Source organism: Myotis myotis, unplaced genomic scaffold (genome assembly GCF_014108235.1).
Source record: "Myotis myotis isolate mMyoMyo1 unplaced genomic scaffold, mMyoMyo1.p scaffold_m19_p_2, whole genome shotgun sequence".
NCBI lineage: Eukaryota > Metazoa > Chordata > Mammalia > Chiroptera > Vespertilionidae > Myotis > Myotis myotis.
In genome coordinates, this window is record NW_023416324.1 from 32883675 (window position 1) to 33027853 (window position 144179).

Sequence of the window (144179 nt, forward strand, 5' to 3'; positions counted from 1 at the left end):
GATTGATGTTTCTCTCTCATCGATGTTTCTAACTCTCTATTCCTCTCCCTTCCTCTCTGTAAAAGATCAATAAAATATATATTTTTTAAAAAAGAAATGTGTCCAAGGTCATACGGAGTAGGTTGGGGAGTTGGAATTTCAACTAGCCTGCCAGGCTCCAAATATCACTCTAATTACCAACTATACTATATTACTTCTCTAAGCCTCCAATTTCTTATATGAAAGTTGGTATAATAATAGAATCAACTTCATAAGATTGTTTCAAGAATAAGAATAATTACTTAGTCCCCAAATTAATAATACATGGCTATCAGTATTACATGATTTTATAGTTAATTAAAAAATTATAACCATTCTTTTCATTGGGTCCTCACATGGTTATTCTCACTTTGCATATTAGTCAATTAAGACTCAGTAATGTTTAAGTGATTTGCCATGTTACAGATGTGAAGGGCAGTATTTGATTTCAGATCTCATATCTGTAAAGTTTTTTTCAACTCTCATTGCCTCTAAAGCAGAGGTGGGGAATGTCTGGCCTGCAGGCCTTATAAAGCCAGATAAATCATTTGGTTGGGCCCTACCAAGGCATTAGGAGTGAGTTAATTAAATGTTTGACCAAATATAGCAGGCTAACTTTTAAGCTGATAATTTTGTATGGCCCGCGAATGATGTTATAAAGATCCAAATGGCCCTTGGTAGAAAAAAGGTTCCCCATCTGCTCTAAAGAATGAATAATACAGAGATATACAAGGGCATGGAATGCTGCCTATAGCTCCCAGAAACATCACTGTGATGTAACTGGAACTATCATATAAGAATAAATAGCTTCCCCATATACTAGTATTAGTAAAACCCAAATCCAAATCATAATAGAAAAAATATCTTATAATCAATAGTAATAACAATAGAAAAGACCCCCAAATAAACTTAACAAAAGATGAAAAACCTGCATAAATAAAGTTACCCAAACTCTAGTACAAACAAACAAACAAACAAACAAAAAAAGATGAAACACACAATGCTCCTAGATAGAAAGAATATTGGTATATGTCAACACTGCTCAAATTATTCTATAGATTTAATAAAACTTCAATGAAAATGCAAAATATATTTTTATTATTTTTTAATATATTTTTTATTGATTAAGATATTACATATGTGTCCTTGTCCCCACGTTACCCTCTACCCCCCCCCCCCCCGCTCATGCCCTCACCCCCCCGTTGTCCGTGTCCATTGGTTAGGCCTATATGCTTGCATGTAAGTCCTTTGGTTGATCTTTCCCCCTTACCCCCACCCTCCCCTACCTTCCCTCCAAGGCCCAACAGTCCAATCAATGCCTCTCCGTCTCTGGATCAGTCCTTGTTCATCAGTTTATGTTGTTCATTATATTCCACAAATGAATGAGATCATGTGGTATTTATCCACTCTCCAGTTCCATCCATGCTGTGGCAAATGGTAAGAGTTCCTTTTTCTTCTTCCTCTTCTTAAAGAATACCTTTCAGCATTTCATATAATGCTGGTTTGGTGGTGATGAACTCCTTTAGCTTTTTCTTATCCGTGAAGCTCTTTATCTGACCTTCTATTCTGAATGATAGCTTTGCTGGATAAAGTAATCTTGGTTGCAGGTTCTTGGTATTCATCACTTTGAATATTTCTTGCCACTCTCTTCTGGCCTGCATGGTTTCTGTTGAGAAATCAGCTGACAGTCGTATGGGTACTCCCTTGTAGGTAACTGACTGTCTTTCTCTTGCTGCTTTTAAGATTCTCTCTTTGTCTTTTGCTCTTGGCATTTTAATTATGATGTGTCTTGGTGTGGTCCTCTTTGGATTCCTTTTGTTTGGGGTTCTCTGCGCTTCCTGGACTTGTAAGTCTATTTCTTTCACCAGGTAGGGGAAATTTTCTGTCATTATTACTTCAAATAGGTTTTCAATATCTTGCCCTCTCTCTACTTCTGGTACCCCTATAATTCTGATGCTGGTACACTTGAAGTTGTCCCAGAGGCTCCTTACACTATCTTCATATTTTTGGAATCTCTTTTCTTTTTTCTTTTTTGGTTGGGTATTTTTTGTTTCTTTGTATTTCAAATCTTTGACTTGATTCTTGGGATCCTCTTGTCTGCTGTTGGATCTCTGTAAATTATTCTTTATTTCAGTCAGTGTATGCTTAATTTCTAGTTGGTCCTTTTTCATGTCCTCCAGGGTCTCACTATACTTATTGAGGGACTCACTAAATTTATCGGCGGTTTCCATAAAATTCTTGAAAAACCTTATAAATGTGGCCTTGAACTCTATATCCAGTCATTTGCTTTCCTCCATTTCTGCCATTTGTGACCTGTTTCTTTGACTCCGCATTTTGTCTGCTTCCCTGTGTTGATAGAGTGGCTTTGTGTGCTAGGTGTCCTGTAGGGCCCAGTGTCTCAGCCTCCCCAGTTACCTGAGGTGGACACTCTTGGTGCACCCCCTTGTGGGCTTTGTGCACAGTCTTGTTGTAGTTATGCCTTGGTTGTTGTAGGATCACTGGGAGGAATTGACCTCCAGGCCAATTGGCAGTGAGAATCAGCTGTGTCTGCAGTGGGAGAACTTCTGTGCTGGAGATACCCTTCTGGGGCAAGACTTGCTTCAGTGGGGCTTTGATGCTCACTGAGACTGCACCCTGAGTGTGTCCCTTATGGATCTGAGGAGTTGTGATCTGGATGGTCCCCCTCTGACCACTGGGTACAGTGGCTCTTGGATCTAAGGAGGTGCTAATTTAGCCTCTGCCTGAGGTTACACAGCAGGAGCTATGAAGAGAACTGCAGATTCCCCTTCCTTTTTTGGAGTTTGGAGGTGCCCTGATGAAGCTCAGCTGTGAAGCAATGCAAGCCGCTGTGGGGCCTTGGGCCTTCTCTTGGAAGTTCTGGGTCTGTCTGTCCCGGCTGCAGTTAGGTAATTATCAGGTTGCAAAGGGCCGGGGCATTCATATGCAAAAGCCTCTGCCGCAGCCTGGGTGGGGCGGGGTCTCAAGGAATCAAAGGGCGGAGCAAGCAGCTATGGCGGATCCTTAGCCCTGCCCTAAGGAGTCGCGTGTCTCAGTGTCCTGGTAATGGCTGCAAGCACCTCTGAGGGAAAGCCGCCCTCAAGTTCGCCCGCTGCCAGACAGTCTAGTTTCTCCCTGTATGAGTCCTGGGTCCCCAGAGACTTCCCGGAACTGGAGTTCAGAGCAGTCGGAGCTTGTGACTCCCTCCGGATTCAAGAAGACAGCCGCATCCTCAGGTGCCAGCCCTTTTCCGCGCGCGAGCCCCTGTACCTCTGCACTTTACTTCCGCAGCTTCTCTGGCTCTCAGTGTGCTTTTCTTTCCTTCTAGTTGTAGAATTTACACTCAGCCAGCCTTCCTGTAGTTCTGGATGATGTCCGTTTTGTGTTTTTGTTGTATTTTTCAATTGTTGTGGGAGGCAGCAATTTCCCGGTGTTTATCTATGCCGCCATCTTAGTTTTCTCGCAAAATATATTTTTAGGATGTGAAGAGTAATTCCAAAAATCATTTTTTTAAAAATACATGAGAAAAGTAAAAATACTTTTTTAAATAAAGGAAGACTTATGTTCAAATAACAAAATGTATTGTAAACTTATAGGTATTAAAACAATATTCTAATGGTACAAAAATAGCTATAAATGGAACTATACAGAAACTCATTCATTCATTATTCAACAAAAATTTACTGAATGCCTAGTATGTGTCAGAAACTATTTTAGGTTCTGAGAATATAGACAAATAGAAAGATGACGTTCCTATTCTCAAAGAGTTTATATTCTAGTTATCTAAAATAATAAAAGAATTAACCAATTTTATTTTTTTTAAATAAAAAGCTTTCCATGGAGATGAAGGAAATAAATTTTCAACAAATAAGGCTGGATCACCGGCTAATCACTGAGAAAGAAATGAAATTAGATCCCTATGTCTAAACTAACTTTTTTAACCAGATTAAAGATTAAATGTAGAAGAAACGCAGTAGAGCCCTTAAAGGGAGTATAATTGAACAATTAGATATATACTCTTTAGGAAAGGGTATTTCTTTCTCCTTTCACACTGCTGGAGAGGATATAAAAAAGAAATAAGACCCAAAGAAAAAGCTTAAGGATTTGACAATTGGAAAATCAAAACTTCTGAACATCAAAAATACTATGAAGAAAACTAAAAGGTAACAAATGAGAAAACACATGTAATACTATAAATCAGAAAAAGAGTTAAATTTACTCAATAAAAAGTCTTTCACTTAAGAGAATCAAAGATATGCCACAGACTGGAGAAAAGATTTTCAAAATATACAGGGTGTCCTAAAGAAATGTAGACACACTTCAATAGCTGGTAATTCAATTTTGAAAATGAAATGTATTTTAATATAAACACTGCCTTCATAATTATTCAAAGTGTGTGTATACATTTTCTGGGGGAAACCCTTCTATATATATAAAAGCCTAAGTGACAGTTACAACCAAATGACCAGAATGACTGGTCGACCAGTCGCTATGGCACAGCCAGCCAACCTCCCACAGCCCTGTACGGCCAGCCAACCTCCCGCGGCCCCTCCTCCAAGCCAGCCAGCCCCCTGATAGGCCTTGATCACTGGCCAGGCAGAGGGACCCCACCCGTGCACGAATTCATGCACTGAGCCTCTAGTATATCAATAAAAGGACTATTTATCCAAAATGCACAAAGAACTTAAAATGCAACAATAAGAAAACAATAATCCAATTTAAAAATGGGCTAGAGATCTGAAGATATATGGCACCAAAGAAGTCATAGATGACAAATTAGCATATAAGAAGATGTTCAACATCATATGTTATAAGGAAATTGCAAATGAAAACAATGATACCATCACACACCTATTGGAATTGCCAAAATCCAAAACAATGACGACACCAAATGTGAGTAAAGATGTGGAGCCACAAGAACTCTCATTTATTGCTGCAAAATGGTACAGCCACTTTGGAAGACAGTTTGGAGATTTCTTACAACACTAAATCTATTATTTCCATATGGTCCACCCATCGTGATCTTTGGTATTTATTCAAGTAAGTTGAAACTTATGTCCATACAAAACTCTGCACACAACCTGTTTATAGAAGTTTTATTCATAATTTCCAAAACTTGGATGCATTCAAGATAGCCTTCAATGGTAATCTATGCAATAGAATATTATTCAATAATAGAAAGATATGAGCTATCAAGTCATGAAAAGACATGAAGCAAACTTAAGTGCACATTGCTAGGTGAAAGAATCCAATCTTAAAACACTACCTACTGTATGACTGCAATATGTAGCAGATAAAAAAGGCCAAAAATGCAGATAAAGATCAATGGTTCCCAAGGGCTTGAAAGAAGGGAGGGTGAGAGGGGTGAGTAGGTGGAGCACAGTGGGATTTTTGGCAGTGAAAATGTTACTCTTTTTAAAACTGTAATGGTGAATACCAGTATATGTTATATATTTGTCAAAATCCATAGAATATACAACACAAAGAGTGAACCCTAACGTATTAGTGAACCCTAACTAATAGACTTTAGGAATAGTAATTTTATCAATATTGACACCTCAACTGTAATAAATATACCACATTAATAAAAGATGCTATATTATATATAGGAGAATTTGAGGTGTGTGACAAGGGGCTATATAATAACTCTCTGGACTATTCACTCTCAATTTTTGCAAACTGCTAAAGTAAAAAAAAAAGTCTATTAATTTTTAAAAGGCTCTCAGAACAAAAACAACAACAAAATTAAAAAAAAAACAAACACAAACACCAAACATCACTAGAGGGAGGGAGGGAGGGAGGGAGGGAGGGAGGGAGAGAGAGAGAGAGAGAGAGAGAGAGAGAGAGAGAGAGAGAGAGAAGCATTGCAAAAGAAAAAATAAAACTATAAATTGCTATTACCCTTATTGAAACCAAGTTAAGAAAGTTAAATCATTAAGAAAATGGTATTATTTCATTTTGAAAGCAATCAGAGAGGCTGGCACATTTACACACTGCTGGAGAGGATATAAAAAAGCAAAATGCAGAGGACATTTTATTAATATGGCTCAAAAGGGTTTTAAATATATATTACCTCAATTCCATATCTATAAATCTTGCCTAACAAAACAATCATGGCGAACACAAAATCATTTATTACAATACTATTTATTATAAAATTTGATTGCCCAACACTAAGGGATTGATAAAATAAATGATCTCCTGAGATTACTTTAAAATAATCTTATACAAAAATATTTAATGTATGAGAAATATTTAGACTGTATTGCCAAGTGGAAGATAAAGCAGGTTTACAAAATAATTTCATATTACCTAATTTTTAAGAAAAATCTGTGCACACAATTTTTCCTTTTCATCACTCTACATCTCTCTAGTCAGCTAGCTAGCTGTGGAAAGTAACAAGTAAAATTGTGCCAACATGCTAACAGTGATTATTTCTTTTCTTCATTTTGGTTATCTGTATTTTCTATAATTTCCACAAGTAATATGCACTGTATTTATAATAAGAAAAAAATATAATGTAGTGGCTCAGAGAAAAGGTTCTCGAGTCATCCTGGTTATATACCTTGAGCTAGTTAATTTATACTTTGTACCTATGTAGAATGAAAATACTAGCCCTTTTGAGGAATAAATGTGACAATGACTCTTAAGTGTTAAACACAGTGCTTTCCCCACAAGGATCAATACATATTAATAATATATCACCATCATCATTATAAAGGGAGCTGATAATTAAAGGACAGGACCAAAGCCCATTTACCTCTAATGAGACATTTATATTCAGAACTTAGAGGAAGTGGGAAATAGGCTCAGAGACCCCCACAATCATACAATAAACAATGGCTAGCCCGACTGGGCCTCTGATTCCTCAACCATAAATGTCTCAATGCAAATTAAAACAATATTCAGACAAATTCAAGCAGACAGAAAAGAGCAGGTGAAGTCTGGGTGTCACCTCGGTTACACAGTAATAATTAAGAGCAGACATTTGACACGCCCATTTCAAAAATATAACACCCTTAATATAGGGTAATATAACACTGAACTTTGTAAATGTCAGCTTTACCAGTAGTGTAATTACTATATATGTTTTGCTGTTATGAGTACTTTTTATGTAGATATAATTTTATTTCACTTTCTAGATCTTTATTTCAAAAAAGATTTTAAGATCACATTACCAAAAAAAGTCAATTGTTTAAACTATAATAATATATTTTCTTGTATTTCCAGATGAGTAACTGCTCAATGCCACTGGGAAAATGCAAGAAAACAGATTAGCCAACAAAATTTAAAAAAACAGAGTGGGCTGATCAGCTTTGTGGAATGATTTAAAAAAAAAAAAAAAAAGTCTTTTTGGAAGTATGGACACCTAGGATTAAATGCCAACTTTTCACATAATATTTATTGAGAACTTACTATGCGTTAGGCTTTCTTCTATGTACCTTTGCACAGTTGTGTAATCTTGGGCAAATTACTTAATCTTCCTGAGCCACAGTTTCCTCTACTCTAAAATAAAAATAAAGCTTCTATTCATCCCACTATTATTTGTACAGAAACATAAATGCATTGTTCATGAAGATGATGGTGATAATGATAGTAAACAGCTGGGGTTTACTATGTGCCAAGCACTACTCCAAATGCTCATACACATAAACTAATTTAATTTAGCCCTCTTAACAATACAAAGAATAGGAAACTGAGTCATAGAGACTTCAGGTAATTTTTATAAGGTAAGATCTAGTAAGCCTGATTGAAAGGCAGGCAGTCTGGCCTCACAGTTGGTATCCTTGATCACTAGGCCATAGAGTCACTTTTATAATAGTCTGATGCTATAGCTGGAGCTGTGATTCTCAGCCATTTGGAAATGCATTGTCTTAGAAGTGCTTTGCTTGCTCAAAATTAATTTTCCCTTCTGATATGTGATTCTGAATACTTTTTCCATTTTGCTCAGTCTTCATGAACTGACCCAAGATCTAGAGAGAGAGAGAAGAAAGAAGAAGAGTTGAATTCTAATTGTCTTCAGATGCTATGTCAACATCATACCTGCTTAGACTTGATTTAGGGGAAAAGCAAGGTTAGATTTTTCCTAATTATAAAAAAATTGATAAACAGTTTGCAGCATTTATGAAATATATATGTATTTTGCTAAGCACTTAATATGTGTGATCTCATCTAATTCTCATGAAAATCCAATAATATCAGTATTGCTAGCCCATGACACAGGTGGAAAAACTGAAGCTTAGAGAGGTTAACTAACTTGCCCAAATCTGCATAGCTCATAAATGGCAAAATGAAAGTATGAAGTCAACTCTATTTGAGCCAGATGCTCTTAAATACTACCCTGTTTCACTATCACACCAAGTTATGTGGGACTTGAGATGGAGTTGGACATAGTGGGCCAGGACTGGGAAGCTCATTAAGGAGGGCAAGGACTAGAGATATCTAGAATAACAAGGGTCTATCATGTTTAGCTCTACATAGAGGTTCACAACATTTAAAAGTAGCATAAAACAGAGTTTTGAAACCCAAATAAGGAGTCAAAAATAATTTCGCGTTATTTTTATTTTTACTACAAAAATATTTGTTTACTATAAAAATCCAAACAAAACAATAAAACACAAAGTAGAAAAAAATGAAATATGGTCCAAATGTACAAAAAGAAACACTTAATACTTTAATATAGCATTAATATATTTTTCCCCAAACATAAATGTTTTGTCATTCTGCTATGCTATTTTATACTCTGCCAAAATATTACCTTTTTCGTTCTCTTCCTGATTCCACATTACATCTTGGATGTGAGTGGTTTAATAATACTGACTTAAGCCCTAACCGGTTTGGCTCGGTGGGTAGAGCGTCGGCCTACGGACTGAAAGGTCCCAGGTTCGATTCCGGTCAAGGGCATGTACCTTGGTTGCGGGCACATCCCCAGTAGGAGGTGTGCAGGAGGCAGCTGATCAATGTTCCTCTCTCATTGATGTTTCTAACTCTCTATCCCTCTCCCTTCCGCTCTGTGAAAAATCAATAAAATATATTAAAAATAATAATAATAATAATAATACTGACTTAATATAAGTAAGAAATCTGCAGGGAAGCTGGTGTCTGACTTAAGCAGGTTCTAGGTTTACTTTACCTGTTGGCAAACAGTTTATGTTTTTAAGTGCTTTTCTCCCCTGATGGCTGACTGAATAAAGGAATGAATGAGTATGGATATCATCCATCTCCATCTAACTGCTAAGATGCCCAGTTAATTCAAACACAAGTTTTGGGTCCATCCATAGTAAGCCCTGTTACTCCACAAGTCTGTGTACTACTTCCTGAATGTATAAAATGTATATCTGAAGGCTTATTTCATTCTGTTGCCACTGCGACTAGTTCTCACCGTTTCTTTTATGGATTACTGTACCTGTCTCTTATCTCATCCTTTCTAATTTATCACGCCTAAAATGAAAATTTCTTCCTGTCCCTCCCTATTGATAGCACTTTGTTACAGTGTCTGGTAGAGCAATGACTGACATATTGATGGACTAAATAAACAAATGGAAAGAAACAGCAGGAACACAATTGTGTCGTTAAGAAAAAGCAGTTTCTTTGCCTCTACTATGGGGATAACAAAATTGCCTACGCCCTGTATGAGATAGAAATAAATTTCTGCTTCAGTCCAAGTTGAAGGTACAGAAACCAGATTTATGGCCTGCACAAAAAACTAAAAAACAGGCCAAAATATATAAAGCAAGGGTTTTCAAGACATTGGAGATCAAGCAACAAAGGAGAGTGCATTTATTCTTTGTTCATGGAAATGCAGATGGTATGGCTATCAACATTTTGGCTATTTCTTAAACAAGTAAACATTCACCTGCCATCTGACTCAGTCATTCCTTTTCTAGGTATTTACCAGAGAGAAATAAAAGCATGTTTACCATGCTACCTCAAGGTTATGATAGCTGCTCAAACTCTGGTTAAAATGCTCTAGATTCCAGCCTTCAGAAAAAAGAGAAAGACAAAACATGCTTTGACTTGTCCTTTAAGGAACATCTCCTCAAAATATGTACACTCTTCTTACATTTCTCTAGCTAAGAGATCCTATGGAGATTGCAGGGGTTTTTCTTAGTGATATACATACATAAAACCAGACATTTTAATATTAAGAAAGAAGATGAGGAGAATGAACAGTAAAGTATGCAAGTAGCAATCTCTACCATGGTGTGTAAGGTGAGAAAGGAAATTTTACATCTGATTCAATGCAGTATGAACCAGAAACAGCAAAAACAGAGGCAGAGATAATCATGAAAATGTGAGGTCTTCCCCAAGAAAACTGCACAGAAATCTTGAGCAGTTCTTTGACTTCTCCAAGGTGTATAACAGGGATCTAAATTACTCTTAGCTACATCTCAGTATTCTGAGACAATACTCACCACCACTACCCCCAATAAATAATTATCATCTTGGTTATAAAAATATTTGGGGGGGGAGAGTAGCTCAGAACAAACAATTTGTACCCTAAGATGATAATCACTGCGGTCACCTCCACTCTGAGTCTGTCAGGACCTGCAGAACCTGCTTGATCCCTCCTATCTTTCACCACATCCCAGGACAAAATTTATTTCCTGAAACTGGGGATTAATGCTAAATCCCTATTCCCTAGCACAGCTGCTGGCATATAGTAAGTGCTCAATAAATACTTGACTAAGTTAAATTGAAAAAAAATTATCCATCTATCTAACCTATCTATTAAACCTATAGTAATCAGGGAATCATAAATTAAAATGATGAGATACCCTTTACCTCCCATAAAATTGATTAAAATTAGAAAACATGACAATGTTAAGGGCTGGTAAATGTAGGGAAAATGGTACTCTCATATACTGCCGGTGAGAATGTAGACTAATATCCTAGTTTGGAAACAATATAACAGTCTCTACTAAATAAATAACATGCGTAATCTATGACCCAACAATCGCATTTCTAGCTCTAGGACATGGAGAAATGTTCACACATGAACAAAAATTACCAAATACAAATGCCAGTGCAACGTTATCTGCAATGTCAGAAACTTGGAAACTTCCTTAATGTCCACCAGTAGGGGAATGGGTTTCTACGGTGGTATATTCACATGACAGGATAAGAGCAAAGTGGCTGAGATTTCTATTGCTCACTGTATTTCCTTCTGGATGAACTGCTACCCCTCCATTGCACTTAGGTGGGGCCATGTGATCATTTCTGGCCAATAACTCATAAATGGAAATGACACTTCTGCACTGAAGCATTTAATTGCTTGTGTGAAACCCTACAGCTTTCGTTTCTCCTGCTGTGGTAGCTGAGGAGGCCTTGATTTGCAGATGGTGTGTTGCCAAGATAGTGAAACCTTTTTAACCTGAGCCCTGAGTGAATGTGAAGAGCAAAGCATGCCGCCGATCCATGTTGCCTGTACAGCAGGAGTGAGACATTAATCGTGGTTGTATTAAATAACTGAGATTTGGGGTGCCTAAGTTATCCTAATAAAAAATAATTAAGAGGAATAGACTACAGCATACCTAGTGTTATTTCTCAAAACTAGACAGTTCACAAAACTAAAACATTGAGATAAAAAGGCAACTTTCAGATGAATTTGTACAGGATTATATTTTTATAAATCTGAAACCATGCACACAGAAAAACTAATAGGCCATTTATACAAATAGAAATAAATGATGTATAACAACATGACAATGGACAAGAAGGTAACACAGCCATTAGTGAGTGGGGATGAACAATGAAATTTGCTTTTCTTGAATAAAATAAATTTCAGCTATATCTATGTGGTTGGATGTTGTTCCAAATCCCTGGAATTCATGAATGTTACTTTGTGGGTTTCTTTTTAATTTATAAATATTTTAATGCATCTTTCCATATTTTTCTCATTTTTAATGAAGGGTCATTGGCAGTATTATAAGAGAATGTCTTTTTAAAATTGTTTTATTAAAATTATTGGGGTGATATTAGTTAATAAAATGACATAGGTTTCAAGTGTACAATTCTGTACTACATCATCTATATAGTGGAATGTTACCTTATTTGGAAAAAGGATCTTTGCAGATACAATTAAATTAAGCTAAAGATCCTGAGATGAATCATTTGGATTACCCAGTGGATTTTAAATCTAACAAGTATACTTACAAGAAACAGAAGAGGAGACACAAACAGAAGAGGAGAAGGTGATGTGAAGAGGAATATGGAGATTGGTTGATATAGTCACAAGCCAAAGAAGCCACAAATGCCTGGAGATAGGAAAAGCTGAAAAAGGCGAGGAAGGAAGTACATCCAGGCAATCTCCCAGCAGAGGACATAGTGGGTGTTTTCAGGGCAGGGTTCCTAGTAGCTAAGGAAAGGGGGCATTCTTATTTTGAAAGAGGAGCCAAGTATCCCCTAGCAATAGCCCAAATGTCTCTCAGCAAACTGTCCCTCAAGAAAGAAAATGAACAAAAACAAACTTAAGGGGAAAAGGAACCAGAGAGAAATGGATCCATGTGTAATCACCTGGGAACCTGCAGTCCCCTGACCCCAGAGGTCATGCTTTCCAAGATTAGCCTACCAATTGCTGGGCAGAAAAATTATTAAAAATAAGGAAGGTGCCCTAGCTGGTTTGGTTCGGTAGATACAGAATCAGCTTGCAGACTGAAGAGTCCCAGGTTTGATTCCAGTCAAGGGCACATGCCTGTGTTTTGGGCTCGGTCCCCAGTAGGGGGACATGTAGTAGGCAGCCAATCAGTGATTCTCTCTCATCATTGCTGTTTCTATCTCCCTCTCCCTACCTCTCTGAAATCACTAAAAATATATTTTAAAAAGGTAAGGAAGGCGATATTCTCTTCCTGTTCATTATTTTGGTTTCCATTTCAAGTTTCAATTTCACTTGAGCAGCTACAGTCCTCTACTGCAGAACACCTCAATTGGTTGAAATGGTATTGGTGAAAAAAAAAGGGGGGGGGCAGATTGTGGACTGGAAGTGAAAAGGTATGGGGCTCTAGTTACAACTCTGCCACGAACTTAGTGAGTAATTTTAAACAAGTTTCTTCTTCTTTCTGGATCTCAATTTCCCCCAAATGAAAACTAAGAATTAAACTGAGCTAACATGCCATAACTGTTTTATCACTGAATTGTGATTTTTTTCTTTCTTTTCCTCAAATTTCACTTTCTTGACTACGATATCACTTATATGCTAATAGCTCCCAAATCATGATGTCCTCTTATTCGAAATCAGAGTTGTAACTTCAACTATCCTCTAGTTATTTATATTTGGTCATTTTGCCACATCTCAAACTCAACATGACAAAAATTTCATTATTCTAACATTCAAATCCCTTCTTAATTCAATATGCTTACCTCTAATTTTACTTCCAACTAGTACCAAAATCCTTCCCTTCTTGGCAAGTGGATAGCTATTCCCTCAGTGTCTGCCTGTATTCAGTGCCCTCCCCCTTGGACCATCTTACTGTAAGGATCTCAATTTCCCATCATAAATGTATTACAAATTATGATAAGTAGGCATTCAGTAAAATTGCCTTTACTAGTAAGGGAAGGGGCACAGTTAGTTCAATACAAAGAACATAAGGACAGAAATGAAGAAAATTGGGTCTTAAATCTGACTAAGGATTTCACTTACTGTGTGACCTCAGATGAACTATAAAACCTCTCTAAACTACAGTTCCCCCATCTAAAAAATGCACACATAAACTATCCTCATGCTATTGCCTCTAACAAAATTCATTTCTCTTTCTAGCATAGCCCCATTAAAGTCAGCTATATGAAATCTTCCTGAGTTTCCCATCCACCATGGAAATATATTGACAGTTGGAATGTGATCATCCTCTCCCTTCACACCCTATAATATCAATGAGTCTGTCTGGTGTTACGTTTACTAATATATATATATATATATATATATATATATATATATATATATATATATATATACATACATACACACACACACACACACACACACACACACACATACATTTGTTTTTATGGAAGAAGACATGCAGTTAAGATTATTACAACAGCTCTATTAACTCAAAAGAATGTCATTCACAACTGTAAACCTCCTTTTGCCCATGACTGTATCTGCAGTGCCTTGCTCACTACTTGTCAACAGGAAATTCTAGTTGAATGAATGTGTGATCTTGTGGAGAAACTGGGAATGAAAGGAACGGCGGGGAAATTACACATCTTGTTTTATACTCATTGTGACATTTACTGTTTGGAACCAGGGCTGTAGCTATCTAACCCCTTCAAAATTCTTTTGAGAGAAAAAGAAACCCCATGATATAAAAGCATTTAAATGAAGTTTGGAATTTCATTTGCCTTTTACACTCCCAGTCTAATAAACCTATTTAGCATTTCTATAGCATTTAACATTTCCAAAGTACTATTCAATGTTAATTAGTTCATCCTAATATCAATATTATGATCCTCTCAGAAAAGTTAAGAAAATGAAAGGTATTTTGGCTTCCCCTTTCAGCATGTAAGACACTGCTGAATGTTTTTACAAATATAAAGTAGTATTTTGGAAGAGAAATTAGAAAAGTTTAGAAATTAAACTAAGAAAGTTGAATGGAATTCTTCCTTTCACTATGGAGCAATGTATAAAAGGCCAAAAGGGACTCCTCAGCTAGTCATTTCAGGCCCAAACACATTGGCCCTTCAACTAGGAAGAGGAGTGGGGATTAGGCAGAGAAACTGATTAAAAAAAAAAAAAAAAAGAAAAAAAAAAGCAGGAACACTAGATACCACATTTACAGCAATGAGATATTTCAGAGCCCACCTTGTGTTAGTAGGTTGAGTTAGTGATAGACTGCTTGGCATGACCTGGATTGGCTCAAGGACTGAGAAGCAGTGGAGGTATTAAGTCCAGAGGTCAAAGTTTCAGTGACTGTAGCTGAGAGGCTCTGGAAAGAGGCCAACATGTTTTCCCCACAAAGGTTACACCCTAGGGCTGTAGCTCCACTTAGCAAAAGGAGAGCAGATCTGAAGAGATTTCATTGGCTCATCTCTATCCTTGGGTCCTTCTACTCAGCAGCCTTCTCAACTGTCAGTGTCAAACATGCAAATAGGATGGTGGTTGGATATTTAAAATGATAGCAGCCCTAGCTGTGAATAGAGCGTTGGTCTCGGGTTTGATTCCAGTCAAGGGCACATGCCTGGGTTTCCAGTGGGGGATATGCAGAAGGCAGCTGATCAGTGATTCTCTCATCATTGACGTTTCTACATCTCTATCCCTCTCCCTTCCTCTCTGAAATCAATAAAAATATATTTAAAATGTAGCAAATCTTTTTCTCTCTTAAAGCTGAGTTTGGTATATAAAAATCAGGAAAAGGCAACCCATGGAGTGTAATAAATCCAAGCAGAGGGGGGAAACATAATAAACACTAGAGACTAGTAACTTGGTCAAGAAGCTCTTTTCAAACAGAGAGATAAGTCTTTGACACCTAAATGTAACTAAATTCATTCATTCATTCATTCATTTCATTTATTCACACATTTCCTCAGCATATTGTTGAATTCTTCCTCATAGAAAAATGAGATAAATAGGACACCATTCCCATACTCAAGACATTCATAATCTAGTTCAGAGTCCCATGAAGTATGGTATAGGGCCAAATGCATCAAAAGTACCAGGAGTACTCTTCTAAAATGCAGTTTCCTAGATCCTCCTTGCTTCCCCAGTAACTCCTTGACAATATAGGAAGCCTGGCAGACAGACAAAGTGTTAAAATAACTTTACTTCCAGCCATGTGTGGTAGGCACAAAGAGAGATCCAGGGGACGTTAGTGAACGATGGCAAAAGAAAATTCCTACCACATGCAGATTTTGTTGCTGAGCTAAATTTTATGTGCAACTGATAGTCAATTCCAGTTTGGGACTAGGGAAGGTTTTGAGCTTTTGTCAAATAAACCAGCTCCACCAATTTCTGTGTAATATTTGGCAAACCATTTGATCTCTGAATATATATAGCATCTGCTTTCCAGACATATATTCAATTGCCTGCTTGACATATACACTTTATTATCTAATAGGCATCTCCAACTTAGTGTGGCCAAACCTTTTACTTTTACTTCCCAAATCAGCTCCACTGTCAGCCTTCCTCATTTCAGTAAACAATACTTCCATTCAGTCAGTTGCTCACGACAAAAAGAGACTTGGATTCCTCTTTTTCACTCAAACCACACCTAAGAAAGTCATATATAACCTCAAATATATCCAAAATCTGTTTACTTCTATCTCTGCTACTACTGTGCTTGTCTCTCATCTGGACCACTGCAATCTTCTAACTGGTCTTTCAATCTTTTCTGGATATAATCCATTCTCCACATACCAGCCAAGGTGACCTTTTTGGAAATATAAGTAAATTGTATTATTCCCCTGATTTAAATCCTCTCATGGCTTCCTATGACATCTATATAATAAAGCCTAATGTGTAAATTGTCCCCTTGAACAGGAGTTTGACCACTCGCTATGATGTGTGCTGACCACCAAGGGGCGGTATGGAACATGGCGGGGGTCGGCGGTGCTGGCAGCGGGCAGCAGTGGAGGTGCTGCCGGCCCCAATGGGCCCCAACAAGAGCGGGACCACTGCGGGATGGTGGAGCAGGTGAGCGGGTGGCACCAGGCCAAAGCAGGTGTGAACAGGGGCCCAATCACTCCACCAATCGGCCTGCAGACCGTGACCAGCGGCAGTGGCGGGGGTCAGGGCTGCCGCCCAGCTCCCAGGGCGATCAATCGCTCCCCACAGGCGGGATGGTGGGGGAGGTGAGGGGACTGCACCAGGCCACCCTGCAGTCCATAACAAGGGTCCCCACCCGTGCATGAATTCGTGCACCAGACCTCTAGTGTAAGATAAAACCTGAACTTCTTGCGTTGGGCTACAAAGGCTTATGAGATCTGGTCTTTTCCTAACTTTCCAACCTCATTTCAGATCTCTCTTTCCATTATTCACCACTATCTCATCACTTTTTGCATGTTATTTTTTCTGAAAAGCATAAAGCTTATTTCCTAGTGTTTCACTTGATGTTCTCTTTGCTTGCAACAATAATCCCTCAGTTCTAAGACTGTATTTTTCTTGACATTTGGGCCTTAATTTAAGTATTTCACCTTAATTAGTTTTTATTTACTTGTAATATTTATTGTTGAGAGTATTACAGATGTCCCCTCCCTTCTCTCTCCCTTGCCCCCCACCACCGGGTTCCTGCCCCACCCTTTTATAATCATCCAATCTAAAGTAGAGCCTAAGTCTCTCTGCACCTTATAGACCATAAGTATGTATATTTATTTGTTTGTCTCCTCCCATTAGAATGTAGGATTCATGAGAGGAGGAATGATGCTTGTCTTATGCAAAGGTATATACCCAGTGCCTGAAACAGTGCCCAGCACACAGCATGTGCTCAATAACTGTCTACTGAATGACCTTATGTGTAAAATAGGGAGACTAGTACCTGCCTCACAAGGGGGTTTTAGAGACTCAATAACAAGTAGAAATAAATGCCTGGTATACAGTAGGTGCTCAGAATATATAGTTCTCAATCATGAGATGATACACTTGGACCCAAGATTAATATTGGTCCCTCTAGGGCTGTGGGAGGAAAAAAGAGGGACATCTGTAATAATCTCAACAATAAAGATTAATTTAAAAAAATACTGGTCACCCTAGCTTTTCCTACTCAGCTCAAGCAGACACTGAGCACATGTGTTACATTTCCATTGCCTTGGGTCTCCATTTGTAAAATGAGGATTTAAAAATCCTACCTTGCAACCTACCTTCAGAGATTGAGTCAGCATGTAAACAAAGCACTTACAACAAGCATGCCAAAGGCTAACACGGGCCAAATAAACAAGGTTTAAGTTTATGTGGGCTGCAAAAAAAATAAAAACTTCAATTTTTATAAAAAGGTAGGTTTATTTCTATAGGGACATGCTGACTACAAAGGGCTGAGATAAATGAGTAATCGTTAATGAGTATTCACTGTGGGCTGCATGTGGCCCAAAGGCCGGTAAGTGTGACATGCTTGACCTACAATATTAGGTTCTCTTCTGCCCTTAGTTGTCATCAGATCAAATGAGGAAGTTGATAGGCATAGTGCTTTATAAACAGTGAGAAGCTATTTTACTGTAAGTTTGATATGCAGAGATTTGCAGACAGACAGATGAAGTCAGATTCATTAGATTCTTGCTGTCAAATAAAATATGTTTTAAAATATAAATTTTGGACTCTTCAGAATCAAACAGAATTCTTCTTGCCAGCAAGCAGCACAAGGCTTTGCCCAAAGCCATTAACACCACACAATCCATGCTTGGCAAAGCCAGCCCACATACTGGCAGATAGGATTTTCAATTAACAGATGGAGATCTGGCTTTGGAGCACTTTGGGGCAGGACTCAGACGTATTATGCATAAAACACTCATGGGCCCAGTAACCTGCTGGTCATAACAGCCTTATTTCTTATTTCCTGCACCTGCTCATTTAGGCGGCCCACACCTGTTCATCTAGGTGGCTACAGCTCCTCAAACAGGAGGGAAGGTGAATCCCTCATGGAAGCATCTATGATGTTTAACACTTTCTCCATTGTATAGGCTTCTATGTAGTTAGAAGACCTGGATTATTCATTGGACTTTTCCCTACAAAGGCATGTGGATTTCAATGATGAGAAATGGTGCAAAGTCTGTGCCTTTTCTGAATTGCAAAATCTGATTATCAGCAAAGGCACACTTTGTGAGCGTCTGCTTCTACTGCAAAGTGCCAATCTCCACTGGGTCTTATTTTAACAATTATTTAATATTTATCGAGAACCAATAATGCACTGGGATCACTCTCTCTCTCTAATGGTGTCATTAATGATCCATCAAGCTCCTGTAAGTGACGGGAAGGAAAAGGAACAAGTTAATTATCAGTGTGGCATTCAATCTGAACCAGTTAAATTGCCTGAATTAGTGAAGTTTAGCTACTCAAGTAAAATGGTGACTGAATTTGTGCAATGAAAACTAAGAGGTTTGTCTTATTGTCTTTAAAAGGCTAAGAGGAGTGGGGAGATACAGGAGAAGGAAAAAATGTGACCAAAGGGCAGGCATCAGGGCTCTTGAAGCCAGTGCTCTGGCAGCATCACAGTGACTGGCACATATTGGTCCTCAGTATATATTTTCTGAAAGAATAGGATGCCACAGAACTAGTCAGCCCCCAAGGTTAGGAACTTTCCGGAAAAGTATAATCACCATAATCCAGCTCCAGAGAATCAAGCATCTTATGCAAGGAACTACTTGAGCAAATTCAGCCAACTTCTCTCGCATGATTTTCTCCCTGAATTTAAAACTTGTATTTAGAATTGGTAATGGTCAAGAGATAACCCCTCTGAACCACTTAAGGCAGAGCATATTGTTACTTCTGGCCTTTGTATGGATAATCAAATGATAGAGTCAAACTGGCAACCAAAGGCAAGCTCCCAAGCTAACTCTAAAGTACTTCCAATGTTATTTGTTCAGTAAACTGCAGAACATTAAATTTCTATATTAAGTAAATTATAAGGAAGAGTGCACTTTGCAAAATTAAAAAGTTCTTGGTTACTTTATCTATTATTCCTCTGGGAAAGTTTCCAGAGAGTGCCTTGTACAATTAGATTTTTGCCTGGATGGTGGGTAGTGGGGAAAGGTTCTTAATGCTCAGCACACACAGTGCCAGGATTTCAGCTGTAAATCCATAGCTTATTTCTGGGTCCTGAGGCAGAAATCTTTGATGACAAGCATCCAGTTCTGAGATGTAGTCATCCTTGCAACCTTATGCCTCACATTAAGAATAAGAGGAAACCGAGTCAGGAAGATGGCGGCGGTATAGGCAGACGCGTCCCAGGTCGTGTCCCTGAGCAAATGGAGTGAGCAGCTGAAACTAGTAACATCCACCCCGAATTGGCGAAATTCCTCAGCTGGCGAGACAGTTTACAGCCGGGAAGAGCAGAACTCCCCTGGAAAGCAGATCCAAGCAACAGCAACCTCCTGAGCACCACACCCTCTGCTGAGGAACAGCAGCTGTACGTGAAACCTCGCCCCACCAGCTAGAAGAGCCACCACAGCTGTGAACAGCACCCACCAGAGGAGTTGCTGCCAACTGAAGAGCAGCTGCTACCGCAACCGCCCAAAGAGGAACCGCAGACCAAGGAGTCACTGCCACCAAGGGAGCAGCCACTGAACGACTCAACGTCTAGATATGTCAGTGAGATCAAACATGGGTAGACAAAGAAACCCCCAAAGGAAAGAGAAGGAGGACTCTCCAGAAAAGCAGCTAAGTAATACAGAGGCATGCAACATGACAGAAAAAGAATTCAGAATAAGGGTCCTAGAGTGCATAAACCGGATGGAGGAAAAAATCGACAACCTCAGCAAGAAGCAAGAAGAAACAGATGAAAAAATCGATAACATATGGAAGAAGCTAGAAGAAACAGATGAAAAAATCGATAACATATGGAAGAAGCTAGAAGAAACAGATGAAAAAATCAACAACTTAAGTAAGACCCAAGAAGATATGAAGAGTGATATAGCTGCAATGAAAAACTCCATTGAAAGTATCAACAGTAGACTAGGAGAAGCGGAGGACCGAATTAGTGATTTAGAAGACAAGGAAGCAAAACACACCCAAAATGTACTGCAATTGGAGAAAAAAATGAAAAGACAGGAGGAGAGCCTAAGGGAGCTTTGGGACAACATGAAACGAAACAACATACGAATAATAGGGGTACCAGAACAACAGAAGGATGAACAAGGATTAGAAAACCTATTAGAAGAAATAATATCAGAAAACTTCCCTGAGGTGGGGAAGAAAAAAGTCACACAAGCCCAGAGAGTCCCAAACAAGGTGAACCCAAAAAGACCCACACCAAGACACATCATAATTACCATGGCAAATGTTCAGGACAAAGAGAGAATCTTACAGGCTGCAAGAGAGAGACGGAAAGTTACATACAAGGGATCTCCCATTAGATTGTCAAATGATTTCTCAACAGAAACACATCAGGCCAGAAAAGAATGGACGGAAATTTACAAAGTGATGCAAAGCAAAGGACTGAATCCAAGAATACTCTATCCAGCAAGGCTATCATTCAAACTTGAAGGGGAAATAAGAAGCTTCACAGACAAAAAAAGGCTAAGGGAGTTTATCACCACCAAGCCAGCAATGCAAGGAATGCTAAAGGGACTGGTATAAAAATAAGAAATAAAAAGCTCAGAAAGAAAACAGCCACACAAAAACAGAAATGCCTACAAACAAGTACCTTTCAATAATAACTTTAAACGTAAACGGACTAAATGCTCCAACCAAAAGACATCGAGTGGCTGAATGGATAAAAAAACATGACCCATACATCTGCTGTCTACAAGAAACCCACCTCATTAGAAGGGACTCACACAGACTGAAAGTGAAAGGATGGAAAAATATCTTTCAGGAAAATGGAAAGGAAAAGAAAGCTGGGGTAGCAATACTTATATCGGACAAAATAGACTTCAAAGTGAAGGCCATAACAAGAGATAAGGAAGGCCACTTCATAATACTAAAGGGATCAATACAACAAGAAGATATAATCCTGGTAAACATATATGCACCCAATGCAGGAGCACCCAAATTCATAAAAAAACTCCTGGAAGATGTCAAAGGAGACATCGACAACAATACAATCATAGTAGGGGACTTTAATACACCACTGACAGCACTGGATAAGTCCTCTAGACAAATAATCAGCAAAGATACAGCAATCCTAAATGACTCACTAGATCAGATGGACTTAATAGACATCTTCAGAACACTTCACCCGAAAGCCAGGGAATATACATTCTACTCAAATGCTCATAGGACATATTCAAAAATAGACCATATATTGGGTCACAAGCAAAGTATCCCCAAATTCAAGAAAATTGAAATCATAAAAAGCGTCTTCGCAGACCACGATGGCATAATATTAGAAATAAACTACAATAAAAACAACCCAAAATACTCAAACACCTGGAAGCTGAATAGCATGCTATTAAATATTGATTGGGTTACCAATGAAATCAAAGAAGAAATTCGAAACATCCTGGAAACTAATGACAATGAAAACACAACAATCCAAAACCTATGGGACACAATGAAAGCAGTCCTGAGAGGGAAGTTTATAGCTCTACAGGCCTATCTCAAAAAACAAGAAAAAATGGTAGTAAATCATCTAACTCTACAACTCAAAGAATTAGAAAGAGAGCAACAAGAAAACCCCAGAGTGAGCAGAAGGAAGGAGATAATAAAGATTAGAGCAGAAATAAATGACATAGAGACCAAAAAAACAATACAGAAAATCAATGAAACCAAGAGCTGGTTCTTTGAAAGGATAAACAAGATTGACAAACCTCTAGCCAGACTCACCAAGAAGCAAAGAGAGAGGACCCAAATAAACAAAATCAGAAACGATAGAGGCGAAATAACAACAGACCCCACAGAAATACAAATGATTGTTAAAAAATACTATGGACAGCTCTACTCCAACAAACTAGACAACCTGGAGGAAATGGACAAATTCCTAGAAAAATACAACATGCCAAAACTCAATCAGGAAGAATCTAAAAATCTCAACAGGCCAATAACTATGGAAGAAATTGAAGCAGTCATCAAAAAGCTTCCAGCAAACAAAAGCCCAGGACCAGACGGCTTCACAGGGGAGTTTTACCAAACATTCAAGGAAGAACTAAAACCTATCCTCCTCAGACTACTACAAAAAATTCAAGAGGAAGGAACACTTCCAAGCTCATTCTATGAAGCCAGCATCACCCTAATACCAAAACCAGGTAAAGACAACACAATGAAAGAGAATTACAGGCCAATATCCCTCATGAACATAGATGCCAAAATCCTCAACAAAATCTTAGCAAATCGGATCCAGCAGTACATCAGAAAGATCATACACCATGACCAAGTAGGATTTATCCCAGGGATGCAAGGATGGTACAATATCCGCAAATCAATAAACGTGATACATCACATAAACAAATTGAAAGAAAAAAACCACATGGTCATATCAATTGATGCAGAAAAAGCATTTGACAAAATTCAACACCCATTTTTGATAAAAGCTCTCAGCAAGGTGGGAGTAGAAGGATCATACCTCAACATAATAAAAGCCATATATGACAGGCCCACAGCCAACATCATACTCAATGGACAAAAACTAACACCATTTCCCCTAAGAACAGGAACAAGACAGGGATGCCCCCTCTCACCACTCCTGTTCAACATAGTACTGGAAGTCTTAGCCATTGCAATTCGGCAAGAAGAAGAAATAAAAGGCATCCAAATTGGAAAAGAGGAAGTAAAACTGTCCTTATTTGCAGATGACATGATATTATACATACAAAACCCTAGAGACTCCATCAAAAAGCTACTGGACTTAATACATGAATTTGGCAATGTAGCAGGATACAAAATTAACCCCAAGAAATCCGAGGCATTTCTATACACCAATAGTGAACTTTCAGAAAGAGAGATTATAAAAACAATCCCGTTTACCATCGCACCAAAAAAATTAAGCTACCTAGGAATAAACTTAACTAAAGAGGTAAAAGACCTCTACTCAGAAAACTACAGGACGTTGAAAAAAGATATAGAGGAAGACATAAACAGATGGAAGAACATACCGTGTTCATGGATTGGTAGAATCAACATCATTAAAATGTCCATACTACCCAAAGCAATCTATAAATTCAACGCACCTCCCATTAAAATACCAACGGCATACTTCAGAGATCTAGAACGAACTCTCCAAAAATTCATCTGGAATAAAAAAAGGCCTCGAATAGCTGCAGCAATCCTGAAAAAGACCAAAGTAGGTGGGATCTCAATACCAGATATCAAGATGTATTACAAAGCCACTGTTCTCAAAACTGCCTGGTACTGGCACAAGAATAGGCATATAGATCAATGGAATAGAATAGAGAGCCCAGAAATCGGCCCGAACCAATATGCTCAATTAATATTTGACAAAGGAGGCAAGAACATACAATGGAGCCAAGATAGTCTCTTCAATAAATGGTGCTGGGAAAATTGGACAGATATATGCAAGAAAATGAAACTAGACCACCAACTTACACCATACACAAAAATAAACTCAAAATGGATAAAGGACTTAAATGTACGACAGGAAACTATAAAAATTCTAGAAGAATCCAAAGGCAACAAAATCTCAGACATATGCCGAAGCAATTTCTTCACTGATACAGCTCCTAGGGCACTTGAAACTAAAGAGAAAATGAACAAATGGGACTACATCAAAATAAAAAGCTTCTGCACAGCAGAAGAAACCATCAACAAAACAACGAGAAAACCCACTGTGTGGGAAAACATATTTGCCAATGTCATATCCGATAAGGGCCTAATCTCCAAAATTTATAGGGAACTCATACAACTTAACAAAAGGAATATAAACAATCCAATCAAAAAATGGGCAAAGGACCTAAATAGACACCTTTCAAAAGAGGACATTCAGAAAGCCAAGAGACATATGAAAACATGCTCAAAGTCACTAATCATCCGAGAGATGCAAATCAAAACAACAATGAGGTACCATCTCACACCTGTCAGACTGGCTATCATCAACAAATCAACAAACGACAAGTGCTGGAGAGGATGTGGAGAAAAAGGAACACTTGTGCACTGCTGGTGGGAATGCAGACTGGTGCAGCCACTATGGAAGACAGTATGGAGTTTCCTTAAAAAACTAAAAATGGAACTCCCATTTGACCCTGTGATCCCACTTCTAGGAATATATCCCAAGAAACCAGAAACACCAATCAGAAAGGATATATGCACCCCTATGTTCATAGCAGCACAATTCACCATAGCTAAGATCTGGAAACAGCCTAAGTGCCCATCAGTAGATGAATGGATTAGAAAACTGTGGTACATCTACACGATGGAATACTATGCTGCTCTAAAAAGGAAGGAACTCTTACCATTTGCAACGTCATGGATGGAACTGGAGAGCATTATGCTAAGTGAAATAAGCCAGTCAATGAAGGAAAAATACCACATGATCTCACTCATTCATGGATAATAGAGACCATTATAAACTTTTGAACAATAATAGATACAGAGGCAGAGCTGCCTCAAACAGATTGTCAAACTGCAGCAGGAAGGCCGGGGAGGGTTGCGGGGCAGGAGGTAGGGGGGTAAGAGATCAACTAAAGGACTTGTATGCATGCATAGAAGCATAACCAGTGGACATAAGTCATTGGGGGATAGGGGAGGCTAGGGGACTGTCTTGGGCGGGGGGATAAAATGGACACGTATGTAATACCCTTTGTAATACTTTAAGCAATAAAAAAAAAAAAAAAAAAAAAAAAAAGAATAAGAGGAAACCAAGAGATGAAATTTGTGAGACAGAGCTAGAAGAAGCCCATCGAGACCACCTGGTCCAAGGTTTCCCTGAGGGCCTTAGACTGTTCCCAGACAATCATTTTAGGGTTTACTATGCTTCAAAACTCCTGCTGATTTCTTTTACATGCTGGAATTCTCTTTAAGATTCCTATTATAGAATGAATTCTCTAGCACAGCGGTTCTCAACCTGTGGGTCGCGACCCCTTTGGGGTGGAATGACCCTTTCACAGGGGTCGTCTAAGACCATCAGAAAACACATATATAATTACATATTGTTTTGTGATTAATCATTACGCTTTAATTATGTTCAATTTGTAACAATGAAATTGGGGGTCACCACAACATGAGGAACTGTATTAAAGGGTCGTGGCATTAGGAAGGTTGAGAACCACTGCTCTAGCAGAACAACCTTGACAATCAATGATCTATAAAGGTACAGAGCAATGAGCACTATTACTGGCAAAAGTCTGGCATGAATCCTTGGTCCTGTATCTTCATTCCCTCACTTACTATAAATCTCAGGCAAGCCACCAAAGAAAACTTTTTTTCATCTTTAAAATGGTGACAAGACAATACTATGGCAGATATTAGCTAGATGTTGACCAACACCATTTTATCTTCCCATGAAAGACTACAGTACACCTTGCAGTTAGGTTGTTCCTAGTGACAAGTACTATCCAAAGGAGTATGGATGAAAATAATTTATGCCACTTCCATTCTTATCCATAATATCTCACATATAATAATCTGTGCTTTCTTTTCCCCTTCTACAGTAACCTTGAAGGCAATGGGTCGAGAAGGATAGCAACTAAAATTGAGAAATCCTGAATCACTGAGTTGTCACTTGAAAGAGAACCACTCATTGTTACTTCTGACTTAGGCCACTCTGTGATGTTTGTGAGAAATAAACCTTTATTGTGTTAGCTACTGGAATTTGGGGCTAACATTATTTATGCTGACTTACTGAAAGTTAACTCAAAGATTTGGGGAAGATTATTTAAAATACAGACAAAGCAGCATAATGCACATAGAAGGCATTCAAAAATTATTTGTCATTAATATTATATCTTTATTAGAGAACATAGAACTAATTTAAAGTCACATAGAAAATTAGAGGACTAGAAACTAAGCCAATGCTCTGTCCACTAACCCAGTCTGCATTCTTTGATCTTGGACGAGTCTAATTTCCTCTCTGGGCTGCAGTTCCAGGATCTATTGCATAAGGGAGTTAGTTCCTGCACTAATTAAACAAATATTTATTGAGTATCCACCAGGTGCCATGTACTCCTAGGTTTTGAGTATACAATTAGATGAAGACAAGCAAGATACTGTCTTCATGAAGCTTATATTCAAGTGAGGGGGAAATTAAACAAAAATCAAATATGTATTCAGAAAAATATAATAAGTGCTAATCAAAAAATTAAAACAAAATAATGCAATAAAACAGAGTGACTGGGTAGCTACTTTAAGTTGAGTGGTCAGGAAAGACTCCATTGAGGATGTAACATTTAAGCTGAAACCAGGATAACAACAAGGAGACTTGCTTGCAGGGGAAGAGTTTTCTGGGTAGAAGTATAGCAAGGGTAACATCCCTAAGGCAGTCAAGATCATAGCCCATCTATCCTTACTGATAGGCTTGAAATTGTTTTTCATTGAGGCCCAAAGTTACTAATGTTGTGGCCCCACCCCATAACAAAGAAACAGAATTTCCGGAGGATGAGGCCCAGAAATCAGGATTTTAAAAAGATTCCCAGGTGATTCTAATGTGCAGCCAAGGTTGAGAACCACTGCTCTAGAGTATCCCATATTTTTTTCATATCTTAAGTCATGAATCATGCCCAAATTCCTAAGCAAAGCATTTGAGTTTCTCCAATAAAAGGCTTGTCTCCCTGTATTCTTTTTTCAATCCCTAAATTTCTTTCCCCTAAATGTCCCCTGTACTTGTTTACTGCATAGCTATTCATGAAATGTAGTTTCCCTAATTATTCATCTCCATTAAAGGGTCTTATCCTTTAAGATCCGGTTTAAACCACATCCATTCCAGGAAAGTCTTGCCTTCCCCATTTTACATCCCACAGCAAGTTACCTGCACCTCTGCTGAGTGGTCAGTTCACGCAATTGGGAAAGCTATTTGTTTCCAGGTCTGTCTCCATTTCTAAACCAAACTCGCAGAGTATGGGGACTAACACGTTGCCTGGTATGCTGAAGATACCACATTAAACTGTTAGTGTGAATGAAGCCTTTTCTTTCTTAAAATATTTGTCCATAGGAACCGAAGCATTTTCTTTGCAGAAAGGAAGCAGTAGAATGAGCCTTAGGGAAAAAGAGAAACAGCCTCAGCAGTGGCTGCCCCTTGGTGACTTCTTGTCCCGAAGCAGAGACTATTAGCCCCAGGCAGTTTCAAGGCCTCCTTTCCAGTCTGCCAGGCAGCACAGCAGACAGAGGTCTAGAAGCCACAGATGTGGCAGAAGTGGCCAGAGGCAGGAGCAACCATCCTCTGGAGACAGTGGCTTGATCTGTGGCTGCTGCCAGTGGCACCCATAGCAGCAGGAACAGAAGACAAATGAAGTTAACATAATAGTAAAGAGCTATTACAAAAAAAAAAAAAAAAAAAAAAAAAAGAGCTATTATGTATTGAGTGACTAGGACAACTCAAGTGAAAGCTAAGCACTTTAGACGTTTTTTTGCCAATACTCATAACTTACCAATAGGACCTACATAGTGTCCCTATTTTATAGATGAGGCTCAGGAAAATTAAGAAATTGATGAGAGGTCACACCGTAGTAGGTAGAGGTGAGATTTAAACCCAGGCCAGGCTGGTCTTTCCTCTATCAGGCTGCCTTTGCCTTCAGAGTCTGGTGATGCTCCTTTCCCAACCTCACTCTCTAGCCCTCGGCCAGGTGACTATGTTCCATTTCTAAAGGGTTTGTATTCAAACTACTTTAAGTATTATTCCTTTATAGAATGTTTTCCCTTTAATCATGGTATATTAAAGATGGAAAAGCATTCAAGACCCAGTGGAATTAATCTTACATGATGGAAAATTGGCCCAAGGGTGTAACACAAAGGAAAACCAACTGTCCCATGAGGTCTGAGTTCTAATCCCAGCTCTAAAGTTAAATTGCTGTGTGCCCTTAAGAAATTCACTTTCCCTGTCACAGTCTCAGTTTCTTCATCAATAAAATGAGGGCATAGATGTACGTGATCTCTAAGAGCCCTTCCAGCTCTGGAATATTAGGACAATTAATCAACCAGGCTTTTGTGGATTCCCACATAAAAATATACTCATTAAATATTACCCTATTTCTATAAACTTGTTAAATATGGCCCATTCCTTAAACTAGGAGTGACTTCCACAAAAAGAGGGAAGAAGGCAATGAATGGATAATTACAAGGACTGTGATTAATAAACATACAGTTATTATTCAGTCTGTGCCATACATGGTTCCCAGTACAAGGAGGACTACACCTGGGAGAGGGTGGATGGGTAAGAGAGCCAGTGATCAATGATCAGTTCTCATTTTAACCTTTAAAGAGAATTTGACATAGTCAATCATCCCTGCCTTTCTTAAAAGCTTTTTTCACTTGGCTTCACGTTGTTATATTTTCAGCTTTCCTTCCAGCTCACAGTCACTGTTTCTCAGATATATTTGTTGGTTCCTCCCTTCTCTTTGTGAGTGGAGACCACCTAATTCTGAAAACCACCTAGGGGTATACATCTAGAGACCCTGAAACCACGGCACCCAGGGACCAGCTAAGAACCCAGGAACACCAGATCTCAAGCAGCGTGAATATGTGGACTCAGAAGAGCCCTCCTCCTCCTCATGGAAAGGAGAGAGAGAACTACATAACCAGACACCCGGAGAAGAGAGATCATGGAGAGACAAAGAAACAGCCCACATATGAAAGAAAAACAGGCATCACCAGAAAAGGAAGTAAACGAAATGGAGGCAAGCAACCTGTCAGAGAAAGAATTCAGAGAAATGGTCATAAGGTGGATGAAAAGAATGGAAGACAAATTCAACAATATGTGTAAGAAGCAAGAGGAAATGAAGAAGAACCAAGAAGAAATGAAAAATGACATCACTGCTACAAAGAACTCAATAGAAAACATCAACAGTACACTAGAAGAAGCAGAGGACCGCATTAGTGAGCTAGAAGACAAGGTAGGAAAAAATACCCAAGCAGAGCAGCTACTAGAAAAGAAAATTAAAAAGCAGGAGGAGCGCCTAAGACAGTGATGGCAAACCTATGACACGCGTGTCAGCAGTGACACGTAAACTCATTTTTTTGGTTGATTTTTCTTTTTTAAATGGCATTTAAATATATAAAGTAAATATCAAAAATATAAATCTTTGTTTTACTATGGTTGCAAAGATCAAAAAATTTCTATATGTGACACGGCACCAGAGTTAAGTTAGGGTTTTTCAAAATGCTGACACGCAGAGCTCAAAAGGTTCTCCATCACTGGCCTAAGAGAACTTTGGGACAACACAAAATGAAACAACACCCGCATAATAGGGGTGCCAGAAGGAGAGGAAACTGAGCAAGGAATAGAAAACCTGTTTAAAGAAATAATGACAGAAAACTTCCCTGATATAGGGAAGAAAAAACTCACACAAATCCAAGAAGCTCACAGAGTCCCAAACAAAATGAACCCCAAAAGACTGATGCCAAGGCACATTATAATTAAATTGGCAAACACCAACGACAAAGTAAGAATCTTAAAAGTGGCCAGAGAGAGACAGAAAGTTACCTACAAAGGATCCCCCATCAGACTGGCGACTGATTTCTCAACAGAAACACATCAGGCAAGAAGGGAATGGAATGAAATATACAAAGTCATGCAAAGGAAGGGTCTGAATCCAAGAATACTGTACCCAGCAAGGCTATCAATCAAAATTGAGGGTGAAATCAGGAGCTTCACAGTCAAAAAAGGACTACGGAAGTTAATTACCACCAAACCAGCAATGCAAAAAATGCTAAAGGGTCTGCTGTAAAAAGAAAAACAATAGGAAACAAAGAAGGAACACAGGGGTAAAGAATAATAATGGTGACAAACAAGTATCTATCAATAATAACTTTAAATGTAAATGGATTAAATGCCCCAATAAAAAGACATAGGGTAACTGAGTGGATAAGAAAACATGACCCATATATCTGCTGTCTACAGGAAACCCACCTCAGAAAAAAAGACGCACACAGACTGATGGTGAAGGTATGGGAAAAGGTTTAATAGGCGAATGGAAATGAAAAAAAAGCTGGGGTAGCAATACTTATATCTGACAAATTACATCTCAAAGTGAAGGACATAAAAAGAGATAAGGAAGGCCACTTCATAATACTAAAGGGAGCAATCCATCAAGAAGAAATAACTCTGGTAAACAATACGCACCCAATACAGGAGCACCCAAATACATAAAAAAACTTCTTGAGGATATCAAGGGAGAGATTGACAGCAATACAATCATAGTAGGGGACTTTAACACCCCACTATCACCATTGGTCAAATGGCTCATACCAACAAACAAAAAATCAGCAAAGAAACATCAATCCTAAATGACTCACTAAATCAGATGGAAGTAATTGACATCTTCAGAACATTTCACCCCAAAGCCACAAAATATACATTCTTCTCAAGTGCACATGGGTCATTTTCAAAGATAGACCACATATTAGGTCACAGACAAAGTCTCTTCAAATTCAAGAAGATTGAAATCATATCAAACATCTTCTCAGATCACAATGGCATAAAACTGGAAATCAACTACAATAAAAAAAAATCCAAAACAAACAAACACATGGAGACTAAATAGCATGCTATTCAACAATGACTGGGTTACCAGAGAGATCAAAGAATAAATAAAAAACATCATGGCAACAAACGACAATGAAAACACAACAATCCAAAACCTATGGGACACAGCGAAAGCACTCTTGAGAGGGAAGTTCATAGCTCTACAAGCCTACTGCAAAAAACAAGAAACAATGATAATAAATTACCAAACCCTACAACTCAAAGAGTTAGAAAGAGAGCAACAAGAAAAGCACAGTGTAAGCAGGAGGAAGGAAATAATGAAGATCAGAGTGGAGATAAATGACATAGAGACCAAAAAAACAATACAAAAGATCAATAAAACCAAGAGCTGGTTCTTTGAAAGGATAAACAAGATTGATGAACCTCTAGCCAGGCTCATCAAGAAGCAAAGAGAGAGGACCCAAATAAACAAAATCAGAAATGAAAGAGGAGAAACATCAGACCCCACAGAAATACAAAGGATTGTTAAAAAATACTGTGAACAACATTATACCAACAAACTGGACAACCTGGAGAAAATGGACATATTCCTAGAAAAATACAACCTCCCAAAACTCAATCAGGAAGAATCTAAAAATCTCAATAGGCCAATAACTATGGAAGAAATTGAAGCAGTAATAAAAAAGCTTCCAGCAAACAAAAACCCGGGGCCAGAGAGCTTCACAGGGGAGTTTTACCAAACATTCAAGGAAGAACTAAAACCTATCTTCCTCAGACAATTCCAAAAAATTCAAGAGGAAGGAACACTTCCAAGCTCATTCTATGAAGCCAGCATCACCCTCATACCAAAACCAGATAAAGACAACACAATGAAAGAGAATTACAGGCCAATACCCCTCATGAACATAGATGCCAAAATCCTCAACAAAATCCTAGCAAATTGGATCCAGGAGTACATCAGAAAGATCATACACCATGACCAAGTAGGATTTATCCCAGGGATGAAAGGATGGTACAATATCCACAAATCAATAAACGTGATACATCACATAAAAAAAGTGAGACATAAAAACCACATAGCCATATCAATTGATGCAGAAAAAGCATTTGACAAAATCCAACATCCATTTTTGATAAAAACTCTCAGCAAGATGGGAATAGAAGGATCATACCTCAATATAATAAAAGCCTTATATGACAAACCCACAGCCAACATCATACTCAATGGACAAAAACTAAAACCATTTCCCCTAAGAATAGGAACAAGACAGGGATGCCCACTCTCACCACTCCTGTTCGACGTAGTACTGGAAGTATTATCCATTGCGAGTACACAAGAAGAAGAAATAAAAGGCATCCAAATTGAAAAAGAAGAAGTAAAACTGTCCTTATTCGCAGATGTCATGATACTGTACATAAAAAACCCTAAAGACTCCATCAAAAAACTATTAGACTTAATAAATGAATTCGGCAATGTAGCAGGATACAATATTAACGCCAAGAAATCTATGGCATTTCTATACACCAATAGTGAACTTACAGAAAGTGAGACTAAAAAAGCAATCCCATTTATCATCACACCAAAAAAATTAAGATACCTAGGAATAAATTTAACTAAAGAGGTAAAAGACCTCTATTCAGAAAACTACAGGACGTTGAAAAAAAGAGATAGAGGAAGACATAAACAGATGGAAGAACATACCATGTTCATGGATTGGTAGAATCAACATCATTAAAATGTCCATACTACCCAAAGCAATCTATAAATTCAACACACTCCCCATTAAAATACCAACGGCATATTTCACAGACCTAGAAAGAACTCTCCAAAAATTCATCTGGAATAGAAAAGGACCCCGAATAGTTGCAGTGATTCTGAGAAAGAAGAACAAAGTAGGTGGGATCTCAATACCAGATATCAAGTTGTATTACAAAGCCACTGTTCTCAAAACTGGTACTGGTACTGGCTTAGGAACAGACATATAGATCAATGGAATAGAATAGAGAACCCAGAAATCGACCCGAACCAATATGCTCAATTAATATTTGACAAAGGAGGCAAGAGCATACAATGGAGTCAAGACAGTCTCTTCAATAAATGGTGTTGGGAAAATTGGACAGATACATGCAAAAAAATGAAACTAGACCAACAACTTACACCATACACAAAAATAAACTCAAAATGGATAAAGGACTTAAATGTAAGACGGGAAACCATAAAAATACTAGAGGAATCCAAAAGCAACAAAATCTCAGACATATGCCGAAGCAATTTCTTCGCAGATACAGCTCCTAGGGCATTGGAAACTAAAGAGAAAATGAACAAATGGGACTACATCAAAATAAAAAGCTTCTTCACAGCAAAAGAAACCATCAACAAAACAACAAGAAAGCCCATTGCATGGGAGAACATATTTGTCAATGTTATCACCGATAAGGGTTTAATCTCCAACACTTATAGGGAACTCATACAACTTAACAAAAGGAATATAAACAATCCAATCAACAAATGGGCAAAGGACCTAAATAGACACTTTTCAAAAGAGGACATTCAGAAAGCCAAGAGACATATGAAAACTTGCTCAAAGTCACTAATCATCCGAAAGATGCAAATCAAAACAACAATGAGGTACAATCTCACACCTGTCAGAATGGCTATCATCAACAAATTGACAAACGACAGTGCTGGTGAGGATGTGGAGAAAAAGGAACCCTTCTGCACTGCTGGTGGGAATGCAGACTGGTGCAGCCACTTTGGAAACAGTACTCAAAAAGTTAAAATGGAACTACCATTTGACCCAGTGATCCCACTTCTAGGAATATATCCCAAGAAACTAGAAACACCAATCAGAAAGGATATATGCATCCCTATGTTCTTAGCAGCACAATTTTCCATAGCTAATATTTGGAAACAGCCTAAGTGCCCATCAGTAGATGAATGGATTAGAAAACTGTGGTACATCTACACAATGGAATACTACGCTGCTGTAAAAAAGAAGGAATTCTTACCATTTGCAACAGCATGGATGGAACTGGAGAGCATTATGCTAAGTGAAATAAGCCAGTCAATGAAAGAAAAATACCATATGATCTCAATAATTTATGGATAATAAAGACCATTATAAACTGATGAACAAAAATAGATACAGAGGCAGAGCAGCATCGAACAGACTGTCAAACTATAGCAGGAAGGCTTGGGAAGGTTGGGGTGGGCGTAAGAAATCAACCAAATGACTTTTATGCATGCATATAGGCATAACCAATGGACACAAGGCACTGGGGTGTAGGGGAGGCCGGGTGAAGGTCAAGGGGGAAAAAATGGAGACATATGTACTACTCTTTGTAATATTTTAAGCAATAAAACAAAACTTTTTTAAAAAAGAAAACCACCTAGGGTTCTCTCATCTTCTCTTCTTCTTAATCCACACTTGCTCCCTAGGTGATCTCATCAATTCTTTTTAAATATCATCTCTAAGCTAATGACTCCCTAACATATATTTTAAACTCTAACTTTCCCTTTGAACTCCGGATATTTTCTCTAACTACTTACTTGACATTTTACCTTGGATGTCTAGCAGGTATCCCCATTTGTCATGTATAAAATTGAACTCATGCTCTCCAATTCCCACCTCTATTCTCCAGTGTTATAAGTATTAGTAATGGAAACACCATTTATCAAGATGCTAACTAAGGCTAAAACCAAGGTATCACCTTTGATTGCTCTTTCCCCCACCCATTAGATTTACTCCATTAGCAAGTTCGCCTGACTTCGTCTAACATCTCTCTATCTCCACTCACACAAATCTAATCCAAGCTACCATCATCTCTCATCAGGACTAATGCAGGAGCTGAACTGCTCTCCTTAATTCTGTATGTGCTGCCTTTCACTCAATTAAAAAGGTATCATATCATGCCATTCCCTTCCCATCCATCACCAACTAAAAGTTAAACTCCTTAGAATGGCCTACACGGCTCTACACGATCTGACCCCTACTTATCTCTCCGATTTCATATTTGTTTCTCTGAATTGATCAATTCACTCCAGTATAATAGACTTCTTGCTATTTTTCAGACACGTCAGATTTTATATTGTCTGCTCCCTTTGCTTGGAACACACATTCCACAGATTTTTACAGGATGTCCCCCTCATTGTAATTCAGTACTCTATGAAAAGTTCACCTCCTCAGAGAGCAAAGGATTAATGAGCATATAGCATGTCATTTTCAAGATGAAGCAGGTATCAGTTTTTTACTGATTCCCTTTTCCAATACTGCCCAGAGAGTTTAATTCGAAAGACAGTTCTCCTGAGCACTACTCCTCTCAAGGAGTCACCTTTCTGAGGGCAAAGTTCTCTTACAACAAAGAAATAGGGTAACTTAAGAACACGTCTCTCTGGGTGTTATGGACTGAATGTTTGTGTCCCCCAAAATTTCCATGTAGAAACCCCAACTCCCAAAGTGATAGTAGGAGGAGGTGCTGAGGTCATAAGGGTAGAGCCCTCCTGAATGGGATTAGTGCTCTGATAAAAGAAACCCCAGGATACACTCACTCTTCCCACTATGTGTGATAGAGCAAGAGGACAACAGTTTATGGATTAAGAAGTGACCAAATCTGCCAGTACCTTGATCTTGGGCTTCTCATCCTCTAGAACTGAAATAAATGCTTTTGCTTGTTTGTTTAACCTACCAGTCTATGCTTATAGCAACCCAAATGGACTAAGATACTAAGTATACATTTCAAATCTTTAGAAATATAAAACAATTTAGTCTCATTTTATGATTCTATATGAGAAGACATGAGAACAAACTTTATGAGCCAACCACAAAGGTTCTTCCATAGTACTCCCCCAAATATTAGGGTGGAGGAGATGCAGGGAACCCATTTTATATCACTATATTGAATAAAACTAAGACTTTAAGACTTTTCTATTGCTTCATTCAAATTTCTCCCCCACTCATCACAGCATCCTTTCCTAAAGAGGAGAAAATCTGCTTCCTAACTACAGCCTTGAGTGAGTATTCTGATACCCCAGGGACACAGACATCTCTGCATGCCTCCAGACTGATCAGCTAGGCCCATGGTCGGCAAACTGCGGCTCGCGAGCCACATGAGGCTCTTTGACCCCTTGAGTGTGGCTCTTCCTAAGCCTAAGGAGTACCCTAATTAAGTTAATAACAATGTACCTACCTATATAGTTTAAGTTTAAAAAATTTGGCTCTCAAAAGAAATTTCAATCGTTGTACTGTTGATATTTGGCTCTGTTGACTAATGAGTTTGCCGACCACTGACTAGGCTGATTTGTAGATGTGTTTCCTAAAGCACACAAGCAAATGGCTCTTCTATCACCTTACATTTTTCAAATACTCTCTCCTCACTAGCTCAAAATGTTGAAAAATAAGACACTATCAGCACAGAAACGATTGCCAAGAATTCCTTTTACAGTGTTATTTCAATTTGCATGGCAAATGTAAATTCTGAACAAAGTGACCTTGGTTATAAAAAATAAGGAGGCAGCATCAGGATTGATGGGCCCCACTATTAGTATTTCATTCTGACAAGCAGGAAAGAAGTATGTCGATCCTGAACGTTCGTTGAGTTGTGGTTCTGAATTCAGGCCAAGTGGGAAATACCTTCCTTGGAAGAGTAATTTCCATCTAAACAAAGACAGGTCATGGAGCTTTGTTATACCTGGCAGCTACCTAAAGAGAATAACTATTTCCTAACAAGTCCTTTAAATTCAAACGTTGACAATGAACTTCATCTGATTGACCTCAAAGTCATATGCCAAGTAGACTTTCAACTTCTACTAAATAACCAGTGACTTTGGCATGGAATGATGAATAGCATATTCAGCAAGAAATGTTGTAGAGACTGCTAACCAGGGAACATGTCCATGTTGAGATGCCTGAGCATAAGAATAAGAATAAAGTTATAAAATCCAGGGGATGTCACCTTTGTCCTAATGGGCAAAGAGGCATATAAAGTGACTTGAGGCAAAACGAGTTAACATTAGGCCCAGGCAAAGTGGCTTATAAAGGAGACTGGGTGCCCTTATTCATCTATCAGGTGTTTCTCTCCCTCCAGCCTCTGTGCTCTCCTGCAGATGTTCACTCTGTGTTCTTATTTTGCTCTCCGCTGATAGTCAATAGCTTCATACTGAGACTGCTCCTTGACAGCAAGCCATTGATGATCGCTGGTCAGGACCCTATTTCCTTAGTCTCTGCATTAAAGATGAGTTATGGCAGCTTAAACCCAGATCTAGGCACTAACTGAGAGAACTAGAGCAAGTAATAAATATCAGAAGATATACCCTGACCTAAGAGCGTGTATGTTCGGAGAGGAGCCTGGAATGTGCTCTGTTGTCCTAATCAAATTCTGTGAGAAACAGTATGTGTGTGTGTTTGTGTGTGTGTGTGTATATATATATATATATATATATACACACATATATACACATATATGTATATATACATACATATATATATATACTGTTTCTCACAGAATTTGAGAAATATATATATATATGTATATGTATATCAAGAAAATACTAGTATGAGATTCAGAATAATCAACTTCTATTAAATGTTTCTTATGTGCCAGTCTCTGCAAGTTTATTCTTTCAACTACCTAATAAGGCAGATATTATAACCCTCATTGGAGTGATGGGATAACTGAGGCTGACAAAATGAAAGGGACAGGTCATGGAGCCAGCAGGTAGCTACTACAAGTCTGAGCCTCCTCCGCAGTAAACAGGAGACTTACTGTTGTAATGAATGATAAGATAAGAATATTTGGCACACAGAGGAAGTCTTGCTTACCTGTACAAACTCATATTTTGCTATTTCCTCCATCTCAATTGTGCAAAACTATATTCAGTTGGTTTCCTTCTGACTGGGACACTTGTTCCATTTCATTCTTTTTCCAAATTCTACATATCCACTAGGTCCAAGTCCATTTCTTCAGACTCCTCTCTCTACACAATCTGCCCCACCCCTTATTATCCACTCCACCACAATCAGTACCTCACTGTTCCAAAACTGATAACTAGCCTCTGCTTGAAAACCTTTACTGACGAATCACTTTTTCATTAAAAAGTTCATTTGATCTTTGGTTAGGCCTTTATATTTTTTAAAATTAGTACTTATACATAATTAAGAACTGGCACAAAGATTTAGTTAAAAGGGTGTTCACTGCTTATAACTGGACTAAAATGTCTGACTTTTAGAAAGTTTATTATACAAATTTTGAAACATCTTTACAATGGAAAATTACAGAGCTCTTAAAAATAATATAAACCAGTGATTTTCAACCTTTTTCATCTTATTGCATGCATTAACTAATTACTAAAACTCTGCAGCACAACAAATAAAATATAATTTTTTGCCAATATGACAAAAATAGGTCTAATTTTGATTCATTGACACTGGATAGCTATTGTGTTGGCTGTTGTCATTTTTTAATTTGACAATCTAAGGGAAAAGAGGTCAATGCCCCTGACTATGTAGTCAGTTTTGCATGTTTTAAAAATTCTTGTGGCATACCATTTGAAAATTATTGCCATCGATTAATACATTGAAATAAAAGATAATCATTGATCTATTGATAAGTGAAAAAAAAAACAGGTTATAAAGCCTAGTACAATCTGTACAGTTCTGGCATTTCTGAGAATATTCCCCATATTATAGTTTTGTTTATATCTCTCTTCATCACAAGAGGAGATGCTCCGTGAGGACAAGGCCTTGTTTTATTAGTTCTGTATTCATTTCAACAGTCCTTCAGTGAGCACCATGTGTGAGTAAAAATGTTAAGAGCTATAGGCTCAGACATGAATTGGATACTTTGGTCCATCAGTGTCTACAATAGTTCTTGGCACAAATCAGCTTTGAGAAATACAAGTTAAATTACACATATTTAAGAATGGAATGGGTTGGATTAGATTAAAGAGCTTTCTGTAATTCTGGCTACTGGATAGCATTTTAGAAGGCAAAGGGAATTGGACTAGAGTCAAAAGATCAACACATGAGTAGCATTTCTGCCACTTACTAGCTATGCGACTATTGGCAAGCCTTAGTTGCTTCATTTACAAAATGAAAATAATGCAGTTTACCTCACAGGTCTAAGGTAATTATAAGTTATGCTGTAGTGTGTAAAAATTATTCACACAATCCTTGGCACAAGCTTAATAAATGGTTTCCAAAAGGACAATAACTCAAAAAACAAATCAAATAAAACAAATTCATTGAAACCGAAGGCCTAGTCTGTGCCAAGAACTGGGCTTGATGTTCGGGAAACAGAGATTAAACCATCTTTCCGGCCACATGAAAGTTGTCCTGTTGCTCTTCCAGGGGATGCACTGAGGGCATTAGGGACAAAAAAAATTGGAGGCAGAGTAGACACTGTCTCTCCCTGGGATCAGAGGACTGACCAGGTGCTGGCATTAACCTAGACCAGCTTGTAAAGTAAATAAGACAGTTACTTTTCCTTCCTCACTTTGGGACAGAGTCATGTACTCACAGGCAGTGGCTCCTATGATCCCACTTCACTCACTATCAGGTATTTCTGATGTCTTTAGAGGGACCAACTATCCTTATTTGCCAAGCACTGACAGGTTTCTTGAAACATGAGATTTTCAGTGCTAAATCAGAGCAATCCCAGTCAGTAAAGATGGCTGGTCACTCTAGGTATGCTAATGGTTCCCAAGAAAGAGCCTGATAAATGCAGGCATGCATTATACCTTTGTGGGGCAGATGGCAGTAGAGCATATCTTCAGAACTAGCTAATATTAGTCACTTAGACTAAGTCATGGACCTTCTTTCCATCAGGGTGTGTTTTTTTTTTCTCCCAAGACCACCACTTTTTCTAGTGCCTTAGGTCTGGAATAATCATCACTTTTTAAATCACTCTGTAAAAATCCTAGCACATAGGCTCAGGAGTCAGAAAGCCTTGCTTTGGAATACAGGTTCCACTAGTAACTAGTTTATGACTTTAGAAAAAGCATAACTAGTTCAAGCCTCAGTTTTCTTATCTTTAAAACAGCCTCATAGATATGCTATAAGAATTAAATGAGCTAACAAACAAACACATAGAAGAGTAGCAGAATTCAAATTAACTCTGTATATCTAATCATCGGTTTTCTCCTGAAGTTGTTCACAATTTTCTATCCTCCTATATAATAAAACCCTAATATGCAAATCAACCGAACAGCAGAACTACCCGTGGAACAACTGGTCGCTATGACACACAGTGACTACCAGGGAGCAGACACTCGAGAAAGATCTGCCCCTAACTGAGAGGGAGGCGATTGGGGGGCAGGGCTGGCCAGTGGACAGCGCCAGGCTGCCAGCCAAGGTGGGTGCCAGCAGAGGCCCCTGATTGCCACACCCACTGGTCGCCCCACAGATGGCCCTGATCACCGGCCAGGCCTAGAGGCCCTACCCTATATATTGGGAACAGTCTCTTAGATTTAAAAATTAAAACCTGGCAAGGCTACTCTAACACTGAAAAAACAGGATGATGCACTGATGACATGCATGGACTCTGGCTTGCACATTTGTGGTCAGCCATAACTCTGACACTTATAACTGTGTTACTAAGCCAATTACTTAACTTATCTCTGCTTCAGTTTTTCCACCCATAAGATGGGGAAAATGGTACTACTACCTCAGAAAGATCATGTTATGTACTGCTTTTTATAATCAGGGCAAAAAAATGCAGTTGCCCATACAACAGCAAGATGCCTTTCACTTGTATGAAAAGTATGGTCACTGGGGCATGCAGCATCCCAGATTGTGAGAGGGATGTCTGACTGCCAGTTTAGGCCCGACATCCCCCAAGGGGTCCCAGATTGCGAGAAGGTGCAGGTCGGGCTGAAGGACTGCCCCCCGCCCCATGCACGAATGTCATGCACCAGGCCTCTAGTATTTATTATAATTACTGATGATGAAAATGATGATGATGATGATGATTATGGAGAAAGTTGGTGAATTTAATTTTATATTCTAAACATATGATAATTCTGAGGAAAGCAGACTGTGCTGCAGTTTTATTACAACAGGCATGCAGATGACTAAAAGGCAGCCTGTAGGTGACTATTCACACAAATAAAAAAGAGGCCAACTACCAACCAATTTCTGAAGATACACAGTAGATACCTTTCAATTCAGAGTAAAAGCTACCTCTCTATTACATGTCAACAATTAATACATACAGTATGAACACAGCTATTAAAAAATAAATACATAATCTGACTAGGACCTGTTTGATAGATTCAGTTGTTGAAAAGTGTATATTTATTGCCGTTTAAAGAAATAAAGAAATAAAATGTAGAACAAATACTGAGAGAAAATGAATTAATACATTATTGTAGTTTATTTAAATGGTTTCTTCCCTTTCTTGGTGGATTTTCTTATATATTCTAAAATGAACATGTTTATTTACTTTAATGATTTTTTTTAAAAGCTCTTCATATTAAAAGTCCCTTTGAGAGCCACCACCATTCCTAACTGAACCCTGACTAGCACTCTATCCTTATCTATCACTCTTGCATCAGAGAGCCAAACTCAGAATTAAGAAGCACTTTCTAAAAAATCCTTTTTAGATTATGAGGCACTTTCAAATGTGCTCAATCACTTAAACTCAAAATAACCCTCTTAAAAAAGATATACTCATTCACCATTTTATGAGCAAGGAAAACAATACTTAAGGCCCCCTACACACACACCATACACCTCACACATACACACACCCACACTTACTCCTCTTCTGCATTTCCTTAGTTGATTTCCTCCACTATCATAGTTTTAAGTACCATATTTATATTGATGATGTTTAAAGTTTACTGCTGCCCTTAGCCTCTCTCATTCCTTCTCCATTTCTCCATATTACAAATGGCACTAACATCCACCCAGATGCTCAAGAGAAAAAAAACAATAGTCACCCTTGATTTTTCCCTTTTGACATCTCTTATGTCCAATCTATCCCAAGTTCTATCTCACCTGAATGGTGCTGTTATAATCTCGCTATTAGAGCTCTCTGTGTGGCAGGTACGTATATGCTAATCCTCTTGAGTATCTACCCCAGGCGTGGGTTTCATATTGGATTTGGTAATGGGATGCCTGGCTAAATATGCATAATATCCCTCAGATTCTGACCTCCATAGGCCACATTCCACAAATTCTTTATATATATATATATAATGTTTCAGAGAGGAAGAAAGGGGGAGAGGGAGATAGAAATATCAATGATGAGAGAAGATCATTGATCCACTATTTCCTGCACGCCCGTAACAGAGACCCAGTCCACAACTCGAGCATGTGCCCTGACCTGGAATCAAACCGTGACCTCCTGGTTCATAAGTCAACACTCAACCACTGAGCCACACTGGCCAGGCCACATCCCATAATTTCTTACTCCCAGTATCCTCACCAGCAAGCTCTCTTCTTGGGATCAGTACCTTATGAAAGCTCAAGCTAGACTACATTTCACTATTATATATACATGAAAAATTCATGATTTCTAGCTCCCATAAAACTAATGGAACTTATGGATACCCCACTGCCTCTCTAGTCACCTACTTTCATAAGTTACTCTAGCTGGCTTCCCAAACTCGTAATTCTTAGCAAGAAGTAAGCATCAGCATCTACGTTTCCAATATGTCTCCAAACCCTGGTTCACATGTAAGACTCTCCAAAGAATTCATATCACACTCTCATGATAGCCTAAAAGGGCTGAATAGTTTCTGAAGCTCAGCAAGCTTCAGGCCAGGGAATAATAAGACAGTATTCTCTTTGTGTAAGCACTCCCATTCTCTCTCTCTCTCTCTCAGAAGTCTTCTAGGACACCCCCGCCCCCCCCCCCACACACACACACACACATACACCTCTCACTTGCCTAGGATGCTTCCCTAGGCCAACAATTTATTACTTCAATGACTCTACTATGAATTTCTAATTTTCTCTTTATATAGTCTTTCTATAGTCTAGAAATAGATAAGATGAAGTTCTCAAGACCAATTCAAGTACCATTTGCTGATCCTAAAATTATGTATCTGGCAGATTTCCTTTAGAATGTGGGTGTACCTACTATACATATGGACTCACCTTAGGTGAAATTCTGAGACAAGAGAAAATGTCCTTTCAACATTCATTGTAGGATAATCAGGTCTGGAGATAGAGGATGATAATAAGCAAAATTTTAGACATGTTGAATTTGAGTTGTTTCCAGTATGTCTGTCTAGACAGTTTGCAGCCGCATATGAGTCTGGGGCTCAGGAGAGAGAGAGCCTGGCTGGAGATGAAGTTGAAAGTCATTAGCATATAGATGGTATGTGACCCATGAGAGTGGAAAAGAGTACAACATGAGAAGAGTGGAGGACTGAAGACAAGCCTTGGAAACACCAAATTTCAAGGACATGTTAGAGCCAACAAGGGTGACAGAGAAATGACAGTCAGATAGGTAAGAACAAAATAACAACAAAATATTACACTCATATCCTCACTTCCCAAGAGGTGTACAACACTTGTTCTCTTCATAAATCAGGTTCTTACTGATATCACATGAACTTTGTCTAATGAGAGCCCAAAAAGTGCATAGAATTGGATGGTGTAGAGAGCCCAGCTGATACTATTTAAAATTCCACTGTGTTCTTCAATCAGCAGAGACAGTGTGTCATTTCCATCTTTGTAGCAAGCACTAATGATACTTGCACAGATGACAAATGTCTTCACTGGTGAAAAATTAATGCACCACAATAATTTCCCTACCTGAAGCTAATGAACATGTCAAATGCTGAAAATTAGTTGTTTGAAACAAAATTACTATAATCTATATTTAGAAGATTGCAATGGGAATGAAAAAAGGAGGGGATTTATGGGTGTGTGTGGGTAGATATATTTAAAATTCTCTTTGCCTTTGGTCTTAACGTTCTCTAGGTCTTTAAAATACTTATCTGCTCAATGATCTCATATAAAGAAAAAAACATTTCATCACATATTCTATAAATGTTGGCTAAAACTCTCTGAAACAATTATTGTTATTCATCCATCCATGCATTTATTCAATAAGTAAATATACTGAACATTCACTATGTGCTAGGCACTCTGTTATATACTAGAGATAAAGAGAGGAATAACACATGATAGTTTTTGCACTAAAAGAGCTCATAACTGTGCATTAAAAAGATAAAATTGCAATTCACTGTACAATATTTGGGGCAAACATGGGTGGCAGGCTGTGGATATACAGAGATAGACTCCCTACCTTTCAGGAGGATATGATGTTTCATATTGAATTCTGAATGACAAATAGGTTAGGCAAGTGGGGAGACACTACTGCAGGCAGAGGAGAAGAGTTGTGAAAAGGCAGAGGTGTGAGACAGTGAGGGTGTAGGGGAAACTGAGTGCTCATAAAATCTGTAATAGATTGATTAATGGGAAATCTATCACACTAAAAAGGATTCATATTTAAAAACACATTTAGTTAATGTACTTTATGTTTGTTGACAGTAGAGTATAGGATTAAGAGGAGAAATTGTGAGCTAGGATGACTTGCATCCTAATTCCAGCTCTACCCCTCAACTACTTTTGAGAATGGGCAGTCTCTCTAATCTCCATAATCTCTCTAATCCTCAATTTTCTCATCAGTAGAACAGAAACAATGAACATTTATAGAGTATTAACTATGTGTTAAGCACTTTAGGATTATCTAATTTAACAATCTACAAAACCACCATGTAAGCATTATTACTTGTCCCATTTTACACTGAAGAGCTAAGGCAGAAACATTAAGTAATTGCCTAAAGTCAAATAGGTGATACATAGTAGAGCTAAGGTTCCAAAGCATGACACTAGTTCAAGCTTCCTTAACCATTATACTGTATCTACTGTATTGGATGATCATAAGCTCATGCAACCATCAGTGATGGTTGGCACAACACCTGACACCTAGTAAGTACTCTACAAAATGATAAATATAAATGGTACCTATTTAATTATTATAACTTTCATATGACTTATAAGAATTGTTGCTAGTAATTATTATTATACTAGAGGCCTGGTGCATGAATTCATGCACCGATGGGGTCCCTTGGCCTGACCTGCGGGGATTGAGCCAAAATCAGCTCTCCAACATCCTCTGAGGTGTACCAGATTGCAAGAGGATGGTTCTCGGGTGACACACCCCGGAATTGGGCTCCCTCTTCTCTAGTTCTGGGTGCGTCACCCGAGAAGCTCAGCTGCCAAGTCACTGCAGCTCAGAAGCTCTTGTGTTGAGCATCTGCCCCCTGGTGGTCAGTGCATGTCATAGCTATCGGTCGGCTGGTCAAACGGTCGGCCGGTTGGCCAGTCGCTTAGGCTTTTATATATGTAGATTGTGTTGACTATGTTGGTCAAATGAGAGAGCAGACTTAAATCACATAAAACTCAACTACTAAACAAACACAAAGGATTATTTTTCTAACAGTAGCTGTGAGATATCAGTCTATGGTTCTGAGTCATTAAAGAAACAGCATGAGTTTTGAAGTCAAACAACGAGTTTGAAATTGGTCTCAGGCATTTAGTAGTATGTGGAATTGTGCACATCAGTTCAAACCTCTGGGCCTCATCCCTAGCATGGAAATAATAATAATAATAACAACAATAACAACAACAATAATGTAATTAGTATAACAATAATATACACAGCATAGTGCTGCTTGAAGGAGTCACTAAGGTAACACCTAAAAAGAACCATTATAATCCCTGCACAGGGCAGCTGTTCAAGCAATTATAGCCATTTATTATTATTATTGTTATTATTATTATTTTATAATAATCATTATCATTTTTATTATAACTTAGGCCTTCTGTGAAACAGAAATAATAAGTCTTCAGGTATAAATGCATATGTATTTTTCCTAGAATTCCTGTAGGTGAGAATTATAATTTTGGGGGGCTTGAGCCACTACTCTCTATTTTAATTCCTTGATGCAACCTTTTAAACACTGATAGCCTTTGTTTTCACCAGCACAGAAAGAGGGCAGGAAACAATAGAATTGGCTGCTTAAACAAGATGCCTGCATGAAGGAGGAAAAAAGAAATCATCCCTCCATTTTAACAGATCAAATAATTTTATCTACCATGGAAGAATCTAAACTGTACTAATACAGGAATCTTAGTGGGTGTAAGAGTTATAACCATCATAAATGACACTTTTTATTTCCTTTGAAAAATCCTCCTGATTTATTACATTTACTTAGAAACTGTCACAGCTTCTTTTTCAGAGACATTTCCCCTGTCCCCTCCAATATTCATTCCACCAAGTGAGCGAGGTGGTGGTGTGGTGAAAGCAGACAGATCAAAGCATTAACGCTCCAAATGAGTTCTGTTCAGACTGGGCTCCTGTTGAAAAGTAATTTGATTTCTTTCTGTCTGTCTGCATCCTGTTCATAGAAGGTGAGGGGTAGGAGTGGATGAGTAAAACAATGTCTATTCTATTTAATAAAAATGAAGAGATATCAGCTTCTATGAAATAATTTAAAGATGCACATAGCACCATGGCAAAGCACAAAGCCAGGTAAGATATCACTAGACAGCAATTGATTGCTTCGTGCCTCAAGGTCTTTGTTGAACCTTCTGCTGAAAAACTTAGCCCCTATCTCCACATCCAACACACACACATTTGTTACTTGTGTTTTATCTTTCAAATATCATCTTTCTAATTAAGCTTTACCTTATCACTTTTGGTTTAAGTTGGTCACTCTCTAAAAGAGAACATTCATAGGGAGCTGCAACCCTCATAGTAACTATCACATGGTATTGTAGATGTGTACAGTTGACCCTTGAACAACATGGGTTTGAACTGCAGGGGTCCACTTATAGGTGGATTTTATATTCAATAAATGCAGCCAGCCCATGGATTTCGTATCAGAGGATGCAACCAATGCAATAGAAAACATTATTTTCATATTCCATGGTTGGGAATGCCAAAATACTGTTTTTCATCTGCAATTAGTTGATTCCAGAGATGCAAAGGGATGACTGTAGAGTCAAAAGTATACATTTACAAACAAAATAGGAACAGACTCATAAAAAAAAGAGAATAGACTGACAGATGTCAGAGGGGAGGGGAGGAGGGTTGGAGGGCCAGGTGAAAAAGGTGAAGGGATTAAGCAAAGGAAAAAAAAAACAAACTCAGACATAGGCAACAGTATGGTGTTTACCAAGGGGAAAGGGAGAGGGGAGGAGGTTGAAAAGGGTAAAGGGGGTAAGTGGTGATAGAAGAAGACTTGACTTGGGGTGGTGAACACACAATACAAAAAACAGATGATGTGTTATAGAATTGTACACTTGAAACCTATGTAATTTTATTAACTTCTGTCACACCAATAAATTCAATAAAAATTTAAAAATTAAAAAGAAATAAAAGAAAAGAATCCAACTTAAAGCTCTTTTATACTCAAAACAATGCAAAATTATATTTTTGAAACTGCAAATTTCAAATAAAATGATTGCATAAGTTTAAAAAAACATGATACATCAATTTTCAAATGTTTGCTTGGTGCCTTTAAGTCCTGGTTGTTCAAGGGTTAACTGTTTTTGGTTTCTAGGGAAGTGGAGCAGTATAGAAAAAAGAGCTTGGGCTTTAGCCTCAGGAAGATCTGGACTTGAATCCTAGCTCTTTTACTTACTGGCTAAATAGAACATGTACAAGTTACTGAACCTCTTGGAACCTTGTCTATAAAATAAAATAAAAACTCAAAATGTTGTTAAAGAAAACTGAATGAGATAGCAAGCAAAAGTACTAGGTGAAAGCATTTTTTAGCAGTTGGAAGAAAAGACCAAGATTCTCATGGTCTCTTCTGTTTCCCATGCGTATACTCTCCTACACACCTACAACCTTCTCCATCAGCAGTAGGTAATTCAACTCAACTTTCAGTGCTTAATTCAAATATCATTGTTTCTAGGAAAAGTTTCCTCATACTGCCAGAAAATATGAATCCCTTCCTCCTCTGGGCTCCTTGAAATCAGAGAGTATGTCTATCTTGATCACTGCTATATCCCTAGTGCCAAGGGCAATTCTAAATGCTCAATATACAGGTAATTGGTGAATGGATGAGTGAATGGTGATTAAATGAATAGTTATGTTTCCTCTTCTAATATTCCACTGTGCTTAGCACAATGCCTGCAAAACGATGATGCTCAAAATGTCCGCTGAAGGAATAGACACTTATATCATTCTAGGCTCAACCCAACCTCTCATCCTACTGCTTTTCAAATTTACTAGATAACACTCTTGCTAAGTTTTTCTAGACATAGAAAGGTTCTCCTTTGGCAAAGCTGAGCCAAAATTTTGCTGGAGCAGATGGACTGAGCTATAACAAAGAGCAGACTGGAGCCAGAAGCTCTGAGAAAAAAAGGTGACATCCGACTTGGCATGGCAAGAGGGAGACAAGCTGGGTGAGGCATAAAGACAGGCATTTATACACCTTTCAGAATGCTGGGCTTTGGCATGCATGATCATTTGTAATTTCTCAGCCTGGCACAGTGCCCTCTGGGAGCCACCCAGAGTGGATATCACTGTCTGAAAGAACCAAGCTTGGGCAGAAGCATACGTGTTCCAAAGATCCACCATCAAGTGCAAGCCAAGGCTTCAGTGTTCAATGGATTATATGAACATGACCCTAGCAGTATAAGTTCTTAGAATGCCGGGGTCCAACCCCAGCAGGTCCAGGGGTCCCCAAAGGTGTGGACAGAGTCGGTGAAGAAGGAGGGACACGGAGACAGCGTTCCGTTGATCAGCAGCCTAGCCAGGATCTCCAGCCAAGTTCTGGTCTGGATCTCCAGAGAGGTTCTGCTCTGGATCTCCAGCAAAGTTCTGGTTCGGATCTCCAGCCAGGTTCTGTAGCCATGTTCCCTTGCTAGATTCTCCAGCCAGGTTCTGTCCAGGTTCTCCAGCCAGGTTCAGTCACCAGGTTCTAGACAGGTTCTCTTGCCAATTTCTGTAGTCAGGTTCAGTGCAGGATCTTTTGCCATGTTCTCTCCAGCGAAGTTCTTCTGTCTGTGTAGGTTCCTTCTTCTGAGTTCTGTCTTCTTCATTCTGTGTTCTGAGTTCTGGCTCTTGCTGTCTTGTTGCATCTGTATTTATACCAGTTGATTCAATCCTATCAATCTCTATTACAAAGGTTAGGGTGTTTCTTATCTTCATTCCAGGGAGTAAAGATTATGTAGCTTAAGCATGATTGTTCGTAGTTAAAGTGATTAATTACCCGCCTGGCACTTAGTTAAGAGGTTTTATTCCCTCCCTAACTTCAGGGGAAAATCCCTACTTGGGGAAACAACCTTTCTCAGAGAGGAGACCCTGGTTAAAACACATAGTGCCAAGAAGGTGAGAAAACATTTTAAGAACAGTATGCCATATATGCCAGGTCCTTTGAAACAGCAAGCATGGACCGGCTCCCAGCAAATTCCCCCTTTTTTATTTTTTAAAAGCCAGGCATTAAAAAGAAAAACCTGAAATGCTCTCTTGTATCCATTTTAAGAGTAGGATTGGCACTTTCCGCTATTACCTGAGTCCTGATCTATCACCCCAGGGAGAGCTTGCCAATCCTGCACTTTCCCAGGGTGGAAAGGCTGCAGTGGGGTTAAGGATAAGGCTCCTTGGGCCTACCTTCTCCCATGCCATTACATTTACCTTTCCTTCCTCAGAAAAGCATGGACATACTTCTTGTATAAAACGTTCTGTCTGACTGGGAGTAACCTTAATTCCTCTGCTAGCAAGCATATGTGTTAAAAGATCAATACAGAGTCTTTTTTCTTTAGACTCAGTATGGCACATCTTCTTAATCTAAAGATCAATACAGAGTCTTCTTTCTTTGGCCTCAGTATGGCACATCTTCTCAATCTAAGTTCTGTACTATCCACCTTCTTACCCTACTTATCCTCTGTAGGGGGGTCTGCAGTACCCTGGTGGAGTCCTATCCGTCCCGAGTGTGGGGGTTCTCAATGAGGGGGGGGGCTTACCTAGGGGAATCCTGTTCCAGGGCTTCCCAAAGGTGTGGACGGAGTCAGCGAAGACTATCCACCCTCTCCTACGGTGGAGTCCTATCCATCCCGAGAGTGGGGCGCTTACCTAGGGGTCCCTGTTCGGGCGCCAGATGCCGGGGTCCAACCCCAGCAGGTCCAGGGGTCCCCAAAGGTGTAGACGGAGTCGGCGAAGAAGGAAGGACACGGAGACAGTGTTCAGTTGATCAGCAGCCTAGCCAGGATCTCCAGCCAAGTTCTGGTCTGGATCTCCAGCCAAGTTCTGGTCTGGATCTCCAGCGAAGTTCTGGTTCGGATCTCCAGCCAGGTTCTGTAGCCATGTTCCCTTGCTAGATTCTCCAGCCAGGTTCTGTCCAGGTTCTCCAGCCAGGTTCAGTCACCAGGTTCTAGACAGGTTCTCTTGCCAATTTCTGTAGTCAGGTTCAGTGCAGGATCTTTTGCCATGTTCTCTCCAGCGAAGTTCTTCTGTCTGTGTAGGTTCCTTCTTCTGAGTTCTGTCTTCTTCATTCTGTGTTCTGAGTTCTGGCTCTTGCTGTCTTGTTGCATCTGTATTTATACCAGTTGATTCAATCCTATCAATCTCTATTACAAAGGTTAGGGTGTTTCTTATCTTCATTCCAGGGAGTAAAGATTATGTAGCTTAAGCATGATTGTTCGTAGTTAAAGTGATTAATTACCCGCCTGGCACTTAGTTAAGAGGTTTTATTCCCTCCCTAACTTCAGGGGAAAATCCCTACCTGGGGAAACAACCTTTCTCAGAGACCTTGGTTAAAACACATAGTGCCAAGAAGGTGAGCAAACATATTAAGAACAGTATGCCATATGTGCCAGGTCCCTTGAAACAGCAAGCATGGACCGGCTCCCGGCATTAGAATAGAGATAAAATATATACTTTTATTAAATTCCTTTTATGTTTTTGTGATAAAATACACATGACATAAAATTTACCATTTTAACCATTTTAAGTTGTAAAATCCCATGACATTTAATATATTCACAATGTTGTGTAACCATCATTAGCATCAAGTTCCAGAATATTTTCATCACCCCAAAAGTAAACCTCATATTCATTAAGCACTCCCCATCCCCCCCTCCCATCTCTTGGGACAAGCATTAATTGGCTTTTTATCTCTTTGGATTTGCTTATTCCGCATATTTTATATAAATGGAATGACACAATATATGGTACTTCATGTCTGGTTTTCTTCACTTAGCATAATGTTTTCAAGGTTCATTCATACTGTAGCACGTATCAATCTGGCATTCCTTTTATGGGTCAGTAATATTCCACTATATGGATAAACTATATTTTGTTTATCCACTCATCTTTTTATGGACATTTGAGTTGTTTTATCATTGGGCTATTGTGAAGAGAGCTGCTATGAACACATGTGTACAAGTTTTTGCTTGAACAGCTCTTTTCAATTCTTTTAAGTACATACCTAGCGAGTGAAATTATCATGTCATATTGTAATTCTAGGTTTACCTTTTTAACACGTTAAGCGCCATGTCTGTCACCAGTGACTGAAACTATACTTTCCGTCTAGACCTCATCAGTCACTAGTGCCGCCAGCATATCGGTGAAATCGGATATCGTGGGCTAAACGGAAAGGAAGACAAAACAGGCTTGGCACTCAACATGTTAAGGAGCCAACAAAATGTTTTCTACAGTGTCTGTACCATTTTACACTCCCACCGGCAATGTATGAGATTAACTTTCTTTTTAAATGTATCCATGTATAAAACCCTTTATACAAATATTCACATTTTATCCTCCCATTAATTCTATGAGCAAGGTTCTATTATTATTCATTTTTTCCTAAATAAAACTAAGGATTCAGTGATTTGTCAAAACCCAGGTCTCTGTGGCTAGAAAGCTGGGACTTTAGGCCACAAACTTTGGCTTCCTTTTAAGCCCATGTTCTCTGGCTGCTCTTCAGAAGGATGCGATAAGCCTCTTGGTTCTGCCTGTCCTGACCCCAACCCATATTCCGTGTACTACATGTCCTATGTACTGCTCATACCCAAACACTTAGTTTCATCCTTACTGCCACTGGCACAAAATGGGCTATTTCACTAACTTCCTCCCCAGATTTCATCCATGTTTCATTCTTTATATCATAGTGATCTTTCTAAATCTTATAGCCGCCCATGTCACAGCCACAGTTAAACCTATCTAATAGCTTCCCAATAACTATAAGAAGAAGTCCAAACTTCTCAGTGGAATTTTAAGGCAGAGGTAATTCTATTTTTGAGGACTCCTATTGCTTAACCTTTCACCAATCTCCCTTCTTCCTCAAACAAACTCATTTTTTTTTCAGTCTTATCAAACTACTTGCATTTTATTTTCTTACATAAACCACAATGTCTCAGGGTTCTGAACCTCTGCAAAGATTATTTCCACTGCCTAGAAAAGTACTATTCATTCATAAAACAATGTCTGAGAAATTGCTGTTAGCTAGGGCATATGAGTAGATATGTGATGTAGATATGATGCCTGCCCTTGAGAAGCTTGTCGTTGGTAACAGCCCACAGGTGAAGGTCCAAAGTGTCCTTTGCCCTGATTCTTGCATGTGCTTTATTGTGTCCTGCATATTCAGTTCTAGAAAGTATCATTCATCTTTTCCCACAGCATTGCTGCCTGTCAACCGGATGAGTGAATAAAACTTCTCAGGGGATATCATTTCTAAGAAGTGATGACTTCTCTTTAAAGGCTACCTTTACCACCTTGAAGGACTGTTTTAAAAGTCATGGTGCCCTTTGATGCCTTCCTGTAGGACAAAGGAACCCCGAGCTTATCTACATGTAGATATTCTATTAATACATAATGACTCTTAGGACAGGAAGGAAATGGGACTGCATTTCCTTTTTGGACATTTCCAACAAAACAGGAGAAGGAAAATGGCCTCATCTTAATGAAAGAGGCAGCTCTTGGGAATGTGTTTAAGGAAAGGTTATAGAAGCAATCTTTGAAGGAATATGGACAAAGCACAATTCATCGTTTCTTCCAGGGAAGTGCTTATCAGAAGAAAGATAGCTTCAAGGCCAGTTCTGCCCTGCTTCACAAAATATTCCATTTACATTCAAGAAAGGATAAGAAAGAAAACCCTACAATGAGGCTGTTTTAAAGGAGGCCTTTCCTGCCTTTCCCAGATAGTGTCTGATCCTTTGTACTTCTAATGACATTGCCACCCTCCTCGCCTATGCCCTCAGACCATCCAGGAACAGAAGCATCTCCCCCAAATCATATTCTTAACGCCTCCAAAGCTAACTTTCTAAAACACAAATCTAATTATGTTATTTCTGGATCCCTTTAGCCATGTCTCTCTCCCTATATGTTGAAAGATTAAGCTCTTCAGCATGGCATTTAAGCTCCTCCACATCCTAACTCCCACTACTTCTGGAGCCCCCTTCTTACTGCAGACTCTGCGCACCACTATCAGGTGCTCCTGTCCCCCCCATTTCTCATCCTAGGCCTTCCTGCTGTTGCCTCTGCCTGAAATACCCCTGAACTCTTCCTATGCTACTTATTCTCTGTTTGCCCTTCCAGATCTATTTTCTATGTTTCTCAGGGGTCTGTGTCCTGAATGGCCAGGAGACTAACCTCTATATACTACATCATGTGGTATGCTCTGCCCTCTCTCTTCCTATTGAGTTAGGCCAAAGGGAAGCACTGGCAGGTGACAGGAGGGCAAAAGGAAAGAGGTTAAGTATTTTTCTGTTCCTCCCATCACACCAGCCATATGAGAGAGTTGTCAGCTACAGTTCTTAGAGGATTTTAGTAAAAGCTTCCTTCCCTTAGCCACCTTAAGTCTCTGTGGTAGGAACAGCTTTTACTACAGCCAGTCCCTAGATTCTCCTCTATTATCCCTGATCATTTTCTTAAACCTCTACTCATTTTTGTAAATAATCTATTTTAAAAGTGCTCTTCAGATACCTTTTTGGATATTCCAGATATTCCATCTATTTCCTGCTGAGACTGACCTGACAAACCTTTATAACCTGGCTAATCCTTCCTCAGCCTTCAAGATCACTCAGGGAGAGTGTCACCAATAATCCTTGGTACTAGGTTTCCACAGATCCCTACTTATAATGCTATCATATACATACCACACTGGATTTTTAACTGTTATGATAAAATGCAAATACCATATGAGCAGGGACTTTGCCTGCATTGTTCATACTATTTCTATAACAATTAAAATGGTGTATGGCATATTGTAAGTATTCAATAAATGTTTAATGGAGCTCAGTGAGATTCAGTAATTCATCTATGTTAAAGTGATTGAGCCAAAACTCTGGCTCTAAAAATGTGATTTTCCACCAAAACAACAGAGTCTAGAAACAGGAGAGGACAAAAGTCTTCAGGAACACACACCAACAAGGAAGACAAGGAAAGCTGGTGAAGTCATGGAAAGACAAATACTAGTAAAGATAGCCGCATGGTTTGAGCATGGTTGTGAATTATATCCTGTCCATAAGCTCCTCACAGGCAGGAATTAACTGTACTTCATCATTATACTCCCGGTGTTGCTACTGGGCCTAGCACATAGTAGGTACCAAATAAAGGTTTACTAAATAAATAGAATCTGAATAATTAAATTTTTCTCTATTAAGCTTTTTCTAAAGACAGCTTAATGACTAATACTGATCTATCTTTTTTAATGAAAATATTTGAAGCTCATAGGTGTAATTACAGGTAAATGGAAACGTGAATGTGAATAAATCTGTTTCAACTATTCATTTATTTGATAAGCATTTCTTAAGCTCCTATTCTATGCTAGGCAGCCTCATTATTTTGTGCCCAACTAATAAAATAAAATGCATTAATTATAAAAGTAACTTGAGTAAACTGAAAGTTCCTTAGGTCATGGATATAAGTAATTCAATAACAAAGTCATAAGAAATTTAGGCAATGAGCCTTTTTTCAATTTGCATGTCCATTATAATCTGATTTACACTGGAACTCATTCCTTAATGGCTTCCTTAACTCCCACCTTTGGCAAAGAGTTCTTGCTGGGGTTGTTTCAGGTGACCCAGAAGTTCCACAATTACTAACTCTCTGGAGGACATGGTGGGCTTAAAATTGCCTTCTTGAGATCAATTCCCTGTGGATCTACATAAATACCCTTACCCATGAGTAAAGGAAAAAAATATATAGGTCTACAATCCCTTCGCTAATATTCTTGGGAATAAAAAAATTTTGGCATTCAATTTTTTTTAATTATTAAAAGATTGTTTGAATATATGTACTGTATATCTTTACCACATTCAGTGAATTCCAGAGCAGCAGTCAATATTCAAACACAATATTTCTGTAGCAAAATGTATGACTATTCACACTAAGTGGGATGAATAAAGACTGCCACCTCATAACCAGATGGGTAAAATTTTTGCTATCAAATAAGTTTAATATTATGTAAAAATACACCATTTTTGGATTTCAGAATTAAATATATATGCAAATCATAAATATCTAAATACACAAAGAACTACAATTCAATAATAAAGTAATCCAATTAAAAATGAGCAAAGGATCTGAACAAACATTTCCCTAAAGAAGATATACAAATGGCTAACAAGCATATTAAAGATTTTCAACTTCAATAATTTTCAGGGAAATGCAAGTCAAAACCATACTGAGTTATTAACTCATACCCATTAGGATGGCCACTTTAAAAAACAATACCAGAAAATAACAAGTGTGGGTGAGGATGTGGAGAAATTGGAATCCTTGTACACTATTGGTAGGAATATAAAATGGTGCAGCCTCTATGGAAAACAGTATGGAGGTTCTTCAAAAGGTTAAAAATAGAGTTACCTTATGATTCAGCAATTTCAATTCTGGGTATATGTCCAATAGAATTGAAAACAACATCTTGAAAAGATATTTGCACACCCATGGTCAGTGTAGCATTATTCACAATAGCCAAGAGATGGAAGCAACCTAAATGTCCATTAACAGAGGAATGGATACAGAAAAAAATATACAATGGAATATTATTCAGTTTTAAAAATTAAGTGAATCCTACTTATTTGATATATATAAAGTAGTCAAACTCTTGCCTAAGAAAACAGAATGTCAGTTCATAGGGGCTGAAGGGCTGGGGGGAAGAGAGGTTGTTATTCAGTGGTTACAGAGTTTCAGTTTTGCAAGATGAAAAGTTCCTAGAAATCTGTTGCACAAAAATGTACATATAGTTAACACTACTGTACAATATACTTAAAAATGGTTAAGATGGTAACTTTATGTTGTGATTTAAAAAGAATAAAAGACAATAAATAATGCAGATTTATTGAATGAATAACTAAATTATTTTTCATACCAAAGTAGTTCCAAATTCTCTAGGATGCATCAAGGAGGGTTCTTATTATTTATTACAAAATATGTGCTCATATAAAGTATTCCTAAATGAAATAAAATAAATGCATTAAAACTGTATTTAATGAGAATTTTCATGGTTAGATTCTTTATTGCTTTTTTAATGTAGATTTATTTTAATTATTGGTTATAATATTAAAGGAGGGTATATATTAAAAAGATACATCAACATTTGAAGGAGTCTTTAATCAAACTTCTTTATATCCTTTGCACAATTTTCTAAGTGAAATTATTTTTAGTCTTAAGAAGAGAAGACATAAATATTGCAAAAAAATCTTAGGTTTGAAATTGCTTTCTTTTTTGTCATCATCCCTCACAGCAGGGCAGCTGAAATTTTTTCTATTCTGTGGCCTAACCCTTGTGGATGATATGCTAACCCAAAGGAGGAATAACTTTCTATTTAGGTAAAAATAAGAGTCAAATCTTTGTATCCAGGTTACAAAACATCACCTTTGCTACTATACACATGCAAGGAATCTAAAGCATTTAGCCACTTACGAAATTTACAAAAATCTGTCAAAAATATAATAGTCCTAATGATGTAAACTGATTCCTTTTTTACTCATATAGACACTACAAATTTGTACATTCCCTTTGATCTTAATATACAAATATAAAGACCAATAATAACATTCTTACCATTTGACCAAGTGATCTTACACTACTTCCCATATCATTTCTTAAATAATAAAACAGAAGATTAAAAACCCTAAATGTCAGAACATGTTCAATAGCTAAGTTAGTTTAGAAAATAAATGTACAACAAAGAGAATGAGGTAAATTATGGTTACAATTATATAACTGAATAGCCCTTTACTATTAAAATTCTAATCGCAAAGACTATCCATGAAATGGAATATGGGCTGACATTGGAAGATTATATGAAATTTCGATGTGAAGTAATAAAAAGCAATATGTAAACTTGCATTTCTATGACTGCAGCCATTTAAAATATGTATACATAAGAATATGAGATTAAACAAAATGCAAGATAAAATAAAACATAAATCTCTGTTCACTGATTGAATTCAGAGATTATCTCTTCAGGCTCTGGGCAGTGACTTCAAATACTAAGTTTTCTATCAGCTCAGTTTGAAAGTCTGACAAAAACAATTATTATTTCAGAGTTGAAACAAAGGGTTAATTAGTTCTATTGTGCCTGACTTTGGAATTATATAGAAAGCTTTAAATTGGCTCCATATTCTCTCTAACTAGTTAATTCATGTCAACGCTGTGAGACCTTGGGCAAGGCTGTTAATCTCAGTTTTTGCAACTATAAAATCAAGGTAATACTACCTACCTCATAAGAATTAAATGAAATAACACACATGATGGCATCTAATATAGCAAATACCATATAGAAAGGCCTCGATAAATGTTAGATGAATGACTGAATTAAATTTTTAAAAGTTAATGAATGAATAAACTAATAAAAAAATGAGTGAGGGTCAGTTTTAAGATGTAGTTCTGATACATATTAACTCTGTGACCTTAGGCAAATAACTAAACTTTCCTGAGCCTCAGTTTTGTTATCTATAAATTGAGGGGGTTAAATAAAAGGATCTTTAATGTTCCTTTTAACTCTAAATACTACAAATTACACATGGATGACAAGTGTGATATTAGTATGTCATGTGAAGAAAGGGATATACTATGTTGTTACCTCTTATTTTTGTACAACTGATAATTCTCATGTTCTTTCTAAAAAGCTCTCAATAATCATTTCACTTATTCCTTACTTTTAATAAAGTAGCCCAACCTACTTTATTGAAGTTTTGACTATATTACAGTTAATGTTAGAAGATTTTCAAAAAACACAGACTAGAGGAACAATCAGACTGTCAGCGTACAGACTCCTTTCATTCTTCTTTTCACCAGGCGTGATTCCATTGAGAAGTTCAGTATTGAGCTAATAGACACCTGACTGAAAAAGGTTGGTGTGGGCTGATAAAGGTGTGGAGACAAAGTCAAAACATTCAAGGATTCCGTAATCCTTACTATTCAATTTTTATCAGTCTTGTTAGTTTTTGCTGTTATCTGTTTCTATAGGTTTCAAAGCTCTGATCCTACAGATATATTTGAACTCCTTTCTGAATTAGTTTATTCATTTATAATGCATGAAAGACTATTATACCCATTATTAACTTGGTCATATACAACTTTTACAATCCTTAGTGCTTTCTAACAAGTAAGAATTACAATACTTAAAGTCATAACTGTCATAACTATGAGAAGCTAGGTGGCATCATACAAATTTTAGAAACATATATCTAAATTTCAATTCTGGCCCTCTGCCAGTGTGGCCTTAGTCATGTTATTGAGTCAGTTCATTTGTAACACGGATGCAATAAGATGCCTCACACGGAGTGTTGTAAAGATTTTTTAAAACTTCAAATAAAATACACAGGGCAGTTCTTGACATTGTTAGGTGCTTAATGTTCACCAGTGAGCTGACTAGATTTCTTTCTATTAATATACAACATTATAATAATCTTATCCTTTTCCTAAAATATTTCTAGTGATGCTAATAATAAACACATATTTGTATAGCACAGCAGTCAGCAATCTTTTCCATAAAGGGCTAGATAGTAAGTATATTAGGCCTGTAGGCCACACAGCTCTGATACAACTATTCAACTCAGACAATTTAGTAAGAAAGCAACCAAAGACACAACAAAAAAATGAATGGGCATGGCTATGGTACAATAAAACTTCATTTATTCCAGTCAGTGTGGCTCAGGGTTTGAGTGTCAACCCGGGAACCAACAGGTCATTAGTTCCATTTCCTGTCAGGGCACATGCCTAGGTTGCAAGCTCTATCCCCAGTAGAGGGTATGCAAGAGGCAGCTGATTGATGATGCTTCTCTCTCATTGATGTTTCTATCTCTCTATCCCTCTCCCTTCTTCTCTCTCTCAGAATCAATAAAAAACATATTTTAAAAAACACTTTACTTACAAAAACAGATGGCTAGCCCAGAGTTTGCTCACCCCTGATATAGCACTTTATAAAGGATATTATTTATGTCACCTTCGTTCATCCTCTCAACAACTTGGAGAAAGGCAGGTTGACTATTCTTATATCCATTTTGCAAATGAGCAGAAGCAGGGGCATGAATAGACCTGTCCACAAGACCTTACAGGAGTAACAGATCCAGCACACAAAAGTGGATCTTTAATTGGTGATTAAATATGCTACAATATCCCATCAAGTGAAGGTCAAAGCATTTCCACAAATGGGAGGGTTCCTGAATCATTTGCTAGTACCTAATATCTGAAATAGTAATGTTCCCTTACTGTCAGCTATATCACCGAATTTCAAGCTCTGTTAGAGCAATGTGGTATAGGTAGTTAGGAATGGGTCCAAAGATAGAGCCGTACTAGTGAGTGCCTCATCACTAAAAGCATTCACATAGAAGCTGAATGCCCTCTACCAGGAAAACTGAAGAAGGAATCATGGAGAGGAAAAGTTATACAGAATGATGGCCAAGATTCCTCCCACAGCTGAGATCTAGGTTCCTTGAACAAAAAAATATGAACACATCAGTATTGCAAAGATCATTTGAGATTAAATCATGTTCCTTTAAAAAAATGTCTAGAGGAAGAAAAAATGTCATGAGTCACAGTTTAAATGCAAATATAAACATAAATATATATGCAATGAAGAGGTGACTTAGAAGGAGTTAGGAGTTAAAACAAGGTAGTCTAGAACTGGCTTGGTTGAAGGCCCAACTTGGAGACATACTAGTAGAACCTCTTAGAGGGAAGAACTGTAGTGCTGTTAGCTCCTTTACTTGGCAAAAAAAAAAAAAACACACACACACAAACAAACAAAAAAACAGGGAAAGAAGTGATCATCAGACTTGCTAGCCCAAAGGGAACTTAGAGATTATCTGCCATCATTACTTTTTTATTTGTGAGGGGTTAGAGGATCATTAATGAGAAATGATTTTACTGAGAGCAAACAAGGAGTTAACAGAGGAAACAGGCCCCAAATCCACCCTGCTGGTCTCCAACACCCTGTGCTCTTCTACTCACCTGGTTGCCTATTGCCTCATTGCGAACCACCACAATCCTGCAAACTAAATTCAAGTAATCTCCTTTTATAGATGAGGAAGCTAAGGAAGTCAAGTAATTCAGTTGATAAAAAGAACTAGAATTCAAATTCTGATTTCTTGATTTCTAGTCTACTACTACCTGTCCTCTTAAGCCCTTTCTCATGCCTAAATCTAGCTGGTTTCCTGACACTACATATAACAAATATTGTTGAGAGCTCAGTAAAACATTTAAACTTGGATTCATTTATAAATGTCACCACAAACATCCTGACTTGAGAGGAAATCTGAGCTCCTGAATATAGAACTGACAAACATTGAGGGAAAAAGAGAAACTGGTTTTGTGCCCTTGGAAGACCCTTTTAAGGTTTCATATGACCAGGAAATCAGATTAGCTACTACAATAGAAGTCATGGCTTAAATTTCTGGGTAAAAATGAATTATGTATTTTTTAATACTTCACTAGCTTGACTTATGTAAAAGTATAATCCAATTGAGGATTCTGATAATTGTAGTCCCAAGTGCAGACAGCGGCTGCATAAGGAGAAAGATGGTCAGCCCCTGAATAACCAACAAAAATGCATGTCTGGATTCTGTTTCTATGGATATATAGACTTAAATATATTATGAGTCCTGCTCTTTGGTAAATCCAATTCATTTTTATATGGTTTGTAAAATGAAACAAAATGATGATTCTACAGATGGAAGTGGTCAGAGCCATGGAGCAGGGACTGTCAACATGGGCTGCATGTTCTTGCAGCAAAAATAATTTTATTACCATTTAACCTTGTAATTCTCAAAAAGGCTTTGAGGTCCCAGAGGATCTGTCCAATATGCAGTTAAATCTATAAGACCTTATTTAATCATGCTTAGCTTCACTCTTCTCTTACAGGGGAACTGAAGGCTTCAAATGGCCCTGTGTCTTTAGCACTAGAAGAAGAATATTTTATTTGCAATATATCCTAAAAATGGTAGGTTATAATTCTGCTGCAAAACTTTACTAATAATAAGGGAGACATACCAAAAATCTCTAAGAAATTACATGTATTAAAGATTATATTTGCCAGACTCTGTACTGGGTGTTTTCATTAGTTTTTACGACTCTGAAATTGGTATAACCTTCTCTTTCTTACAGATAAGAAAAATGAAACTTAGAAAGGCCCCCAAACTTGCCTAAGATACATAACCAAGGAAATAGCAGAACTAGGATTAGCACTCTAAAGCCTATATTCTTTTTACCATAGTCTCTGAGCTGCCTATTCCAGACCCCAAATTCTATTATTCTATAATGCTGCCTTTCTCTTCTGCCTTTTGGCCCACTAGCAACTATCTTTACAGATTACTGCTTATGACAGTGACTCTTACCATTCATTTATTCCCCAGGCATTTGCCAGCTGGGTCCTTACTTGGTCATTGGGAATATAACACAGTCTCAGCACGTAAGGAGCCCACACAGAGTGGAAAAGAGAGAGGCGTGGGGGTGCACTGTAAATGTAGAATATTTCCATCATTACAAAAAGTCCCATTGGATGGTACTGCTATAGTACTGGATTTGGAATAGCCAGTAGGACATCCTTTCCTCTGGAGCAGACAGCCTCCAGAACTGTCCAAATGGCAGCTGTGGAGGATATACAGGGAAGCAGGGAACTATGTTTCTCAGGATGACTTTTCCTGTACGGTTATGGATTAAAGTTGGTATAAAGAAGAACTTTCACATGATTTGGAAGGTGAAAATAAAGCAGCAGTCATTAGTCTCTGCAGATTTTTGCTTCATCAGGCATCAGACACAGATGTACTGTGGGGTTCCAGCTTGTCCTTCCTCTTCTCTGCTCTAATTTCAGTTCCTTTACCTTCCTGCTGGTCCTGCTGATTAGAGAACTCAGACTCACCGATATTTGGCAGCAGATCCACAGAATCAGTAGCTAAACAGAGGCAACAGATTTCTATGGCTTTCTCCATGATGGCCCATTGTGCTGTCTCACTCTGGACCTCCTTAGGTCCTCCAACTCCCTCCATTGCTTTCTCAGGTCCTGCCACAGTTATGCAATGTCTAGTTCCTTTAATGAAACCTCTGTCCCCTCACATCATAGTGATTTTGCTCCTGTCACAGTACTCTGACTGGCACAGCAGCCATTCCAAGAAATGACAGCAAAGAACTCTACTGACAAGAGCTCTGTTGAAAGTCGGAAAGCCTCAGAAGTGTGGTATTGCCGAAAGAATACAGATTTAGGAGTCAAATACACAGATTCAAATTTTGGCATTGCCACTTGTTTGCAACCTTGAGCAAATTATTTTATCTGTTTTCTCATCTCTATAAGGGAGATAACACTTTCATCTTAGAGAGTCAACAAGAGTGTAAAACAATAAAAGGTATGGCAAGGACCTAACACAGTATGTGACCAAAGTAAATGCTGAATCAACAGTAATGCTTACTCCTTTGCCCCACTAAGTTTTAGTCCTGAGCCTGTCATCTCTTAGGCATGCAATTTAGAACAAATGGCTCTAATCTTCCCAGACCCAGGTTTCTTCACAGATTCTATCCTAGTCTCTGAAGTGATATGTGTCTCAGTCTCCTGGGTAAATAATTAATAGATACTGAACTATAATCCAGTCAATCTAATCTCAAAAGTTTGGATCTTTTTCAAGGTTTGGACTTTCAGCAAGCACTAGAGTGACTATTTTTCCCTAATAGAGAAAATTCAGTCAGTTATTGAAATTCATTTCTTCTCCAAATGATTTTTATGCCTCCTTCAAGGATTCTAATATTCCCATTGAATTAAAGTTACCTAACTCTGGCACTTGGAGGAGAAAAATTGCTGGTAAGAGTCAGAGCTCCAAAGCCTTGCATGTTTTTTGGTAGGAGCAGCCCCTAACCAGCTGAATTACTAATGTATGTGAGGCTCAGGCCAGAAAACAGCAAACGAGGTATAGCCTCCGCACACTAGCATTACCACTATGTCAATTTTACATCTCAACTAATGTGCAGTTGCAAATTATGCATGCACAGATACATATATACATAGAGAAAACATGAAGAAAATTCACAGCATGTAATAAGGGTTCTCTCTGGGTAGCAGAATGAGTGATTTACCATTCTTTGTTTACTGTGGAAGTCACCATGTCTTCCATGAGGATATACTACTTTTAAATTATAAACAATTATATATTTCTAATGTATTTTTTCCTTGGGTTCAAAATAACTGGTATAATAAATTTAAAGTTCTTTTTTGTAGGAATTAAAAATTAAAATTTAAATTATAGTTCCGTCATACTCTAGCAGTGTGGCTTCAGATACGGTCCTCAGCCTGCGAGCATCAATTCTCATCTCTGTGAAATAAAACTAGTAATTTTAACTCATGTGCTTGTTTTGAAGATTAAATGCAATAATATAGTTAAATTCTTATAACACAGCCTGGCACCTGGTAGAGACCTAAAAGTGGTGGTCCTCATACTACTAGAATTAGTAACAGCAAAAGTAATATAACAAAAGAACAACCAAAGTAATAGCTATAATAATGATAATAATGCCAAAGTAAGAGTGAATTTTAATGACCAGTTAGGCCAATTGTGTCACTTGATTAAGAAATTGAGGTCCAAAAGAGCTGGATCAAGATTGCACAATTGAGAGGAAAAAATGACTTCTCATTCCCCATCTTATACCTATCTCAAAAAATTTAAATTGCAGCGAATGTTGACTGAGTTCAATGAACATGTTTTAAAACACTGATGCCAGATGAGCAAGACCAGGTCTTGCCTATGACAGAATGCACATTCTATCAGAGAATCAGACCCACCCACACCTATTTTGGAAACGCTGTCAAGGGTCATTACAGAGGTATGAAAATGTGCAGTGGGAGCACAGAGTAGGAAAACTACTAGCTCTGCTTGGGGCAAGCAACAGAAAAGGGTCACAGAGGTGACCTTGGAGCCAGGTCTCAAAGGAACAAGAATATTGTGATAGGAAATTAAGTGGGAAAGGGGCACTAAGTGTGAAAAGTTGTTTGTGCATGAAGACCTGATGTCTTGAGGGTGCATATTTACACAGGGAGACGTTTCATGTGGGCGCACTCAGGACAGATTCCTTTATTCAGCTATTCTAAAACACTATCTGTTGAGCACTCCTCTGAGCCAGGCAATGTGCTAAGCTGACTAGGTGGTACATTAAGGGCTCTGCTTGCCAAGCCAAAGAATTGGGACTTTATTCTATAGCCAATAAAAATAATAGTTTCTGAAGACAATGAGGAATGAGATCAAAGCTTCTCCTTTAAAAAAAATCTGATTAGGCTACTGCTGACTAGACTATTTCCCCTGGGTAGGACCTAGACATTAGGGATCAAAAGTGCCATTGGCATTAAAACAAACAAATGAAGAAAAAAAACATTCCCTAAGAGCTACAGCTGAAAACGAAACAGACCTTTCTGGAGCATTTCATTTTGTGTCTGGTGCTGTGGCAGCAGGAAAGTATCAACCTTCCCCATTGATTTTCCAGTGGCAGCAGCAAAACTGCACTTTGAGGAGAATGACCTCTGGGTTGATTAAGATTTGAAAAATGTTGAATTTATGCTATAAATTCTGGCTCAAGCTGAAGAGGCGCTAATGTGATTGGAACTCGTGCAGTAACTGTCAGAGGCAAGAGATCGATCTGAAATTCATGTTCAACAATCCTGCTTTACCCGCTGGGCCAAAACCAGTTTTGAAAACTGGGCAACTTCTTTAAGAAACACAGGATCAGCCTATTCCCACCTCTTGTTGTTGCTTCATATTTCAGGCATATTGTGAGCGGGTAACATTTTAACACTTAAATGAGATGCAAAGCTCCCTCTATTTAAAAAAAGAAGAGAAAAATCAAAGCAAGTAAAAGAAAAAATGATAAAAGAAAAAAACCACCTGAAAATGTATAAGAAGTTTTGTAAATTGAGACTTTCCATGGCAAAGATATATTTGGTGCAAGGAATTCACTATATGTCAGCCTAATTTTCTCTCTGTTCAAGCATTGCTTAAAATTCACCAGGTAAAGCGTTTTGTTTCAGCAATAAATTCACCCCAACAGGAAAGATGGGCTGAGTCAATGAGCAGCTTCATTTATATCTGCAAACTCTGCTTTTCAATCCTCAGATGATCCTGGGCCCATAGTACAGAAAACCAGGTATTCATTATCATTCTGGTCTCTCTGCCTAATGCTTTGCTTCAAAAAGAATGAAGCTTCTTAAATCCTAAAATAAAAATTTAGCCAAACTATCAATATTGCCTGTTCTCTCAAATAGGGCCCCTGTTCTGTGACATGAGAAGAAAAACATGCCAGACACACCTAACCCTGTATGACAAGCCATAATAGAGATGCATTTGCTATTATAGAAGTGCTGTTTGGAATGACCTTAATCCATCTCCTGGGAGAACAGGTATCTGGTTTCATATGTTTGCACCGGAATATGCATTCACATTAAGAGGTTATTAATATAAATGAAGCACTTATTATGTGCCCAGGTACAGGTTAAATGTACCTTAATGTGCTGCCATAGTGCCCTGCTACCTTGATCAGGACACTTGCATTATAATGCAATCATTTAGGTACAGATATCACCTTGAAGAAAGAACTGGTCTTCTTTTTTTTTAATAAATATATTCCCAGTAATTGGTTTAATGCCTATAGTGTGTTAGGTATTTAGTAATTACTGAATGAATGAAAAAATTGCCTGAAAGAGATTGAAAGACGTACAAGGAGAAGGAGAGTAAAGAAAGGAGAATAAAGGAAGAAGTGAGTAGAGGAAAAAAGGTATGAAACATGTATTGAAAGTAATGTCAAAATTATACTAAAATATTATCAATCCACCTATCTGTAGGTATGTATCTGTGTCCTACCTCAAAAGTATACATAATCTCATGAAATAGAGCATCCTCCCAATCTCACTCTTAACTGGAAGGTGGGGAAACACTCTGTCTATTCTTGCCCTCATCTTAACCCAGACTTGGAGATTCAGAGTCTACATTCACCAAATTATCCATTAACCCAAAAGTCGGACAACAGCTTCTCTGTTGAGCTAGAGCAACTTTCTGAGGAAATATTGCCCTCCAATCATGATCTTCAGAACTCCTAGAAAACAATACAGAGAGAAAAAAATGAGAGGACTATTGTCAGTACAAAGCATCTTGAAATATGTGTACCCCACACTCAAGGCAAAGGACAGACACCAGAAACAGGGAACCATGCAAATAGGGAATTATAGTGTTCCACATAATAGATACTATATATATATGTTGTTGTTGTTAATCCTCACCTGAGGATATTTATCCACTGATTTTTAGGGAGAGTGGAAGAGAGAGGGAAAGAGAGAGAGAAACATCAATGTGAGAGAAACACATCGATTGGTTGCCTTCCGCATGAGCCCTGACCAGGGCCCTGGCCTGGGAGGAGCCTGCAACCAAAGTACATGCCCTTGACCAGAATCAAACCCGGGACCCTTTGGTCTGCTCTATCTGTTGAGCCAAACCAGCTTGGGCAATACTGTATTTATAAGTACCAGAAAATGAAGAAACTAAGGTAGGGGTGTGTGTGTGTGTGTGTGTGTGTGTGTGTGTGTGACATGAAATAATCTGAATGCACTATAGTTAGACATAAAAACAAACATTCTTCTAAACACTGGGATTTAGGTTGGATACTGTGCAGCACTATTTTTAATAGCAAAAAAAAAAAAAGAAAGAAACTATACTCCACCCCTCTACATGTTAAATAGTCATACATTCATATGCTTGAGTATTATGTACTCTGAGAATATTTAAGTGTAAAAGTGCTCAAGATATAATGCTGTGTGAAAAATAATAATATAAAACTATATTGCAAAATTTCAAACTATTTCACTCCCTGCTCCCTCTCTATCCCTTCACTGCTAGCAAACTAAACATTTGAATTTAATTCTTATAGAAGGAAGCCCCAGACATTTCCTCTTTGCATGCAGATTACTGACATAAGGTAGGGCTTCAACAGACAGGTGTTGAATGAATGAGAGAATGAGTACCCACAGGCAAGCTCTAGGCATCTTCAGAGGAGGGGCTCACTATACAATGGCTGCTATCAAAGGTTGTACCCCATTAAGAAATGGGTCTTTCTCAGGGTCAGTTGTCTCCCATTTTCCTAAAATACCATAAAAAATATCAAAGAGTTACAAATACTGTGCAGAGAAGTACTAGTAAAATAAAAGTAGAAAGTACTGGGTGATTAGATTAAACTGGAAATCCACTACTGAAGAGGTAATTTTTAGGGTGAAATTTGAATAAAGAAAATAGATAAGTAAAGATCCAGGGAAACAGCATCCTAGGCAGTGAGAAAATTTAGTGCAAAAAGCTACACTAGAGATAAGTACAAATTATTTTGAGGAATAAATATATCAAGGTGGCCACAGCATAGCGGGTATGAACAGAATGGAACAAGATAAAGTTGGAGGAGAAGGCAGAGGCCTGATGGTACAGCCAGAGTATGATGTTTGGAATTTATTATAAGTACAATGTAAAGTTATTAAATGGATTGAAGCAGGGGAGCAATAGGATCTGATTTCTATTTTCAAAAGATTACTCTGGAAGCAAGGGAATGAGATGCAAGGTACTGCCATAGTCCAGGTAAACAATGACAGTGGTTTCAATTAGTGTTGAAGTGGTGAAGGAAGGAAGAAAAATAGATGAAATGGAATATCTTTTGAGGATAAACTTATTGATGGACTAGATATGGAGGTTAGGATTACAAAAAGAAGAATCAATGATAATGTGCAGATTATATTCTAAACAAAATATAAGGTATTTTCTTTAAAGAGTGTGTTCTCCATCTTTACTTCCTCACTTCCCACTCATTCCTCAATTCATTCATTACATTACCACTCAATCCCAAATAACCGCTCTTCTTAAACTGCCTTTTTTAAGATCACTCATGACCTTTTGCAAACTCATGAGATTTTTCTAAGTGCTTGGCTTCACTTCCCAGCAGCACATGACACTGATGTTTATTTTCTCTTTCCTTAACTTCCTAGGTTTCTTCTTCTTCCTATAGCTGCTCATTTTGGGTTTCTGTTGTGGATTCCTCTTATTATACAAGTTCCTTACATGCTGCAGTTTCTTATAATTTAGTCCTTGAATCTCTTTTCTTACTGGATAATGGAATAAACATCTATGTTTCCATTTCCATGAAAACATTGAAAAGTCGCGAATATAAATCTCCAAAGCAGATACTTCCTCTGAGTTTCAGGAAGTATATTCAATGCGTTATGGACATCGCCCCACGCTTGGCTTGGATACTTTTAAAGCATTATGTCAAAATGCTCCCAAATACAAACCCTCTCTTCCTTTTTTGTCACCCTTTCTCATAAATAGTACAATTCTCCATCCATTAATTAAAGCCAAAATTCTTGAAGACTCTTTGACACCTTCCTCTCTCTTATACTCATGTTAATTATGAAATACTAGAGGCCCAGTGCACAGAAATTTGTGCACTCAGGGGGGTCCCTCAGCCCAGCCTGTGCCCTCTCACAGTCTGGGACCCCTCAGGGGATGTCCACCTGTTGGCTTAGGCACACTCTCCGGGGGATCGGGCCTAACCTGGCAGTCAGACATCCCTCTGGCAGCCCAGGAGCCTTTGGGGGATGTCCACTTTCCAGCAAGGAGCAGGCCTAAGCTGCAGTCGGACATCCTTAGCGCTGCTGAGGAGGCAGTAGAGGCTCCCACCACCACCGCTGTGCTGGTAGCCATCAGCCTGGCTTGTGGCTGAGCAGAGCTCCCCTTGTGGGAGCGCACTGACCACCAGGGGGCATCTCCTGGATTGAGCGTCTGCCCCGTGTTGGCCAGTGTGTGTCATAGTGACCAGTCATTCCTAGTCATTCTGCAGTTAGGGTCAATTTGCATATTGCCCTTTTATTATATAGGATTAATTCTATCTAGAGATATATTTTTAATTTGCCCAATTCTCTCCATCCCCACTGTTTTAGGTCACCATTTCTTTCATACTTTTAAGAGCCTCCTAAAAGTTCTCCCAGCTGCAGATTTCTACTTATCTAATCCATTTTCCACACTGCACACAGAGTTCTATTTCTAAAAACAAAAATTTGATCATGACATTCTCTTAAGTGAAGTTCTTCAATTCCTTCTCATTGCCATAAAAACAGAACCCAGACTCTTTAACATAGGCTTTAATTAACCTCTGATTATCTTCCTATTCACCCTTCCTTCACATTTCTCATGTGCTACCTCCTACCCCTATTCTAACGAATAACTACAGCAAACTAACTTCATTCTTTCCAAAGTGTCAGGCTTCCTCTCCCTCTCTTGGGCATTCTCCTGTCTCCTCCCATTTATCTAGCTAACTTCTTTTTTATTCTTCAAGTCTAAACTTAAAAGTAATTTTTCGCCTTAACATCCTTATGTCTGAGTTGGGGCTCTGATATGTGATCCATAGCCTCCTTGTTATAGACTGAATGTTTGTCCTCCACTCCCCAAATCCTGCGTTATTCATGAACTTCTAGTCTCCAGAGTTCTAAGAAAAAAAGTTATGTTGTTTAAGCCATCCAGTCTACGGTATTTTGTTATCTCAGCCCAACCATATAAATATGTCCCTCTACTTTGTCATAGCCCTTGTCTGAAGATATGTAATCACGTTCTGTGTAAGCACTATTACACTGAAAGCACCACAATGGTAGTAATCCTGTATATCTTGATTAGATCTAAATTTCCAAAGTCTACCACATTTTTGTTTTGTTGAATTAACTGATTTGATTCAAAATAATGAATTAGTATAATCCAGTGATGGCGAACCTGTGACACGCGTGTCAGAGGTGACACGCGAACTCATTTTTTTGGTTGATTTTTCTTTGTTAAATGGCATTTAAATTTATAAAATAAATATCAAAAATATAAATCTTTGTTTTACTATGGTTGCAAATATCAAAAAATTTCTACATGTGACACGGCACCAGAGTTAAGTTAGGGTTTTTCAAAATGCTGACACGCCGAGCTCAAAAGGTTCGCCATCACTGGTATAATCTATATTAATAAAAGGATAATATGCTAATTAGACTGGGTCAACTGGCCATCTTCCGGATGTCCGACTTCCTTCCAGACAAAGCCATGGTGGTGGGGGCCAACGTAGAGGCAGTTAGGGGTGATCAGGCCGACAGGGGAGAGCAATTAGGGATGAGATCAGGCTGGCAGGGAAGGACAGTTGGGAGCAACCAGGCCGGCAGGGCAGGGTAGTTGGAGGCAACCAGGCCATCAGGGGAGGGCTGTTGGGGGTGACCAGGTTGCAGGGGAGGGAAGTTGGGGGCATCAGGCAGGCAAGTGAGTGGTTAGGAGCCAGTGGTCCTGGATTGTGAGAGGGATGTCTGACTGCCGGTTTAGGCCTAATCCCACAGGACTGGAGAGGGTGCAGGCTGGGCTGAGAGACACCCCCCCACCCCGTGCACGAAATTCATGCACTGGGCCTCTAGTTTAAAATAATATATTATATACATGAAAGTTAAGAGAGTAAATCTTAAATGTTCTCACCACAAAAAAAAAATTATAATTATTTGACATGATGAAGGCATTAGCTAATGCTAGGTGGTAATCATTTCACTATATATCAAATCAACACATTGTACAACTGAAACTTAAAAAATATTGTATATCAATTATATCTCAATAAATCTGGAAAAATAATAGCTCAGTTCTGTTGTTCATTGGTTTAATATTATAAACTTTTATGTGCCTTTAATATATTTTTTGTCAATTTCAAGTTTCCTAAAAAACTTAAATATCTCTCTATATATATCTATATGTATTTATATGTCTATATATATGCAAATGAAATCACTGCAATGCAAGTATAAAATATGTATATAAGATCCCTATTACATGATCTTTTCTTTTTACATGCTGTGCTAGTTAATTTTATGTGTCTACTTAGAGGGCATTTTTGGATGATATTAACATTTTAAATGTTACTCAGTAAACTTTGAGTAAGCAGATTGCCCTCCATAATGTGGATAAGCCTCATCCAATCAGTCAAAGGCCTGAATAGAACAATATCACCAGCCTCCACAGGCAAGAGAGAATTCTCCAGGAGCCTGCTTTCAGGTTTTGTCTGCACCATTGGCTTTCCTGGGTCTCTAGCCTGTAGCCCTTTGGACTGCAACTGCAACATTAGCTTTTCCGGGTCTCCATCCTGTCAGCCCTATGTTGTAGATTTTGGACTTGCCAACCCCTCCATTATAAGCCAATCCCTTGCAATAAATCTTTCTATATGTTTACACATCCTAATGGTTTTGTTTCTCTAGAGAACCCTGAATAATACACAAGCACATGTTTATAGGAGGTGAAAAGGAGAACATTACTTCTGATGTATCTCCAAAGTAAAGTAGAACTCCCTCACAAAGAAAACGAGTAAGGTTAATTATCCTATATCTTTTTTTAAAAAAAAAAGTAATGCTTTTCACTGAAACCAGCAAAGATGACAACTTTGAAAAAAAATATGAATGCTTAAATAGCTTTGGTCACTGTGAGAATTCAGCTCCAAGAACCCCACAGGCCCCCATTAGCTGCAAAGTGATTTATGAGATCCATCTGGAAGGGCAGTTTGATAGTCAAATGGAACACATCAAAATGAAAACATCCACATAAATGTGCCCATAGAAATCCAGGTCCTTATTTAAATGTGGTGAGCACATTAGCCAGTTGCATATAGCCAAGCCTATGCCCGGAAAATTGCCCCATCCTATACTTGGCTCATCCTGCACTCATGTTACAGACTTTCATATTTCTGAGGTCACATTTGCAGTTCAGATACTCTGTTCAGACACTGCTGATTTCTGGCTTCTCCGACTTGGGATCTCTACTGTGTTCTCCAAGGTTTGTGGTTCTGCTCCTTTCTCTGATTTCAGAGTTACAGCAGCCAAAGACTACTTCCTCAACCTCCTGCCCTCTACTCCAGTGAAGCCAGGATTCTCACACAGGTAAAGACAATTTTGGCAATGGAATAACAAGTCATGGTCCAAAATATTGAGAAACGAGTAAGAAAAAAAATCATGCATGTGTATTTTTAATAAGCTGAATGTTATTAGTAAAATCTGTAATTGTAAAACATTTTAAAATCAGTAAAATACTTTTACATCAATGCCTTCATTGATCTCACACTAACCTTAGGAGGAAGAGAAGGCAGAGGTGAGTCTTCTTATAGTCAGGGGAGAGAACGAAGGCTCGCAGAAGCTAAACACACCCCTAACCCCACCTCTAATTACATATACCAAGGGCTTAACCCAAATCTTCTCATTCTAAAAATATCCACTTTCTCTCTCCTCTCTTCAGAGGGTTAATAAAATTTAAACAAGTTAGAAAATCAATGAATGCTACATCACTTCCTCTTGAGGAATGAAAGTTCCAGTTTTCTTTGATACAATTTCATCTCTTCTGCACAGGAGGACAGAAATATTCCAAATTCCCCAACTTAAAGTCTTCCCAGTTTAATATATTAAAGCTCAAATGAGAAAAGTCAGGTCTGAGAGACAGAGTTAGGGGCAGGAAGAAGACAGGCAGAACTATGAAGGCACTTTCAATTTTCTACACATAGGGGTTTGAATTCCTGAGTTGTAAAATTCAGGAAATTGTTTCAGGGGTGCCTAGACCCCTCTGTAGGCTTCTCTAGAACTCTTATATAATCCAAACCTGCTTGAGTCTCTGTGGATCACAATATCGGCCATGAACACAGATGCACCTGACTCACACACAGAGAGGGCAAAGCTGGCAGAGTCCCAGGATAGGCCCATGTTGTACTCAATTGGCTGTATTCCCAAGCACAACTAGAAACCCGTATGCAGCAATCTATTTTCAGTTTCTGCTCATGCTGACGACAATATGCTCTTAATTTTCTTCCCATGATATTTCTTTCCTGCAAGTTTTAAAAAGCAACCATTGCTTTGACTAGCATAATTATAAGGTCTTGGGATTCCTCTAGCCTACATATATGATGGGATATGGACCAAATCTGAGGTGAAGAGGAAGCACTTTCTTTGTGCCAAGGTTTGTGTGAGATATTAGAGGCCTGGTGCATGAAATTCGTGCACTGGAGGTAGGGGGACCTTAGCCTGGCCTGTGCCTTCTTGCAGCCTGGGATCCTTCGGGGGATGTCTGCCTGCCAGCTTAGGCCCAATCCCCCTCGCTCCTTACCACCCGCCTGCTCGCTACTCCTTACCACTCAGGTCACTGCTCCTTAGCACTGCTGTGGAGGCAGGAGAGGCTCCCGCCACTGCGGCTGCGTTCACCAGCCATGAGCCTGGCTTCTGATTGAGCAGTGCTCCCCCTGTGGGAAAGCACTGACCACCAGGAGGCAGCTCCTGCATTGAGTGTCTGCCCCCTGGTGGTCAGTGTGCATCATAGTGACTGGTCATTCTGGTCGTCCTACTGTAGCAGTTGCTTAGGCTTTTATTGTATAGATTGTCCACTGTGATAGCTCTATGAGTTAAGTACTATTATTTAGTACAGGGGTGGGCAAACCTTTTGACTCGAGGGCCACAATGGGTTCTTAAATTGGACCGGAGGACTGGAACAAAAGCATGGATGGAGTGTTTGTGTGAACTAATATAAATTCAAAGTAAACATCATTACATAAAAGGGTACGGTCTTTTTTTTTTTTTTTTTAGTTTTATTCATTTCACACGGGTCGGATCCAGCCCGTGGGCCGTAGTTTGCCCACGGCTGATCTAGTAGATACAAGAGTTTGGAGTTGGCCCAGCTAAGAATGACCGTGCTCTTTCTTCTCTGTCAGTTGTGGCCATCAATTCATTGGAAGGTAAAATAATTTCAAAACCATAATAGGCCATTTGGGGCAATGGGCAAAGTCAGTTTAGGTTCTAGTCTCTCTGATTTGCCATCTTTCTTACATGTCTGAACAAACCTCCTCCTCTTTCTGGATCTATTTGAGAATATATAAAATGTAAATTGAACTAAATAATCTGTAAAATCCCTGATACTTCTGACAGACTAGGATCCCTCACATCTGATGATGAGAATGATGCATAATGACGATAATAAAGACTATGACAACAAAGACAATGATGATAATGGCATTCATTGCATTTATCAAATGCTTATTATTTGCCAGACACTGATCTAAATTTTTTATAATAAGCTAGATAGTCAAAGAGGGAAAGTTAAAACAAATCATTTAAGGCAGATAACACAGTATGTATAAAGGGCTGGAGTAAGAGAACAGCAAGGCCTTCTCAAGTAGCTGAAGTCCTAGAATCAAGGACAGATAGTAGTTCAATGTGACTAGACCACTGAAAGGGACAGCTCTCGAATGTAACCTAAAGAGTTAGTGGGGGTTTTTTGTTGTTTGTTTTATTTTGTGGTGTTTGTTTGTTTGTTTGTTTTTTACCTTATAGAAAAGTAGATTAATTGGAGAGTTTGAGCAGAACACTGCCATGACCAAATTTGCTTTTTAGAAAGGTCATCTGGGCAACTATATAGAAGACAGATTAGAGGGTCACAAGTAATGGAAATAAGAAATAATGGAGGCCTGAATAAGGATAGTGGCAATGGGACATGGGAAAGTAAGTAAATTATAGAAATATAAAACATGTAATACATTATCTTTATTAGCTGTTGCAATATTAAATTACATTTGTAAAATACCTAGTAGAGAGTTTTCTAGACCCACCAATTCCTCTAGTTCATTCATTCACTCTTTTATATATTCATAAATGTTTATCAGGTACATAATATATACTAGTGTTATTTTCTTTTTGCAAAAATAATCTGTACCAGTGAGATCAAATGAATATAGCTATTTATACTCACACCCAAACATGCTAGAAGCTTGCTCACTGTTATATTTTCATTCCCATCACATTCTCTGCAAGGAGTGTTCTTCTTGTCCATTCCACTGGTGAGTGGATATTTAGAAATGTGAGATTAAACCTTATAAGAATATCTAGATTTGATATTACAGATTCAAGACGTATTAGTTTATAGATAGTAGTTGAAGTCATAGGAATGGAAGACTGTGAATTTAAAAAGCAGGGAGATTGTGTTGAGAGAGTAGGTTTGAATCCTAGAGAATCCTAAACTTAAAAATCAAGAAAGAGAGAGAGAGAGAGAGAGAGAGAGAGAGAGAGAGAGAGAGAGAGAGAGAGGAGGGGAAGGAAGGAAGGAAGGAAGGAAGGAAGGAAGGAAGGAAGGAAGGAAGGAAGGAAGGAAGGAAGGAAGGAAGAAAAGAAGGAAGGAAGGGAGGAAGGAAGGAAGGAAGGAAGGAAGGAAGGAAGGAAGGAAGGAAGGAAGGAAGGAAGGAAGGAAAGAAGGAAGGAGAAAGAAAATCCAAGAAGGAGAACAGAAAGTATATATAGATGTGAAAGAAAAAAAAAACAAGATAGAATGTTGCCAGGAAAGATAATAAAGAAGAGGGGTAAGGGAGTGGTTACCAGTGTCAAATGTTGGATATCATGTGAGATAAGGTTATCAGGTAAGCAACTCCAATAGAGTGGTAGCGCAGACCAGAATGCAATAGACCAGTGGTTCTCAACCTTCCTAATGCTGCGACCCTTTAATACAGTTCCTCATGTTGTGGTGACCCCTGACCATAAAATTATTTTTGTTGCTACTTCATAACTATAATTTTGCTACTGTTATGAATCTTAATGTAAATATCTGATATGTAGGATGTATTTTCATTGTTACAAATTGAACATAATTAAAGCATAGTGATTAATCACAAAAACAATATGTAATTATATATGTGTTTTCCGATGGTCTTAGGCAACCCCTGTGAAAAGGTCGTTCGACCCCTAAAGAGGTCACGACCCACAGGTTGAGAACCGCTGCAATAGACTGAAGATGGAATGGGAATGAGGAAGTAAAAGCAGTGAATATGCAAGTCTCTCAAGAATTTTAGCCATGAGGCCGTACAATTTGATTCTGTCTTTTCTTACTATCTCATTGAGTGATTATGATTCATTGTGTTTCAATATGCAAAAAGGTAGGCATGCCCAGAATAAAACCTAACACTGAGTAGGTGTTTAACACTTTGATATTTGTATGCAGTGTTTATTTAACAAATATATTTGAGTGTTTATCAAATTGTAGGCATTGTTTTAGCAGTGGGGATACAATAGTGAGTAAAAAACAAACAAACAACAACAACAACAACAACAAAAACTGACATGGCCTTGACCTCAAAGCATTTATGGTAGAGTGTATATGTTGGAGGGTGGGGGGAATATATTAAACTAAAAATCATACAAAAAACCCAGAAAACTACAATAGGAAGCAGTTTGAATGAATCAAATATAAATATGAATGAGGAGGGTTTCTCCTGGCAAGGACAGAGTAAGCTAAATTTAAGCAGTCAATGTCTGTCCTAGACCTGAGAGTGAAGCCCAAGATGCAAAGAATAAAAAGGGCTCAGGGAGAGCTCTCCATAGTCCTGACCCAAGCCTGTGTATGTCTTCCAGGCTTGCAAGGGAATCTGGCTCATGATTCATAGGATCTTGCCAAATGCAGCTGAGATTTAGTAAACCTGCTGATTTTTGGGCCTGCCTGCAGCCACAAGATTCTAGTTTGCTTGATCTATCCCAGGATTAAATAAAATCATATGTGAAAAATGCAGGTGAGGCATTATAGTATAGTAAAAGGAATGCTAACTTTGAATTCCGAGAAACCTTATTTCAAGTCTTGGTTATTCCCCTTCTAGATATGTAGCCTAAAACAGGTCAATTCTTCATCTGTAAATGAGGATTATAATTAATACCCAGCCTAGTTTACAGCATTGCTGAGGACTTCTGGCTCCTCAAATAAAAACAAACTCAGAATAAAAATCTTTTTATTCAGAAGAATCATTAAGGCTTTCTGCTATAATCACAATATATGTGAAAGAACCTTAGAGAGTAGGATGAGTGATAAAAGGTGAATAAGTTATCCTAAGTTTCTCTACATTCTCTTCTAAAGTCATATTTAAGTATGTGTATACAAACATATATTTATAGCATTGAGTATGCAGACATATATTCATATATGTAAACCCACAGAATGTAGCACATTATTAAACCCACATTAATAGGAAGGAGTCCACTTCAATTATCAATTTTATGGGTTGGTAAGTAAATGAGAAATACATTTTAAACATTTAAATTGCACTATTCACTTTACTTATTTATATTGATAAGATCTATTGGGCTGTATTGTTAATCATGCTTGTTAATCCTAGCAAGTGGGCCATATTCTTGTAAGATTTTAAAAATCATCAGCTACATGCACATTGGATTCTTAAACATTCTTTGAAGTGGCATTATCTGGAGTGAGAGTTGATGACCATTAATTCCAATAAATAATCTCCACATCTGCCCATCAATCTGCAGTGCCTACACTGTTGAAAGTTATAAGATCAAAGAAACATGACTAAGTAATCTATGGCAACATTAATGCTTCAGTCTCCATGGAGCCAAAGACTTGAGTGCCATTGCTGTATCTTTAAAAAGCCACAAAGAACTGTGAGGAAAAGTACCAGTTTTGTTTGTACAAAAGCCTAGGTTCAAATCACAGACATACCACCACTTAACCCGTCCCTATCTCAGCTTCTTAAAAAATATATGATGATGATAATGATACATACTTCATAGGGATGCTGTGAGGAACAGGTATATATAAAGTAGTTTAAAAAGTGGCTGGCAGATAGGAAGCACTCAACTAGTGATAGCTATTTTTATTTTGGAGGAATAATCAATATTAACTGTAATAGTGATGGATAATATTAGAGTTCACCTAGGTCTTAGGCATCATCTAATGCTTTTCCAAGCCTGTAATTTTTAGATGGGTGAACTGAGGCATAGAGAAGGGAAATGATTTATGTGAGGTCATACAGAAACTTTATAGTAGGACTGGAATTAGAATCCAGGCCTCCTGACTCACAATTTTGAGCTCTTTCCTATCCCCGGCACTAGCTCAAGGATTCTGTTCTATCCCTCTCCTCTGCTGTGCTACATTATGTCAGAGGAAAGGAACAGACTCTATCATAATTAGAATCTATATTTTTGGCTTCATCTCTCTTACTACATTGTAAGCTCCTTAAAGAAAGGACTGTATTTATATCAGATTTCATAGCACCTAACATAGTGGTACAAAAATAAGTATTAATTGATTGCTTTTTATTATTTAACAATAGATCAGATAGCAACCATGCTCTGGAGTTAGTAACTGGAATCAGCTTCAATAATAAATTACTTCTGGAGGTCTGTTAGAGATGATGGTAGAATAAAAAAAAAAGTATTGTACTTAATGTTATAGAATCTGGGTTCTATGCTTGAACTTGTTAATAACTAGGTGAACTTGGGCTGAAGTGCCACTCTAATATAGGGAGAAGTTTGAGAGAGATAAAACTAGAAATATATATATATATATATTAGCCTAAGCAACCGTTAAGACCAAAAGACCTGAACAACTGGAACAACCAGTCGCTATGATGCGCAAGAGGGTAGACGCTCAATGCAGGAGCTGCCCTCTGGTGGCCAGTGCCCTCCCACAGCAGGAGCACTGCTCAGCTGATGGACCCATCCCAGCAGCTCACCAGCCCAGCGGCAGCCACTCACTCCCTCAGTAGTCCTGAAGGTCCAAAATCCAGAGAACAGGTCAGGCATCAATGGACCAGCAGCACCGGCACAATGCCAACAGCACCACTGGCCTCCTGGAAGTGGGCCTCGGACACCACTGCCATTCCCCTTCCCAGATGCTTCACAAGGAAGAAATGATATAAAAGCAGCCTCCAGGTGGCTCCCGATCATTGGCGCAAACGTCAGTAGGACGGATCCAGATCCTGGGCCAGCAAGGGCCCATCGCATCCCACACCTCCTCCAGCCCCCTTAGAACTCCACCTGTGCATGAATTCGTGCACCGGGCCTCTAGTATAAATTATAAAGAACTTTGAGAGTCAGGCTAAAGAATTTGAACTTTATCCTTAAAACAAGTGAGATATACACTTCAATAAGGTTAATGACATGATCTGGACAATGTTTTAGAACTATCACTCTGACAACTATGTGAAGACAAAATTAGAGAGAGAAAATCTCAAGGTCAGAAAAGCTACTTGTTTTTATCTGATTAAAATGCTGATGATTAGCGAAAGAAGTAAAAGTAATTTGCTGAAAGTCAGAAGTAGAATCTAGATTAAAATCAGATCATGGGATACTAAAAACTGTGTCTACCTATCATACTCCAATACCCCTCATCAGGACTTAGAGAATAGATGAAAATGAGAGAGTTGCCTGGGACAATATTCTGCACAAACTCGCCTTTGGGGAGTATATCATCTGGTTAAAATGGATTATCCTTCAATTTAAACTCCTAGGGTCAATATCAAAAACATCAACTTTCTAGTAAGGTAAATTTCATCGTAAGAATATAGTCTTTGTTAAAGGCATCTATATATATAAAATCCTAAGCGACTGAAAGACAGGAATGACCAGAATGACTGAACGACCAGAACGACCGGTCCCTATGACGCACACTGACCACCAGGGGGAAGACACTCAATGCAGGAACTGCCCCTTGGTGGTCAGTGCACTCCACAGTGGGAGCACCGCTCAGCTGACTGATCCATCCCAGCATCCCACCAGCCCAGCGGCAGCCACTCACTCCCTCAGTAGTACTGCAGGTTCAATCTGCAGAGAACGGGCCAGGCACCAACAGAACACCGCCAGCAGAATCCCGATAGTGCCACTTCCCCTCCCTAGATGCTCCACAAGGAAGAAACAATATAAAAGTGGCCATCGGGTGGCTCCTGACAACCAGAATGAATGTCAGTGGGATGGATCCAGATCCTGAGACAGCAAGAGCATCTCACCGCCTGCCTGGAGGGCCGATCTCATCCCGCCCTACCTCCTTGGGACCCCACCCATGCATGAATTTGTGCACCAGGCTTCTAGTAACAAATAATTTACTAATTTTGTTCAAAAGGAAAAAATGTGTTATGCTTATATAGTACCCAAATTAAAATTTTAGAATTTATCCAAATGATAATTTATTTTTATGCATCTATACTAATAAAAAGGTAATATGCTAATTAGACTGAACATCTTCTGGACGACCTTCCAGACATCCTTCCAGACAAAGCCATGGTGGCAGGGCTGAGACAGAGGCGGTTATGGGTGATTAGGCCAGTAGGGGAGAGCAGTTAGTGGGATCAGGCCAGCAGGGGAGAGCAGTTAGGGTGATCAGGCAGTCAGGCAGAAGTGGTTAGGGGCAATCAAGCAGGCAGGCAGAGCCAGTTAGGGGCAATCAGGCAGGCAGGGGAGCAGTTAGGGGCATCAGGCAGGCTAGCAGAGTGGTTAGGGGCAATCAGGCAGGCAGGCAGGTGAGTGGTTAGGAGCCAGCGGTCCCGGGTTATGAGAGGGATGGGCCTAAATTGGCAGTCTGACATCCACCAAGGAGTCTCAGATTGGAAAGGGTGCAGGCCGGGCTGAGGGACACCCCTCCCCCACGTGCACGAATTTCGTGCACCAGGCCTCTAGTGTTAATATAAAAAGATATATCCATATTATATATGAATACATACCTATGTATACAGGTCTGTGTATACCTGCAAGTTAAATCGGATACAAATTTATTCCCAGATGCTTGAATTTAGAATATCAACTAGTAGAAAATTTCTAAATTTATAATCAGTAACTTGGTTCATATCCCAAGTTCCACTTCTTATCAGCTATGTGATTTGTAGCATATTCTTCATTTCTTGGAGCCTCTATTTCCTCATCTTTAAAATGGGGATAATTATAGGGTTGCTGTGGAGATCGGATGGCATATATGAGCATGCTTCATAAACAGCTTTAGACAAATGTAACAACACAATATTTAAGACTACAAGCTCTGGAGTAGAACTCAGTCCTGGTTCTGCAAGTTATTAACTTGGAACCTTGGGTAAGTCATTTAGTCTCTCTGAGCTCAAATTTTTTCATATTAAAAAATGAAACTAATAATAGTTTTTATCTGATAAGATTATTAAAATGATTAAATTAAGTAACATATATAGTACATAAATTAGTCAATATAGTTACATTTTATGATCTGGCATCAAATAAGCTCTCTGCATAGTCGTTATTAAAATTTTATCATACGGGCATGGAGGTCAGCTGACTCACACTTAGTTGCAAAGAAAACTATGAACAAACTAAAGAAAGTGAATGTGTTGTAATAATGAACTAAAAAAACTAGAAAGGTCAGAGGTATAAAGCCCACTGCTCCATGACTCAGTGATCTAAAGAACTAATATCTACACCCACTGTGTTTTGTGTTCTGGATCTATGGAAAACAAATGATGCAGACATGCAGTATAATTGGCAATAAATCAAAGTTTCGGGTCTATCCCTTCAGGCTAATACAGAAACAAGTGATACAAGCTATGACCAGAGAAGGCATCAGAGAAGATACTGTTCCCTGAAAAAAGAATGCCATTGAAATTCCATAGCAAAAGCAAGCAGGGTGGTTTTTAACGATAAGAAGATAATCAAATAGTTCACTTGAGACAGAAAAAGAGTGATCAGAGGAAGAAAAGAAGGTATGGAACAGTAGAGGCTCCATCAAAACCTAGTTCAATAAACAGAGCCCACCTGCTGTGAAGTCCTTTCCTTGGTATCAGAAGGGTGTTCTTAAAAAGAAAAACAAAATTAAAACAAACAAAAGAACTCAATTGGTGCAAAAAGTGTGCCCATATAAGGGAGAAGGAGACCCTGGATCCACTGGAGTTCATTTGCAAAGACTGCAGAAATTAAAGGAGGATGGTTAACTAGTCCAGTGTAAAGAAAGTGGAGCGACAGAAAATGGCGAGGTCTAAAACATACCAACGTAGGATCTCTTCTAAGAAGTTCCTTCGATGGAAACAATAACACAAATGTGGTTTTGATACCTTACATTGTGTTCTATTCTTCTAGTAACTTTGCAGTTCTTTGGAATGATGTACCCTGGGTTACAACTAATTGCTTTTTATGAGTCCTCATATACCTGAGCTTTTGACTTGGCATGTAATCAACTATGAAAGTCATCTCGACAGGGAAAGCAATTTAGTATAGTCAGTAGTTTAATGCCATATAAAACAGGAGCTCTTAGTGATGCTTTAGAATTACACATTTCGCCCTAACTGGTTTGGCTCAGCGGATAGAGTGTCGGCCTTTGGACTAAAAGGTCCCAGGTTTGATTCTGGTCAAGGGCATGTACCTTGGTTGCAGACACATCCCCAGTAGGAGGTGTGCAGGAGGCAGCTGATCAATGTTTCTCTCCCATTGATGTTTCTAGCTCTCTATCCCTCTCCCTTCCTTTCTGTAAAAAAAAATCAATAAAATATATATAAAAAAATAGAATTACACATTTCACTTTCATATTCTAAATGTGCCCTCTGGATGACATGGTCCACACTAGAAAGTAAACATTTCTGCTTTAGGTTGTTTGGCCTAAATTCATGTGTACATATTGAATTCAACACAGAACATCCATTCCAAGACCTCCTTGGGATTAGCTTCTTCCTGGTCTACTCTAGCAAGATTCCAGTCTCATACCCTTTGGGTAGCTCCATAGTTACATTTCTAAAAATGTGCCTTCTCCTTCCCTTTCTTATCCAAGCCAAATCCCTCCAAATGAGGAACTTGGCTAACCCTTGCTGTTTCATAAATTCTGAATTGAATCAGAAAGCTTCAATTTCCTTCAAAAAGAAAACCAACATTTAATCAATACATACTGTGTCTCCTCACATTGGTAGGAGCTTTCACATTAATCATTATAGTTAATACTTCCAACAACTCTATGAAATAAATATCATAATTCCCATCTTACAGATAGAGTCACTGAAGTTCAGAAAAGTTCACTAACATGTCAGAAGTCTCAGTCATTCTTACTGTCTATCCCTTTCATATTGGTCATGTGCTCTCACTACCCCTAAGTTCCTGAATTGCATCATACCAGTAAAAGCATAGCTCTTCCCTAATAAGTGTAGTCTAATGCCCATAATTGGCTTTCTAAATTCAATTTTGGATTTTATTCCAGAAATTCACCTAAAGTTGTCCTTTATCATAAGGATAATGGTTTTGCCTTGTTCTCACTTGTTTCCTTCACAAGGAGCTGGACTCTAGCCCCTGACTCTCAGACTGCTTGCTGAAACATCCGTCTATGACTTAGCCCTCAGAATACTGCTCAAACAATTCAGAGCTATTGGTGCCTTCAAGAACACACACAGAAACAGAGCCTTTACATTGCAGGCTGCATAGCAATACATTTTGGCTGAAGCCACAAACCTTTCTGTGTTGTCCAAGTTACTTGCTGCCCTTTTTGGTTCCTTGTCTAGTTTGACTAAATGCTTTCTTTCTGATCTCTGACTCTGCCTCCTTCTCATGTATCAGTGTCTAGTTCCTTTGACAGAGGGCTTACTGCCTTCTCTTGAGAACATCTTTTTTCTCTGTTGCCCAGCCACAATACTAATTTCTGGATTTAAAATGAACAAACAAAAGAAAACAAAAAAGTTCCTTTTATGATTAATACTAGTGCCCTGATGCACGGATTTGTGCACATTAAAAGGAAATTAATTAGAAGGTGGCCAGCAGGGTGGGACTGGGCAAGGCGGACTGGACATGCCCTGGAGCCAACCTCCCCTGGCTGGCCGCACCTGGGGCAGCACTGCAGCTCGAAGGGCATCTGTGGAGTGAGCGGGGTCCCTCCGGCAGATGGGGTCCCTCAGCCTGGCCAGCAGGGATCAGGCTGAACTGGCTCTCTGACATCCCCCGAGGGGTCCCGGATTGCAAGAGGATGGTTCTCAGGTGACCCATCCTAGAATTGGGCTGCCTCCTCTCTGGTTCTAGGGTGCGTCACCCGAGAACCTCAGCTACCAAGTCACCACAGCTCAGCAGCTCCTGCATTGAGCATCTGTCCCTTGGTGGTCAGTGTGCATCATACCTACTGGCCAGTCGGACAGTTGGTTATCCTTTTATATATATATACTAGAGGCCCGGTGCACAAAAATTTGTGCACTCGGGGGGGGGGGGGAGTCCCTCAGCCCGGCCTGTGCTCTCTCGCAGTCTGGGACCCCTCGGGAGATAACGACCTGCTGGCTTAGGCCTGCTCCCAGGTGGTACAGGGGAGGCCTAATCCCTAGGTGCAGCCCCTGGTTGGGCTCAGAGCAGGGCCGATTGGGGAATTGAGGTGCCGTCCCGTCATGCACAGAGCAGGGCCCATCAGGGGGTTGGGGAGCTCCCTCCTGTCACGCACAGAGCAGGGCGGATCAGGGGGCTGGGGCGCCACCACTGTCACACTCAGGGCAGAGCTGATGGGGAGGTTATGGCTCTACCCCGTCACACACAGAGCAGGGCCCGTGGGGTGGGGGGGTTGGGGCACCGCACCCTGTCACACACAGAGCCGCAGGGTGATCAGGATGTTGGGGAGCTCCCCCCTATCAGGCACAGAGCAGGACTGATCAGGGGGTTGGGGCGCCTTCCCCTGTCAGGAACAGAGCAGGGCGGATAGGGAGGTTGTGGCCCCGCCCCCTGTCACACACAGAGCCACAGGGCAATCAGGGGGTTTGGGTGCTGCCCCCTGTCATGCTGATCCCGGTGCCGGTAGACCTCGCGGCTCCGCTGATCCCGGTGCTGGGAGGCATATTACCCTTTTACTATATAGAATAGAGGCCCGGTGCATGGGTGGGGGCTGGCTGGTTTTCCCTGAAGGGTGTCCCAGATCAGGGTGGGGGTCCCCACTGGGGTGCCTGGCCAGCCTGGATGAAGGGATGATGGCTGTTTGCAGCTGGTCACACACCCTTCAGGGTAGGGGTCCCAACTGGGGTGCCTGGCCAGTCTGGGTGAGGGGCTGAGGGCTGTTTTCAGGCTGAGACTGAAGCTCCCAACTGCTCCTTTTTTTCTTTTTTATTCTGAGCCAGCTTTAGCTCTGAGGCTCCAGCTCTTAGGCCTCCGCTCCTGAAAGCAGGTATCTGGTTTGTTTAGGTTCTACAATCGAAACTCTGTATCAACTCCAGGTCTGAGATCCTGGCTAGCTGAAAGCTGGTTTCTGGGGTTTTGTTTAGCTTCTATTTTTGTAACTATGTTTCAAACTGCCTGCTCAGAGGCCTGCAGCCGCAGGCGGGGAACGTTGGTTTCCTCCGTCACTGAAGCAAGCAAGCCTCATGTTAGTTTCAAGCTGCCTGGCTGCCGGCCGCCATCTTGGCTGACAGTTAATTTGCATATCGCCCTGATTAACCAATGGGAAGGGTAGGGGTCGTACGCCAATTACCATGTTTCTCTTTTATTAGATAGGATAGATGATCCATTGTCATCATCTCACACACAAAAAAAGCCTGGGCTCCCTAGCATGGTATTCATGATCTTTCACAACCTGAACTCTACTTACCTCTCTAGACTCATCTCCGGTCACCACCCCTTAAACACTATGTTCAAAATACATTGAAATACTGGTACTTCTCTCAGGAAATGGAGATTTTTCCTAAGTCTGTGTCTTTGTTCTTGTGTTTCTTCTAACTTGTATGCTCTTTCCAGCTCCCCATGATCAACTTTTACTCACTCTCTAAGAAAGTGGTATTTAAGTTGTGTTCTGAGCCCTAGTTTGGAGGAGATACAGATGGAATAGGGAAGGGCAAAACTGAGTAGTTTGTAACTTCATCACCAGCTGCATTAGGGATATGTATACATTTGTTAATGTTTCCTTCTCGGTTTGACGAATGCCAATACTCAGTTTAGGACTTGAAACCAAGTAGATACTAAAATATTTGCTGAATTGTGCCTGAGCCAGATTCCCATTACTGATGTTGTACAACTAGACTTTCTAACAAGACATGTCACCAATCCTCTAATAATGACTGCAGGTCTGTGCCTTGAGTGGAGATTTCAGAAACCTTGGATTTCAGTCCTTAACCACCCAATTAAACCTCTCGTTTGAATCCCAGCAACTGATCTGCTGCCTCTACTTACCAAGGAAAGCAGATATAGTGCTGTAAGTCAATCTTGAGAACTCTAAAACAGTACCCTCTTCAGCCCAAGTCAGGTTCAGCACATACCTCCATAGAGCTCTCAGTACTTCCTCTAGAGTCTAAACCACTTTGCCACAGAGCTCCCTTTGCCACAGAGTCCCTTTTCCAGATCAGGGTGTTAAGTGTTTGTCCATTTAAACACATTTCCTTGCTATCCAGCCTTCTGATCTGGGGTATTGGTTAAACATTCCCAGGCCTATTCTCAGTAGATCTTGGCCTCACCTCAGACCTACTAAGGACGGACCTGGAAATTTGTACGTTTAACAGGCACCCCATATGATTCTCATGCTCAAGCACATTTGGGAAACTCTGTGCCACTTACACTTTCTTCTCAGGAACTGATGGTTGTTGGACTAAACCACCCCAGACCTTTGCCTCAAACCTTTCATGGTTTATCCTTACTCAACACTGAGATTATCTATGAATGGAAATTTTTTTATTATGTAATACATATAAATAAATTAGATCTTTTCTCTGTATGTCCTTCTTACTCCTGCACTTGGGATCTGAATAAGGTGCACATTTTAAATTAGAATATAGGTCAGTGGCCCCATATCAGAGTACCACACAAGGGCACACAATCATGCTTTGTGAGAAGCCAAACCTGCTTGGCCATCACCTCACTGTCACTCTCACAACAATACGAGGTTAGGCATCTGGGGAGTAGGCAGAGCATTGGGCTTTTCAGTTAATCTAGGTTCTTACAGCTGGACTGTGCAGACTTGATCAAGTCACTTTACCTCAGTCATCCTCAGTTCTCTCTTCAAAAAGTGAAGTTAAAAATAACTACTTTACAAGTTGAATTGATGGAATATTTAAGAGAGAGAAGTTATAGAAAAGTGTTAGCATAAATGCAATATACTCTATACTTGACACAAGGGATATACCAAAAGAATTAATAATAATGTCATAATACAAGTTAATTAATCCAATATTTATATTAATATAAGACCAAAAAACTTATAGTAGTGTAATAATATTAATTAATCCAGTAGTTTATTGGTTCTGCAAATATTTGATAAATACTTTTATGTGAAAAGCTTTGTGCCAAGACCTGTAGTTATTTTATGAATAACATAAAGAACCTTGCCTCATTTAACGCATGTTCAACTTGAAGAGATTACTGAGTGAATAATTTTTCAAAAATATTTAATTACAAATGTAATATGTGCTTTGAATGTACCAGGTAGTATGAAAAAAATAAAAATAAAACAAAACCTCAGGCTTAATCAGTGGGGTCATAGACAATTTCCTTGGAGGTAGTTGATGGTTGAGCTAAAATATGAAGGATTTTAAAGTACAGAAAGGGTCATGCATTTCAGGCAAAGAGAACAGCCTGCATTCTCTCTGTGCCTGAAAGGTACATGATCCAATCAATGAGAGCTACAAGACACAGGCAATTAATGGCATTATAGGCTTTTTTATGGAATTTTGTCTTTGTACAATGTATAATGGGAGAGAACAAGTCCTTTAAGCAGGGGAGTGACATCAATCAGATTTTAAAAAATTTAAAAACATCATGGTGACTTTATCCTAGATAATTGATTTCAGAAGATTAACAGTGGATGAGGGGAGATACAGGAGGCTGTTAGACTAGCCCAGCTGAGAGATGACATGTCTTTGATTAGGAAGTGGATGGTAAAGAAGAAGATGCACTTGAGAGGTAATAGAAGTTAATAGAAGCATAACTGTAATTGATTGGAAAACTGAATGTTCTTCTTTGCAGTACTAAAGCAATATACAAAAATATATTAGTATCATAATGTTTTTCACATGCTACAGTGTTTTCCCTGATAGTTTCTTTATTGGGCCATCTGTAACTGGTGGCCTAGTACACAAAAAGCATTGTATTCAGAGCTCTGGTTGGCAGCAGTCAAATGTAACACAGGCTCTACGTTTAAGAAGTTCATGATATCATAGAGGAGATATAGTATTACTTGCAATTCTGACAATTCTCGGAGATAATGTAATTCCCATTTTACAGTTACAAATGATAAAACCTAGAGTACTTGTCAAAGATGGCTCAGCTAAGTAATGGCAGAGATTACCAGCCTCAGTCTCTGTTCATGACTTCCCCAGTGGTTTGTTTGCTTTCAGAATGAAAAAAGGATGCTCTCTGGATCCCTGCTGATCCCTTCTGGATCCATCAATGCTCCCCAAAGGCATCTGCCTAACAAGGTAAATCTCAGGAAGTTCCTTTGAGAGCTTTTCCCTTACAGACGGAGATCAGAAATATGTTGTGTGGTCTATCCCGATGTACAAATTAAATAGATTAAATCCTTTCCCTCCATGTTCAAATCCCTGCCCATATGACTACATGTTCAGGTGTTAATTCCCTGTGAACTAAAAATGTTTATTCAGACAAATAATGTTGGTATACATCCTGTCATTGGAGACAAGGAGTGGAATGAGGAATATCAAGACTGAGTTGCCCACCCCACAGGTACCAAGCTTAGCAGGAGACAGTGACCATGCATGGGAGACATAAAGCCTTCCTACCCAAAGCTTTGCTATTCAAAGTGTGATTCTTGGACCAGCAGCATCAGCATCACATGAAAACTTGTTAGAAATGGAAGCTCTCAGGTCCTGTGGCACATTTACTGAATCACAACCTGCATTTTACAAGATCCCCACTGACTTGTATAGAAATGAAGTTTGAGAAGAACTGATATAAAAGTACACCCAAAGGAATCTCCACTTCTGATTACTCAAATGACCTGAAATCCTATCAGTAGTATTCTTTATTTATTGAAGCTTTGGTCTTCCTTGATTCTTCCTTAAATATCTCTCTGGCTCTGGACCAGCCTGGTCACAACCAAAGGCATAGTATGTGGAGTAAGACACATCTGGGGTGGCATCCCAGCTCCAAATCAGGGGTATACATTTTACACATTGCCAAGACCTCTCAGATTCAGTTTGCCTCACTCCTAAATAAGGATAACAAACCAGCCTTGTCAAATCTAAAATAGTGGGTTTAGGATAAAAGAAGATAATGAATGCTAAAGTGCTTTGTATTTATTTGTATAGAATGAAAGTATTGTTGCTATTGGTATTATTGAGAATAATTGTATTCATTCACTCGCACTCAGTCATTCATATAGTTTACAGTGAGAACCGAATCTGTGCCACACCCTGTGCTAGGTGCTGGGGAGAAAGATATGAATAAGACAGCTGTTCTTGCTCTCATAAAGTTCCCAGGCTTGTGGTGAAGGTCAGAAATCTGATTATCATGCCCTAACTTGTTTGGCTCAGTGGATAGAGCGTCAGCCTGCGGACTGAAGGGTCCCAGGTTCGATTCTGGTCAAGAGCATGTACCTTGGTTACAGGCACAACCCCAGTAGGGGGTGTGCACGAGGCAGCTGATCGATGTTTCTCTCTCATCAATGTTTCTAACTCTCTATCTCTCTCTCTTCCTCTCTGTAAAAAATCAATAAAATATATGAAAAAAAAAGAAAGTAATCTGATTATCAGTGCACTAAAAGAGGAATAGGTACTGTTAGAACCCAGGTCTCTTGGTGTTCAGGCCACTGTTGTTTCTCACCATCATAAATTCCAAGAAAATGTGGTGTGTTTTGGTGAAAAGCATCACAAGTCTAGAGCTAAACCGGCTGGCTGGAATATGACTATACCACTTTTCACCTTGGGCAACAATCTTAAACCTTTCTAAGCCATTGTGTTCTTGTTTATAATAACATCTATATGACTGAGCTTACCTAAGGCTATAACAGATGTGAAAGGGCTAAGTGAACAGTAAGTTACTGGCTATTCATTCAAATACTCATGTGTTTATTCTGGGTCCAACACACAGTAGTGTCTTGGGAAAACAGGGGTGAAAAAGATTCTGTCACTGTCCTCAAGTAGCTTCCAGTCAAGTACAAAGTTGTAATAAATGCTTAAGGGGGAAATTCTAAAGTATGTGTGATGAAATGAGAGAAGCACAAAAATTTATCTGGAGGGGGTGGTGGAGGAGGCTCAGGAGAGCCAGCTTCAAGAAATGTATGGCACCAATTTAAATATTTTCAGTGTTTGTTATTAAGAACAAATAAAATTTGCAAAAGAAAAAAAATAGCTTAAGCAAGAAGAGAGAATATTTTAAGTCTCCAATAAGGCAAAACAAATAATAACAACAAGTGTTTACTGTAAGTATTACTAAGGGCCAGGCATAGTGACAAGTGCTTTTTATGTATTAGCCCATTTAATTTTACCTGTATTAGTTCACTGTTTGTGGACTTGCCTGGAAACTTATAATATGCTCTCATTCCTTGACTTTCTCTGCTACGGTCCAACCATAAAATTCTACATTTGGCTGCCAAGTTTCAAGATAAACAATATTGGTCCTATTTTAAATTACTTCCCTCCTGCCATTCCCCTAAGCACTTTTGACGCCCACCACACCTCCAGTTCTATCGATATGGATTCCATATTTAGATGTACTACTCATTTTTCTCATATTTAAAAATGGTCCAAGAAATGTGTCTTTCAGTGCAGTAACTAGCTCCTGTTTTGAAATCCATATCTGAGCCAAGAACTTTATTTCTTCCTAAGAGAAATTCTTATGCAGATAGATTGTAGTCTTAAGCTACACACAGACATTTATAAAATCCAAGAGTTCTAGGGCATATTAGAGCCTTAGACTTTGCTATCCAATTTCAACAATACAGATGGAGGAACAAAACATGATTACATTTTAATCAGATTATCATGTATATGAACTATTCTTCAATGGACCCACAGCAAAACATCTCTCAGTATTATAACAGAAAATTTTGTAGTCAATTTCATTGGAGAAGAAAAAAGGCACCAGATTATGCTTCTCCACACATCCTCAAAACACGTGTTTTCCGTGTCTTCACAAATAGATAGACATGATTTTCAAGGAAATTCATTCCCAAGTTCTTTTTGTTTTTCTCTTTTTAATTAAAGTTCTTAACTAGCACCTGCTGGCTGCATGACTTTAAACTAGTTTAAAAAAATACTTCTCTGATTTTGAAAATTGGACAATGCACGTTTTATCAGAATAATTGAATTAGTGTGATCCAGAACTAACCTCAGAACTGGAGATGATCAAAAGTCTGTGTGTCTCACAAAAATGTAGCATCTAGATGTATTTTAAGTCTTAAGTTCTCTAAGCATATACCTTGCTGCTTTGTGCCTTCTTGCTTTTGCTCATACCCTCCCCTCCTACTTGAAACCCCAACCTTGACTGACTCTTAAATATCTTGCAAAAGTCAGTTTAAGTGTCACATCTTCTAGGAAGCCATTTCAGATTCCCACCCTCATCCCTATACCACAGACTGAGTTAATAATCCCTCTTCTTCTTCCCATAATGCTGTGGCAATTTTTTTTGGCACAACACAAATGTCCCTATATTATCACTGTGTCAAAGGTAATGCTATGTGCTCATCCAACCCCAAGTCCTTTTCCTCCCAGGTACCCAGACTGCATTTCTCAGCATTCCCAGCAGTTGGCCAGGACTATGGACTGAGTCTAGCAAAGGAAGTGGGCATGAAAGAGAGGGTTCACTTTTCCCAAACCCAATCTGCCGCAGTTTCTCTTCCCTCATCTTCCAGTTGATGCAAAGATCTGGGTCCCCAACTGACACTGGAGCTGAGTTCCTCTACTAACCCACGTGCATGATATCTAAATGAGAAGTAAACTTTTATTTTAAGCCAGTGAGGTTTGGGGATTGTTTTGTGTGTCTTATATCAATTAATAAAATAATCAACTGTTTACTTGTCTATGTGTCTTGCCTTCTAAAAACTATGAGCTTCTTGAAGTTGTGTCTGTATTTTATTCATCTGTTTCTGGAAAATGTAGCAGGATGCTAAAAGATAGTAAGGTGCTCAGGAAATAAAAACTTATTCTTAGGATATGTCTCACAATTACTCTTCCTTACTGCTCCAGTGAAACTACTGGTAACTTTTGTTTCTCTTTTACTTAACAGCACAAAGCAAGGCACTCTGGATTTACCTGAGACAGGACAAATAAATAAGCAAATAAACACCTTGTAAATTATCTGGAGCTTGCTGAAAATCAGGTTTCCCAAGTCAGGCATGAGAAGATTAGGGGACAGAATATTCATGAATCATGTGAAGATCAACAACTTTCACATTAGAAATCAAATGGGTAGAAAAGATATCCACCAACTAATTAGGGCAACTACGGCACTTTATTTCAGAAACAATTCAGGATTAAAGTCACAGCCAACCTCTCCAGCTGATTAGTAAATAAAATAGGCAAAATCCCTAATGTCAATGAGAAATTATCTTCAATTTTTAAAAGATATTTTTTTATTGATTTCAGAGAGGAAGGGAGAGGGAGAGAGATAGAAACATCAATGATGAGAGAGAATCATTGATCTGCTGCCTCCTGCACACTGGGGATCGAGCCTGCACCCGGGGCACGTGCCCTTAGGGAATCAAACCATGACCTCTTGGTTCATAGGTCGATGTTCAACCACTGACCCACGCCAGCCATGCACCTTCAATATTTTTTAATAAGGTACTAGTATTAATTAATGCCAATTTGCATCCCAGATCTTTGCTCTGCCTTTCTCTGCCCTGTTCTATAGCTTGGGAGGCACCTGTATGAAATACACCCCCAACAATACTTCCTGGTCTGCTAAAGAGCCTAGAGCCCAAACTGAGACGCTTGGATTCTACTTGATGGACAACAATTATCTCAACAATGCCATTTTTTTTTCTTTTTTTTTCCCCCGCCCTTGACTATCCCCTGGCAACAATGCCATTTTTAAGGGCTGGAAGAAACAGGACCTGTAAGATATATTCCCAACCTATCTCCAACACTAGCAGTTCATGAACTATAAACTCATATGTATTTGAGTCTCCCTACACTTATAAGGGGGGAAAAAAAGTTAAATAGGGCCAAATTCCTCACTTAAAAAATGATAAATCCTGGGTTTTTAGCCTTCCTCCTCTCTTAGAGATAGCCCTCACCAGGAGGTAGTCATTATTAAGACAGCCACATTAGTCTTGCCTCAGGCAGAACCAGAATGCTTTCCTTTGTCCTGTTAAATAAAGCAAAACCAAAAATTACCAGTAATTTCACTGGGGAAGTAAGGAAAAGTAATTGTGAAAAACATCTCAGGCAGCCCAGTGAGTAATTATAGCACACAACAGACTAAGTCTTAAAATTAAGGGTGCTTATTTTAATTGAACATCTGAAATGTTGTATTTATACAAAGAAAAAGCATGAAGGAATTTAATGGATCCCAGCTCTCTAGCAAAGCCACATATACTTGTGGAATTTCCTCATCTTCAGGGCACTAGCCACAGTAGCCAGTGTTCTAAAGCCTGTAAGTTAACAAGGTGTACTAATATTTATAGATACTCAAGGGGCCAGAGGGGAGTAGGGGCTCTCAATACCATTTTGGGGGAAGGAACAGAGTCAGGGGAGTATATGCTCTGTGCCTGTGGTTGGAATAAAGTTTGCTGTCCACATGGGCATATCTCCTGGTGAGAAAATGATGATCTGACCCCAGAGGAGAGAGAGAGAGAGAGAGAGAAGATAGGTAAGCAACTAATCTTCATAATCAGCTTCACTCTGAAGCTACAAAACTCAAGTTTGGTGTGTGTGTGGCGGGGGAGAGCAGGTTTGAAACTCCCTACTTTCACAGATCCCATTTGAGGACCTGGGATGGGCCCAGGTAATATGATTTATGAATGTCAACAATCACAGTGAATTTGAGATTAGTCACTGCACAAGAAAATATAAAATGTTCAAAATGTCAAGATTTCTGTGGGAAGGAAATTTGATAGAAGTTTCCCCAAATTTCAAAACAATCCTAAAGTTTTACATTACATTAACAATAATGAGTCATGACACTGAAATACACTTTTTAAACACCATCAATAACAAAAATCATTATTTGATCAACTATCAAATTAGAAGTTTGATTAAATTAGCTTTCTATTCTTTCTTTAGAAGACTACAGACTCATAGTCATATGAAGAGGAGATCAAAGAGTCTGCAGCTAAAAATGTAGGGGAATTATTATATAAGTATTTAAGAATTAATTAAAAATGTGCTATTTAAAATACTTTGTGATGTCTATAGCATTTTAAAGTAGTTTAATAATTTGTCAATTTAAAAAATTTGGGGGACCCTAAAGATTCCACCAAAAAACTACTAGAACTGATAAATGAATTTAGTAAAGTAGTAGGATACAAAATAAATACCTAGAAATCAGTTGCATTTTTATATATCAATAATGAACTGTCAGAAAGAGAAACTAAGAAAACAATATCATTTAAAATTGCATAAAAAATAAAATACCTAGGAATAAAATTAACCAAAGATATAAAACACCTATACCTGAAAAATTATGACACTGAACAAAGAAATTGAAGAAGATAAAAATAAGTGGAAGCATATACCGTGTTCATGGATAGAACAGGTAACATAATTAAAATGTCCATGCTATGCACAGTAATCAATAGATTCAATGTAATTCCTATCAAGATACCAATGGCATATTTCACAGAACTAGAAAAAATATTCCAAAACTTTATATGAAACCACAAAAGGCCCACAGTAGTGACAGCAATCTTGAGAAAGAAGAACAAAGTTGGAGGAATCATGCTAACTGATAACAAACTATACTATAAGGCCATAGTAATCAAAACAGCATGTTACTGATATAAACACAGACATATAGTTCAATAGAACAGAACAGAGAGCTCAGAAATAAACCCACACCATTATGGTCAGTTAATATTTGACAAAGTAGACAAATCATATAATGGGGAGACTGTCTATTCAATAAATGGTGTTGGGAAAATTGAACAGATACATGCAAAAAATAAAAATAGACCACCTTCTTACATCATATGCAAGAATAACCTCAAAATGGCATTAAAGACTTAAGTATTACACTCAAAACTATAAAAATCCTAGAAGAAAACATAGGTAGTAAAATCTTGAACATTACTTGTATATATATATATATATAGATAGATAGATAGATAGATAGATATAGATATAGATATATATCCTATCTAATAATAGAGAAACATGGTAATTAACCATAACTTTGCTACCCTTCCCATTGGCTAATCAGCAAGATATGCAAATTAACTGCCAACCAAGATGGCGGCCAGCAGCCACGCAGCTGAAGCGAACAGGAGGCTTGCTTGCTCCAGTGATGGAAGAAGCCAAGGTTCCCCACCTGCCACTGCCGGCCTCTGAGCTTGCAGTCTAAGAAACTATGTTGCAATTATAGAAATTAAACAATCCCCAGAAACCTGCTTTCAGTCATCAGAGCTGGAGCGAGCAGGACTGAAATAGTGTTTCAATTATAGAACCCAAACAAACCAGATACCTGCTTTCAGCAGCCAAGGTCTCAGAGATAAAGCCGGCTCTCAGTTCCAGTGACAGCCATAGAAGGTAAATGAATCCCAGAATAAAAAAAAAAATAAAAAAAGGAGAGGTTGGAAGCTTCAGTCACCCGCCAGCCTGAAAACGGCCCTCAGCCCCTCACCCAGACTGGCCAGGAACCCCAGTGGGGACCCCCACCCTGAAGAGGGTGTGACCAGCTGCAAACAGCCATCATCCAGGCTGGCCAGGCACCCAAGCAGGACCCCCACCCTGATCCGGGACACCTTTCAGGGCAAACCAGCTGGCCCCCACCTGTGCACCAGGCCTCTATTCTATATAGTAAAAGGGTAATATGCAAACTAACCCTAACTAACAGCAGAAAGACTGGGAATGATTGGTCACTATGACACACACTGACCACCAGGGGGCAGACTCTCAATGCAGGAGCTGCCCTCTGGTGGTCAGGTCGCTCTCACATGGGACACAGGCCAGGCTGCTTAGCCACAAGCCAGGCTGATGGCTGCCAATACAGCGGTGGTGGTGGGAGCCTCTCCTGCCTCCTCAGCAGCGCTAAGGATGTCCGACTGCAGTTTAGGCCTGCTCCCTGCTGGCAAGTGGACATCCCCTGAGGGCTGCCGGGCTGCCAAAGGGATGTCTGATTGCCATCTTAGGCCCAATCTCCCGGGGAGCAGGCCTAAGCCAGCAGGTGGTCATCCCCTGAGGGGTCCCAGACTGCGAGAGGGCACAGGCCGGGCTGAGGGATCCCCCTCCTCCCCGAGTGCACAAATTTTTGTGCACCGGGCCTTTAGTGTATATATATATATAAATATATATATATATATGTATATATGTATATATATGTATATATGTATATATATGTATATATATGTATATATATGTATATATACATATACATATACATATACATATATATATATGTATATATATATATATATATGTTCATCTTAGGCAAAGGAAACAAAAAATAAATGGGACTGCAACAAATTAAAACATTTTTGCAAAGCAAAGGAAACCATTCACAAAATGAAAGCATAACTACTGAATGGAAGAAAATATTCACCAGTGGTACATCTAATAGGAGGTTAATATCTAAAATTTACAAAAAACTTATGAAACTCAATACCAAAAATAATCCAATTAAAAATATGAACAAAGTACCTGAATAGACACTTCCCCAAAGAGGACATACAGATGGTTAACAGACATATGAAAAGATTCTCAAACTCACTAATCATCAGAGAGATGCAAATTAAAATCACAATGAGGTATCACCTCAAACCTGTCAGAATGGCTACCATCAATAAATCAACAAACAAGTGTTGGTGAGGATGCAGAGAAAAGGGAACCTTTGTGCATGTCAATGGGAATGCATATTGGTACAGCCACTGTGGAAAGCAGCATGGAGTTACCTCAACAAGTTAAAAATGGAACTGCCTTATGACCCAGTAATTCCAGTTCTGGGAATATATCCGAAGAAACCCAAAAACACTAATTTGAAAGGATATATGCACTCCTCTGTTCATGGCAGTGTTATTTACAATAGCCAAGAACTGGAAGTAGCTCAAGTGTCCATCAGTAGATAAGTGGATAAAAAAGCTGTGATACATTTATACAATGGAATAGTGCTCGGCTGTATAAAAAAAAAGGAAATCGTATCCTTTGCGACAGCATTAGATAGACCTGGAGAGCATTATATTAAGTCAAGTAAGCCAGTCAGAGAAAGACAAATACCATATGATTTCATGCATATGTGGAATCTAGTGAACAAAATATACTAACAAACAAAATAGAAACAGACCCATAAATAGAGAACAGACTGACAGCTGCCAGAGGGGAGGGTGGTTGCAGGAAAGGGGGGAATAAATGGTTATGGAAGGAGACTTGGCTTGGGGTAGTGAACACAATACAACATAAAGATGATATATTATAGAACTGTATGCCTGAAACCTATTTAATTTTATTAACCAATGTCACTCCAATAAATTCAATAAAAAATAAAAATAAAAAATAAAAAAATTCTAATTTATGATATTTTCTTTTATTATTTTAACTCAGTACTAGCTTTCACAACTAAGTTTGTATTTGTAATTATTATCTTAAAGCAGCCCACTAAATTGAATAAGCTTAAGACCCCACAAACTTGGATGCACCCCTGCTCACATGCATTCATCACTTGCAATGTCAGATCCCTCTGCCAGTGTCCAATCCAACTTGGAGTCCCTACCATCTCTACCTCATCAAAATAGAGAAAAGGGGAGAGGGTTCTAGAAAATAAATTCTGGGGTTCAGAAGAAAGGGTACAGAGTTTCTATCAGATGGAATTGGGCTTGAATCCAGCTTCTTTTATAACGGTTGGCACATGTGTTCCTTATCATCTTTGAGGAAATTGAGGCTCTGTGACTCTTGGCAAGCTCTTTAACCTCACTGAGCCTCAGTTTCCTTCCCCCAAGATAATAGGGAACATATGAGCTAACAGTTGTGAAAGAAGCATTTAATAAACTGTAAACTATTGCATACAAGAGTATTAGGAGTCAGGAATTTGGATAAAGCCATAGGTAGTAGAATAAGCACTTGGAACCCAAATCTTTCTGACCCAAGGCACATGTCTATTGCCATTATAACATGATGCCTCCCCAAAATAACCAAAGCTGGCCTGGGCCCCACTCGTGTTAATTGCCAGGATTTTAGGCATTAATGAAATCAAAATGTGACTTTCATCTTCCTTCTATTCCCCGCCCCAAACATACACCCTTGCTACCATTCCTGATGGACACAGTCTTATACTCAGCTTGTGTGCTAACATCATTGGGGAGGTGAATGGGTTACCTAGAGCTGCTAGCTTCAAGTCAACCAAGATTTACCTACAACGTATGGTTATTTTTTTTAAGTCCCTATCTTTCAGAAATATATACTGTAGTATTCATGGAATAAATTATACAATATGGGATTTACTTAAAAATAATACAGTGGAAGAGGAGATAGAAGGAAGTGAGTAGTGATAAAAATGAAAATTGGCTATGAGCTGATCATTATTGAAGCTGGATTATGAGTACATGAGATTTATTATACTATTTCTGTTTACTTTTGTATATAGTAGAAATTTTCCAGAGTAAAAAGTGAAAAAGAAAAGTTATTGAATAGCATCTTACATGCACTTGGGGATTTATTCTAGCCCTTTCTCAATTTCCCTCCTGGCATTTATTTGTTTGCCTCATTTATTTTCAATTTCTGTGACAACTATATAAGCCAAAAATCATTATAGCATGGCAATAATATTAACAAGAAGAAAAGTCTCCATATTTTGAAGTTTTGTGCCTGTCTCAATGCAAAGTAATTTACTTTCATTGTCTCATTTGATCTTCATAAGAACTCTGTGAAGTATGTGCTAGTACTTATTTTATGGATGAGGAAACAGAGCTAGGGAGATTATATAACTTGACCAAAGTCTTCAGTAAGTGATATATCCAAATCTTGAACCTTAACCACTATGTGATCTGTTTTCCAGACTCTGCTTTATACTCTAAGAACATGCCAAGCTACAGTGGGCCACTGCCTATCTGGAGGGAGAGGAAGTCTTATGAAAGTGAAAGAAACGGCCCTCTGTGTTCTCTGGTATAATGCACCAAATCTGAAGAACACGCATTTCGTGTCCTGCTTCCACATGCTACACTGTGCAAGGCCAGAAGGATGCACATCTTTCCTTTTATGAGTTTAAATCCAAAATAAGAGAACACAAATGTCAACAGATGTAATGAGACATTTATTTTTTGACATAAGAAGAAAAAGAATATAACAACAATAAAACATGCAGAAGGGACGAGAGAAAAAAGCATTAGTTTAACACTAACGGCACTTGGCACTTGACTTATGTAATATATTGCTATTTACAACTCCAAGTCCTACAGAGAAGGGGGTCCTCATTAAGTAAACAGATGAGTTCTGCTGAGCACCTCAAAGGTGGACCTTGAAGGGAATGTAGACTAGGGATTGGAGAGATTTGAGTATTTTGTGTAATAGAGGGAAGACTTGGAATTTGAAAGGGAACAATAATCTGGAAAGAGGGAAAAAGGCACTAGAAGAGGGTGAAAGCATAAAATACCCTAAAGAACAGTGTGGACAGTGAAAAAAAAACTCCCTGGTGGCAAAGTAGCTAATGGACTATTTTTAGTTACTGACTTTTTTCCCCACATAAAAACTCTGAGGAAGTTTACCTGTGAGCCTCAGGGGGCCATAAGTACATGAATTCACAGACTCATAGTGGGATAAAGTTGAAAAAGTGTATAATTTTGAGTTAGTCACATGACTACCAAGCTAGATCTCCCAAAAAGATTCCAGACCCCTACATTTGGCTTCTGATCTAGCAATAGCATGTCTAATAGCAGTGAAAATACCACAGGGAAGGGAGGGGTGGGGAGAAAATGATAAGAGGTCCTTGTAAAATATTGGTCTTCTGTTTTGGGCTATCTGGTTAGAAGAGCAACAAACGTCTAACCAGCTGAATAAACCTAGAGCTTAAATGGTGAGGAAGCTTCTGGATCTTTCATCCAGAACTTCTTCAATTCAAAGAAGCAGATTCAGATTAAGGTGCAACATACTTGCTCTGTGCGGGGCAATGCTCTACCACCAGGTCAGCAGTAAAAGCATTTTCAGTTTCTCGAGTAATGAAAACCTATGGTGCCCCTCTCATTGGATTAAACAGATGAAGACACTCAGAGCCAATCTGGTCCACTTGGAACTTAAAACACTTGCATTATTCCTCATCCTCAGTCTTGTCAATTTATTTAGTGTCGACCATTATGAGATCATCTCCCACCACTTGGATATTTGTTTAAAAAGTGATTTCCCCCCCCAAATTTCCCAGTCATCCTAGTCAGAGGTTTTTTTTTCAAGATACCATTGCGTAGTCCTTTATGAACTACCACAGGGCTGATATATCTCCTAGGGTTAGCAGAAGTTAAATTCCAGATTGTAAATCCAGACTAGAAGAACTCAGAGTCTATTCCAATTAAAACCTCATCTCTTGCAGCCTCTGCAGTAGCATTTTCTAGCAGTCCCAGAGTTTCTTTACACTCCAAGCAGAGGTGGCCAAACTTTCCCCGTAAAGGGCCACATAATGTTTTCGACTTTGTGAGTTATATAGTCTCTGTCACAACTATTCAACTCTGCTATTGTAGCACACAGTTAGCCTCAGATAATTCATAAACAAATGGGTGTTGCTGTTTCCCAATAAAAGTTTATTTACAAAAACAGGCAGTGAGCTGGATTTGGCCCCTGTTATGCGATGTTAGTAGAAAACTGCCTCATGCCTTTGACTGGTAGCTTCTTACCCTCATTTATCCTTAATGATATTCTTCGGAGTATGGTAGGCCTCAGCTCTAACACTCATGGCTTTCTTGAAGTTCAGAGCATTACTAAGGAGAACCACGAACTCCTAACTTGCCAATTTCTGCTATGGTGAGAACTACTGTGGTTCATGCTTAATGCCAGAACTAGCAGGATGTCATCTAACTTGAGTATGGTAGGACTCCCTTTTCAGTATATCCAGCCTTATAAACAATAAGACATACTTCCCGAGTGTGTTTGCACCAATCTAGATTTATTCTTTTTTTCTCCCATCTCAGTGTTTTACTGATGTGCTCAGCAATCTTGGAGATACTTTGTCCTGAATAGCATGTCTTTTTAAAAATACTTATTTGTTTGTTTGTTTGCTTGTCAGTTAATCCTCACCCAAGGATATTTTTCCATTGATTTTAGAGAGAGTGGAAGGAAAGGGAGGGACAGAAAGAGAGAAACTTCGATGTGAGAGAGACACATTGATTAGTTTCTTCCAGCACACACCCTAATCAGAGCTAGGGATCCAGCCTGCAACTGAAGTATGTGCCCTTGGCCAGAATCGGACCCAGGACCCTTCAGTCTGGCCAATGCTCTATCCACTGAGCAAAACTGGCTAGAGCCTGAATAGCAGGTCTTTTGTCCCTGGCATTTACATCATCACAAAGACCAATGGAGCCCACCAATGTATTTGCATTATTTTAAATTTGTTAGTATACAAATTTTTCTATTCTAAAAAAAACAGAATTATATTATATGTACAAAAATCTCTGGAGAGACTTTTCCAGTATAAAGATCTACCTGAATAGAGGGGTTCCATCAGAGTCAAAGATACTCCTGGCAATGACTCTTGAGAACAAGCTAAGTTCTGGCCTAGGTTTGTGCCACCGAGGAAGAGGCAGAGGGTGCTGTAGACAATAATGAGGGGTAATGCTTCCACCTAAAGACTTTTACAGACAGATAGGGCTAATGTTCAATTTAAAATTGTCTATGGAACAATATAACTTACTACCTATTTCCCCAAATCTAAAATTCAGCTGCATATTCAAATACTTGTGTGAGTGGAGTTTTGGGGAAACTGAATACTTTAGTTCAGGTCTCATCATTTCTTCCACTGATGCCTCCCTGCCACTGGTCCTATTTCTCTCCAATTTATTCTCCCTACCAAGAGTGATTTTTTTAAAAAAATAAAATCTGCTTTAAAGCCTTCACTACCTCCTCTTAGGATACAAGGAAAGTACAAATTCTTCAGCATGATATTCAAAACTCTTTCTTAATTTTATAGCCTCTTGCTCTGCATTCCTCCTCCTCCTCCAGCCTGTATTCCTGGCATAGTAAATATTCACAGTTCCTTGAAGAGACCATATTCTTGCTTATCTAAGACACTTCCAAAATGCAGTTCCCCCTGCTTGGAATGTGTTTCCTATTAGTCTTTGTCTGTGTAATTGCTTATCTTTCAGGCAAAAGTCATATATCACCTGTCCCAGGCTGCCTTCTCTGATCCCCTAGTCCAGTGGTAGGCAAACTCATTAGTCAACAGAGCCAAATATCAACAGTACAATGACTGAAATTTATTTTGAGAGCCAAATTTTTTAAACTTAAACTATATAGGTAGATACACTGTTATTAACTTAATTAGGGTACTCCTAAGGCTTAGGAAGAGCCACACTCAAGGGGCCAAAGAGCCGCATGTGGCTCGCGAGCCACAGTTTGCCGACCACTGCCCTCGTCCACAATCTGGCTTGGATATTCCTATTTAATTTTAGCAAAACATCCTGTACTTATTTCTACATGCTATTCTATATTATAGTTGATTACCTACCTGTCCTCACCCACCCATATGAATTCCTTGAGCACAAAGACTAGATTTTCTCTTTTTTCTTTTCTATATTTTTTGCATCAGCATACCCTATTATGCACCTGCTATAGAGTAAGTACACAGCATACAATTTGAATCAATAAATTAAATGTATGACAATTACTTGAGGTGCTAACAAACAACATATAAAAATCTAGAAGAGAGTTAGATGTCTAAAGCTATACATATATGTAAGCATATTTAAGGAGATTTAATTATAATATGGATATGGAAAAGAACACTTGTCATAAGAATGAAGCTCAACTAATTATTTTTATGATCTGAACACATTTGTGAAACTAGCACTCAGATCCAAAAACAGAACAGTGCTAGAACTCTACATATCCTCCACTCATGCTCCCTTCTTATCACTACCCACACCAAGAGTAATCACTGACCTGACTTCTAATGCATAGTTTAGTTTTGCATGCTTTTGAACAACATAAAAATTCAATCATACAATTTTCACCCTTTTGTGTTGGATTTTTTCAGTCAACATTATGTTTGTGAGATTCATCCATATTATTGTATGTAGGTTTGGATTATTCATTCTCATTGCTGCATAGCATTCCATTGTACGTAGAATAATTTTTTCATTCATTCTATAGCCAATCTATTGTTGATGAACATTTGGGTACTTCCCAGCCTGGAGCTATATTAATAGTGCTGCTATGACATGTCTTTCGCAAAACAAAAATATGTATTTCTATTGCATGTACATTGAAAGTGTAGTTTCTGTGTCAAAAGGCACACATATATTCAGCTTTAGAAGATACTGCCAAAGAATTTTCCAAAGTCATTGCACCAACAGAGCTTCTTTTAATTCATGAAATATGATAAGCTCATAGAATATCTCTATGTAAATATAAAGTACTGTTATTAACTCAACGTCTCATTTGCACAAGATCATCTTGTTCCATAGCAATTAAAAATAACATCTTTGATTAGATAAAATCAAATATCTACTGTGATTTGCATTTATAATCCTAGATGTGTCACACTTTTTTCTCTAATCAAAATTACAATTTGACATTCTTTCAAATGTGTCAGTGGAAAGACAAAATGTTAGTCTGCTGTTTCTAAGAGCAAATTAGGTCATATATATTCTAATATATGTTCTAAGTGTCATATGGTTTGTCAAGTTATTGGAAAGGACACTAACATACAAATCTAATATTTGCTATACTACATTACACATTTTTCAATATATATATATATATATATATATATATATATATATATATATATATGTGTGTGTGTGTGTGTGAATATATATCATATCTAATTCACCAATCCCTAGAATTTGTCTTCAAGAATATCTACGGAGTAAATAAATAGTTCAAGTCTTTGCATTACTTTAAATTTAAATTTGTCAAGATACAAATAATAGGTAGTACAGAAAAATGCTTAGATAAAGAAGAAAATATATAAGATAAAGAAGATAAAAATCACTGGTTATCCTACTTTCCATAAAATTTGTTAAAATTTCAGTCATATTACTCATGATTTCTCCTATATATGACTGTATACAAAGGGTGGGGCAAAAGTAGGTTTCAGTTGTGAGAATGCAAAACGCAGAATTTATTCTTATATTATTATTTATTGTATTCTTTTCCATACTAAAAAACAACAACTATAAACCTACTTTCCCCCGACCCTGTATATATGTATTTTAAAAGCATAGAATCATATTATATGTACATTTTACCTGGTTTTACTTTTATATTATATAAATCTTTCCACATCCATTTACATAAAGTCTTAAAGCTAAAAAAAAAATGGCATAGCATGTTAACAAGTATTTATCATTTTAAGCAACAGATCAATTCCCATTCTTTCACAAATATTATAAAATGCTCACAGCACTTGGCTAGATGCTATGATTATTGGTATCATGTCACTGGAAAGAACATCATTTTAAGGACTGGGTGAGCTGGATTTAATCCTGGCCTTACTACTAAGTAGCTGTATTATCTAGAACCAGTTACTTGATATATCTAACCCTATATTTAGTCATCAAAAAATAAAGTAACAAGATATACTTCATATATTTGTCACAGGGTTGGATGAAAAATATGTAAGAAAATTCTTGGCATGGTAACTAGCACATAGAAATTTATTCAATAAATTTGCTTAAATCTAAATCTGTGGGAAGCACAAAAAATTATAAGAAACTGTCACTATCGTTCAGGAACTTATAACCTAAGCAATTACATAAATCGATAAGTGGAAGAAACCCAGTTTCATTAATTTAATGCCTACTGTGTGACTGATGGTCACCAGAGGGGAAAAGGGTGTGGACTGGGTGAAAAAGGTAAAGAAACTGAGAAGTACAGATTGGTAGTTACAAATAGACATAGGGATGTAAGTACAACAAAGGAAATATAGTCAATAATATTATTATAACTATGTATGGTGCCAGATGGGTATTGGAAATACCAGGGGATCATTTTGCAAAGCATATGACTGACCAACCACTATGCTGTACATCTGAAACTAATACGAAGTAGTATTGAAAATAAAGTGTAGCTTTAAAAAGGTTTTAATTTAAAAAATAATGCCTACGGTATGTCCAGAGCCATGCTGTACACTTTCACTTTTACTATGAGAGGCAGCACTGCATGGGGGGCAGGAAATGATCCCTGGAGCAAGGTGCTCCTATTCCTGTGTCATACTTGGGAGGAGCTTCCTTCTTGCAGAACCTCCTGGGAAGGTTGCTGAATTGGTGCAGCAAAGGTCTTTGAGTTCTGATAGGAAGCTGGGGTGGGCAGGAGAGAAACAAGAAAAACTGTACTTTCACAGATTTCAGCTGGTCTCTATTTTGTAAAAGGTACAGATGAATTTCACCCTTAGTGAATGTCATTCTTTTCTTCAGGGAAGTCACCCAAATGGGCCTTTTAGTTGGACAAAAGTAAAGCAAAGATCCACTTCTGCCCTGAAAATATTTGAGATTATACCTAAGTCGAGAGAAATTGCTCTCTATATAAAAGATTACCTATGTTGTAGGTATGGATATATCTCAGAAGACTGTTTCTTTGGAGAAATGTAATTTCTTTGGAAGAATTTGAGTTGTGCTGTGCCAGCAAATTGCTATCTGTTTTTGTGGTGGTGGTGGTGGTGGTGGTGGTGGTGGTGTGTGTGTGTGTGTGTGTGTGTGTGTGTGTCCTCAAGGTAGCTTACAGAAGATGAAAAAAGCAGTTTTTATGGGGAACTTTGTACAAAATAGGGAGCAAACAGTGCTGCTTCAGGTCCCAAGAACAGAGGTAAGGCACAAAGTTGATGAGTGGCCATCCGTCTACTTTCTCATCTCACTCTGGCACTCTAAGCATTGAAGGCCAGGAAGGCAAACAGAGGCAGCACCCTTGCATTGACATTAGCACATGACCTTCTCTCTACCTGGAAATCTCTGTTCTCTCTCTCAGACTAGCCGTCTCCTTCTCACCTTTCATCTTTCTTTTTAAATGACTAAACAAGGAAGACTTCCTGAATACCTACCATCATTATATCTCATAGAACTTCATTTTTTCTGCATTGCACATATCACAGTTTGTTATTATATATTTATTTGAATGTTTAAATATATATTTTTATATTATTCTATATGCTCCATGGTAGCAGAATCATGTCTTCTCATTCATCAAATCTGTGGTTGGAATTTTAATTAGCAATTTAAAAAGTTTGTTGAATGAATGCACTCATCCAATCCAGTCTTGAGCATAAAAATTGTTTCTTTATTTACTATTAGAGGCCCAGTGCATGAATTTGTGCATGGGTGGGGGGTCCCTTAGCCTGGCTGGCAATTGGGGCCAATCAGGGCTGACCTGCTGGGGGTAGGCACCACGGGAGGTTGGCCGGCCAGCTGGGGGGAGGGACCATAGGAGGTTGGCCGGCTGCAGGAGGTTGGCTGTGGGAGTGCACTGACTACCAGGGAGCAGCTCCTGTGTTGAGCGTCTGCCCCCTGGTGGTCAGTGCATGTCATAGCAACCGGTTTTTCAGTCGACTGGTCATAATGGTAGCGTAGGCTTTTATATAGAGAGGTTTATTCTCTCTCTTTTAATCAGTATGTAAAATCCGTACAAGAAGAGATTTTTTTAATGTTTTTTTATTGATTTCAGAGAGGAAGGGGGCAGGACAGAAAGATAGAACCATCAATAATGAGAGAGAATCATTGATCATCTGCCTCCTTCACACCCCACACTGGGGATTGAGCCCACAACCCAGGCATATGCTCTGACTGGGAATCGAACTATGATCTCCTGGTTCATAGGTTGATGCTAAACCACTAAGCGAAGCAGAGATTTTTAAAAGTTTCTTTTCACTGGTATGTTTCTAGCAGTTATTACATTGCTTAAATCTAAATCTATATATGATGCATAGTATGTTCTCAATAAATACTTGTTAAATTAATGAATAGGTATCATGTCCTCAATGATGATGATTCAGTTTCTTCGAGTACCTTCTTGGTCAGAGAACATTTACTTCAAGGACCTTCTTGGTCAGAGGCTAAAGGAGAAACAATTTAGAACCCACATGGGGTCTGTAGTAGACAGACTGGTTTGAAAGCACCTGTGAGACATCTGCTTTAGGGCTTCTGAAAGAAACCCTTGGTGTGCTTTCTTTTTTAAAAAACAAAACAAAACAAAAACAAAAACCAAAAAACTACATCTATTGATTTCAGAGAATTAGGGAGAGAGAGAGATAGAAACATCAATGACGAGAGAGAATCACTGATTGGCTGCCTCCTGCACCATCCCCATGGGGGATCGAACCTGCAACTGGGCATATGCCCTGACAGGGAACCTCCTGATTCATAGGTCGACACTCAACCACTGAGCCATGCTGGCTGGGCTTGGTGTGCTTTCTAAGGAGAACTGAGAGTTCTGCATGGGACAAGAACAAGAACTCTGGATTGTCTATGTTGTTACAAATAGATTTGTATCCTGTAACTGGGAAGATTTAGTAGCTTGGTCTTATGCCAACTCTATAAGGTAGATATTATTTCCATTTTTTAAAGGAAGAAACCAGAGCTCACTGAAATAAAGTTCCTACACATCACCACACATCTAGCTAGTTGAGAGCTGAAATCTGAACTCTGGTTTGTCTGTTTATAAAACCTATACGTTTTCTAATAAGCTCTTTAACATTTATAAGAGGAGGTTGTGTAGACTAAATATGGCACATGTTCTGGGTCAATAATATATGCTATTGATATTTGGAAGGGGGAAAGATTCATTCTGACTGATATGATTAGCAAGTAGTTTCTGGTGGATATGAAACTTGAACTAAACCATAAGGATCAAGAACGACTGCAACCAATGAAGACAGCAGGGCGAGGGGAGTATAAAAATGGTGCCAGAGGAGTAGAGGAGGTGCAGTGAGGCTGCAGAAAATCAGCAAGGATACAGAATAGGCAAAATATAGGAGGAGTCTGAAATGTTCATCTTGGGTTTTTTGCACTCCTTCCTTAAAAGCCCAACTCTAAATTTTACTTCAGATACAAAGGGGCACTTCAGAATAATTTTAGGATACAGATTATAGGCAATACCATGGAATCTACTCCCAGAAGACTGGTCACCTTACCTAGCTGACAGATAGACCTACACAAATGAAATCTTTCCTAGAAAAATCATCTTCAGGTAACAACTTTGGTTTCAAATTTAAAATGTCTGATATAAGAAATTGCTTCTTTTTCTTTGCTAAAAACCCTTTCTCAATTTAGGACTCTTTGAAGGGAATAGTCAAGGGAGAATAGAATAGTTTGGAAAACTAAGCTCTGTATTTAAATCCTTGTTCTACTCAGGCTCTAATCTAAAGCCAAAGATAAAATTTTAAAAATAATTCATTTACAAATGTTCATTAAAGTTGTGGCATTAGCTAAGAATCTCAGGAAAAGAGACAAATTGAGAAAAGCAGAGGGCCCAGAACAAAACCCCTAGAAACAGTAATATTTCAAGGCTGAGCAAAGTAGGAAGAGTCCAACATGGGAAACAGTACAGATAAGAGCAATCAAAGCTCTACATTGACTATAAAGGTATGTCTTATAGTTATCTATGTATCTGGAGAAATTAATAACTGTTCTTTTAGACCTTTCAAAAAGGTTTGATGAGCTCATTCATTTATTCATTTAATATTTAGATTTGGGAGCCTATAAAAGCAATAAGAGGCAAAGTGAACAAAATATTCAAATTAATTGTGTAACTCAAAAAATTGTCAAAGGAATATTTTAATTTGGCTGCTGCAATAAAGAGGAAATACGGGGTGGGACAAAAGTAAGTTTACAGTTGTCAGTACACAAAACAATTTATTCTTGTATTATTATTTACTAGTTATTGTATTGTTTTCCATACAAACAACTGGAAGCCTACTTTTGCCCTACCCTGTATTTGGGTCAATCCTTTTGAGGGAAAAGATGAGGGGCTGTATATACGAGGAATAACCTGCAAGGAAAGGATGAATCAGTCAATCTGCCCAATTACGAGTCTGCTGTATAAAAAAAAAACCTCCTAGTCTCACTAGGGCAGGCTCAGCTACAAAGCCATTTATACTGGTTTTCCACTGCTGGGTAACAAATTACCACAGACTTAGCAGTTTAAAACAGCTTTCATTTATTAGTTTACAGTGCTGCAGGTCTGAAGTGTGGCATGGCATGGCTGGCTTCTCTGCTCAGTGTCACAAGCCTGAACTCAACCTGGACCAGATGCTTTGGGGGAGAGGGAGAAATCTGCTTCCAAACTCATTCTTGTTGGCAGAATTCAGTTCCTTGTGGTTGTAGAACTGAGGTTCTTATTTCTTTACTGCTTGCACCTGGGTACTGCTCCTTTAGAGTCCATGCACATTTCTTGCCACACGGCATCCTCCACCTTCAAGTTAATAACATCATTTCAAATCCTTCTCATGGTCCACCTAGATAATCTTCCTATGTTAAGGTCAACTGATTCGGGAACTTTATGACATTTACAAACCCAATTTTGCCATATAACCTAAAATAATTATGGAAAATACTTTCTCATCCTATTCAGATTCCATCCATATTCAAGGTGAGAGATTTTCCAGGAGGTGTGTATCAAGGGAGGGTGGGGAGTGTCATGGGGATCATCTTAGAATTCTGCCAACCATACTATCCTCAACTAGTAAAAATCAAGGCAATCACACTTTGAAAATTTAGCTCAAGCACATCTATCTTTTTTAATGAAAGCGATGTAGTCCATCCCACCTCCCAACCCAGGTAGGAATCATTATTCCCAACTTTAGTTAAAGCAACTGTAACAACTTAGTACACTGACTTATTGATACAACTGTCTTCCCTTTATAGACTAGGAGGTTCTCAGGGACAGAGATGGGGTCGGATTCACTATTATACCTTCTGTGTCCACAGGATGTTTGTTCAAAGATGACTGTTGAGTAAATGGAAAAAAAAAAGATACCAACTGTAAACCTCCCCTCCCTGTAGTAATTGCTAATAATTGTTATAATCTTAATTCTAGCACCCCCTCTAGACTCCCTTAAACTCAACCCCAAATATGTATCTCAAATTGAACAGCTTCTTACCATCTCCATGGCTTCTCTTCTAGTCACTTTCTTCGCTCACAGAATGCTGAAAGGATTTTCACGCTGGCGTTCTTATGCTACTTTTGCCTAATTTGCAAGGCATTATGAATGACATAACGTCTAGATTCCAATTGGGCTTAGAGAAAAAACTACATTCCTTACTGGACCCTGCTGGTTGACACTCAAATCATTCTTTCAACACACATCACTCAAAGTAAAGATATAAATACTGAAGTCCAGCTTTTCTCTTAAATGGCAAGACCATCCTTTCTGTTCATACCCTCATCTTAACAGTCTTTAATTGGATCTCAACTCAACGGAGAACCAGAAAGTGCTGAGTGCCTGGTGAAACTCAGGCTAAAGGTTCTCCTTTTTATCTTGGAGAGGAACTGTCTCAAGGTCAGACAAAAAATAGAATTTCAACAGAGCTCACTAAGTCTTCTTTTTTACCTTTAAGTCTGCACTTGATTGGGACTTTGGACAACTGGTCACTGTATGCTTGAGCAGCTGGAAGGCTCTCTGTTCACCCATTGAGAGAGGTTCAAGAGGCTTTTTAAGAGCCTCTGTTGAATGAATCACATTTTACTCTTAAGTTTTTACCACTACTCCAGAGTCTTGGCTTATAATTTTAAGTCATCACAATCAGTTATTGTATTCTAAATAATTTCTAGAATTTATTTTTCACCTTTTACCTGCCAATTTCCTATTTTAAGGCCTTGATCAAGTTATTCCTGGCTGAAACACAATGGCTTCACTCACTGTACACCTGTGCTAAATATATTGTATAATCCAATATTAACTCTGGATAATTTTATCTTTCAATTTTTTCTTAAACCTCAATTTAATTTTGGTAAAAATTTCATTTGTTGGTTTAAAAATGAATAACTTAGAGATTTTATTGTTGCAGTTTTTAAAAGTAGATAGTCGTAAACATCCATCTTTAGAGGATACAACAATTCCCAGGAAGCCCTTAACTCAACACCTACCATGACTGTCAGTTACAGTCTATGAGCTATCTACATTGTACACTTCAAAAATAGGATCCATGGGTTAAACATTTCTATTCCCCACACATGCCAATCAATATAACACCTACTATGTGAAAGAAAATGTGGTCTGAGGAAAAATCATGAATTTGGAGCATAAGTTTCAGAACTTATACCAAGATAAGTTACCTAATCTCTCTCTCTGAGATTCAGGGTCACTATGGTTAATAATAATAAATTCTTGCAGAGACATTACAAGGATTAAGTTAGATGACAAATGTGGACCTATCAACTCTAAAGTACTATGAAATATTAATGAGGGTGATGGTGATTCATTGAAAGGGCTGGTTATTTTTAAGTTTTCCATAGTAGTGAGGAAATTATTGTGAATGGGGGTGTCAAAAAATCTGGGTCCTAGACCTAGTTCTGCAACTTATTAGCTGTGTGATTTTTGTACTATTCAGTTTCCTTTTCTGAGTCTCAGCTTCTTGGTCTATATAGTCAGCCAACTGGACTAGATGAATGCTAAGTCTATTTCCAGTTCTCTTTGAAGGCAGAGCCTGTCTTTTTCAATTTTTTATATTCACTCTCTAGTATGTAGCATGTAATAACTGTTAATTACTGTTTATTTGAATGAAACATAACTGTGGAGCAGAAATAATAGGGAAGAGGGACAGTTTGAATAGATGTTAAGGAGATAGAATCAGTAAGATTTGGTGACAGATTGGCCAGAGAGTGAGTGGATAAAAGGTTGAATACATTTTAAATGAAATGGAGGCCAGTTGACCAAATTCTAGAAAGAGAAACCATTAGTAAATAAGTAATTGTCAACACATCCTAAGAAGGATCAGTTTAAAGACTCTGGATTATTTAATATACAGAAGATAATCCTCAGAGGGGACTAGATCAGCCATAACAAGCTCTTCATTCAATAAATAGCTTATGAATTGGATTAAAAGGATTAAAGACTATTTCATGCCACTTTTGAGTATCCCAATTTTTGTGATGTTACAGGGTTAGAAATTTAAGAATTATCAGCTTTGGTTTTATTGGTTCTGAGAGAGGAACACAAAATGAGAGCTGGATGGACCTCATAATGTAACAATTACAATTTCTGAACTTAAAGATGTGATAGATGGTCTGCTGGAGGATTTTGGGAATGTTTTTCATGTCAACAATACCTGGAACATATTCTGTAGATATCAGATTCCCAATACAATTTGGAGTTTTATGGCAACAATGTTATTTGTAATGGAGCTATTCTGAGAAATCCAGTAAAATGACTGGAGTATAGAGAGATAATTTATTTCAATCCTGCCATTTGACTGATTAGAAAATGGGGAAAGTTGTTCAATATCACATATTGAGTTAATGGCAGAGTTGCTATTGGGGGAATTTTCAAAAAGGAAACTAATATTCTTTAAGCATTTATTATGTGTCGATTGTGTTAGGAAGCTTTACATGTATCATCTCAATGCCAGATACACTGGAGTTAGGTTGGGTAGCTTCATCTTATAGAAGAAGAAACAGATGTAGAGAATTCAAGTAACTTGCCCAAGGTTATTCTAAGTTCCAGGGTCAGGATTGACCCCGTGTTGGCCAATGGGTCAAATCCTTGGCCCATGTTTGACACTAATCTATTTCCCTATTGCTACAGAGAACATATGTATCCTGGTTTCCCAGGGACAGCACCACTTTATGCATCTTATCTTGGTATAATTGTCAATAGAACACCTTCACTAAAATATTTCAGGTTTAGAAGGTACATTATATGACCAACCTACTTTTATCATAAATTGAAAAATATAAAGCACTTTCACTTTCTTTCAGATAAATTTTGGGGACCCAGGAGCTAGGTACCCATGAAGTTTACTTTATTAATAATTCATCTTCAGAGAAACTCTTTTCCTATTTTAAGATTTTTTTAAAAAGGATGTTTGTTCTCCTTATCTGCCACTTTCTGAAACTTTCTCTCATCCGCAAGTCAAAAGTTATCAATAAAGAAAGACAGTAATCAGAAAAGGAGATAGGGAGTAATTAAACCTGGAGAGGGCTTTGGTCTAACCTATTTCCCAGACAATAAATGAATCACAAGCAAGGGGAGAGCCACATATCAATTTAAGGATTAGTGGCACAGAAGACTCTGGGAGATTATAATGGACATCGAATCATATCCTCATTGCAATTGAGTATCCTTACAATGTGAATAAGTAACATCCAAAAAGCACTCTACAGTTACCAAGTATTTTGATAAGTGTAGTGATTAGCTAGTTATTAAAAATAGGAAAGGAGCAAAAGGGAGGCCAGACATGATAGGTATAATATTTGAGAAGCTTCACTAGCAAGCTGCAACTTCAAACTCTCCAAGGGATCCCTGGCCCATTCCCTTCAGATTGCTGGGGGAAGAGACTGGGGGACTGGACCAAGAGGAAGATGGGCACATGAACTGTGAGTTGGGGTGATAACGGGGAAAGTGCCTGTCATTCAAGCCTAGGGAACCATGGATTGGCTAGAGTAGGCAGGGCCATTGCAAGCTCACGAAAATTTGGGAATTCCTGTTGGGAATTCCCTCAACAGGAATTCTCTCTCTTGCATTAGCTCATGTGGCCCACAACCATACGAACCCCACACACAATGGACTGATGGACTGCAACAGGGAATACAAACTAAGCTAGCCTGATGTCGGACTGGACACTGCTCTAATATGGACTAAAAATTCTGGACACTGGCTTTGATTCAAGCCCTACTGAAGCCACAGATGCACTTCCTCCTTGGTCCAACGAAGGGAAATGGGACATTGGAAACTCAGGAATTTGATTCCACAGAAATAAAACTTTCTACATTACCTCATCTTCCCATATTAGTCTCAGAAAATTCCTTTTCTTGGGATTTTGTAAGAAGTCCACTCCTACCAGCAAATGGTGAGGACATGGACCTCTACCCACTAATAACAGTTTCATTCATTTATTGATTCATTTTTTATCAATTCACCCAATAAATACTTAATAGGTCCTATCCTAAGCTATATACTATAAATTCCCAAGTGCAGAGGTTGTATTGGTCTTACTCATTGCTGAACTCCCAACATCTAGCATAGTGTCTAATATATAATGTGTGCTCAATAAATATATATAGGGTGAATATAAGTAAGTATAAAGATTAATATGAGAATGTCCAAAAATTCACTGTGTAGAAGATAAAGACAAATTAAATCAGAAAATATAATACCATAAGTATATAATAGAGAAACAAGGGATCTCTGAAAAGCTGAGAAGGTTATTTTTTTAAATCCTCATCTGATATATTGTTTAATTGATTTTTAGAGAGATATGGAGGGAAATATTAATGTGAAAGAGAGAAACATCAATTGGTTGCCTCACATACATATCCTGACAGAGGACTGAACCCACAACCCTTTGGTGCACAGGACGATGTTCCAAACAACTGAGCCATGTGGCCAGGGGGAGACTGTTACTATTTTACAGAGAAAAAAACTAAGTCTCATGAAAGCTATATGACTTGTCCAAGGTGACACTATGTTCACATTAATATACTTCTTCACATTCCTTTAGCTCTAAGGAAGTTACAGGGTAGAGATTTTGGCCAGGATTACAATAATACAGGAAGACTGATATTTGGGGATTAAAGAAGAGATTCTAAGTCTGAGTATGTGTTCTTTGACTTTGGAGAACAAAGAGGAACTAAGTCAGGGCCAGAATGGAGGAAGCTTTAAGAGAAATGTGCAAAGGTAACTTTAACAGTGCATTAATGCATTCTTTTGTTCCCAGATCAAACATTTGCTGAGAACTTATATGTATCAAGCACTGATGACATAGAGAAGGAATAGAGGTCTCTGATTTCAAAGAACTCAATGTCTAGTAAGATAATACAGGCACACACCACCAGCTGATACCTAATCCAGGAATACAAAAAGAAATCATTTTCCTATGTGGACTTCTCAGTAACTTGAATATAGAACATTAAGCATGTCAGGAAATGGAATATTGAAGACAGCCAGTGGGCTTCATGATGAGAGGGACCATGTCAAACTGATGCTTGTATCACATCTTCAACAATGGCCACCTCCACTGCTTTCTTAGTGCCTAGCACTGGAAAGTCCGCTAATAAAGCTTGCTGAATGAAAGAGCAAATGAATGAATGAATAACAAGTAACAGATCAAGATGTGCATTTCTCCCAAAGAGCACTGGCATTTCAATACCAGCTCTCCATGCCCTAAATTAAACTAATAAAGTGGAGCGTCCAGCTCTGCATCAGGTAGATAAGTGAGGGAGCCATTTTAAGGAAAAGGAAAAATGCCATAACTTTTCCATCCTTTCACAGAGGGAAATAATCCCCAACCCGGACTGACACCCAATCCCACCCCTGCGCGCGCGCGCGCACACACACACACACACACACACACACACACACACACGTGCATGTGCATGTGCATATATATGTAACTGCATGCAGGCTGATTCTGGCTGCCAGGAATTATGATATTCCCAGTGGGTCCTTATAATTCCTATGCCAAGTAACTTTGGATAGATAACTTTTCCTCTTTGAGCCTGTCTCCTCATCTGTAAAACTTTCATAATAAAAGCTGCCTTACCTGTCTTATGAATCTGCCATGAGGCTAAATGAAATAAGGAATGTTAAAGTGCTGTAGGAACTGTCCTTTCCCCATGTCCTCTATATCAGCAAATGTGACTATCATTTCTATATTCCCAGTACCTTGTGCACAGGGCTTGCTTGATGACTTTTTCTCAAATGAAAGCATACTTTTATTCTTCTAGGCTGTCAGGAGAAGGACAAAAGGAACCCAGTAGCCTCAACTAGATAATATTATGATTCCTAGGAAGCACTTAACTAAAAACTAAAGAGAATTGAGGCTACATATAAAAGAGGTGGTCTGGTAATAAATCACACATTTGCATAAGCTATGAATCATTCTGCATAATTAGAACAAATAATTTTCCTATAAATCAAGGCCCCAACAGCTGTGAAGGTCTGATGTTTATCCCCCTCAAACCATCTAATTATAGAGAGAAGGTAACAAATGATTCTCCTTTGAAGGAGAAAAAGTCGAAGGAGGAGATTTTGAGGGGCCAGCACCACTAAATCAAATGCCTTAGATCAGTGATGGCGAACCTATGACACGCGTGTCAGAGGTGACACGCGAACTCATTTTTTTTGGTTGATTTTTCTTTGTTAAATGGCATTTAAATATATAAAATAAATATCAAAAATATAAGTCTTTGTTTTACTATGGTTGCAAATATTAAAAAAATTCTATATGTGACACGGCACCAGAGTTAAGTTAGGGTTTTTCAAAATGCTGACATGCGGAGCTCAAAAGGTTTGCCATCACTGGCTTAGATGAATGCAAAAAAGACATGAGATTTCCAATTGCTAACCTCTTTGCTTTAGAACTATATTCCCGGGCTTGACAAGGCATTTGGTAGAGTAGCATTTTGTGCCTGAGAATGAAATTTTCATATCAATCTCAGGTTAATATGTCTGAATTATTGCCATTTCTGGGTAAGTAGTGGCTTCCCAATGTTTTGGCTATTTTCATTTGTGATAACATTCTAAAAATTCCTCAGGAGTTTGGCCTCCATTAACTCCAATTCAGTATTCACCCTCCCGTCTACCATCTCAAGTATAATTTTTAAAAATGTGAGTTCTCCAAAAATAAGCTAGCGCCCACAGAAGATAGAGAGAAAAAAACTCCTAGCCTAGGTGTAGGGAAATCTGGGCTCTGGGTAGCAGAGGACTCAAGGCTGGTGAGGTCTCAGTTCCACTCAGTTCAACTGATTTTACAGACAAAAAGAAGCAGCTTGGAGAGTGGATTTCCCCCAAATTCTAAAGATATAAATACAGAAGTAAAACTCTACCAGAAGTAGCCCCAAAGACCATGCTCTTTTATCTATCCCACACTGTCCTCCAGTACACCATTTGAATATTCATTTCTTAGTTTCCTTTTCCATCAAATGAGATGAAGTGTTGGAGGGTTTCTTGGTCCATAACTCTATATTTTTGGATAGCTACAGAACAAATAACTCTTTTACTTTAACAATGCCTCACTACTAGTAATTCAGTAACACTGCTACATCTATAGAAGCTTAAATGTCCTAATCTCAATTTTCCTTTCACTAAAATGGGGATGATAATAGTTTTGTTACTGAATAGTCAGAATGGTTAAGTGACATAATGGAAGTGAAAGTGATTTTAGCCACTAAAGAAACCACAAGGATCTGAGAGGACGAGGAAGACGAATCTTTCCTCCAGCCTCATCCTTTCCCCTTCGTTTGGGAGCCTGTGTGAAGGAGCATCTCTCCTTGACTCTGACTGAACTCCAAGTAAAGCAACAGAAGAGGGAATAAAATCCCTGGGATCTGAAAGTAGCCTCATCACTTTTGTCTCCTGTCGAGTTTTGTTAACCAGCTTCAGAGGAAAAATCGACAAAGGCAGTGAGTGGGCCTCTCTCTAAAAAGGCCCTTCCATCTGGTGCAGCACCGAAACCATCAGCCCTGTAATTAAAATGCAATTGCCATCCCCTGCCGTAATCCCAGGATGGCCATTCCATCTGCATGAGATATAGGGGGGAAAGCACAATTTTTTGCACTTTTCTGGCTCCATTAAGTTTATCTTCTATTAATTAATCTAACTACACTAGGGGCTCCTTCTGACTCTGCAAACTAGAGTGGCACAAACCACACATGGGATATCTGAAACGGCATGAATTTTTAAAAGTCGATGCCCATCCCCATTACAGAAAGGCTTAATTACTTCTGACTAAATCTGTAATTAAAATACATCACTGGAGCAGATTCACCTGTGTGTGTAGGTGCTGGTGTGCACCCCGTGAGACGGGCAGAGATGAATCACCCAGACAGCGTGCAGAGAATGAAATTGTACTAGGTGGCAAGGTAATTCTCAGGGAGGACTTGAAGAGGAAAGTCAGAAAAAGTTGGAGAATATATAGTAGAGATCCTGTTAACTCTTAAGTTAGAAAGAAAAATGATACGTTTAGCAGCAAACCATAAAAGTGAAGGTATTTGCTGGGATGGAAGAAACTAAAGTAGGAAGTGACAGGGAATGGGTTAAATTGTAAAAACAGCCAAAAGTAGAGTGAAAACCTACGATGAAGGCAAGCCAAGGGTTGAGGTTAGAAAGATAGTGTGAGCCATATGTAAAAAGCAAAGCTAGAAATGGGAAAGTGGGAAAAGAACTGAAAACCAGGATAGGCAGTTTCAGGACAGAGCTATACACAGTGTGTGTGTTTGGGTCTCTGCTTTAAATGTTGTCTAGAATGTGTTATGGGAAATGACATATCTCAGATTGAAGCAGTATAAGAAAAAAACAGAATTATAAGAAAAGAGGGGTCCAATACTGGTTCTGCTACATATAATTTGTCTGACCTTAGATAACTGTTTCCTTATCTATAAAATAGAGGCAATCATACCTATCTCAGGTACTGAACCACTGTGCACAGCTATAATAGCACCAGCCACATAAAATATAAGACAAATAGTGCCCCCTGGAGTTGTGCAATGCAAAATTACTGTTAAATCTAAATTTAGATTGAAAAGAGAAAGCTTTCTTGCAATGAAAATATATAAATGAAATATATTTTTAGTTTGTATGACAAGTTATATGCTTGTTTTAAGTTTCCTCATATTTAAAGATAACTTTAAGGTATTTTTCAATTCCAATATTGAATACTGTTATGACTCATTTGGACTTCATCCATTCACTCATTCAACTAAAATTCAACTAGGCCCTAAGCCAAGTGCTGAAAATTTTAAAAAAAAAAAGATTTATGTTTCTTTCACCCTAGGAGTTCACAATTGAGTGGACTTTATACTACATAAGGTCCTTTTAGATAAGATAATTGGTGCTTTTTAATTATATTTTCCTAGGTCTTGAAAGAATAAGTGGATTACGCCATGCTCCAGCTACACAGGCGCCACCTCCACTTCATGTTTGACCGTGGGAAAGGAGGGACAAAGGTCTCTCACCCTGCACTGCTCAGTGATGGCAAGTGGCACACAGTCAAGACAGAGTTCTTTAAAAGAAAGGCCTTCATGACAGTTGATGGCCAGGAATCCCATATGGTGACCATGGATGTGGAAGGAAAGTTGTACCTGGAGGACTTCCCTCCAATTACAGGCCCAGGAACATTAGAAATGTCACCCACAGCAACCCTGCTTGCATTGGGGAGGTGACAGTGAACAGCAAGCAGCTGGACAAGGGCAGCCCAGTGTCTGCATTTGCAGTAGCCCAGTGCTATGCAGGGGCCCAAGTAGGAACTTCCTTTGAAGGAATTGGATATGCAGCTCTTGTCAAAAAAGGCTACAAAGTTTGGTCAGATGTGAACATCACACCTGAGTTTTGTACCTCCTCAGAGAATAGTGTCCTCCTGGGGATCAGCAGTGCCAAAGTGGATGCCATTGGATTAGAGATTGTGAATGGCTAGCTCTTGTTTCATCTTAACAATGGTGCTGGTAGGATAATAGCCACATATGAGCCCAAAGTTACCAATACTCTCTGTGATGGAAAATGGCACACACTGCAAGCTAACAAAAGCCAGCACCGCATGGTGCTGGTTGTGGATGGGAACGCCATTCATGCTGAAAGTCCACACACCCAATCCACCTCGGTGGACACCAACAATCCCACTTATGTCAGCGGCTATCCTGCTGATGTAAAGCAAAACTGTCTGAGCACCCAGACCTCCTTCCGGGGCTGTTTGAGAAACCTCACTCTGACTAAGAGCCGTCAAGTACAATCCTATGACTTCAACGGAGCTTTAGACCTACAAGGAGTTTTCCTTCATTCCTGTCCTGGGACTGAGCCCTGAACTTCAGAGAAACTTCTCAATTCAGAATCAATCATTGCTTATATTTTGAAGAGAGTTATTTTTGTGAATTAAAATTTCTTCAGTTCAGATTTCATTTCCAACTCAGGATAAGTGTTTCCATAGAGAAATTTTGTGTTTATGTTAAACTAAAACCACATGTACAACAAATACCTCTATTAAATAATTTAAAATGTTAAAAAAATAAGAAATTATAAAATTTAAATTACATTAAAAATTAGGCAAAGTCTTATCATTAGACAAACAGAATTATTCTGAAAAGCTTTAGACTGTTTCAATAGGGAGTACTGGACTGGGGTCCAGCTTTATTGCTAGTCACTATGAGAACTTAGTCAAGTTACATAATCTCCCACAGTATCAGCTTCCTACTGATCAAACAGGAGGCTGGACTAACCAAGATGATCTCAGAGCTCAAAGCTTTGGAAACCTACATTTTAGCTAGTTCATTATCAAATTCTTTCCAATAATTTCACTGTAGAATACATACACACATATTTTCATAATATACACTTATATAAAAACTGAGCAAACTCTAACATCTTATAAAGCACCCTTAGGTACTACAAATAATTGATGGTTCTTGCGAAGCCAAATAAGAATTGTAAAAACAAAATTCACAGGAAAATTAAAATATTATTAAACCAGTACTTTTGAAATCCTTTGTCATAATTTTCATTTAAATTGACTCTGATAAATTGATCTCACTCTTTTGAGTTTTACTATGTGTTTTCACCTCCATTCACTTCCTTCCTACCAAATGTTTCACATAAATTTTCCTTTTTAATTTCATTTTTAATAAATTAGATTGGCTGAACCATAGGGTCCATATAGGAGAGGAGTTAGAAACAGGACTGGATATAGAATTCCAACTATGATACTTCCTAGTTGTGCATCCTTGGGCAAAATATTTAACTTCCGCTAGTCTCAGTCTATCTATAAAATGGGAAAAATAATTACTGTGCAACTTAAAATGCTGAGGAATATACACAGAATGTGTAATAAGATTTTTGTACATAGTAGGTATTCTATAATGTTATTTTTCTCCAATTACACTCCATCTATAACATCCTCTACAGATAAAAAGTTTTTCTGGAAAAAAGCATTTATTTAAATTGAAAATTATGTGCTGTATATATGAGTATTAGAATAAATCTGTATCAAACATACACTACAGATATCCTTAAAATAATATATCAAATTACACTCACTCCATGCACTCATCAAAGAAACTAACTTGAGAATTTCTGGCAAACATTCATGTCAAACAATTAGGATATTCAGTATCTGAAAGAGACAAGAAGAACTAATGTACCATTCATTCCTTGAGATCTCTGACCTCTAAACAATACAAAAATGCATATTTTAAATTTTATTAAAAGTATCTAATACCATTAGACATATGACTGAGTAGGTTATGCCTTCAGCTTTTATATATAGCGAGCGTAATAAAAGTTCACTTATGAAAAACATTATATTTGTAAAACCCTAGTTTAAAAATATCCAAACATGAATTTAAACTAAGCCTCTACATAAGCTATACATATAATAATCACTCCTAGAATGGCAGGCTAGAAAAAACTTATTTCTTAATAAATAGATCTACTCTTTTTCTCAAACAAAGGGAACAAGGAAAAATCATTGTTACTTCTGCCTTCATATCCAGGAAACTCAGAGCTATATCTTGTTTTTAAATTCAATAGCTAGCTCATGTTTAACTAATAAGTGGTTTTTGTCCCTATGAGCACCTCCACAACCCCATTTGTAGTATCTCCATTCAGCATCTTTTAAAGGGTTTCTTTACTTTCAGTCTTGCTCCTCTTCAAGCATTTAGGAGCCTTAAAAGATTTTGAACTTCTGCGTCCAGGAAGATGGGGTACAAATATGTTTCCCTAATTCTCCTGCTAAATAAAACTAAAAAACCTGGACATTATACATAAAACAAAAATAAGAACATTCTCAAATGGGGAGAGAGCCAGAAAACTGACTAGTGACCTCCAGACTCAAAGAATGACATTGTGGAAACTTCCATGAGTTTTCTTTTTTGTCCCATGGATGCCAGGATGGGTGCTAGAGGAGCTAAAACCCTTGAAATGCCAATTGATGCAGACAAAACCCTCAAAATTTGTTCTCTTTAGACAAATGATTGCAAAATAGGAGACCTAAACATACAGAAAACTTTTAGAAAGTAAATGCTCTACTATAGCCAAACACCACAGAAAAAAATTGTGGCCTCACCCCACCTTGCCATCAAAGGCCAAGCGAGGAACCTAGATTCCCCAGGCTGTAACAAGCTGTCCCAACCCCACTGCCAGGGTGGTTGTCATGAAAGACTGAGTAGGAGATGTGATTTTCACTACCCTACTGGGTAGTAATGAGTCCCCCACCTACTGTGGTTTCAGTAGAGACAATGTGGGATACCTAGACTTTTACTCACTCTGGAACAATGAGCCCTCCTCCTCCTAGCTGCTGTGGTGTCAGATTAGTTTTGTGGAGAATCATGACTTTCATCCCAGTCCAGACGCCCACCCAAAAAATAATAAGAGCCTCTTTCTTCTGCTGCAGCTGTCAACAGAGGCCAAGTGGTGAACATGGACCTCTAACTCCATCTGGCAGTACGAAGGTGTCAATATGCCCGTCTCCTTTCAGAATACCGTCTGAGAAAGCCAGCCAAAACAGATGATTTAAATATGATCCAGAGTCTCATAACATAAAACCCTAAATTTCCAAGTTTCAGTAGAAAATCACTCATCATACCAAAGATCAAGAAAATTTCAAATGGGATTTTTAAAAAGCAATAGATCCCAGTACTGAGATGACAGATATTTAAAATTATATGACAACCATTTTAAAGCAGCCATCATAAAAATGTTTCAACAACCAATTATAAATATAATTGAAACAAATAAAAAATAGAGTATCAGCAAGGAAAGAAAATAAACAGGATATATAAAGAAAAAGCAAATAAAATATTAAAATACAATAACTGAAATAAAAAACTTAATGAACTAAATATCAGAATGGAGCAAACAGAGGGGAAAAATATCAGTGAGCTGAAAGATACAACAATAGACATTATTCAATCTTAACAACAGAGAGAAACAGGCTGGGGGGAAAAGTAAACACAGGTTTAAGGACCTATGGGACTATAATAAAATATCTAATATTTTTGTCATCAGAGTTCCAGAAGGAGAGAAGAAATACAGCAGGGCTGAAGAAATAATGGCTGAAAAATACCTCAATTTAATAGCAGACATAAACCTGCAGGTTCAAAAAGCTGAGCAAACTCCAAATAGGATGAACTCAGGAATTAATACCAAGAGACATTGTAATAAAACTTCTGAAAACTAAAACAAAGAAAAATCTTGAAAATAGTGACAAAGAAACAATATTTTGTCTATATGGGGAAAAAGAATATAAGTGATGGCAGAATTTTTATAAGAACCAAAGGGAAATGGCACATTTTTTGTATTTCTAAAAGAAATGGATTGTCAACCCAGAATCCTATATCCAACAAATCTTATCAAATTTAAAAGAATTAAAATCATACAGAGTATGTTCTTTGACCACAATGGAATTAAACTAGAAATCATTAACAGTAAGATAACAGGAACATCTCCAGACAGTTAAACACTAAAAACCAAAGTTACAAATAATCTATGGAACAAAGAGAAATTTTCAAGGAAAATTTTGTAAAAATACATTTAACTGAATGAAAATGAAAATAGACTTTATCAAACTTTGTGAGACACAGCTAAAGCAATGTTGAAAGGCAATTTTATAGCACTAAATGCACACATTAGAAAGGAAAAAAGTCTCAGATCAAAAATCTAAGCTCTGACCTCATGAAACTGGGTAAAAAAAATCACACTCACAAATGTTTAAATCAAAGCAAAAAGAGGTAAGGAAATAACAAGATAAGAGCAGAAATAAATGACATTTGAACAAAAAAAATAATAGAAAAAAATCAGTGAAACAAAAACCTTGTCCCTTGAAAAGATCAATAATGTTGATAAACCTCTTCCATGAATGAAAGTAATAGAGAAGATAGATACAAATTACCAATATCAGAAATAAAAGAAGAACATGTCACTACAGACCATGTAGATATAAAAAGGAAAATAGAAAATATTATGAACAAGTCTACAAACATAATTTTGACAAAACAGATGAAATGGATAGATTTCTTGCAAAATATAAATTACTACAATTAACACAATATGAAATAGATGATTTGAATAATCCTATAACTATTAAGAAATTTTAATTTGTAATTTCAAAATTCCTAAAAAAATATCTTCAGGCCCAGATATTTACATGAGAATTTTATCAAAAAAAATTTTTAAAAAATTAATACCAATCTACTCAATCTCTTCCAGAAATTTGAAAAGGAGCAAGCACTTCACAATTCATTTTATAAAGCTACTATTTCAATCTGATATAAAAATAAAACAAAGACAATACAACAAAATAAAAACTACAAACTGATATCCTTCATAAATATCATGCAATAATCCTTAACAAAATATTAGCAAAGAGAATTTAGCAATAAATAAAAAGAATTATATACCATAACCAAGTAGAATTTTTTCAGGGATGATTCAATATTCAAATGCCAATAAATGTAATTCACTATATTAACAAGCTAAAAGAAAAAAAAAATCACGTGATTATATCTATTGATGAAGTAAAATTATTTGACAAAATTTAACACCCATTAATAATAAAAACTCTCAGAAAAATAGGGATAGAGAACTGACTCAACTTGATAACAAATATTGATAAAAAATCTACAGGTATTATTATACTAATGCTGAAAAACTGTCCGTCAGGTGCTACAGGTAGCAATAGGAATACAGAAGAGAAATAAAGGAAAAGGCCCTGCACTCAATGCATAGTCATAAAAACAGGCAATTATTATACAGTGTACAAAGAGCTATGGCAGTACATAGGGAGGAATCCTGTGATAATTTGGTAGATCAAGCATGTCAAATTCGCGGCCTGCATGTGCCACAACAAATATTTTTGTGGCCCAGCCAATATAATGGTATGTAAGAAACATTTTAATAAGATTTCGTAACTTAATTTTTACAATACCCTGTTATACATAATCCTATATAATAAAAGCCTAATATGCAAATTATCCCCTCGGGTGGTCGTTCAACCAGGAGTTCGACCGCTCGCTATGATATATGCTGACCAGCAGGGGGCGGCGCGGAACATGGCAGGTGTCAGTGACACAGCACTGGCAGCAGGTTGAAAGTGGAGGCGCTGCCGACCCTGATGAGAGTAGAACCATGGTGGGATGGTGAAGCAGGTGAGCGGGGGGTGCCAGGCCAAGGTGGGTGTAAGCAGGGGCCTGATTGCCCCATAGATGTTAACAGCAGCAGCGGCGGGGGGGAAAGGCCACTGCCTCCCTCCCCACCCGATCAATTGTCCCACAGGCCTGATGTTGGAGCAGGTGAGGGGGCAACACCAGGCCAAGGCGGGGTGCCAGAAAAGGCTGTGGGGCTGCGAGGCTGGGGGCGGGAGCTGGGGCTCAATCTCCACAGGCCACCCCGAGGGCCCTCCCCCACCTGCGCACAAATTCATGCACCGGGCCTCTAGTTATTAATAATGAACTACAACATTCGCTAATGACTGACTACTATAATCGTACTGCATTCCTTTCCCTTATATACCTTATGTGCAGGCGCACCATTTCTCTCCACTAATACTAGAAGCAAATATTTTAGCAGCTGATTGCCATGTCATTAGTCTTGGACTGACTTGCACAACAGGAAATATTTTGCTTTCAGAGAACAAGAAAAGTAGGTCTATTTGTGTTAAACTTATTGATTTGTGTATTTGTGCAGTTATTCAATGTCTGGTAAGTTAATGTTCAAGAAAAAATATTAATTTTTATTAAAATGTTCTATTATTTTATGTTAACGATTACTCATTTATTTCAGCCCTTTGTATTCAGCATATCTCTACTGAAATAAACCTATGTTTCTATGAAAATTGAAGTTTTTGTTTATTTGTGGCCCACATAAACTTAAACCTTGTTTATTTTGCCTGTGTTAGCCTTTGAGTTTGACATACTTGTAGTAGATGATCATCTAATCCAACCCAAGGTTTGAAGGGAAAAAAAAAAAAAGAGTTCACCAGAGAGATTAAAAGGAGGAAAGAATTTGTAGAAGGAAGAAAAAACATCTGTAAAGGCCCTTACAGCAATGTAAGTATTATTGAGAGGACATGATGGAAAATGAGGAGCCTGCATCTAGCCCAAGACGCTCAGACTTCAGTTCTGAGGGAAATGGGGAAACACTGCTTTGTTTTGTTTTGTTTTCTTTTGTTTTAAGCATAAGAAAGAATGTGACCAGAGTTCAATTCTACAGTGTTAAGAATGTCCTTTGGGATATAGAAGGTCATCATTAAGGAGTCATTGCTTAATCCCTCCACCTTCTTTCATCTAGTCCCCCATATCGCTCCACTCTTACAGCCGTCAGTCTGTTCCATGTATCCATGCCTCCATTTCTATTTTGTTCGTCAGTTTATTTTATTCATTAGATTTCACATATAAATGAGATCATGTGGTACTTGTCTTTCTCAAACTGGCTTATTTCATTTAGCATAATAATCTCCAGATACATCCATGCTGTTGCAAAGGGTAAGATTTCCTCTTTTTTATGGCTGAGTAGTATTCCAGTGTGTAAATGTACCACAGCTTTTGAATAGATAGTTTTGAATAAATACATAATGTTTTTTTGCTTTTTTATGAATAATTAAGTTCCAAAAGGAAACCTACAAAATAGAGATCTTATTGCTCTTTACACCTTGGCATCAATGGCTTACCACTAGAACTTATCCTCTCACCTTGGTGACTTCCTAATAGTAGTAATAAAATATCACTTTATTATTTCAAAGGACTTTGACAAACATTGTCTATTTTTCTTATAATGATTTCAAAAAATAAACAGGGCAAGGACCATAATTTCCATGTTATTGATTAACATATTGGGGTTCAGGGGAAAAGTAAGAAATATATCATATGTACAAGCAGTAATGGCAGAGCTCGGATTTGAACACGTTTGTCACACAGAGTACTGTCTACCACAGGGTACATCAATGTATGAAAAGTGGGCAGACAGAATATACTTTTCTTTCTCCCTAATGTTCTTTCCTATAGGTTCAGACTCAGAAAAATCAAAGAAATGTGCTGGATCCTGACAGAACAGCATTGTGATTTCTCGTGCTGGGAGCCAAGTGGAAAGCTTCAGGAACTGGGTCAAAGCCCTTCTTGGATTCTGGTGAACGGTGATGGAAGGAAGCAAGTTATATTTTATTTTTTTTATTTTTTTTTATTTATTTATTTTTTATTGCTTAAAGTAATACAAAGGGTATTACATATGTGTCCATTTTCCCCCCCGCCCTAGACAGTCCCCTAGCCTCCCCTATCCCCCAGTGTCTTATGTCCATTGGTTATGCTTATATGCATGCATACAAGTCCTTTGGTTGATCTCTTACCCCCCTAACTCCTGTCCCCCAACCCTCCCCGGCCTTCCCGCTGCAGTTTGACAATCTGTTTGAGGCAGCTCTGCCTCTGTATCTATTATTGTTCAAAAGTTTATAATGGTCTCTATTATCCATGAATGAGTGAGATCATGTGGTATTTTTCCTTCATTGACTGGCTTATTTCACTTAGCATGATGCTCTCCAGTTCCATCCACGCCGTTGCAAATGGTAAGAGTTCCTTCCTTTTTAGAGCAGCATAGTATTCCATCGTGTAGATGTACCACAGTTTTCTAATCCATTCATCTACTGATGGGCACTTAGGCTGTTTCCAGATCTTAGCTATGGTGAATTGTGCTGCTGTGAACATAGGGGTGCATATATCCTTTCTGATTGGTGTTTCTGGTTTCTTGGGATATATTCCTAGAAGTGGGATCACAGGGTCAAATGGGAGTTCCATTTTCAGTTTTTTGAGGAAACTCCATACTGTCTTCCATAGTGGCTGCACCAGTCTGCATTCCCACCAGCAGTGCAGAAGGGTTCCTTTTTCTCCAAATCCTCTCCAGCACTTGTCGTTTGTTGATTTGTTGATGATAGCCAGTCTGACAGGTGTGAGATGGTACCTCATTGTTGTTTTGATTTGCATCTCTCGGATGATTAGTGACTTTGAGCATGTTTTCATATGTCTCTTGGCTTTCTGAATGTCCTCTTTTGAAAGGTGTCTATTTAGGTCCTTTGCCCATTTTTTGATTGGACTGTTTATCTCCCTTTTGTTAAGTTGTATGAGTTCCCTATAAATGTTGGAGATTAGGCCCTTATCAGATATGACATTGGCAAATATGTTTTCCCACACAGTGGGTTTTCTCGTTGTTTTGTTGATGGTTTCTTTTGCTATGTAGAAGCTTTTTATTTTGATGTAGTCCCATTTGTTCATTTTCTCTTTAGTTTCAAGTGCCCTAGGAGCTGTATCAGTGAAGAAATTGCTTCGGCATATGTCTGAGATTTTGTTGCCTTTGGATTCTTCTAGAATTTTTATGGTTTCCTGTCATACATTTAAGTCCTTTATCCATTTTGAGCTTATTTTTGTGTATGGTGTAAGTTGGTGGTCTAGTTTCATTTTCTTGCATATATCTGTCCAATTTTCCCAACACCATTTATTGAAGAGACTATCTTGGCTCCATTGTATGTTCTTGCCTCCTTTGTCAAATATTAATTGAGCATATTGGTTCAGGCCGATTTCTGGGCTCTCTATTCTATTCCATTGATCTATATGCCTATTCTTGTGCCAGTACCAGGTATATTTTAGAATTCTATAACAATATAAGAATAACTTTTAAATGTCCAAATAGTCCAGAGAAAGATAAGTATCATATGAGCTCACTGATATGTGGAATCTAAAGAACAAAATAAACTGATGAACAAAATAGATCCAGAGACAAAGAAGCATGGGACAGACTGACAAATTTCAGAGGGAAGTTGGGTGTGTGGGGGTGGAGTAGAGAGAGATTAACAGGGGAACTTATATGCATATATACATAGCCCATGGACACAGACAATTGGGTGGTGAAAGCCTGGTACTGGCAGGTTCTGTGTGGAGGGGGTCAATGAGGAAAAAAAGGGGGGGATCATCTGTAATACTTTCAACAATATAGTTTGTTTTTTTTTTAAAAAAAAGAGAGAAATGTCCAAATAGTTATGGTTTCATGAGATACCATCTCAGAAGACCTAAATTTAAATCCTGGTATCTACTCTTTCTTTATGCTTTCCTTAAAACTCATTAACCTCTAGAAGTAGTATGATCTTTGAACTGATCATGGTGTAAATGTCCTTTTATAGTCTGTCTATAGCTTACTTTTCCTCAAAGCATATCATATTTTTCTCTCCCCTTGGTCCCCTTGGCACTCAAAAATCTAGCCAGACCTGACCACTAGAAAATTTTTTAACTAAATTTTCATACCTCAGTACTTTTGCTCATGCTATTCTCTCTACACCAAAGGGCTAACCTCTTATTTACCTGTATCCTTCCTAATCCTCCCTTCTCTATAGAAGATTCCTATCCATCCTTCATGATCCTTGCTAAAAAACAACAACAACAAAAAAGTAAAACAAAAAAACAAGTCCTCTGTGAAGTCTTTCCCAACTAGGGCCTAAGACAAAAAACCTCCATTCTCTCATTTTAGTCATTGGATCATGGAAGATGAGAATTAAAATATCCATTATTAGATGAGGAACAGAAACTCAAAAAAATTAAGTGACATCCTTCTCTCACAACCCTAATAAGGAGAGGAGTTGAGATTTAAATAAGGTACAGTATGTGCACCTGACAGAAAGCAGAAATAACTGGTAGAAGCTATAGGGTGATAGATTTCAGTTTAATATAATAAAGAACTTACCAACTATCGGATCAGTCCAACAATAAAATAGACTGACTCTACACAAAGTGACACCTGTTACTAGAGGTGTCTAAAAAGAGGTTGGATAACTACTGGACGATGTCATTGTAGAGGAAACTTCGGTATCCTAAATTTCTTCTGCCTTTGAGATTCTATATCAGGGGTGGGCAAACTTTTTGACTCGAGGGCCACAATGGGTTCTTAAACTGGACCGGAGGGCCGGAACAAAAGCATGGATGGAGTGTTTGTGTGAACTAATATAAATTCAAAGTAAACATCATTACATAAAAGGGTACGGTCTTTTTTTTCAATAGTTTTATTCATTTCAAATGGGCCGGATCCGGCCCGCGGGCTGTAGTTTGCCCACGGCTGTTCTATATCAACATTCATGTGACAAAAACAAGCAAGCAAACAAATAAAACCTGTTCAGAAAACATTCTGGTTTTCTCAGAGAAAACTGATTACTCTTTAAATCAGTAGCATGTGAGCCAAGCATCTTTTTCAGTTTTTCTTAGAACTTGACCTTCCTTGAGAGAAGAGTTCTACAGAAAAAGGCCAGGTAAAAGTTTGTTTTTTTCATACTATTTTCTAGCAATCCAAATACAAGTATAAAGAAAAAAAATCTAAGAAATTTGTATGAATATGTAATGCTGCCCTAGAAAACTTTTTTAAGCTCATTAAACAATGATTCATATATATATGCTATCTGTTCTCTCTTTGTTTTTGCTTATTTAGAATTGTTGATGTTCTTGAATATTTAATACTCTCCACTACATATATAATTAAGATATAATTTAATACAATTTATGTATATAAGTTAAGCATTTGTCATTCTACTTTGCCTACTTGGAATATCTTGGTCAAGTGAGCTCAGTGAGGTGGACTTGTTTAGGCAGGTTTGCAATGAACTGGTCAAAGGGATATGAAGGCAGTAAGCCAATGCTTACTTACAGGTGACCTTCCAATGAAATCTACCCAAACTGAGTCTAGCACTTGGTGAAAGGGCTCTCTTATCTTCTTCAGCCAGAGTCAAGGCAAACCTTGTAGGAGAATTAGATTTGGACTAGGAGCATAATGGAAATTATGGCAAAGCATAAAGAGAGAGTCAGGACCAGGACCAGAGGAGATCAAGCATCTGACAAGTTAGGTTAGGGCAATGATGAAGATGGTCCCTGAAGCAAAAGGCCAGGAATTGATGCAGGTTAGAAAAAAGGAATTTGAAGCTGGTGAAACTTCCACATTTCATAATGAGGACCATGAACTAAATAATGTGAGTAGATGCCTGAATACAGCATGCCAGGATGGGACACAGTGGTAAGTTTTGCAAAGGTTAGGACTGACCAAAGTTTCTTATATGAAGCTGTGTAAAGTTCCTCTTACCTTCTTACACAAACTTTCTTAAATTTTGACGGCTTCTTATACTATACCATTATGGCATTCTTGTGGCTCTTTCCTAGACCCTCTTTTCAATCAGGATACCCTTACTAGGCAATATCATTCATGGTTTATAAACAATGATGTTCCCAATTCTGTATCTAATTTCTTATCTTAAATTCCTGTCCCATATACTCAACTCTTTACTAAACAGTTCTACTTGATGTCTTGCAGGTACTTCAAATTCTACATGTCCAAACTGAAATAGCTTCCATCGTACTTCTCCACTGTTCCCTAATCTCAGAGCATGGCACTACAACATACACAGCTATACAAGCCAAAAATTTGGTTGACATTTTCCATAACTTTTAACTCACTCTCTACATTTAATTCATTACTATGTTCTGTTTATTCTACCTCCTAAATATCTCTCAAGTATTTCCACTTTGCCCCATTCCATTGCTTTTATGCCAGTCTTGACCATCATCATCTCTCAACTGAACAAGTGCATTCACCTCTTAACTTGTTTGCAATGATTAGATCTTGGTCCCCTCCCATTCTGTCCTCACCCACTAGCCAAAATGATCCTTCTCAAATGGAATCCTAAACAAGTTGCTCCTCTGTGAAAACATTTTAAATGTTATTTCAGGAAATTTTTCTTTTTAATTATTTACCCTCAGGATCAAGTTCAAATTCCTTAACATAACTTACAAGGCCTTTTGTGATATGGCTTCCACATACCTCTTTATACTCATTTAGCATCATTCTCCTCCCCACTTTTCACCCTCTGCCTCCCACTTATCATACTCCAACCAGAGAAGACAGCAGGGCTAGGATCACAGTGAGGCAAATGAGAGGTTTGAAGGCACAAAATTTTTTTTGAAGGCATAAAATTTAATGTTATGGACTCTATATATGCACAACCCTAAAAGTGAATGCCTCATTAAGAGTGAGGTGCCTAGGGTGCAAAATTTAAGATAGCACAACTTTGAAAAGGTAAGATTGCTTTAATCCTAAGTTAAGAGATGAGAAAACTGAGACTCAAAGTGTTTAATTTAAATTGCCAAAAGACAGTTGTCTGGCCACTGTGCTGTGCAACTGAAACTACTGCAGAATAGTGAAGATAAACTGTGGTTGAAAAAAAATGTTAAATGACCATAAATAAATAAATTACCCAAAGTCATATAACTAAGAAGCAGAGGATCTGAACTCCAAAATCTTTTGCTTTTTATACTATACCATATTGTCTCCAACTTTTTTTTAAAAAAAAAAAAGAATAAATTAATTTAAAAATATGAGTTACGGGGCAAAACTAAAGTTACTCACACTTGTTAGAAATGATGGCCCATATCCAAGGAGCAGCAGCCACATGCAGCCCAACCCCATCCAAGGAGCACCAGCCCGCAAGCAGTGCGACCCCATCAGAGGAGCAGCAGCTGTGCGAGCAGCCTGCCCTGTCCAAGGAGCAGCAGCTGCGGACTTCCCTCCCCCATCTGAGGAGCAGTAGCCTTGTGAGCAGCCCACCTTCGTCCAAGGAGCAGCAATTGCGTGAGCAACTTTCCCCTGCCAGCCAGAGGAGCCACCAATGCTGTAAGCAGTGCCCACCAGAGGAGCCACTGACAACTGAGGAGCAGCTGCCACCCGAGGAGCCAATGCCTCCCGAGGAGCAGCCCCTGCACGACTCGACACCTAGATCCTTCAGTGAGAGCAAAAATAGGGAGACAAAGAAACCCCAAAAGAAAGAAGCATCAGAAAATCAACTAAGTGAAACAGAGGCATGCAATATGTCAGAAATAGAATTCAGAAAAAGGGACATACAGTTCAGAAACCAGAGGGATGAAAAGAAATCAACAACTTATGTAAGAATCAAGAAGAAATAGAGAGTTATATAGCTGCAATAAAAAACACCATGGAAAGTTTCAACAGTAGACTAGGAGAAACGGAGGACCGAATTTGCGAATTGGAAGACAGGGAAGCAAAAACACCTGACTGAACTACAATTGGAGAAAAAATTAAGAGACAGGAGGAGAGCCTAAGGCAGTTTTGGGACAACATGAAACAACACAACATACGGGTTGCCAAAATGACAGGAAGATGAATAATGGCACCAGGGCCGGTTTGGCTCAGTGGATAGAGCGTCGGCCTGTGGGGTGAAGGGTCCCGGGTTCGATACCGGTCAGGAGCATGTGCCTGGGTTGCGGACACGTCCCCAGTGGGGGATGTGCAGGAGGCAGCTGATCGATGTTTCTGACTCTCTGTCTCTCTCCCTTCCTCTCTGTGGAAAGTCAATAGAATATAATAAAAAAAAGAAAACCTATTTGAAGAAATGATGTCAGAAAACTTCCCTGATATGGGAAAGAAAAAAAGTCACACAAGCACAGAGAGTCCCAAACAAGATGAACCCCAAAATACACCAAGACACAATGTTATTACAATGGCAAACATTCAGGGAAAAGAATCTTAAAGGCTGTGAGAGAAAGACAGAAAGTTACATACAAGGGATCTCCTATTAGATTATCAAATGATTTCTCAACAGAAACACATCAGGTCAGAAAGGAATGGAAGAAAATTTACAAAGTAATGCAGAGCAAGGGAATGAATCCAAGAATACTCTATCCAGCCAGGCTATTATTCAAAATTGAAGGGGAAATAAGGAGCTTCACAGACAAAAATAGGCTAAGGGATTCCATCACTACCAAGCCAGCAATGCAAGAAATGCTAAAGGGACTGGTGTTAAGAAATGAAAAGGGAAGAAGGAACATGGGCACAAAAAAATAAAAATGGCTACAAACAGTACCTATCAATAATAACTTTAAATGTAAACAAACTAAATGCTTCAATCAAAAGACATCAAGTGGAAGAATGGATATAAAAACATGACCCATATACTGGAATATGCACTCTACAAAACACTCACTTCAGAACAAGGGACTCATACAAACTGAAAGTGAAGGGATGGAAAAATATATTTCAGGCAAATGGAAATGAAAAAGGAAAAACTGGGGTAGTAATACTTATATCTGACAAATTAGACCTCAAAGTAAAGGCCATAACAAGAGATAAGTAAGGCCACTTCATAATACTAAAGGGATTGCTACAACAAGAGGATATAACTCTGGTAAACATATATTCACCCAATGCAGGAGCATCCAAATACATAAAAAAATTCCTGGAAGATATCAAGGGAGAGATCGACAATAATACAATCATAGTAGGAGACTTTAATACCCCAATGACATCACTAGATAAATCCTCTAGACAAAAAATAAGCAAAGAAACAGCAATCCTAAAGGACTCAATAGATCAGATGGACTTAATTGACATCTTCAGAACATTTCATCCCAAAGCTACAGAATATATGTTCTTCTCAAGTGCACATGGGACATTTTCAAAGATAGACCACATGTTGGGTCACAGGCAAAGTCTCTCCAAATTCAAGAAGATTGAAATCATATCAAGCACCTTCTCAGACTACAATGTCATAATATTAGAAATAAACTACAATAAAAACAATAAAAAAATGCAAACACTTGGAAGCTGAATAGCATGCTATTAAACAATGATTGGGTTACCAAAGAGATCAAAGAAGAAATTAAAAATATCCTGGAAACAAATGACAATGAAAACACAATCCAAAATCTATGAGACACAGTGAAACCAGTCCTGAGAGGAAAGTTTATAGCTCTACAGGCCTACCTCAAAAAACAAGAAAAAAAAAAACTTGTAATAAATCATCTAAATCTACAACTTAAAGAATTGGAAAGAGAGCAACAAGAAAAGCCCAGCGTCAGCAGAAGGAATGACATAATAAAGATCAAGTAGAAATAAAAGACATAGAAACCAAAAAAACAATATAAAAGATCAAAGACATAGAGACCAAAAAAACAATATAAAAGATCAATGAAACCAAGAGTTGGTTCTTTGAAAAGATAAACAAGATTGATGAACCTCTAGCCTGGCTCACCAAGAAGCAAGGAGAGAGGACCCAAATAAACAAAATCAGAAATGAAAGAGGCGAAATAACAACAACCCCCCCCAAAATACAAAGGATTGTTTTAAAATACTATGAAAAACTCTATTCCAACAAACTAGACAACCTAGAGGAAATGGACATATTCCTAAAAAAATACTACTTTCCAAAACTCAATCAGGAAGAATCTAAAAATCTCAATAGGGTGATAACTATGGAGGAACTTGAAGCAGTCATCTAAAAGCTTCCACCAAACAAGAGCCTGGGGTCAGACAGCTTCACAGGTGAGTTTTACCAACCATTCAAAGAAGAACTAAAAACTATCCTCCTCAGACTGTTTCAAAAACTTCAAGAGGAAGGAACACTTCCAAGCTCATTCTATGAAGCCAGCATTACCCGAATACCAAAATCAGATAAAGACAACAGAATGAAAGAGAATTACAGGCCAATATCCCTCATGACCATTGATCACATAAAAAAATTGAGAGATAAAAATCACATAGGCATATCAATTGATACAGAAAAAGCATTTGACAAAATCCAACACCCTTTCTTGATAAAAACCCTCAGCAAAATGGGAATAGAGGGATCATACCTCAACATAATAAAAGCCTTATATCACAAACCTACAGCCAACATCATGCTCCATCAGCAAAAACTAAAACCATTTCACCTAAGAACAGGAACGAAGACAGGGATGCCCACTTTCACCACTCCTGTTTGACATAGTTCTGGAAGTGCTAGTCATAGCAATCCTATATAATAAAGAGGTAATATGCAAACTGATCACCATGCCCTCTCATAATATGGCCGCACCCATGTGGTCACAAGATAACCACCCCCATGTGGTTACAAGATGGCCATGCCCATGTTATCACAAGATGGCCAGCAGGGGAGAGCAGTTAGGGGCGACCAGGCTAGCAGGAAAAGGCAGTTGGGGGTGAACAGGCTGGCAGGGGAGGGCAGTTGGGGATGACCAGGCCTGTAGGGGAGGGAGGGCAGTTGGGGGCCACCAGGACTGCAGGGAAGGGCAGTTAGGGGTGACCAGGCTGGCAGGGGAGGGCGGTTAGGGGTAACCGGGCCAGAAGGGGAGGGCAGCTGGGGGCAATCAGGTTGGCAAGGGAGGGCAGTTGGAGCCAATCGGGCCAGCAGGGGAGCAGTTAGGCATCGATCAGGCTGGCAGGGAGTGGTTAGGGGGTGATCAGGCTGGCAGGCAGAAGCAGTTAGGGGCAATTAGGGAGGCAAACAGTCTGAGGAGGATAGTTTTTAGTTCTTCTTTGAATGGTTGGTAAACTCACCTGTGAAGCTGTCTGACCCCAGGCTCTTGTTTGGTGGAAGCTTTTAGATGACTGCTTCAAGTTCCTCCATAGTTATCACCCTATTGAGATTTTTAGATTCTTCCTGATTGAGTTGGGAGCCAGCAGTCCCGGATTGTGAGAGGAATATCCGACTGCCGGTTTAGACCCGATCCCACAAGGTTAGGGCCTAAACCGGAAGTCAGACATCCCCCTAGGGGTCCCAGATTGGAGAGGGTGCAGGCTGGGCTGAGGGACACCCCCCCACACACACACACAGTGCATGAATTTCATGCACTGGGTATCTAGTTAGACAAGAAGAGATGAAAGGTATCCAAATTGGAAAAGAAGACATTAAACTGTCATTATTTGCAGATGACATGATACTGTACATAGAAAATCCTAAAGACTCCATCAAACAATTATTAGACTTAATAAATGAATTCAACAATGTAGCAGGATACAAAATTAACGTCAAGAAATCTATGGTATTTTTATACACCAATAGTGAACTTACAGAAGGAGAGATTTTAAAAACAACCCCATTTACCATTGCACCAAAAAAATTAAGCTACCTAGGAATAAAATTAACTAAGGAGGTAAAAGACCTGTACTCGGAAAACTACAAGACACTGAAAAAAGAGATAGAGGAAGACAAACAGATGGAAGCAGATACTGTATTCATGGATTGGTAGAATCAACATAATTAAAATGTCCATACTATCCAAAGCAATCTATAGATTCAATGCAATCCCTTTAAAACACCAATGGCATACTTCACAGACCTAGGACAAACTCTCCAAAAATTCATCTGGAATAAAAAAGGACCCCAAATAGCTGCAGCAATCCTGAGACAAAAGAACAAAGTAGGAGGGATCTCAGGTATCAAGCTGTATTACAAAGCCACTGTTCTGAAAACAGCCTGGTACTGGCACAAAAACAGACATATAGACCAATGGAACAGAACAGAGAACCCAGAAACTGATCCAAACCACTATGCTCAATTAATATTTGATAAAGGAGGCAAGAACATACAATGGAGTTAAGACAGTCTCTTCAATAAATGGTATTGGGAAAGTGGACAGATAAATGCAAAAAAACGAAACTAGTCCACCAACTTACACCACACACAAAAATAAACTCAAAATGGATAAAGGACTTAAACATAAGATGGGAAACCATAAAAATACTAGAGGAATCCATAGGCAGCAAAACCTCATACGTATGCCGAAGCATTATCCTCACCAATATAGCTCCTGGGGCAATGAAAACTAAAGCGAAAATAAACAAATGGGACTATATCAAAATAAAAAGCTTTTGCACAGCAAAAGAAACCATCAGCAAAACAACAAGAAAGCCCACTGCATGGGAGAACATATTTGCCAATGTTATCACCAATAAGGGTTTAATCTCCAACATTTACAGGGAACTCATATAACTTAACCAAAGAAAGATAAACAACCCAATCAAAAAATGGGCAACAGACCTAAATAGATATTTTTTGAAAGAAGACATAAGGAAGACTAAGTGACATATGAAAACATGCTCAAAGTCACTAATTATCTGAGAGATGCAAATGCAGTACTATCTCACATGTCAGAATGGCTATCATCAACAAATCAACAAACAACAGGTGCTGGAGAGGATGTGGAGAAAAAGGAACCCTCGCACTGCTGGTGGGAATGCAGACTGGTGCAGCCACTGTGGAGAACAGTATGGCATTTCTTTAGAAAACAAAAAATGGAACTCCTATTTGATCCAGTGATCCCACTTCTAGGAATATATCCCAAGAAACTAGAAACACCAATCAGAAAGGATATGTACCCTATGTTCATAGTAGCACAATTCACCATAGCTAAGATTTGGAAACAGCTTAAGTGCCCATCAGCAGATGAGTGGATTAAAAAACAGTAGTACATCTACACAATGGAATACTATGCTGTGGTAAAAAAGAAGGAATTCATGCCATTTGCAACAGCATGGATGGAACTGGAGAGCATTATGCTAAGCGAAATAAGCCAGTAAGAGAAAGATAAATATCATATGATCTCACTCACTTGTGGAATATAATGAACAACATAAACTGATGAACAAAAACAGATCTAGAGACAGAGAAGCATCAATCAGACCATCAAACCTCAGAGGGAAGGTAGGGGAGGATGGGGCTAAAGGGGAGAGATCAAGTAAAGGACTTGTATGCATGCATATAAGTCTAACCAATGGACACAGACACCAGGGGATGTGAAGGCACGAGTGGGGGGGGGGTGTTGGAGGGGGCAATAGAAGGATAAGGACACATACGTAATACCTTAATCAATAAAGGGGGAAAAAAAGAAATGATGCATTAATACCAGATTAGCTATGATGGCATGAGAAGGATTTGTTTCATTTTTAAGAGCTAGAAAATTTTTAGTTTACTCTCTTCTTTTCCAAATTATTCCATCTCTCTGTGGGAATACTGAGATTGTGAGAAGCTCTTTGCTTCCTTCCTAGGAAAATGTACTTGCACTCATTTAAAAATAAATTAGTGACTATATGATACCTCTTGTAGGTTAGCATGGATTGCATTAGCATTAGCTTGTCAGTTTTCTCAAAGGATTTGTCAATCATGCCTGTTATAAAATCAGAATACAGCAACTCCTGGCTCTGTTTTCATCATACCAAAAATTTGGTATATCAAAATACATTCCCTTTATTCAAATCTGAGAGAATAATTTTATGAAAACATTCATTTGATTAGCAATTGGAGGGACTGCTACTAGAACTGCTCTAGACTGGTGATTATTTTGGAAGGAGTATATGGAGTAAGTACCTCTCTTCTCACACTGCTCCAATTAGACTCCAGTTTTTATTATTTTCCCTGAAATCAGAGTGTTCGTGTGCTCTTTCTGAAATATGTGCTAAACTTACTCTCAACTACTTTTACAGAAATATACAGACTCTTCCCTTATTTTTCAGAAGTAATCTAAGGAAGATGTCACCATGTGTCTTACTCATTTTAAACAGTAATACTTGACAGATTAATGAGTTTCACCTCTTGTTAGAAGCAATACCCACCATAAAGTTGGTTTAAACACACCCAGCACTCTGATGTCATGCCACAGAGAATCTGGAAAAGCCAACTATGGCTTTATGAACGCTAACCCATCAAACTCCCTCAAACTGACACTCCATATTCCATATATGAATGTGTGTGCCTTGGCCCTCCTCATCCCGTGTTCAGTGTTTCCTGGCTGCCCTCCTCAGACTGGTGTACCTAGTATACCCTGGTTATTCATTCTCTTTTGATTTCAGCATCACCTTCACTTTTAGATAAAGAGAAACCTTGCCAGCTCCTTCTCTGAAAAAAAAAAAAATGCCTAAAGGAATAAGCATTTTTTTTAATTTATCTTTACTGTTGAAAGTATCACCGATGTCCTCCAATTCCCCCATTGACCACTTCTACTTCATGTGCTGTAAACATGTTCCTGAAATCTGAGGGGAAAAGTACATTTCTCCTACATACAATGACAGGTGAAACAAGAACCCCTAGAAGGCACCCCTTTGAATATCATCCTTGTCTAATTTTGTTATCAAACTCTTACCAGCCTCTTTGAATGAGTTGAGTTTGGTTTTATTTTCATTTTAACTTACTTCATATGTCAGAGAACATATGACCAGCAACTCTAAAGTTTTATACCTTGGAGATTTTACCTCATTTCCTTACTTTCTAGCTGAAAAAATTCTGGGAAGTGACTAATTTGTTTTGCTTGGATCAATCAATGATGGTTCAGGCAGCTCCTTTCCAAACCACATGGCTGAAGTGGGAGAAGGGGCATTTCTAAGAAGCAAGCAAGCATCCTGGGGAGACAGGACTATAGCTGCACACTACCAAGTTCATTCTAACATGACATAACTAAAAAGAAAACATAAGAAGCACAAATAGCTGATTAAAAGAATGAGAAAAGAATGTGAAGTTAAGCTTAACTACCTACTACTTGTGTAATTTTGGACCAATCATTTCACCTCTCTTAGCCCCACTCTCCTCAGCCATAAGGAAGAGAAAATATATACCTCAGAGGCTGGCAGAATTGAAAAAGTTTGCCTGTGGGCTTCTTAAGTAGAAGTGCCACGTCTGTACTCCCAGCACTTCACACCATCACAGAAACTCGGTGATAGTTGAACGATTGAGTGCTGAAATGTACAACTCACCCAACTCTGTGCCTACTGTAGTCTTAGTTCATAATCAGTGCTAAGTTTTCATTATGTCCACACTCCCAAAGAGGCACACAGTAATGTTAGTTTTATCTGCTTTAAAAATTCCTCCTGTTTCATGTTTTCAGGCTTTTCCTGAATGTTAAACCATTCTAAGTGTAAACAAAGCTCTGAAAATATCTGCCTCCCTTCTAGATAACCCACATTAACATATTAAATAGTGTAAAGGGAAATGCAAGACAAGAGAATTAGTTCTAAATTGACCATCTTCTTCCCCTTCTCCTCAAAAGGACAAAGTAAAAAGGCATTAAGATTATATGTTACTAGAAAAGCTGTACTGGCTTTGAAATGCCATATTTCACCTTAGTTCTGGACACATATCAAGTTTCAGTCATTTATCTTTTCCAGAAGGGATTATCATAATTCAAAATCAGGAGAGTGTGAGTATATGCAAAGGACTAGACAGAAGCCAATGTTTAATGAAACACTGGTGAAACCTTGCCAGAAAAGGCTGGCTTAATCGAATCTCTTGTGAAAGAAGATTTGCTACCACAGCAGCTGCCATTTATTGAGCACCTTCTAAGTGGCAGAGCCAGGATTAAAATCCAGATCCAGCTGATGCCAACCAAAGCTCATGTTCTTTCTAATATGCAATACTTCTTCTATTCAAAACAGCTCTGAAATTCATTAGAGGACTTTCCTGTGATTGTATCTGCATTCATTTTACTACATGCAGGTTTAGTCACTATATTAATAGGATTGTCAGACTTCAAAACACCATCACTGTAAAAGTGGCTCTACGTGAGTATATTCTAGAAGCTTCTCCAGCAAAGTAGGAATATCTGTTAAATCAGCCCTACATCCATCATGGGATTCAGCAGCTGTCCATCTCTATTTCCTTGTGGATTAGCTATGAATGAATTATAAAAGTACTCAGCAAAAGTCCAGTGCCACAGAAGCTTAGAAGAGCAGGTTAATATTTACTGAGCACTTAGTATTGTCAGGCTTTATACTAAGCATTGTGCTCACCACAATTTTCTAAAGTAGTTATTATTATCATTTTACAGAAGTAACCAAGGCTCAGAGAGATGACCATACAACTTCTAAGTATGAAAGGCTTGATTGAAAACCAGTTTATTATGCCTGTTGAATCCAAGATTGTCCCTTTCAGGGGAAAAGTTGAATGTCAATAAGGAAGGGGAAAATGGGGCAGATCATTAATGAAGATAGATCCTAGAGGCAGGTAGGAAACTATAAGAAGAAAGAAAGGACAGAGTTCCTGAGAAGTTACATTAGTCATTGGCATTAACAGATATGATCAAATAGCTTTAAGAAAGAAAGAGAAAAAGAAAAAAAGAAAGATGGGAAGGAAGGAAGGAAGGAAGGAAGGAAGGAAGGAAGGAAGGAAGGAAGGAAGGAAGGAAGGAAGGAAGGAAGGAAGGGAGGGAGGGAGGGAGGGAGGGAGGGAGGGAGGGAGGGAGGGAGGGAGGGAGGGAGGAAGGAAGGGAGGAAGAAAGGGAGGAAGGGAGGAAGGGAGGAAGGGAGGAAGGGAGGAAGGGAGGAAGGGAGGAAGGGAGGAAGAAAGGGAGGAAAGGAGGGAGGGAGGGAGGGAGGGAGGGAGAAAGGAAGGGAGAAAGGAAGGGAGGGAAGGAAGAAACGAGGGAGAAAGGATGACATCCATGCTCAGGCACTGATTATTTGCTAAATGTTTTGCACCCTTCCCTCTTTCTGTGCACTCTTAGTGCACTCTGACCCTATACAAACCCCAGTTCCTCAATAAAACTCATTCTTCAATGATCCCAATCCTCCTTAATGAGATTTGCATGGAAATGTTCAGTTAAAGAAAAATCAATGAGAGGTGTGCTTCTTGGGAATGAGGCAAAGACGGCAACCACGGCTTTGGAATATCATAGAAAGGGCATATCAAGAATAAATAAAAGGTAAAAGAAACTAATCAGAAACAAGTTAACATATAAGAAAAAGACATTTTTATTACCTAGAAATAAACTAAGGAGCAAGGAGCAGACAATCCTGACTGAGCACACAAAACTGGAATAACTGTGGATCAGGAAGAGGGAAGTCATGGAAAAGATGGTGAGGCTATGTTACCAGTTTTTATTTCCTGAGTCTTGAGCCTCGTGAGCTTGACCTCCCCTAGTCAGTATACTGATTGGAGGTCCAGAATAGAACACTTGTCTCTTGCTACAATATTTAGGGAACTATATATAGAGAGGTATACACCATATTGGGGAGACCCTATTACTGGAGGTAATGAACCCATCAACCCAAAAATAGCCTCTTTTTCTGTTCTCTATTTCTAGTAGAAAATGAATATACTGCTCCTGCTCAATGAGTTTGTCAAGATATGAAGGTTATTTTATTTGAGTAGATATAAGTCAACATTGCTCTGAAAAAAAAAAAAAGATTGATAATGTTTTAAAAAACAAAAAGGATGAAGATGACAATAGCAAGGATAGGATCATAAATTTCCTTTGAAAATGTAGCTGGTATGTATGATCTGTATTTTTATAATCATTTTCTCTCCACTCATTCATTTCATATTTTTACTGACTGGCTACTGTGTGCTAAGTAGTGTGTTAGGCACAATGTGAAGGGAAAGAACATGGATTAGTAGGAAAAGAGAGATAATCATATAATCACACAAAGCTAAAATCACAGTATGTGTTAAGAAGTCATACAGATGGTCAATAGGCATATGAAAAGATACTCAATGTCACTCATCATCAGAGAGATGCAAAATAGAACCACAATGAGATACCATCTCACATCTGCTGGAATTGCAATCTATACTAATAAAAGGGTAATATGCTAATTAGACCAGACATCTTCTGGACATCCAT

The 144179-nt window shown here is 38.4% G+C and overlaps 1 pseudogene; it reads left to right on the forward strand.

Annotated features, from left to right (window-relative positions):
- Positions 1-62773: 62773 nt before the first annotated feature.
- LOC118675143 lies at positions 62774-120583 on the forward strand (annotated as a pseudogene).
- The last annotated feature ends 23596 nt before the right edge of the window (positions 120584-144179 follow it).